Source organism: Hypanus sabinus, chromosome 6 (assembly GCF_030144855.1).
Source record: "Hypanus sabinus isolate sHypSab1 chromosome 6, sHypSab1.hap1, whole genome shotgun sequence".
Lineage (NCBI taxonomy): Eukaryota > Metazoa > Chordata > Chondrichthyes > Myliobatiformes > Dasyatidae > Hypanus > Hypanus sabinus.
In genome coordinates this window covers 178,402,894-178,520,393 of record NC_082711.1, presented here as the reverse complement: position 1 = coordinate 178,520,393, position 117,500 = coordinate 178,402,894, and the positions used below count along the sequence as shown (strand labels likewise).

At 50.5% G+C, this 117,500-nt stretch overlaps 3 protein-coding genes across 3 annotated transcripts; 1 reads left to right on the top strand and 2 right to left on the bottom strand.

The window, feature by feature from the left end:
- Positions 1 to 25,052: 25,052 nt before the first annotated feature.
- Positions 25,053 to 38,840, bottom strand: med31 (mediator complex subunit 31). Its single transcript, XM_059973705.1, has 4 exons — positions 38,707 to 38,840; positions 31,481 to 31,555; positions 29,531 to 29,627; positions 25,053 to 25,585 (listed from the first exon to the last, which is right to left on the bottom strand). The coding sequence occupies exons 1-4, from the start codon at positions 38,735 to 38,737 to the stop codon at positions 25,393 to 25,395; spliced, it is 396 nt and encodes a 131-aa protein (XP_059829688.1). The 5' UTR covers positions 38,738 to 38,840; the 3' UTR covers positions 25,053 to 25,392.
- Positions 38,679 to 47,188, top strand: LOC132396162 (uncharacterized). The gene is made up of 4 exons (XM_059973704.1): positions 38,679 to 38,814; positions 40,129 to 40,305; positions 42,335 to 42,443; positions 45,292 to 47,188. The coding sequence occupies exons 2-4, from the start codon at positions 40,195 to 40,197 to the stop codon at positions 45,561 to 45,563; spliced, it is 492 nt and encodes a 163-aa protein (XP_059829687.1). The 5' UTR covers positions 38,679 to 38,814; positions 40,129 to 40,194; the 3' UTR covers positions 45,564 to 47,188.
- An 8,141-nt stretch (positions 47,189 to 55,329) lies between these two features.
- On the bottom strand, positions 55,330 to 92,537 carry LOC132395131 (Na(+)/citrate cotransporter-like). Its single transcript, XM_059971434.1, has 12 exons — positions 92,501 to 92,537; positions 86,962 to 87,090; positions 84,890 to 85,026; positions 78,539 to 78,758; positions 74,401 to 74,555; positions 69,520 to 69,642; positions 67,172 to 67,387; positions 62,241 to 62,362; positions 59,275 to 59,396; positions 57,934 to 58,095; positions 56,826 to 56,963; positions 55,330 to 55,564 (listed from the first exon to the last, which is right to left on the bottom strand). The coding sequence occupies exons 1-12, from the start codon at positions 92,534 to 92,536 to the stop codon at positions 55,436 to 55,438; spliced, it is 1,689 nt and encodes a 562-aa protein (XP_059827417.1). The 5' UTR covers position 92,537; the 3' UTR covers positions 55,330 to 55,435.
- Positions 92,538 to 117,500: the final 24,963 nt, after the last annotated feature.

Here is a 117,500-nt window from a genome sequence, read left to right as displayed (position 1 = left end):
CTGTGACTCAGGGACGAGAATCAGCTCTCATCGTCTCAGCTTTCCTCGTGGCATTGGAGGCCATTCGTTATTAAGCCTGTACTAGCTCAAACCAATCCCACCAGACAGATTACCCCACTTGTTTCTCTGAAACCCTTTCTCGTGCCCCCTGCAATTATTTCACTGACATCAGTGGGAAATTTCCCGATTAACCTACCAATTCCTCCGGGGAAACCTCGTAGGTGACAGGGAAACGTGGAAACTCCGCGCCGACAGCACGGATGTCAGAATCACTGGAGGGGAGGCAGACAAGATTTATTTCTGTGATTCTGAAACACTCAGTTTTTCATACCAACACACAAAATGCTGGAGGAACTCAGCAGGTCAGGCAGCACCTCTAGAGATGGATAAACAGTCGATGTTTCGGGTCAAGACCCTTCGCCAGGATGGGAAAGGGAGCGGAAAGATGCCAGAATGAAAGATGGCGGAAGGAGAATTGCTAGATGGTGATGGGTGGGGAAGGTCACGGGCTGGAGAGGAAGGAATCTGGCAGGACCACAGGAGAAAGGCAAGGAGGAAGGGACCCAGGGGAGGTGATAGGTAGGTGAGAAGGGGTAAGAGGCTAGAGTGGGGAATAGGAGTAGAGGGAAGAGGGAGCGAATTAAGGAGAAGTTTATATTCGTACAGTCAGGTTGGAGGCTACCCAGGTATTTATCCTGTACCCTGAGGATGGCACAAGAGGAAGCTGTGGAATAGACTGACATGTTGGAACGGCAATAGGATTTGGAATTAAAACGTTTGGCCACTGGAAGTTCCGCTTTTTGCGAATAGAGCAGAGGTGCTCGGCGAAATGGTCCCCAGTTTTTGGCGGGTCTCACCAATGTAGGCGAGGCTGCATCGGGAGCACCGGACACAATAACCGGCCTCAGCTGGTTTGGAGCTGAGGAGTTGCCTCAGCCGGACGGACTGTTTGCAGCCCTGAATGGAGGCAATGAAGTTTTGTTCATGACGATGACATTGGAACTTGACTCACGAGCTGGAAAGTCCGGTTATCTGATCTTGCGGAATCTGAGATACAGACCCAACGTGTCAGGCAGAAGGTGGTGGGGCCGACACCACCTGGAGCCGACATTGGGCATTGTTGGAATGGTTCAGGGGGACACAGAGGGATCAGAGAGAGGTGAAAGGGATGGTAATTATACTGATGGGCTTGTGGTCTGCCTTAGGGAGCCAGGCTGGGGGTGTCACTGGCTATGTGTTTCCAGTTGGACACGGGAGCTGAGGGATCGCAGTTCAGTCACAGGGACCGCACTCTCTGTTCAAGTTCCCTGCTGTCAGCAGGAAGTGCGTGGGGGGAGTCTCCTGGGACCACCAAATCCCACTCCTCTCCCAGTCGTTGGATGCTGCTGTGCGTGGAGCCTGCCACATTGTGGAAGGGTCTGGGTGGGATCTGCTGTCTCGGGACTGGGCAGGGTGAGCGGTGTTTTCCAGGATAGGAGCACGGCCTGTCCAAGGGGCCGCAGAATGGGCGTACCCAGTGGGCGGGACCTTAACCGGGGTTGGGGCAGGGGTAGCGACATGGAGTCGGTGACCGAGTGGATCCGACACCGCTTCCCCGCGGTGCGAAACCTGGGCCCGGACGCGCTGGAGCAGCTGCTTCGGGAAGAGCAGGGACGGCTGCTAGTGCTGGTGAGCGCGGACAGACCGATCCCGTAGGGCAGCGGGTCCGGGCAACTTCATCGCCCAACGCCGAGGCCGCAGCTACTGGAGACCGACCCGAAACGCGGCGTACCCCCCTCCCCCATCAGAACTTAACCGGGGAAATTTTTGCTACGTCCCCCCCTCCCACCCCCGGGACTCTTCTCTTCCTCCTCTTAGTAACCTGGTATCTCTCTTTTCCCCGCCCCGGGGTCTTTTCCTCGACTGGATCATCACTCAACCCCGTCATACAATCACCGTAGTCGGGCACTCTTAGTCCCGAATCAAACATTGATCCGGCCTCCGCTGAAAATTCTCAAAGTAAATCTTTATCATCAAAGTACCGTACACACATGTCACACGTACACACATATACAACCCCGAGATTCATTCTCGGAAACTTGTCCTCACGTATGAGCCCCTCTGACTCTGGAACCGTTCGGCCCACTGGGTCTCTGCTAGTGCCCAACTCTTACGGCGACCCCGCCCACTTCATTTCCCCCACTGGATGCACTGTGACCTGTTTGCGCTCATATCACCCTCCACTTCCCTCTCCCCACCCTACCCAACCCCATCCTGCACATCGCTGGGATGTGGGGGGAGGGGCGACGGAGATCCCGGAAGGAAGGGAACCCCTCCGGTCACAGGGAGAGCGGGAAAGTTCCACCCAGGAAGCGAAGACAACAGACTTGTGTCTCCCTCTCGTTACAGGACGTCCGCAGTCCGGCCGAATATGAAGTCAGTCACTTGGAGGGAGCCATTCGCGTCGACCCAGAGACCACCGACATGGAGAAGGTGGTGAAGGAGCTGGGCCTGGCAGGTAATCTTGCCTGACAAATTTGTTGGAATTCTTTTGAGGAAATAATATACAGGATAGACACAGGAGAGTCAGTGAATGTTGTTTATTTGGATTTTCCCAGGGTGTTTGACAAGAGCTGCTCAGGAGGGATAAAAGACTGGCGGGAGGCAAAGAGTGGGGAAAAGGGGGCTTTTTCTGGTTACCTTATAGTGACTAGTGGTGTGCCGCTGGGGTTGGTGTAGGGACCATTTCTCTTTAGGGACGATTTGGATGATAGAATTTGCCTTTGTGGCCAAGTTTGCAGACTGTATGAAGATAGGTGGACTGGCAGGTAGTGATGAGGAAACAGGGTGTCTGCAGAAGGATTTGGACAGATTGGGAGAATGGGTGAAGAAGTGGCTTGTGGAATATAGTGTAGGAAGTGTACGGTCAGGCACTTTGGGAGAAGGAATAGAGAGTAAACTGTTTTCTAAACGGGGAGAAGAGTCAAAAATCAGAAGTGCAAAGGGACTTGGGAATCCTTGAGCAGGATTCCCTGAAAGTGGGCTTGCAGGTTAAGTCAGTGGGAGACAAGTGCAATGTTAGCGCTCTTTTCGAGAGGACCAGAAGGTGAAAGGAAGGATGTGAGCTGAGGCTTTGTAAGGCCCCGGCCTGGCTGCACTTGGAGTATTGTCAGCAGTTTTAATAAAAGATATGCTGACATTGGTCAGGGCTCAGCGGACAATCACGAGAACGGTCTCAGAAATGGAAAGGTCTGATGGCTCTGGGCCTGTACAGAATCTGCAACATGTACGCTAACTGTTGTGCTACTGGTTGGTGCATGTAGGATTTTCTCAGGGGAGACCCTGTCGAAGGTTAAGTAGATGTAAAAGACAACAAGGGGACACCTTGTGTTTGTCAACAAATTGTCACAACACTTTGAGCCAGTTTATGGTCTGAACCTAAACAGAAAAATATTGAAAGTTTTTCCAACAAGGTACTGTTCCAGACATCTATTGTCTGTGGACCAGTAAGCCACGTGTTGAGAATGGTTTAGTTTTATAGACGAATCAGTAAGTTAAGCCAGTTCAGGATCTACCTGACTTCTATCTATGTCATGATGTCGAAGAATGGTGCTGGTGAGGGAGGGGGGGAGGGGGTTTCTCATTGGAACCTATCGAATATTGGAAATCCCAGACAGAGTGGATGTGGAGAGGATGTTTCCTATAGTGGGGGAGTCTAGGACCAGAGGACACAAATAGAGTGGGTGTGGAGAGGATGTTTCCTATAGTGGGGGAGTCTAGGACCAGAGGACACAGATAGAGTGGATGTGGAGAGGGTGTTTCCTATAGTGGGGGAGTCTAGGACCAGAGGACACAGATAGAGTGGGTGTGGAGAGGATGTTTCCTATAGTGGGGGAGTCTAGGACCAGAGGACACAGATAGAGTGGATGTGGAGAGGATGTTTCCTATAGTGGGGGAGTCTAGGACCAGAGGACACAGATAGAGTGGATGTAGAGAGGATGTTTCCTATAGTGGGGAGAGTCCGGGACCAGAGGACACAGATAGAGTGGATGTGGAGAGGATGTTTCCTATAGTGGGGAGTCTAGGACCAGAGGACACAGATAGAGTGGATGTAGAGAGGATGTTTCCTATAGTGGGGAGAGTCAGGGACCAGAGGACACAGATAGAGTGGATGTGGAGAGGATGTTTCCTATAGTGGGGGAGTCTAGGACCAGAGGACACAGATAGAGTGGATGTAGAGAGGATGTTTCCTATAGTGGGGGAGTCTAGGACCAGAGGACACAGATAGAGTGGATGTGGAGAGGATGTTTCCCGTAGTGGGGGAGTCTAGGACCAGAGGGCACAGATAGAGTGGATGTGGAGAGGATGTTTCCCGTAGTGGGGGAGTCTAGGACCAAAGGGCACAGATAGAGTGGATGTGGAGAGGATGTTTCCTATAGTGGGGGAGTCCGGGACCAGAGGACACAGATAGAGTGGATGTGGAGAGGATGTTTGCTATAGTGGGAGAGTCTAGGACCAGAGGACACAGACAGAGTGGGTGTGGAGAGGATATTTCCTATAGGGGGGAGTCTAGGACCAGAGGACACAGACAGAGTGGATGTGGAGAGGATGTTTCCTTTAGGGGGGAGAGTCCGGGACCAGAGGACACAGATAGAGTGGATGTGGAGAGGATGTTTCCTATAGGGGGGAGAGTCCGGGACCAGAGGACACAGATAGAGTGGATGTGGAGAGGATGTTTCCTACAGTGGGGGAGTCTAGGACCAGAGGACACAGATAGAGTGGATGTGGAGAGGATGTTCCCTATAGTGGGGGAGTCTAGGACCAGAGGACACAGATAGAGTGGATGTAGAGAGGATGTTTCCTATAGTGGGGGAGTCTAGGACCAGAGGGCACAGATAGAGTGGATGTGGAGAGGATGTTTCCTATAGTGGGGGAGTCCGGGACCAGAGGACACAGTTAGAGTGGGTGTGGAGAGGATATTTCCTATAGGGGGGAGTCTAGGACCAGAGGACACAGACAGAGTGGATGTAGAGAGGATGTTTCCTATAGGGGGGAGTCTAGGACCAGAGGACACAGATAGAGTGGATGTAGAGAGGATGTTTCCTATAGTGGGGGAGTCTAGGACCAGAGGGACGCCCATCTATAATGAAGATGAGAAGGAATTTCTTTTGCCAGAATGTGGTGAATCTGGAATTTATTGCCACAGATGGCTGTGGATGGCATCATGGGGTATATTTAAGCGCGAGTTTGATAGGTTTTTGATTAGTTAGGGCATCAAAAGTTACGGGGAGAAGGCAGGAGAATGGGTTGAGAGGGATAATAAGTCAGCCATGGTGGAATGGTGGAGCACATTCGACGGGCTGAATGGCCTCATTCTGCTCCTCTGTCTTCTGGTCTAAGGAAAACTAAACTCACAGCTCTGCTGCCTTGTGGCTATACCTACTCATGGGGAAGGCTTCGAGAGCAAACCCCCAGGAAAAACCCGGAGCTGGTTCCTGAGGCATTGAGTTCGATGCTGAGCGGCAACTCCTGTGACACCGCTGGTGCCAAACTGTATCGGTCTGCAATCAGCTGCGCGGAGAGCAGGAGCCTGCCATGGGCAACGGCTGCTGTCCGCACCGTACTGTCCGCACCGTACTGTCCGCACCGTACTGCGTATTACGTAGGCGGCTGGGACACGACATCCACAGTCGACTCTGAGCAATGGGAGGCATCTAATCGAAGGGCCGAAGGTGTGCTGACCTCGAGTGACAGGGTCCTGGTTTCAAGAACAAATGGTTGAATGGAAGCAGCTGTTTCAGAGTAACACACACACACACAAAATGCTGGAGCATTTCAGATCGGGCAGCAATATACAATCGACATCAGACTGAGATCCTTCAACAGGACTGATCCTGGTGGTGGGAGGGTGGCCAGGCCCGGAGGGTGGGGATCTTTGATGATGGATGCTACCTTCTGGAGGCAGTGTCTCCTGCAGATAGGACGGCTGGTGGGGAGGGACGTGTCTGTGACGGACTGCTGGGGGGGGGAGGGGCGTGTCTGTGACGGACTGCTGGGGGGGGGAGGGGCGTGTCTGTGACGGACTGGCCCGAGTCCACCACTCTGTAGGTGGTCTGTCTAACCCTCTCTGTGTCCTGTCTCAATGCAGGCAGCCCTGAGAGAACCGTGGTCTGTCTAACCCTCTCTGTGCCCTGTCTCTCTCCAGGCAGCCCTGAGGGAACCGTGGTCTGTCTAACCCTCTCTGTGCCCTGTCTCTCTCCAGGCAGCCCTGAGAGAACCGTGGTCTGTCTAACCCTCTCTGTGCCCTGTCTCTCTCCAGGCAGCCCTGAGGGAACCATGGTCTGTCTAACCCTCTCTGTGCCCTGTCTCTCTCCAGGCAGCCCTGAGAGAACCATGGTCTGTCTAACCCTCTCTGTGCCCTGTCTCTCTCCAGGCAGCCCTGAGGGAACAGTGGTCTGTCTAACCCTCTCTGTACCCTGTCTCTCTCCAGGCAGCCCTGAGAGAACCGTGGTCTGTCTAACCCTCTCTGTGTCCTGTTTCTCTCCAGGCAGCCCTGAGAGAACCGTGGTCTGTCTAACCCTCTCTGTGCCCTGTCTCTCCCTGAGAGAACCATGGTCTGTCTAACCCTCTCTGTGCCCTGTCTCTCTCCAGGCAGCCCTGAGAGAACCGTGGTCTGTCTAACCCTCTCTGTGCCCTGTCTCTCCCTGAGAGAACCATGGTCTGTCTAACCCTCTCTGTGCCCTGTCTCTCTCCAGGCAGCCCTGAGGGAACCGTGGTCTGTCTAACCCTCTCTGTGTCCTGTCTCTCTCCAGGCAGCCCTGAGAGAACCGTGGTCTGTCTAACCCTCTCTGTGCCCTGTCTCTCCCTGAGACAACCGTGGTCTGTCTTACCCTCTCTGTGCCCTGTCTCTCCCTGAGACAACCGTGGTCTGTCTAACCCTCTCTGTGCCCTGTTTCTCTCCAGGCAGCCCTGAGAGAACCATGGTCTGTCTAACCCTCTCTGTGCCCTGTCTCTCTCCAGGCAGCCCTGAGAGAACCGTGGTCTGTCTAACCCTCTCTGTGCCCTGTCTCTCCCTGAGAGAACCATGGTCTGTCTAACCCTCTCTGTGCCCTGTTTCTCTCCAGGCAGCCCTGAGAGAACCGTGGTCTGTCTAACCCTCTCTGTGCCCTGTCTCTCTCCAGGCAGCCCTGAGAGAACCGTGGTCTGTTACTGCACAGTTGGATACCACGCCTCCCAACTGGCACAGAAGTTCTCGGAGGTTTGGGCCAGGGACTCTGGTCCGACCGTCCCGGTGATGCCAGAAGTTTATAACCTGGACGGGGGCTTACGGAAGTGGAGCCAGGAGAACAGGCCCATGGTGGACGGTAGTAGCCGCCTGACCAGCCAGGTTCATCCCTACTGCCAGCTGTGGGACCAGCTGCTGGAAGCTGATTTCAAAGCTCCAGAGTAATGCCCACTCCCCAGCAGCCCCTCTGGGCACAACACCCACCACCACCCTCCCTTGGCACTCGCCCAACGGGAGGGATTTCGTACCTCATCACCTGTAACTTGTTAGGGGGTTGAAGAAAATAAAGAAAATGGCTTGTTTAATATCGCTTTGCGCTGTTTTTAAAATTTAGAGATAGACAGCACAGTAACAGGCCTTTCCTGCCCAAAGAGCCCACGTTGGCCATGCGACCATTTAACTTGCTGCCCGGTACGTCTCTGGAATGTGGAAGGGTATCGGAGCACCAGAGGAAACCCACACGGTCACGGGGAGAGCGTACAAACTCCTTCCAGAAACTGAACCTGGGTCACTGGTGTTTCACTTACTGCTACACTGCTGCAGGCTACCATTTGTCTGGAGCATCTGTGTCTACAGGGGACCCCGACTGAGACAGGCGCGAGTTCTGCTGGAGGCTGCCAGCTCAGTGAAGGGTGTCCTTTGGTCAGCCTGGAGCCTGTTGCGCACTGGTACGAGCAGCCAGTGCCAACGCCTGGCACAGTCCGGGCTTCAGGAGCCTCATCCCACACCGGTCACGTTACACCTTTTGTTACTGCAGTTTCACAATTTACATGACTGTTTGTTTTATTATAATAGTGCGGGTAGCTCATCGCACCATTTGTCAGCCTGTCGGTCTCCAGGCCAGGTCTCTCAGAGACTATTATTCTGTGACTGTATGTGCTGGATTGTCACTGCAGAATCTGTGCTCTGTGTGACTGGATGTACTGTGGTTTTTACCTTGGTCCCAGAGGGACGATGTTTTGTTTAGCTCTATACGTGTGTATGGTTGAATGACAATAAACTGGAACTTGAAGGGGACACCCTGAGGAATGCACTCGGTGCAGCCAAAGTAATTGACCCTTTTACTTTTACAAGTCTACGTAGAATTGCTAATTACAGTTCTACAGTATGACAAGTACAGAGGCAATAACGGTATCTAGCACAATCTCAATGAAAACATTCCTGTGCCAGGCAGGGATGACCTTTCTCCCCTGTGGTGCCCAGCGGACCCGAACACCTCCATCATACCATAATGATCTGTCTGGTCTAGACAACCCACTCTGTATCATGTCAGTCTATGAATACTCTGCTTTCTTCTCACCATTACCATCAGCAAGAAGGTACAGGACTCACAGTACCAGGTTAGGGAGCAGTTACTAACACTCAACCATCAGGCTCTTGAACCAGTGTGGTAACTTCACTTTCCCCATCACTGAACTGTTCCCAAAACCAAAAGAATCACTTTCGAGGACTCTTCATCTCACATTCTTGATATATGTGTTGCTTAATTTTTTTTATTCTTTCTTTCATTTTGTATTTGCATAGTTTGTTGTCTTTTGTACGCTGGTTGAACACCCAAGTTATTGTGGTCTTTCATTGGATCTACTATGGTTATTATTCTGATATGATTTTATTGAGTATGCCCACAAGAAAATGAATCTCAGGGTTGTATATGGTGACCACAGAACATTACAGCACAGAAACAGGCCTTTTGGCCCTTCTTGGCTGTGCCTAGTCCCACTGACCTGCACCTGGATCATATCCCTCCATATATCTCTCATCCATGTACCTGTCCAAGGTTTTCTGAAATGTTAAAAGTGAGCCTGCATTTACCACTTCATCTGGCAGCTCATTCCACACTCCCATCACTCTCTGTGTGAAGAAACCCCCCTCCAATGTTCCCTTTAAACTTTTCCCCCTTCACCCTTAACCCACGTCCTCTGGTTTTTTTCTCCCCTAGCCTCAGTGGAAAAAGCCTGCCTGCATTCACTCTATCTATACCCATCATAATTTTATATACCTCTATCAAGTCTCCCCTCATTCTTCTACACTCCAGGGAATAAAGTCCTAACCTATTCAACCTTTCTCTGTAACTCAGTTTCTAAAGTCCCGGCAACGTCCTTGTAAACCTTAATCAAAGACATACGTACTTTGATAATAAACTGATTTTGAACTTTGATCCACTCTATATGATTTGGGTGCAAGTAGCAGTTCTAATTCCTGCTTGTTGAGTCCGGAGACGGGAATGGGAAGATATATGTCAGGACAAGAGTTGCCCTCGTTACCCAGAGGGCTGTGGAATGAGACCATAAGATAGAGGAACAGAAACTGGCCATTTGGCCCATCGAGTCCACTCTGCCATTGCATTGTGGCTGATTGATTTCCCCTCTCAACCCCATTCTCGTACCTTCTCCCCGTAACGTTTGACACACTGACTAATGAAGAAGTTATCAAACTCCACTTTAAATATACCCAGTGACTGGGCCTCCACAGCTGTCCCTTGGCAATGAATTCCACAGACTCACCACCCTTTGGCTAAAGAAATTCTTCTTCAGCTTTGTTCTAAATGACTTCCCTCTACTCTGAGACTGTGCTGTCTGGACTACGCCGCTAATGGAACCACCCTCTCCACATCCACTCTGTCTCGGCCTTGCAATATTCGATAGGTTTCAATGAGATGCCCGTCGTTCTTCTAAACAACAAATACAAGCAAGAGCCATCAAATGCTCCAAATACGTTAACCCTTTCATTCCTGGGATCATTCTTGTGAATCTCCAATAGTAGCCCATCTTTTCTTAGATAAGGGGCCCCAAACTCTGTGTGGTCTGACCAATGTCTTACACCTTTGCTCTGATATTCTAGTCTTCCTGAAATGCAAGCAAACATTGCATTTCCCTTCCTCACCACGACTCAACCTGCACGCTAACCTTCAGGGAATCCTGCACGAAGCCTCCCAAGTCCCTTTGCACCTCTGAGTTTCCATTTTTACCCCTGGAGGTGGTAGTGCTCCGTGAACGAGGGGTAAGGGGTAAGGAATCAGGGGGGTGATGGGAGGGTGGATTGAGGGGCCAAATGGTCTGTAACCCACTGTAAATGTTGCAACCTTAGACGGTAACCAACACCAGCTGTACATTCATTACAGATTCCATTGGTGGCGGGAGTGGGGGGGGGGCCACGCTGTCATGCAGCAGGTAGTGTGGTTAGCTCCCAGCTCTCGACACTCTGCTTCGATCCCAGACTCTGTGTGGAGTTTGCACATCCTCACTGTGACTGTGTGGTTACCTCCAGTTCCCTCAGTAAGTGTCCGCTGTAAATTAGTCCAGCACGCTGATGTACTGAGGGAATGGAACAGAACCACGTGGGTGTGAAAGGGGGTGGGGGGGGGGGAAGCTCTTCAAGGAACCAGCGTGGCTCAAAGGGCTGATTGACTGCCTTGTGTTCTTGTCAGCAGTTTAACTAGCACCACCCCCCCCCCCCCCCCACTGGTTTCAATAGCTTCCATGGATCATTGGGAAACTATCTTGTAATTTAGGGTTGGAAGAGGAGAGGTAATCAGGTGACCCCCCTCCCCAACCCCAGGTTATCGGAGTGAGTTAAGATGCCAGGATGGGGGGCAGGGGGGGGCGGCCGCTGGTTATCTCCCAGCCCACATAACTGCCATGAACCACTGCGAAGCTAATGGGGGTGAAATAATCCGCACAAAATGCCTGCACCTGCCCCTCTATTAACGAGTGAGAAACAGGTCACAAATCCGGTGTTCCACCCGTGTCACCCACTCTTGCAACGTACTGTGGGAAAGAGCAGCCTGTCTGTCCCCTCACCCCATCAAACCACTGACAATACAACCAGCACTACCACCCTCGCCAGGGTCTGTGTGTGAGCAAGGATGCATGTGTGTGTATGCATGAGGGTGAGTGTATGCACAAGTTTGAGTGTGTGTGTATGTGTGTGTGTGTGTGTGTGTGTGGAGCAGGGAAATGTCACAAAGATCCACTTTTACACTTGAGGAGGCCAGTCAGCAGAGAGCACCCAGCTCTTTATTGTATTCACAGCTGCTTTGATTGCTTGGACAATAAGACAGACCCCGTCTGTACACAGAAATCCAAGTTACATCTTCTAATGTTGATTGTTAGTCCACGAATTTCCACCTTGCCACAAATCGTTGCTGTGCAGGATAGAAGGATCAGAATTGGAGGTGGGTCTGGGATCATAAAAACATTAGGTCTTGGCCCAAACGTCGACGGTTTTTCCTCTCCGCAGAGGCTGGCTGACCTGCTGAGTTCCTCCAGCATTTTGTGTGTGTTGCTCTCGGCGTGGGATCAGATTGGAGCCCTGAACTCGGGCTCCACCAGCTCAGCCCAGACCTTGTTGTAAGGGTGGACCAGGCGCGTGGGCTGCTCCTTGCCATCCACGATGGGCTTCCTCTCGTTGGCCCACTTGGCTAAACCACCCTCCAGGTTGTAGACCACTGGGCAATCGTGCCCCGGCTGCTCAGGGCCCGACGCCAGAGCCTGCTGCAGTTTCTGAGCCATCTCCGAGCCGTGGTAACCCGCTGTGCAATAACACACCACCCCTTTGTTCTTCAGATCACCTGCAACAAGATCCACTGTGAATGGATAAAATACACAATCAGGAATTTATAAAGCATCGGTCAGACTGCACTTGGAGGTTTATGAGCAGTATGGGGGCCTGTATTGAAGAAAAGATGAGCTGGTATTGGAGAGAGTCCAGAGGAGGTTAAACATTCACCTTTCACCCTTAACCCATGACCTGTATGAGCCAATAAAAGAAATGACTAATTTCCCCCATTTCAATCCGGGTTGGGATGGAGGGTGGTGACGGGAGCGACTGAGGACTTTTCCTGGGTCTATTATGCCACTGAGCTCCAGGTGCAACCTAACAAACCTGGCATTCACAACGTGGTGGTTACACACCCAACCAAGCACTAGGAATTTCTCCAGGACCTGCCTGCTGTTTACATCTGCCTGCAGAGTCTGAGACGTGGTCTGCTATCCACGATGTTGTCCCGGGAAAGGGGCTGCAGATGCCTGAAGCTAGAATCAGTCACCACAAGAGTCAAAGAGTCACACAGTCTGGAAGCAGACCCAAATGTTCTGCCAGATAGATGCCCCCAACACCCCCCCTCACCATACCCCATCCTCTATTCCCTCTCTCACCTTATCTCCTTGCCTTCCCATCAATGCCCTCCTGTGCTCCTCCCCCCCTTTTCTTTCTTCCACGGCCTTCTGTCCTCTCCTATTAGACTCCTCTTTCTCCAGCCCTGCGTCAATGAACTTCCCAGCTCTTTATTTCATCCCTCCTCCTCGAGGTTTCACCTATCACCTTGAGTTTCTCTCTCCTCTCCCCCACCTTTTAAATCTACTTCTCAGCCTTTCTTCTCCAGTCCTGCCTGATATGTCGACCGTACTGTTTCCCAGAGACGCTGGGCTAGCTGAGTGCCTCCAGCATTTTGCATGTGTTGCTCTGACTGGTCCACAGTGACCAAGATTCCCAGCTGAGCCCGTTCCATTTGCCCATATCTCTCCAAAAAAGACATTCCCAACCTTTTTTATGCCGTGGAATAATACCAGTAAGCAAGGGGTCTGTGGACCCCAGGCTGGGAACTCCTGCTCGGAAACTTTCCTGTCCATAGATCAGTCCAGATGTTTTAAATGCTGTTAATGTACCAGCCTCAACCACTTCATCTAGCAGCTCGTTCCATATTCTGACCACCCCCTGGGTGAAGGAATTGCCCATCAGGTTCCTATTAAGACCATAAAAAATAGGCACATAATTAGGCCATTCAGCCCATCAAGTCTACCCCACCATTCCATCATGGCTAATTTATTATCCCCCTCAACCCCATTCTCCTGCTTTCTTCCCATAACTTTTGGCACCCCGACTAATCAAGAACCTATCAACCTCTACTTTAATATATAACCATATAACCATCACAGCACGGAAACAGGCCATCTCGGCCCTCCTAGTCCGTGCCGAACTCTTAATCTCACCTAGTCCCACCTACCCGCACTCAGCCCATAACCCTCCACTCCTTTCCTGTCCATATACCTATCCAATTTTACCTTAAATGACACAACTGAACTGGCCTCTACTACTTCTACAGGAAGCTCATTCCACACAGCTATCACTCTCTGAGTAAAGAAATATCCCCTCGTGTTTCCCTTAAACTTCTGCCCCCTAACTCTCAAATCATGTCCTCTCATTTGAATCTCCCCTACTCTCAATGGAAACAGCCTATTCACGTCAACTCTATCTATCCCTCTCAAAATTTTAAATACCTCGATCAAATCCCCCCTCAACCTTCTACGCTCCAATGAATAGAGACCAAACTTGTTCAACCTTTCTCTGTAACTTAAGTGCTGAAACCCAGGTAACATCCTAGTAAATCGTAGTAAATATACGTAATGACTTGGCCTCCACAGCCGCATGACAGTACGAAGTACAATAACCTACCAGCAAGAAAATTAAGATATTGCCATTGTGATCCAGGATGCAATTTATCCCTGGTGGCATCCCACAGTCCCAGAACACCTTCCTGGTGTCCGTGGACTCAGGGTGTTATTTTCCCCAGGATATGAGTGGTCTGTGGAGAGGGGTCACTGACTCTTGTCCTGGACACCGCAGTCCTGTGAAACAGCCTCACCAACAGCAACTCATAAACCTGAGATTCTGCAGAGCAACACAGATGCTGGAGGAACTCAGCAGGTCAGGCAGCATCCAGGGAAATAAACAAACAGTTGATGTTTCCGGCCACGACCCTTTATCAGGATTGGAAAGGAAAGTGGGGAGAGGGGAAGGAGTACAATCAGGCGATGGGTGAGACCAGGTGAGAGGGAAGGTGGGATGAAGTGAGATGCTGGGAGGTGATCAGTGAGAAAGATAAAGGGCTGAAGAAGAAGGAACCCGATAGGATAGGAGAGTGGGCCATGGGAAAAAGAAAAGGAGGGGAAACAGAGGGAAGCAATGCGCAGGTGAGAGGGGGACCAAAGTGGGCAATGGAAAGAGAGGGAGTAGAGAAGGCCCTGGGAAATCATGCTTGTTGTGGATGGTATGTGTTATTTACAAACAGCACAGTGTCCAGCAGAGCTCCTGGTGGTCCCTACCTGCCAGGCCCAGCTCCTTCACCACCTTCTCCATGTCGGTGGTCTCTGGGCCGACACGAATGGCTCCCTCCAAGTGACTGACTTCATATTCGGCCGGACTGCGGACGTCCTGTAACGAGAGGGAGACACGAGTCCGTTGTCTTTGCTCCCTGGGTGGAGTTTGTATGCTCTAGCTGTGACTGAGGGAAGAGGGGAGAGTTCTCCCTCTCTGGGGAGGGGCTCCATCTCCTCTTTCATCCCAGTGATGTACTGCGCCGGTGGGTTAATGTTCCGTAGTCGGGGGGAGGCAGGGGAATGGATACACGTGCAAATAAGTCATAGTAGGAGAATGGGACGGACAGGGTCACTGGGATGGGCAGAAGGTGAGGACGTGGCACTGAGAATTGCCATCTGAACCCCACTGGATGTTTATTCCAGGTAAAAAGTTCAGAGATTCCCAACGAGAAAGAATTTACAGCAAGACGGTTCCTGTTTGCACATATCGATGTACAATATTCAGACTTATCAACCTAAACTGCCTTTTCTAGTGTGCACCACAAGGCTGAGCTTGGACCTGGCCTGGGTTGCTGGGCAATGCCTTCAAGCTACACTCAAAAGCAGATACACTGTGGGCCACGAGCCTGGGTAAGTGCACAGAGGCACAGACACAGCAGAGAAGTCAGTCAAACTCTCCGGGAGAGAAAAGAGGACTTTTGAAGTCCAAATAAAAACAATAAACAAACAAGCAGGAAAATGGAGCAAATACCTGCAGTACCTACACCTACTTACCTAATAAAGCCCCCTGGGACATCTGATTTCTCTAAACCAGGGAACTTTGAGAGGTTTAAGGTTGCAAGCAATCTCACTCAGGCTTTAGAAGAGCATCAAGTAAGCACACTGATGACTGCATGGGTGCTAATGCAGATGACATCATGAGGCGATTAGGATTGACAAAAGGAGTACAACACAGTTCAGGATAAATCAAAGAACATTTCACAGGAATGCAAAATGTGACATATGAGAGGGCAAAGTTCAACTCCAGAAAACAGGAGCCTGAAAGTGTAAATGACTTTGTCACAGCATCGTATGCCCTGTCGGAGAAATGTGCGTATGAAGATCTGAGAGATGAGCTCATTAGAGACAGGATTGCTATCGGGCTACCAGGCACCAAATTGTTGCAGGTACATCTGACAATAGAGAAAGCTATTACTACAGGCAGGCAGAGTGAGAATGTTCATCAGCAACAGATAGAACTCAGGCACAAAAATGACACTGAGGTAAATCTCGAAGCTGTATGGAAAAAAAAGGGTTGTCAATAAAGTTCATTTGAATAGCCTGCACCCTCCCTCAATATCGAGCACTGTTTGGAGAGTCTCTCTGTGTAACAATTGCTGCCAAAAATCCATTCCTCCGAAGAGGAAACAAAGCCAAGAGACACAAAAACACAAGGACAGGGGTACTGAACAATGACAGCAAGTGCCCTGGACTGACATGTCAAAATTTTAATTTTTCGGCTCAAACAGGAGTCTGTAAGACTTTTTTACACAGTACTTTGTACAAGTTGAGATGCATTCTATATTGAGTTGGAGCTTAGAGCTAAGCAGACAGAAGTGTTGCATATTTAACATTTCAGTAATATTGTAAATATATTGTCTGATGGGAGAAGAGATACGGCTTAAGAGATGAGGGGGTAAGAGGCGGGGGTTAAGAGACAGTGGGTAAGAGATGGGTAGGGGAAGAGACAGGAGTAAGTGATGGGGGTAAGTGAAGGGGATAAGAGATGGAGATAAGAGAGTTTTAAGAGTTGGGGGTTGAGAGTCAGGGAGTAAGGAATGGGAGCTAACGGACATGGTTAAGAGATTGGGAGAAAGAAAAGGGGTAAGAGATGGATATAAGAGACAGGTGTATGAGTTGGGGGTAAGATATGGGGGTTGAGTCAGGAAGTAAGGAATGGGAGCTAAGAGACAGGGAGAAAGAAAAGGGGTGAGATGGGGATAATAAACGTGAGGTTAGTAGACGGGGAGGAGATGGAGGTTAAGAGACGAGGGTGGGTGAAGAAATAGGGGATGAGAGACAGGAGGGAAGAATTGGGGTGGGGGAAGAGACGCGGTTTGTGTACAAGAGAGTTTGGGAGAGGATGCGTTATATATATCCCGGGTCATTTGCCAGCAGCTGCGGCCTCGGCCTTGGGCGCTGAAGTTGCCCGGACCCGCTGCTCCACCGCGCTCACCAGCACTAGCAGCCGCTCCCGCTCCTCCTGGAGCAGCTTCTCCACCGCGTCCGAGCCCAGGTTCCGTACCGAAGGGAAGCGGTGTCGGATCCACTCGGTCACCGGCTCCATGACGCAGCCCAGATCCCGGGATAAGACCCACCTCCTGGACAAACCCTTTCTACTGACTCCGCCCCCACCCTTTCCATTCCGTCAAGACCCGCTTCTCCCATGACCCAAAGCCCCCAGCCCAACTCAATGCGACAGGTTCTGTACATAGCAGGATCCCATGAAAGCGAGGACCGGGGAATCGGTCCCAGGAAACCCAACCTACACCCCCCCACCACCCAGATATTCCCGTGCCTGCAGGATGTGGGATGGAGAGGGCCGTACCTGTGACTGAAGAGCGCTCTCTCAGCTCCTACCCCCAGCGGAGGTACCAGGACCGGGTACCCAGAGCTAATCATTGTAATTCCACATAACCTCCTCTCTGGTTCCTTGGTGCTCCCCTGAATGGTTCCAAAAATACCCAATGCCTGTTCCACAAGCAGTCCTGCACCTGTCAGACACGGTGCGGCTTTGAGTCCTGGATTCCACAATGTCAGATACCCAGCCTTTCCAGTTCGTGCATCACTCCAAAGTCATGTGGATCGTGTTAACGTGGTAACAGATTAAACCGGAAATTTGGAATGCAACAGCAACGACACCCGAGTTTCCGGAAGTTCACTAATTATACATCGCACCCATTGTTGTAATAGAAAATTGGATTTGCTATCAGACCCGTGGGTAATCATTTTATTCTGTAATCAGGAACTAGTTTGTTACTTAAGCTTCCCAGTACACAATGTTACTGGTAATTTCACAGGTCTTCTGGGCCGCACCAGCTTTTAACAAATCGCCCATTATTTCAAACACCAACTCTGTTTGCTCCTTTAAGACGTTTCTCCCTCTCCGGCTGCTGCCTGACCCACTTAGCATTCACTGTCTTCTTCACATTCATAGTAACTGCTGATCACAATGAAGAGAGATGGTGGGGGGGGGGGGCGTCATTTAATCGGTGGGATTGGTCCAAGCTAGTACAGGCTTGATAGGCCAAATAGCCTCCAATTGCATAAGGAAATCTGAAAGATATGAGTTTTGATTCTCATCCTGCACCACAGATGGGCAATGTCTCAACTGCCAAGGTCCAGCGTTCCCACAATCCGTTCCAAACCCCAACACCTCCACGCGTTCCCACAATCCGTTCCAAACCCCAACACCTCCACGCGTTCCCACAATCCGTTCCAAACCCCAACACCTCCACGCGTTCCCACAATCCGTTCCAAACCCCAACACCTCCACCTCCACGCGTTCCCACAATCCGTTCCAAACCCCCTCAACACTTCCACCTCCACGCGTTCCCACAATCTGTTCCAAACCCCCTCAACACCTCCACGCGTTCCCACAATCCGTTCCAAACCCCAACACCTCCACGCGTTCCCACAATCCGTTCCAAACCCCAACACCTCCACGCGTTCCCACAATCCGTTCCAAACCCCAACACCTCCACGCGTTCCCACAATCCGTTCCAAACCCCCTCAACACCTCCACGCGTTCCCACAATCCGTTCCAAACCCCAACAACTCCACGCGTTGCCACAATCCGTTCCAAACCCCAACACCTCCACGCGTTCCCACAATCCATTCCAAACCCCAACACCTCCACGCGTTCCCACAATCCGTTCCAAACCCCAACACCTCCACGCGTTCCCACAATCCGTTCCAAACCCCAACACCTCCACGCGTTCCCACAATCCGTTCCAAACCCCAACACCTCCACGCGTTCCCACAATCCGTTCCAAACCCCAACACCTCCACCTCCACGCGTTGCCACAATCCGTTCCAAACCCCAACACCTCCACGCATTCCCACAATCCGTTCCAAACCCCAACACCTCCACGCGTTCCCACAATCCGTTCCAAACCCCAACACCTCCACGCGTTCCCACAATCCGTTCCAAACCCCAACACCTCCACGCGTTCCCACAATCCGTTCCAAACCCCAACACCTCCACGCGTTCCCACAATCCGTTCCAAACCCCAACACCTCCACGCGTTCCCACAATCCGTTCCAAACCCCAACACCTCCACCTCCACGCGTTCCCACAATCCGTTCCAAACCCCCTCAACACCTCCACGCGTTCCCACAATCCGTTCCAAACCCCAACACCTCCACGCGTTCCCACAATCCGTTCCAAACCCCAACACCTCCACGCGTTCCCACAATCCGTTCCAAACCCCAACACCTCCACCTCCACGCGTTCCCACAATCTGTTCCAAACCCCAACACCTCCACCTCCACGCGTTCCCACAATCTGTTCCAAACCCCAACACCTCCACCTCCACGCGTTCCCACAATCCGTTCCAAACCCCAACACCTCCACCTCCACGTGTTCCCACAATCCGTTCCAAACCCCAACACCTCCACCTCCACGCGTTCCCACAATCCGTTCCAAACCCCCTCAACACCTCCACCTCCACGCGTTCCCACAATCCGTTCCAAACCCCAACACCTCCACGCGTTCCCACAATCCGTTCCAAACCCCCTCAACACCTCCACCTCCACGCGTTCCCACAATCCGTTCCAAACCCCAACACCTCCACCTCCACGCGTTCCCACAATCCGTTCCAAACCCCCTCAACACTTCCACCTCAACGCGTTCCCACAATCCGTTCCAAACCCCCTCAACACCTCCACCTCCACGCGTTCCCACAATCCGTTCCAAACCCCCTCAACACCTCCACGCGTTCCCACAATCCGTTCCAAACCCCCTCAACACCTCCACGCGTTCCCACAATCCGTTCCAAACCCCCTCAACACCTCCACCTCCACGCGTTCCCACAATCCGTTCCAAACCCCAACACCTCCACCTCCACGCGTTCCCACAATCCGTTCCAAACCCCCTCAACACCTCCAAACGTTCCCACAATCCGTTCCAAACCCCAACACCTCCACGCGTTCCCACAATCCGTTCCAAACCCCCTCAACACCTCCACCTCCACGCGTTCCCACAATCCATTCCAAACCCCAACACCTCCACACGTTCCCACAATCCGTTCCAAACCCCAACACCTCCACGCGTTCCCACAATCCGTTCCAAACCCCCTCAACACCTCCACGCGTTCCCACAATCTGTTCCAAACCCCAACACCTCCACGCGTTCCCACAATCCGTTCCAAACCCCAACACCTCCACGCGTTCCCACAATCCGTTCCAAACCCCCTCAACACCTCCACGCGTTCCAAACCCCAACACCTCCATGCGTTCCCACAATCCGTTCCAAACCCCCTCAACACTTCCACCTCCACGCGTTCCCACAATCCGTTCCAAACCCCAACACCTCCACGCGTTCCCACAATCCGTTCCAAACCCCAACACCTCCACCTCCACGCGTTCCCACAATCCGTTCCAAACCCCAACACCTCCACGCGTTCCCACAATCCGTTCCAAACCCCAACACCTCCACGCGTTCCCACAATCCGCTCCAAACCCCAACACCTCCACCTCCACGCGTTCCCACAATCCGTTCCAAACCCCAACACCTCCACGCGTTCCCACAATCCGTTCCAAACCCCAACACCTCCACGCGTTCCCACAATCCGTTCCAAACCCCCTCAACACCTCCACCTCCACGCGTTCCCACAATCCGTTCCAAACCCCCTCAACACCTCCACCTCCACGCGTTCCCACAATCCGTTCCAAACCCCAACACCTCCACCTCCACGCGTTCCCACAATCCGTTCCAAACCCCCTCAACACCTCCACGCGTTCCCACAATCCGTTCCAAACCCCCTCAACACCTCCACGCGTTCCCACAATCCGTTCCAAACCCCCTCAACACCTCCACCTCCACGCGTTCCCACAATCCGTTCCAAACCCCAACACCTCCACGCGTTCCCACAATCCGTTCCAAACCCCAACACCTCCACCTCCACGTGTTCCCACAATCCGTTCCAAACCCCCTCAACACCTCCACGCGTTCCCACAATCCGTTCCAAACCCCCTCAACACCTCCACCTCCACGCGTTCCCACAATCCGTTCCAAACCCCCTCAACACCTCCACATCCACGCGTTCCCACAATCCGTTCCAAACCCCAACACCTCCACCTCCACGCGTTCCCACAATCCGTTCCAAACCCCCTCAACACCTCCACGCGTTCCCACAATCCGTTCCAAACCCCCTCAACACCTCCACGCGTTCCCACAATCCGTTCCAAACCCCCTCAACACCTCCACCTCCACGCGTTCCCACAATCCGTTCCAAACCCCAACACCTCCACGCGTTCCCACAATCCGTTCCAAACCCCAACACCTCCACGCGTTCCCACAATCCGTTCCAAACCCCAACACCTCCACCTCCACGTGTTCCCACAATCCGTTCCAAACCCCCTCAACACCTCCACGCGTACCCACAATCCGTTCCAAACCCCCTCAACACCTCCACCTCCACGCGTTCCCACAATCCGTTCCAAACCCCCTCAAATCCTCCAAACGTTCCCACAATCCGTTCCAAACCCCCTCAACACCTCCACGCGTTCCCACAATCCGTTCCAAACCCCCTCAACACCTCAACCTCCACGCGTTCCCACAATCCGTTCCAAACCCCCTCAACACCTCCAAACGTTCCCACAATCCGTTCCAAACCCCCTCAACACCTCCAAACGTTCCCACAATCCGTTCCAAACCCCCTCAACACCTCCACCTCCACGCGTTCCCACAATCCGTTCCAAACCCCAACACCTCCACCTCCACGCGTTCCCACAATCCGTTCCAAACCCCAACACCTCCACGCGTTCCCACAATCCGTTCCAAACCCCAACACCTCCACCTCCACGCGTTCCCACAATCCGTTCCAAACCCCAACACCTCCACCTCCACGCGTTCCCACAATCCGTTCCAAACCCCCTCAACACCTCCACGCGTTCCCACAATCCGTTCCAAACCCCAACACCTCCACGCGTTGCCACAATCCGTTCCAAACCCCAACACCTCCACGCGTTCCCACAATCCGTTCCAAACCCCAAAACCTCCACGCGTTCCCACAATCCGTTCCAAACCCCAACACCTCCACGCGTTCCCACAATCCGTTCCAAACCCCAACACCTCCACCTCCACGCGTTCCCACAATCCGTTCCAAACCCCAGCACCTCCACCTCCACGCGTTCCCACAATCCGTTCCAAACCCCCTCAACACCTCCAAACGTTCCCACAATCCGTTCCAAACCCCCTCAACACTTCCAAACGTTCCCACAATCCGTTCCAAACCCCCTCAACACCTCCACCTCCACGCGTTCCCACAATCCGTTCCAAACCCCCTCAACACCTCCAAACGTTCCCACAATCCGTTCCAAACCCCCTCAACACCTCCACCTCCACGCGTTCCCACAATCCGTTCCAAACCCCAACACCTCCACCTCCACGCGTTCCCACAATCCGTTCCAAACCCCAACACCTCCACGCGTTCCCACAATCCGTTCCAAAGCCCAACACCTCCACCTCCACGCGTTCCCACAATCCGTTCCAAACCCCAACACCTCCACCTCCACGCGTTCCCACAATCCGTTCCAAACCCCCTCAACACCTCCACCTCCACGCGTTCCCACAATCCGTTCCAAACCCCAACACCTCCACGCGTTCCCACAATCCGTTCCAAACCCCCTCAACACCTCCACCTCCACGCGTTCCCACAATCCGTTCCAAACCCCCTCAACACCTCCACGCGTTCCCACAATCCGTTCCAAACCCCCTCAACACCTCCACGCGTTCCCACAATCCGTTCCAAACCCCCTCAACACCTCCACGCGTTCCCACAATCCGTTCCAAACCCCCTCAACACCTCCACCTCCACGCGTTCCCACAATCCGTTCCAAACCTCCTCAACACCTCCACGCGTTCCCACAATCCGTTCCAAACCCCCTCAACACCTCCACGCGTTCCCACAATCCGTTCCAAACCCCAACACCTCCACCTCCACGCGTTCCCACAATCCGTTCCAAACCCCAACACCTCCACGCGTTCCCACAATCCGTTCCAAACCCCAACACCTCCACCTCCACGCGTTCCCACAATCCGTTCCAAACCCCAACACCTCCACCTCCACGCGTTCCCACAATCCGTTCCAAACCCCCTCAACACCTCCACCTCCACGCGTTCCCACAATCCGTTCCAAACCCCAACACCTCCACGCGTTCCCACAATCCGTTCCAAACCCCCTCAACACCTCCACGCGTTCCCACAATCCGTTCCAAACCCCCTCAACACCTCCACGCGTTCCCACAATCCGTTCCAAACCCCCTCAACACCTCCACGCGTTCCCACAATCCGTTCCAAACCCCAACACCTCCACGCGTTCTCACAATCCGTTCCAAACCCCCTCAACACCTCCACGCGTTCCCACAATCCGTTCCAAACCCCCTCAACACCTCCACGCGTTCCCACAATCCGTTCCAAACCCCCTCAACACCTCCACGCGTTCCCACAATCCGTTCCAAACCCCAACACCTCCACGCGTTCCCACAATCCGTTCCAAACCCCCTCAACACCTCCACGCGTTCCCACAATCCGTTCCAAACCCCCTCAACACCTCCACGCGTTCCCACAATCCGTTCCAAACCCCCTCAACACCTCCACGCGTTCCCACAATCCGTTCCAAACCCCCTCAACACCTCCACGCGTTCCCACAATCCGTTCCAAAGCCCAACACCTCCACGCGTTCCCACAATCCGTTCCAAACCCCCTCAACACCTCCACCTCCACGCGTTCCCACAATCCATTCCAAACCCCCTCAACACCTCCACCTCCACGCGTTCCCACAATCCGTTCCAAACCCCCTCAACACCTCCACCTCCACGCGTTCCCACAATCCGTTCCAAACACCTCCCACTGGTTTAAAACCCACAGACTTTCTTCAAAACTTGCTACATCCTATAATGTTCTGTAGGGTTATATTAAAGGCCCAGTGTCTGTAAGAGTTTGCACATTCTCTCCATGACCACGTGGATTTCCCCCAGGTACTCTGGTTTCCTCCCACAGTCCAAAAGCGAAAAGTTTAAAATGAGTAAGTTATAGACATGCTACATTGGTGTGGTGACATTTGCCAGCTGTCCCCGGCACATCCTCAGACTGTGATGGTTGTGGACACAAATGACATTTCACTGTATGATTCAGTATACACGTGACCTTACAATGTTTATCTTCATAAGGTGGTCATTCACTTTCCCCGAGCATTCTGTCTGTGGCAGGTCTAGCACTGGAATTGATGTTGATTTAGATGCAGTTTTGACCAAAGACACCAACAAGTTCTACCACCTCCCTCCACAAGGGCTGCTTGGCCCACAGAGCTCCCCCCAGTAGATTGTTTTTGCAGATTCCAGCCTCAGCAGTCTCGTCTCTATAAATTCCCAATCCTGCTGTAATTGGTCACCTATTAGTGAACGCTTGTCACTGTGGAAGTTTAACCCTGCCTGAAATTGCCCTTTCAAACACGCCTTCTCACTGCTTACACAACAAAATAAGAGCTTTCAGTGTCTGCAGGGACTGTAAAGACCAAGGGTTACAGAAAATGAGGGCCAACGCTGCAACCCGGCAACTCACTAGTGCAGTAAGATTCCAGAAAGACTTCACTGCAGTCCCAGTACCTAGTGTTATAGTGACTGACCCGTTCCCACCAGTACCGTACCCCGGTGTTACACAGTGACAGACCCGTCCCCACCGGTACCGTACCCCGGTGTTACACAGTTACAGACCCGTCCCCACCGGTACTGTACCCCGGTGTTTTACAGTAACAGACCCATTCCCACTGGCACCGTACCCCGGTGTTATACAGTGACAGACCCATCCCCACTGGCACCGTACCCCGGTGTTACACAGTGTCAGACCCGTGCCCACCGATACTGTACCCCGGTGTTACACAGTGTCAGACCCGTGCCCACCGGTACCGTACCCTGGTGTTACACAGTGTCAGACCCGTCCCCACCCGTACCGTACCCTGGTGTTATACAGTGACAGACCCGTCCCCACCGGTACCGTACCCCGGTGTTACACAGTGTCAGACCCGTCCCCACCGGTACCGTACCCCGGTGTTACACAGTGATGGACCCATCCCCACCGGTACCGTACCCTGGTGTTATACAGTGACAGACCCGTCCCCACCGGTACCGTACCCTGGTGTTATATAATGATGGACCCCTCCCCACCGGTACCGTACCCCGGTGTTACACAGTGTCAGACCTGTCCCCACCGGTACCGTACCCTGGTGTTATACAGTGACAGACCCGTCCCCATCGGTACCGTACCCCGGTGTTACACAGTGTCAGACCTGTCCCCACCGGTACCGTACCCTGGTGTTATACAGTGACAGACCCGTCCCCACCGGTACCGTACCCCGGTGTTACACAGTGATGGACCCCTCCCCACCTGTACTGTACACCAGGACTGCTGGATTGGACAGGAAGGTTAAAGTTTTGGCTGGGTGTAGGCCCTTAAGAACACACTCAAATCTAGTAACATGGTCTTACTGTATATTGTGCTAGTTCCTTCTACAAATGACCAACAGTTCTGGGTTTTCAACTGGGTAACGTCCAGAGAGAGTTGTGTTCTGTCCCACTGACAGAAACCCTCAGCATTGACTTGAGCTGATGGTGAAGAGTACAGAGCTGCAGATTGGAGCACATTGTTCTCATTCAATCGCTTCACCTCTGAACAGTTCATAAAACAAATCTCCAAGGGAGGGGTCCTCCCTGCCCCAGGTGTCCAGGAGAAAGTCTTTGTCCGAATTTTCAGCCCAGCCTCCGGCACCCTCACTTGCCAGATGCGTTGTTCTGCTGCTGCTGTTCAGCCAGGGCTTGTTGCAGCCGGACCCGCTTGCGGGAGTAGTGCTGCCAGTGGAGCAGCTGCTGCTCATCGATGAACTTGGCACACTGCGCGTTCACCAGCTCCTTGCGGAAGTGCTCGTACTGCAGCAGCTCCAGCATGTGCAGGCACTGCGGGTATCTGCAGGGCAAGAGACAGAGAGTGAGAGAACTAGCAAGAGGAACGCGAGGGCCGGTGACCCCACACCCCAGGTCAGCAAGGGTCGGAGTCCTGCGATCAATGAGCCCCGGGGGTGATACTGCAGGTTGAAGACTGGTGAGTCTGGAGGTTACGGCCAGATTGTCGAAGTTCCTGGGTCAGCATGTCTGGAAGTCGGAGGCCCGATGTCTGCGTGTATGGGCAAGAAACTGGAGGCCAGACATCTGCGTGTCTGAGAGACCATAAGGTATAGGAGCAGAAGTAGGCCATTCGGCCCATCGAGTCTGCCATTCAATCATGGGCTGATCCGATTCTTCCAGTCATCCTCACTCCCCTGCCTTCTCCCCATATCCTTTGATGCCTTGGCTAATCAAGATAAGACCAGGCCAACAGTCCTGGGGTTCGAGGGCTGTCTGTGTGAGTGGTTGGGAGGGTGGGAAAGGGCCTTGATTTGGTGTTGTTCTGCTGAACCTTGTGGTCATACTATATTGGCACCAGGATGTGTTGCAGCAATTGCAGACTGCCGCCAGCACACTCTCGACACAAATACCACACTTCACATTGTGCTTCGATGTACTTGTAACAAACAAATGAATCTGAAGAATAATTCACTGAGTAAAGTAGGCGGACTCATCACTAAGGACACTCAGGACCCAGGACATGCCCTCTTCTCATTACTATCATTGGAGAGGAGGTACAGGAGCCTGAAGACACACACTTGTGAACAGCACAGTGGTGTAGTGGTTAGCGCAACACTATTACAGCGCCAGTGACCCGGGTTCGATTCCTGCCGCTGTCTGTAAGGAGTCTGTACATTCTCCTTGTAACCGCCTGGCTTTCCTCCCACGGTCCAGTGACAGACCCTACCGGTTAGTAGCTTCATTGGTCACATGGATGTAACTGGGCAGTGTGGGCTCGTTGGGCCAGAAAGGGCTATTACAATAATACACAGGATCAGAATTAGCCCACTCGACCCATCAACTCTGCTATTTCATCGTGACTGATCTATCATCCCTCTTAGCCCCATTCTCCTGTCTTCTCCCCGTAATTTTGACACCATGACTAATCAAGAACCGATCAACCTCTGCTTTAATATACCCAATGATATGACCTTCACAGCTGTCTGTGGCAATGAATTCCACAGATTCACTCCCCTCTAGCTAAAGAAATTCCTCATCTGTTCTTAATGGCTGTCCCTCCAATTTTGAGCTTATGTCCTCTGATCCTACTTTCCCCCACTATAAGAAACATCCTCACCATATCCGTTCTATCTGTGTCCTCTGGTCCTAGACTCCCCCACTACAGGAAACATTCTCTCCACATCCACTCTATCTGTGTCCTCTGGTCCTAGACTCCCCCACTGTAAGAAACATCCTCACCATATCCGTTCTATCTGTGTCCTCTGGTCCTAGACTCCCCCACTACAGGAAACATCCTCTCCACATCCACTCTATCTGTGTCCTCTGGTCCTAGACTCCCCCACTATAAGAAACATCCTCACCATATCCGTTCTATCTGTGTCCTCTGGTCCTAGACTCCCCCACTACAGGAAACATCCTCTCCACATCCACTCTATCTGTGTCCTCTGGTCCTGGACTCCTCCACTATAGGAAACATCCTCTCCACATCCACTCTATCTGTGTCCTCTGGTCCTAGACTCCCCCACTATAGGAAACACCCTCTCCACATCTACTCTATCTGTGTCCTCTGGTCCTAGACTCCCCCACTATAGGAAACATCCTCTCCACATCCACTCTATCTGTGTCCTCTGGTCCTAGACTCCCCCACTATAGGAAACACCCTCTCCACATCTACTCTATCTGTGTCCTCTGGTCCTAGACTCCCCCACTATAGGAAACATCCTCTCCACATTCACTCTATCTGTGTCCTCTGGTCCTACACTTCCCACTACAGGAAACATCCTCTCCACATCCACTCTATCTGTGTCCTCTGGTCCTAGACTCCCCCACTATAGGAAACATCCTCTCCACATCCACTCTATCTGTGTCCTCTGGTCCTAGACTCCCCACTATAGGAATCATCCTCTCCACATCCACTCTATCTGTGTCCTCTGGTCCTAGACTCCCCCACTACAGGAAACATCCTCTCCACATCCACTCTATCTGTGTCCTCTGGTCCTAGACTCCCCACTATAGGAATCATCCTCTCCACACCCACTCTATCTGTGTCCTCTGGGCCTAGACTCCCCTACTATAGGAAACATCCTCTCCACATCCACTCTATCTGTGACCTCTGGTCCTAGACTCCCCCACTATAGGAAACACCCTCTCCACATCTACTCTATCTGTGTCCTCTGGTCTTAGACTCCCCCACTATAGGAAACATCCTCTCCACATCCACTCTATCTGTATCCTCTGGTCCTAGACTCCCCCACTATAGGAATCATCCTCTCCACACCCACTCTGTTTGTGTCCTCGGGTCCTAGACTCCCCACTATAGGAAACACCCTCTCCACACCCACTCTATCTGTGTCCTCTGGTCCTAGACTCCCCCACTACAGGAAACATCCTCTCCACATCCACTCTATCTGTGTCCTCTGGTCCTAGACTCCCCACTATAGGAAACATCCTCTCCACATCCACTCTATCTGTGTCCTCTGGTCCTAGACTCCCCACTATAGGAAACATCCTCTCCACACCCACTCTATCTGTGTCCTCTGGTCCTAGACTCCCCACTATAGGAAACATCCTCTCCACACCCACTCTATCTGTGTCCTCTGGTCCTAGACTCCCCACTATAGGAAACATCCTCTCCACACCCACTCTATCTGTGTCCTCTGGTCCTAGACTCCCCACTATAGGAAACATCCTCTCCACACCCACTCTATCTGTGTCCTCTGGTCCTAGACTCCCCACTATAGGAAACATCCTCTCCACACCCACTCTATCTGTGTCCTCTGGTCCTAGACTCCCCACTATAGGAAACATCCTCTCCACACCCACTCTATCTGTGTCCTCTGGTCCTAGACTCCCCACTATAGGAAACATCCTCTCCACACCCACTCTATCTGTGTCCTCTGGTCCTAGACTCCCCACTATAGGAAACATCCTCTCCACACCCACTCTATCTGTGTCCTCTGGTCCTAGACTCCCCCACTATAGGAAACATCCTCTCCACATCCACTCTATCTGTGTCCTCTGGTCCTAGACTCCCCACTATAGGAAACATCCTCTCCACACCCACTCTATCTGTGTCCTCTGGTCCTAGACTCCCCACTATAGGAAACATCCTCTCCACATCCACTCTATCTGTGTCCTCTGGTCCTAGACTCCCCCACTATAGGAAACATCCTCTCCACATCCACTCTATCTGTGTCCTCTGGTCCTAGACTCCCCCACTACAGGAAACATCCTCTCCACACCCACTCTATCTGTGTCCTCTGGTCCTAGACTCCCCACTATAGGAAACATCCTCTCCACATCCACTCTATCTGTGTCCTCTGGTCCTAGACTCCCCCACTATAGGAAACATCCTCTCCACATCCACTCTATCTGTGTCCTCTGGTCCTAGACTCCCCACTATAGGAAACATCCTCTCCACATCCACTCTATCTGTGTCCTCTGGTCCTAGACTCCCCCCACTATAGGAAACGTCCCCTCCATATCTGCTCTATCTTCATCCTCTGGTCGTAGACTCCCCACTAGAGGAAACGTCCTCTCCATATCCGCTCTTTCTGGGCCTTCTGTATCTCCAGTTTCTTTTCTTCTGTCATCAGAATCCATGAGCCCTAACTTCTTATTCCTATGAAACTCCCAGGGCAATGCACAGTGAAAAAGGCGGTGCCTCAAGTTATCCAATTTTACTCTAATTTACATTACATCGTTCTGTAGTGCTGCTGAAAAACAGCACATTTACATTATACGCAGTGATATTAAACCCGACTCCCACCCTGGCCTGGGCACTTACTTCAGGTACTTGGCATACTCCGGCTCCTTCCAGTACAGCAGGTACTTGAAATAATTGACGAAGGTGCGGTCTCTGAAGTAGCCTCGCTGCGCCAGGACTGTGGCACCAAGACAAAATAACTTCATCAGATGCCAGTGACAAGGCTACCCAGTCAACAGTCCCAATAGACCTGGAACATCCCACACCAAGGCACACCTCTGTAACCAGTGCTGGCTCTCTAATTCCTCAGCCACATCCCCCAACTCCCACCACTCTGTTATGCCATTCCCCTATCTGTCCCTCTGCATTGCCATCCCTCCAACAATCCCTTACAGGAGTCACTCTCGACCACCCACCACGGTCCTTACCACTGTTCACACCCAGCAAGCACTCCTGCATCGCCCAGTGAATCACCGGGGTCCCTCTCTGAGACCCTCCCATTCACCCATCACACCGTGTTGTGGCCAAACTCGAGCGTACAGGAGTCAGACACACCAGCTGGTTGAGTGTGACAGCAACAACCTTGCACGCAACATCAGCAAAAACAAGGAATTGATTGCTGACTTCAGGAAGGTGAACACGCACCGGCCCTCACTGAGGGGTCAGGGGTGGAAAGGGTGAGTAGTTTCAAGTACCTGGGCATCAACATCTCAGAGGATCTATCAGGCACTGATGCAATCACGAAGAAGACACAACAGCGGCTATGCTTCACTAGGAGTTTGAGGAGATTTGGTATGTTACCAAAGACTCGTACAAATCTCTGTAGGTGTACAGTGGAAGGCATTCTGACTCATTGCATCACAGTCTGATTTGGAGGCTCCAATGCACAGGATCGGAATGAGCTGCAGAGGGTTCTAGACTGAAACAGCTCCATCACGGTCACAACCCTTCCCAGCATTAAGGATATCTTCAAAAGGTGATGCCTCAAGAAGACAGCAGCCATCCCTAAGAACCCTCAGCACCCAGGACAAGCCCTCTTCTCATTAGCACCATCAAGGATGAAAGGCCCGCACTCAACTCTTTGGGAACCGCTTCTTCCTCTCCACCATCAGATTTCTGAATGGACGACAAACCCATGTACACTACCTCACTTTTTTTTTCTTTCCTTTACTCTCTTTTTGCACAATTAATTTAATTTATATATATTTCATTGTAATTTTTATTTTTTTTTCTGTATTGCAATTTACTGCAGTTGCAAAACAACATATTTCATGACATGCCAATCACATGATATCATTGTGCTGTGTGGACTGGGCTCTGTAGTTCATCTTATGATGTGCTTCCGGTCTCTCCTTTTCTAATTGCTAATTTGTACGACTTTCATCGGGACAGACTGGCCCTGTAGTTAACAAACAACACAGCGCTCAGCTGAACTGAACATTCCTAGGCTATTTCAAGGTTTTGATGTTTCATATTTTGTGTGTATTTTGCTCGATTTGTTCTTTTTTTGCGCGATGGGTGTTCGATGTTTTCTTTGAATGGGTTCTTTGTTTCATGGCTGATTGTGGAAAGTTGAATCTCAGGGTTAGATGCTACATATACTTTGATAATAAGTGTACTTTGACTTTGAATCTATGATTCTGACTTAACTGTGAAAGACTGTCACTAGAATTTAGTCAGCTTCCTTCTGAAGGAAAAAGCAAAAACCAGGACTGGCCCCCTTCTCAAACAGGAGCCTGATGACACACACCCATTGATTCAGGAATAGCTTCTTCCCCTTCACCATCAGATTTCTGAATGGTCCCTGAACCCATGAACACAAACTAGTTATTCAGCCTTTGTAATTTATGGTGTTTTTTATGTATTGCACTGTACTGCTGCCAAAATATCACAGCATATGTCAGTGAAAATAAACCAGATTCTGATATCCTACACCACCTCCCCAGTCCAAGCCTCCTTTAGAATCCAGTCGCAGCCCGGCTGTGACTGTTCCTGGGATCGGTGACTCCAGCAGCTGCTGAGGATACTCACAGTTCAGGTAGTTTGGGTTTGCCAGACACTGAACGAACTCCAGCTCCACCTGGAAACGTAGCTTTGCCTGCTCCTCTGATGACGGATAACGGGGGGGAAATGGTGGAGAACACAGGTTAATTCTCACTATTCAAATACTGATGAGGTGTGATAATCAAACACCATTTCACAGAACATAGGACAGTACAGCAGAGTACAGGCCCTTTGGCCCATGACGTTTGTACTTACTCTAAGATCAATCTAACCCCTCCCTCCCACACAGTCCTCCATTTTTCCATCATCCATATGCCCATCTAAGAGTCTCTTAAATGTCTTTAATGTATCTGCCTCTATGCCACCCACCCCCAGTAGTTGAAACCTCCTCACCACCTCCCAGTAAATCTTCCACCTGCACCTTGCCCCACAACCTCAGGGACCTGCTCCTGACATCTGCTGCTGTCCATATGGAGTTCATGTTCTCTCCAGGAATGCGTGGGTATTTTTCATCCCTCATCCCAAAAACATGTGGGCTTCTGGGTTAATTGACCACTGCAATTTACCCTCCAGCTGGGTTAATGGCAGAGTCTGGGTGAATTTGATGGGAATGTGGGGACAATTAAAGCAAATGCAAGGCTAATGGTTGGCACTAACCCAGGGCTTCCTAATCCTGAAGAGGAGAAGAAATGCCACTGTTGTGGGAGTTAATTCACATGTAGCAAGATCTCACAAACAACTTAATGACTGTTTGAGCGTTAAATCCAAGCCAGCAGTAACTGTTTCAGCGGGAAATTCAAGCTGGCAGTGACCGCCTGAGTGGGAAATCCAACCGGCAGTAACCGTTTCAGCGGGAAATCCAACCGGCAGTAACCGTTTCAGCGGGAAATCCATGCCGGCAGTGACCGAGGGAGAGCTGCAGTGCTGAGGTGCCATCTGAGGCATAATTTATTAGATACAGTGAGGAGTGGGCCCTTCCAGGTCTTTGAACCACAGCACAAGGCTTAACCCTGGCCTAATCACGGGACAACTTACCACGACCAATTAACCTGCCAACCACTTTTGCAGGTGGGAGGAAACCGGAGCACCCGGAGGAAACCTATGCAGTCACAGAGAGAATGCACAAGCTCCGTACAGACAGTGGCAGGAACTGAACCTGGGTCACCAGTACCTGTACTCTGGAGTTGTGCTAATGTGCCCCCCCATGGTGGAGTTGCAAGCAGGAGTGAGACACGTTGGCTGGTTGAGCGGTGCTCAGCATTAGCAACACTAAGGAATTCAGGAAGGGGAAGTGGAGGGGACACACCCCAGTGTTCATCGAGGGATCAGCAGTGGAAAGGATGAACTTTCCAACATCTCTGAAGATCCATCCTGGGCACAACACATTGATGCAATCACAAAGAAGGCAAGTCAGCAGCTATACTTCATGAGGAGGTTGAGGAAACCTTGTAGGACCAAAGACTCTAGCAGATTTCTGCAGGTACTATGGAGAGTGTTCTGGCCGGTTTGCACTACTGTCTGGTACGGAGGCTCCGATGCCCAGGCTTGGAAAAAGCTGCAAAAAACCCAGCTCCAGCGGGCACACGAGGCTCCCACCATCGAAGACATTCTCAACAGGTGGCACCCATCATTATGACCCCATCACCCAGGACACGCCCTTTTCTCATTCCTACCCTCAAGGAGGAGACTGAGACACACACCCAATGTTTTAGAAACAGCTCCTTCCCCTCCACCATCAGATTCCCGAACAGTCCATGAACACCTCCTCACTATTCTGATCTTGTTTTGTATTCTAATTTAGTAACTTATTACATATTGTACTGTACCGCTGCTGCAGAACAACACATTGCTTGACACTTGTTAGTGAGTATAAACCCGATGAAGAGTCTGGATGTAAAACTCCCAGGGTATTATTTGGGGAAAACATCCAGCAGAGTCCAATATTCATACCACAGTTTACCCTTGAATAACACCAACTGAGAAATTCTAAGCATTCTTGCTTTGCTGTTGAAAAGACCTTATAGTGTGCAAATTGCTGCCACACGTTCCAAACTGATGAAGTCTAAAAGGAAGTGGTCTTCAACAGGAAAATCGCCAGAAATCTGATTGACCCAGATAAAGTCCTTCCCACAAATGAACACATCAATAAGGAGCATCCATCATCAGAGACGCCACCACACAGGACAAGCTCTCTTCACGCTGCTGCTATCAGGAAGAAGGTACAGCAGTCTTAGGACTCACCACAAGGTTCAGGAACAGTTATATCCCCTCAACCACCAGGTTCTTCAACCAAAGGGGATAACCTCATTCATCTTCACCTGCCCCATCATTGAAATGTTCCCACAACTTATGGATTCACTTTCAAGGACTATTAAGAAATCATCTTAATTTCTCGAAATGTATTGCTTATTTATTTATATATTCTTCTGCAATTGTGCAGTTTGTTGTGTTTTGCACATTGGTTGGGGGGGGGGTCTTTCATTGATTCTATTGTGTTTCTTGGATTTACTGTGATTACCCACGAGAAAATGAATCTCAGGGTTATATATATGGTGACATTGATGCACTCTGGCAATAAACTGATTTTGAACTTTTAATTCTTTCTTTTGTGGACTGGAAAATTGTACACCACGAGGAAAGGCCGATAAGGATGGCGATAATGTCTTTGGAACAGAGGACTAAAAGGAAACTTTGTCGAAATATATAAAATTATGAGTGACGTGGATTCAGTGAGCATAAAGGAACGATTAATTTGACAGCAGAATCTGTGGCGACACCTGCAGGCTGCTCTCAGCACCCGCCTGGCTACTTTGGTTGTTAACCCCAAAGATCCCTTTCACTGAACGTCTCTATGTCTGTGTGATAAATAAGCACAAGTCTTGAAAATATCCCTTTACAGATTTAATTATCACCAGTACATTGAAATACTGAGTGGCAGGGTGGAGATACGTCTCTACCAAAGGAGGAGTAGGGGTCTCCTTCCCTCCGCTGGTCTACAGGTCACCTTTGGGCAAGGTGTAGCTCCTGCTTAGCCCCCCCCCCCCCCGCCACTGATCACGGTCACGTGAAGCCATGGGATCAGGTGGTGGATGGTTGTATGGTGCAGATCACAAGTCCCAGTTATGCGACCACTGACGCCAGGCAGACAATCTCTGAAGAGTATTGATAATGGCTGGGGTCACCCATCTTGTAAAGACACTGCCCAGAAGGCAATGGCAGACCACTTCTGTAGAAAAATTTGCCCAGAACAATCATGGTGATGGAAACAGCAGATAATGTACAAAACTACAGTGGGGGGGGGGGGGGGTAAACCAAAACAAAGATTGAAATATTGAAGCATACAGAGAAATGCGTCGTTTGTGTTAACAACCAACACATTTAAGGATGTGCTAGGGCCAACACAGACAAATGATCGAACCACATGAGAGATGAGGAAATAAGGGAACTGGTATCTTCTATAGGAAGGGTTACACAATAAACACTCATCACAATCTTTCTGCCTTCCAGTTCCAAAACCCGGGTTGAACCCGGACTTCCAGTGCTGTCTGTGTGGAGTTTGCATGTTCTCCCCTGACTGGGTGGATTTCCCCACGTGTTCTGCTTCCCTCCCCCTGCCCCCAATCTCATTCCAGCTCGCAGGCTGCTGTGCTAATGTCTGTTCAATCTGGTGGGAGATACAGAAACATCTTATCCAAGACAGTAAGACTGAACACAGCTTCTTCCAGAGGGCTGTTGTGCAGCTGAATGACGCCACAGCCCAGCGTGCCGATGGCCTTTCAGTGTCATGGACTACTGCAGTCACTTGCCGCATGTAAATATGGAAACTTTATTTTTAATTACATCGTAACGCGTGTATTGTAGATATTTGTTTTGCTGAGACTGGAACAGCACAGCGATCTCGTCGTCTTGAGCAATGACCTATTGTAATTGCCCAATTTAGACCATAAGACACAGGAGCAAATTAGGCCATTTGGCCCATTTAGCCTGCTTCCCCATTTAATCATGGCTGATCCTTTTATCCCCTCCTCAGCCCCACTCCCCAGCCTTCTCCCCGTAACCTTTGATGCATGCCATGTCCAATCAAGAACCTGTCAAGCTCTGCTTTAACTACAGAGCTTAAACCTGGCTGTGGTGACAAATTCCACAAATTCACCACCCACCCCCTGGCTAAAGGAATTTCTTTGCCCCCCCCCCCATCCAGACGTTGTCCTCTCTTGTCCTAAACTCCGCCCACCATGGGAAACATCCTTTCCACATTTACTTTACCTAGGCCTTTCAATATTCGAAAGGTTTCAATGAGATCCCCTTCATCCTTCTAAATTCATGCAAGTACAGACCCAGAGCTATCAAACGTTCTTCATATGATTAACATTTCATTCCCAGAATCACCCTTGTGAACCTCCTCTGAACCCTCCCCAATGCCTGCACATCTTTTCTTAGATGAGGAGCCCAAAACTGTTGACAATATAACACTTCCAGTGGTGTATTTGCTATCCTTTTTGATTCTGTATCCCTAACGCACTGATACTCACCCTGCTGGCTGCAATTTTGTCCTCTCATCTGCCTGCCCTTCTTGACAGTCTGACTGCATGTTATCTTTACTTTTTTTACCATCTGTTCTATCCCGAGTCCCTTCACTCCAGTTCCCACATACTGCCAAATTAGTTTAAACCCTCCCCAACAGCTCTAACAAACTTCCCACGAGAATATTGGTCCCCCTCTGGTTCAGGCGCAACCCATCACTTTTGAACAGGTCATACCCCCCCCCCCCCCCCCCCAGAAGAGATCCCAATGATTCAAGAACCTGAAGCCCTGCCCCATGCACCAGCTTCTCAGCCATGCATTAATTTACCAAAGCATCCTGTTTCTACCCTCACTGGCGCATGGCACAGGTAGCAATCAAACGTTCCTCACATGATAACCCTTTCATTCCTGGAATCATCATTGTGAACCTCCTCTGGACCCTCTCCAATACCAGCACATCTTTTCTAAGATGAGAAGCACAAAACTGTTCACAATACTCAAGGTGAGGCCTCACCAGTGTCTTATGAAGCCTCAGCATCACATCCCTGACTTTATATTCTAGACCACCTAAAATGAATGCTAACATTGCATTTGCCTTCCTCACCACCGACTCTTATTGCAAGTTAACTCTTAGGGTGTTCTGCACAAGGACTCCCAAGTCCCTTTGCATCTCAGATTTTTGGATTTTCTCCTCAATTAGAAAATAGTCTACACATTTATTTCTTCTACCAAAGTGCATGACCATGCATTTTCCAACACTGTATATCATCTGCCACTTTCTTGCCCATTCTCCTAATCTGTCTGTCCTTCTGCATCCTACCTGTTTCCTCAACACTACCTGCCCCTCCACCAATCTTTGTATCATCTGCAAACTTGACAACAAAGCCATCTATTCCATCATCTAAATCATTCATGTACTAGCATAGAAAGAAATGGTTCCAACACCGACCCCTGTGGAACACCACTAGCCACTGGCAGCCAGCCAGAAAAGGATTCTATTATTTCCACTCGCTGCCTTCTACCAATCAGTTAATGCTCTAACCATGCTAGCAACTCTCTTATCTTACCATGGGCTTAACTTGTTAAGCAGCCTCATGTGTGGCACCTTGTCAAAGGCCTTCTGAAAGTCCAAATATACAACATCCACTGTATCTATCCTACCCTTTATCTATCCTACTTGTAATCTCCTCAAAGAATTCCAACAGGCCCATCAGGGAAGATTTACCCTTAAAGAAACTGTGCTGATTTTTTCCTTTCTTGTCCTGTGTCACCGAGTACTCCATAACTTCATCCTTAACAATCGACTTCAACAGCCACTGAGGTCAGGCTAACTGGTCCCATAATTTCCTTTCTTAAAGAGTGGAGTGACATTTGCATTGGTGCCGCTTCACACACCCATACTGAGTTTGCCAATTTCATCAAGTTTGCCTCCAAATGCCACCCTGCCCTTAAATTCACTCGGTCCATTTCTGTCATCTCTCTCCCCTTTTTTGATCTCTATCTCCAACTTTATCGACAAACTGTCAGCTGAAATCTTTTATAAACCTACTGATTTGCAGTCACCTTGACTCTTCCCACCCTGTCCACTGTAAAAATGCAATTCCCCTTTCTCAGCTCCTTCATATCCGCTGCACAGGATGCTTTCCTTTCCAGTACATCACAGATGCCCTCTTTCTTCAAAGAGTAGGATTTCCCTTCCCCCATCTTTGATGCTGCCCTCACCAGCATCTCCCCCAATTCCTGCTGCCTTTTGTCCTCACCTACCACCCCATGCCTCACCTACCACCCCATGCCTCCACATTCAACAAATCATTCTCTGTGACTTCTACCATCTTCAACAGGATCCTACCACCATACTCATCTTTAACCCCCTTCCTACAGAGGTTGCTCCCCACCCCCCATGGTTCCTTGTCCACTTGTCCCTCCCTACTAATCACCCTTCTCAATATAACCCTGCACCTTACCAACCTAGCACATTGCCCTGGGCTCTCCAGCCCTTGACCTTTCCCACCCACCTGGTTTCACCTATCACCTTTCCCTACCCCCACCTTTCTATTCTTCCCCCTTCCTTTCTGGTCCTGAAGAAGGGACTTAGCCTAAAACTTCGACTGTTTGTTCATTCCCATAGGTGCAGCCTGACTTGCTGAGTTCCTCTTGCATTTCGTGTGCTGATCCTGAGAGAGAGAGATTGGGTTGCAGGCTAATAGGAGGGAGACAGATTTAAACAGGCTTCCCCCTTTACCTGATAAAAGGATGAGTTACTTACACATCACATGGATCTGTATCAGCAAGATTAAAGAGCAAATGCGGAAAGCAGGGATTGGGTCAAGTGGCTGTTTCATCCAGGACACACCCAGTGGATCAGAGAGTTGAATTAATTGTAAAATTAATTTAATAAGTAAGCAATGGAGAATGCCAGGTCAAAAGAAGATCATATATTTTGAGGTCAAAACATTGTTAGACAATTCGCCACAGTGGTGGAACAAGATAGCCAAGTCGGAGCTGCTTAGAAAGTAGAGGAAGCTCAAAGGCCGAACTGTCTCTTCGCACCCTATGGAAAGGGCCCGAATGGCTCGGGTCAGACCCCCAAACCACAGCAGCGACCTCCAACAACCGGACCCTAACTTCCGCCCCGCGCATTTGCTCGAACCTCCAACTTCCGCCCCTCTGAGCCACCTGGCGATTGGCGCAGCCGGTCACGTAACGAGCACCTTCCGCCTTCCCCTTACCAGTCTCCAAAGTATTCGGGGCCGCCGCCATTCTCCCCTCGTTACGCCACGGACATAAACCAGAAGAGGCCGTTTCGCGTCCCCAACACTGATAGTCAGTGCTCACAGGTATGACTCTCCGCACGTTAATCGATATAATCGACACAACAGACGAGAAATGAGCCCCCGGCCTCAGCGCGTCCACCGTCTCCACAAGCAATCGAAGGAAGTGACGAAATCAAGCAGACACTGCCCCCCACCGGAATGGAGGGCAAACGGCGCGATATCGCCTCAGGGCTAGAGGACCGCCGGTATGGCCCCCTGACTGCCGGAGGACCGGTGCTGCCGCCCCCTGACTGCCGGAGGACCGGTGCTGCCGCCCCCTGACTGCCGGAGGACCGGTGCTGCCGCCTCCTGTCTTCGGGAGGACCGGTGCTGCCGCCTCCTGTCTTCGGGAGGACCGGTGCTGCCGCCTCCTGTCTTCGGGAGGACCGGTGCTGCCGCCTCCTGTCTTCGGGAGGACCGGTGCTGCCGCCTCCTGTCTTCGGGAGGACCGGTGCTGCCGCCTCCTGTCTTCGGGAGGACCGGTGCTGCCGCCCCCTGACTGCCGGAGGACCGGTGCTGCCGCCCCCTGACTGCCGGAGGACCGGTGCTGCCGCCCCCTGTCTTCGGGAGGACTGGTGCTGCCGCCCCCTGACTGCCGGAGGACCGGTGCTGCCGCCTCCTGTCTTCGGAAGGACCGGTGCTGCCGCCCCCTGACTGCCGGAGGACCGGTGCTGCCGCCCCCTGACTGCCGGAGGACCGGTGCTGCCGCCCCCTGACTGCCGGAGGACCGGTGCTGCCGCCCCCTGACTGCCGGAGGACCGGTGCTGCCGCCCCCTGACTGCCGGAGGACCGGTGCTGCCGCCTCCTGTCTTCGGGAGGACCGGTGCTGCCGCCTCCTGTCTTCGGGAGGACCGGTGCTGCCGCCTCCTGTCTTCGGGAGGACCGGTGCTGCCGCCCCCTGTCGTCGGGAGGACCGGTGCTGCCGCCTCCTGTCTTCGGGAGGACCGGTGCTGCGCCCCCTGTCTTCGGGAGGACCGGTGCTGCCGCCTCCTGTCCTCGGGAGGACCGGTGCTGCGCCCCCTGTCTTCGGGAGGACCGGTGCTGCCGCCCCCTGTCGTCGGGAGGACCGGTGCTGCCGCCCCCTGTCTGCGGGAGGACCGGAGATGCTTCCTTCCCCCCCCCCCTTGTCTGCCAGACTACTGGTGGTGCTGCCCCCTGTCGTAGGGAAGACTGGTGGCCCCTCACCCGTCTACCTGAGGGCTGGTGATTCTGTCCCCTACAATGGAAGACCAGTGCTGTACACTGGCCTGTCTCTGTCCCCTCCTGGTTCACCTCTCGGTGAGCTGTTTCTTCTGGATAACTGCTCTTCCTGACACTGGCTTTCCTGTGTTCTAACAGGTTCTTTTGGCAGACCCCGGATCATTGTGAACCCCAGCGGACCGCAGATTGCCTCCAGCATTGAGGATGAACCCTGTCATCTGGTGGATTCGTAACAGCTTTCAGTCAGTGCAGGGCCTCGAGTCCAAAGACCTGCAGGAGCGGCTGAAACTGGGCCGCGAACAGCTGTTGCTGCTGGTGAGAGGCTGTCGGCAATTCCTTCTCCTCCTTCCCGTAGCTGCCGGATTCTCGCTGGAAATTGCTGGGAATATGGGAGCAGCTGGGATAACTGGATAAATGTGTTTACTGGGCCAGAGAGGCAGATATCATTGAGACAGTAGACCAGAAGACATAGGAGCAGAATTAGGCCATTCAGCTCATCGAGCCTGCTCCACCTTCCATTATGGCTGATTTAATATTCCTCTCAACACATTCTCCAGTCTTCTTTCCATAACTTTTGAACTGCTGACTAATCAAGAACTTGTCAATCTCTGCTTAAAATATACTCAATGATTTGGCCTCTTCTGCTCTCTGACACAATGAATTCCATAAATTCATCACCCTCTGAGAAAATAAATTCCTCCTCATCTCTGTTTTAAAGGAAAGCCCTCCTATTGTGAGGCTCTGCCCCATTATCCTAAACTCCCCCACTACAGGAAACATTCTCTCCACATCCAGTCTATCTAAGCCTTACAATATTGTAAAGGTAATACAGACCCTTTGGCCCAACTGGTCAAAACTGGCCACAGCTGATTCCAGTTCCTTGTGTTCTGCCCCATAATCCTCCATGAACCTCCTAAATGTTACAATTGGACTCATCTTGACCACTTCCTTGGGGAAAAGTTACTTGGTGAAGGGTCTGAGAGAAAATTTACAAGGATGTTGCTGGGAGTTAAAGACCCGAGTTAAAGAGAAAGGTTGAATGGATTAAGATGTTATTCCCTGGAGAGTAGGAGAATGAGGGGAGATTTACAGAGATATTCAAAATTTAGGAGTCTAGATGGGGTAAATGCAAGCAGTGCTTTCCATTGATGTTGGGTGAGACCTCACCAAATACCCTCTATTCCTGATACCAGACTCACCTCACCAAATACTTTGTAACACAGATAGAGTGATGCTCTCTCTCTATGGTGTCCGGTCACACATTCCCAGTGTCAGACACAACATTAAGCTCCCTCCGCCCCATCCTGTCACACACTCCTGAGGTCTGACACAGAGTGAGGTTCTCTCCACACAGTCCCATACTGGGGTCAGACAGTGTGAAGCTCCCTCCACACTGTCCCATCACACACTTCCGGGGTCAGACACAGAGTGAATCTCCCTCCACACCGTCCCATCACACACTCCCAAAGTCAGACACAGAGTGAAACTCCCTCCACACCGTCCATCACACACTCCCAGGGTCAGACACAGAGTGAAACTCCCTCCACACCGTCCCATCACACACTCCCAGGGTCAGACACAGAGTGAAACTCCCTCCACATCATCCCATCACACACTCCCGGGGTCAGACACAGAGTGAAGCTCCCTCCACACCATCCCATCACACACTCCCAGGGTCAGACACAGAGTGAAACTCCCTCCACACCGTCCCATCACACACTCCCAGGGTCAGACACAGAGTGAATCTCCCTCCACACCGTCCCATCACTCACTCCCGGGGTCAGACACAGAGTGAAACTCCCTCCACACCATCCCATCACACACTCCCAGGGTCAGACACAGAGTGAAACTCCCTCCACACCGTCCCGTCACACACTCCCAGGGTCAGACACAGAGTGAATCTCCCTCCACACCGTCCCATCACACACTCCCGGGGTCAGACACAGAGTGAATCTCCCTCCACACCGTCCCATCACACACTCCCAGGGTCAGACACAGAGTGAATCTCCCTCCACACCGTCCCATCACTCACTCCCGGGGTCAGACACAGAGTGAAACTCCCTCCACACCATCCCATCACACACTCCCAGGGTCAGACACAGAGTGAATCTCCCTCCACACCGTCCCATCACACTCTCCCGGGGTCAGACACAGAGTGAATCTCCCTCCACACCGTCCCATCACACACTCCCGGGGTCAGACACAGAGTGAATCTCCCTCCACACTGTCCCATCACACACTCCCGGGGTCAGACACAGAGTGAATCTCCCTCCACACCGTCCCATCACACAATCCCAGGCCAAGGATAATACATCAAACATGATTCCTATTCCACTCGTTACAGGACGTCCGCAGTCCGGCGGAATATGAAGTCAGTCACTTGGAGGGAGCCATTCATGTTGACCCACAGACCACCGACATGGAGAAGCTGGTGAAGGAGCTGGGCCTGGCAGGTAGGGACCACCAGGGACCTGAACCTCTCCCTCTCTTGAATATCATCCTTCCCCTTTCCCTCCATCTAAATGCCTCACCCCAACCTTCCTCGTTCCCCTTCCACCTCAATTACCTCTCCCTCATCACTATCCCCTCCTTCATCTACCTCTCCTCTCTCATCCCTTCCACCTCGCTCCCCTCCTCCTCTGCTCACCATCACTCCTCTCCCTCATTCACTCTCCATCTTTAACCTCACATCTTCTTCCTTGAGTCCAATTCAGGTGGGTTGACCAGAGGGTTGGGGGGGGGGGGGGGCGACTGTCCCAGGGCGTGACTGGGAGTCTGTTGGGGAGTGGATGGGGGGCAGCGGGTAGGTGTTTGGGCTGAGTGGTAGGGAGTGGAGTTAGAAGGATGGTGAGGGAGTGCTATGTTGGCACGAGTATGGGGGGGGGAGAGGGGAGATGGAGAGGCGATGAGATGATGGAGGTAGCGAGGGGTGAATGGAGGTGGAGTGGAGAGTTGTTGAGTGGGGAAGGGATACTTGGCAGTGGGTGAGGGCGAAGAGGTGGTTTATGAGGAGTACAAGAGGAGTCATTGTGTGGCCTGGGGTTGAGTTGGGGTATTGTGTGGTCTGGAGTTGAGGTGGGGCGGTTGGTGGTCTGGAGTTGAGGTGGGGTGGTTGGTGGTCTGGAGTTGAGGTGGGGTGGTTGGTGGTTTGGGGTTGAGGTGGGGTGGTTGGTGGTTTGGAGTTGAGGTGGGGTGGGTGGTGGTCTGGAGTTGAGGTGGGGTGGTTGGTGGTCTGGAGTTGAGGTGGGGTGGTTGGAGGTTTGGGGTTGAGGTGGGGTGGTTGGTGGTTTGGAGTTGAGGTGGGGTGGGTGGTGGTCTGGAGTTGAGGTGGGGTGGTTGGTGGTCTGGAGTTGAGGTGGGGTGGTTGGTGGTCTGGAGTTGAGGTGGGGTGGGTGGTGGTCTGGAGTTGAGGTGGGGTGGTTGGTGGTCTGTGGTTGAGGTGGGGTGGTTGGTGGTCTGGGGTTGAGGTGGGGTGGTTTGTGGTCTGGGATTGAGGTGGGGTGGTTGGTGGTCTGGAGTTGAGGTGGGGTGGTTGGTGGTCTGGGGTTGAGGTGGGGTGGTTGGTGGTCTGGAGTTGAGGTGGGGTGGTTGGTGGTCTGGGGTTGAGGTGGGGTAGTTGGTGGTCTGGAGTTGAGGTGGGGAGGTTGGTGGTCTGGGGTTGAGGTGGGGAGATTGGTGGTCTGGGGTTGAGGTGGGGTGGTTGGTGGTCTGGGGTTGAGGTGGGGCGGTTGGTGGTCTGGGGTTGAGGTGGGGCAGTTGGTGGTCTGGTGTTGAGGTGGGGTGGTTGGTAGTCTGGGGTTCACTTGGGGTGGTTGGTGGTCTGGAGTTGAGGTGGGGTGGTTGGTGGTCTGGGGTTGAGGTGGGGTGGTTGGTGGTCTGGAGTTGAGGTGGGGTATTGTGCAGTCTGGAGTTGGGGTGGTTGGTGGTCTGGGGTTGTGTTGGGGTGGTTGGTGGTCTGGAGTAGAGTTGGAGTGGTTGGTGGTCTGGAGTTGAGGTGGGGTGGTTGGTGGTCTGGAGTTGAGTTGCGGTGGTTGGTGGTCTGGGGTTGAGTTGGGGTGGTTGGTGGTCTGGGGTTGATTTGGGGTGGTTGGTGGTCTGGGGTTGAGGTGGGGTGGTTGGTGGTCTGGAGTTGAGGTGGGGTGGTTGGTGGTCTGGGGTTGATTTGGGGTGGTTGGTGGTCTGGGGTTGAGGTGGGGTGGTTGGTGGTCTGGAGTTGAGGTGGGGTGGTTGGTGGTCTGGAGTTGAGGTGGGGTGGTTGGTTGTCTGGGATTGAGTTGGGGTGGTTGGTGGTCTGGGGTTGAGGTGGGGAGGTTGGTGGTCTGGAGTTGAGGTGGGGTGGTTGGTGGTCTGGGGTTGAGTTGGGGTGGTTGGTGGTCTGGGGTTGTGTTGGGGTGGTTGGTGGTCTGGAGTTGAGGTGGGGTGGTTGGTGGTCTGGAGTTGAGTTGGGGTGATTGGTGGTCTGGAGTTGTGGTGGGCTGGTTGGTGGTCGGGGGTTGAGGTGGGGTGGTTGGTGGTCTGGGGTTGAGGTGGGGTGGTTGGTGGTCTGGAGTTGATGTGGGGTATTGTGCAGTCTGGAGTTTGGGTGGTTGGTGGTCTGGGGTTGTGTTGGGGTGGTTGGTGGTCTGGAGTTGAGGTGGGGTGGTTGGTGGTCTGGGGTTGATTTGGGGTGGTTGGTGGTCTGGGGTTGAGGTGGGGTGGTTGGTGGTCTGGAGTTGAGGTGGGGTGGTTGGTGGTCTGGAGTTGAGGTGGGGTGGTTGGTTGTCTGGGATTGAGGTGGGGTGGTTGGTGGTCTGGGGTTGAGGTGGGGTGGTTGGTGGTCTGGGGTTGATTTGGGGTGGTTGGTGGTCTGGAGTTGAGGTGGGGTGGTTGGTGGTCTGGAGTTGAGGTGGGGTGGTTGGTGGTCCGGGGTTGAGGTGGGGTGGTTGGTGGTCTGGAGTTGAGGTGGGGTGGTTGGTGGTCTGGAGTTGAGGTGGGGTGGTTGGTTGTCTGGGATTGAGTTGGGGTGGTTGGTGGTCTGGGGTTGAGGTGGGGTGGTTGGTGGTCTGGAGTTGAGGTGGGGTGGTTGGTGGTCTGGAGTTGAGGTGGGGTGGTTGGTGGTCTGGAGTTGAGGTGGGATGGTTGGTTGTCTAGGGTTGAGTTGTGGTGGTTGGTGGTCTGGGATTGAGGTGGGGTGGTTGCTGGTCTGGCGTTGTGGTGGTGTGGTTGGGGAATTCGTCACAGTTCAGGGACTGTGCAATGGGATGAGGGTGAGCTTCGTACCCTTAGACAACCCCTCAGCATCAGCCTTGCTGTGCTCCACAGACAGCCTGGCGGACAGGGACGTGGTCTGTTACTGCACATTGGGCTACCGCTCCTGCAAGCTGGCCCAGGGCCTGGGGAAAGTCCTTGCCCGTGAGACAGGCGAGGGTGTCGGCAACTCGCAGAGGATCTACAACCTGGAGGGCGGGCTGATGAAGTGGGCCAATGAGGGCAAGCCCATCGTGGACAGCAAGGAGCAGCCGACCCAGCTTGTCCACCCCTACAGCTCCGTGTGGGCTTACCTCCTGGAGCCGCAGTTCCGGGCCCCGATCTGAGATGCGACTCGCGACACAGTAACGGGGAAATGGAGGGATCACTGGGAACTCAGCTGAAGGAAAGGTTTAATTAGGCCGATAATCTCTGCTCATGTGATCTTACTGCTGATTCACTTTGATATTCGTGGCATGCTTGTGTAGCGGTTAGCGGAGCCAGTGACCAGCTTTAATCCCCACTGCTGTCCCTAGGGAGTTTGTCCGCTCTCTCCGTGACACATGGGTTTTCTCCAGGTCCTGTGGTTTCCTCCCGTTGTCCAGAGAACTCACCCTGGCTGGTTAGCTGGTTCATTCATTAACGCCGGCTGGTTAGCTGGATCGTTTACTAAGCCTGGCTGGTTAGCTGGTTCATTCATTAACGCCGGCTGGTTAGCTGGATCGTTTACTAAGCCTGGCTGGTTAGCTGGATCGTTTACTAAGCCTGGCTGGTTAGCTGGATCGTTCATAAACCCCAGCTGATTACTTGGGTCATTCGCAAACCCTGGCTGGTTACCTGAGTCATTCACTAACCCCAGCAAGTTACCTAGATCACTCATTAACCCCGGTTGGTTATCTGGCTACACTCTGGGTTGAGCTGTTGCTTGAGGACTGACCTTTATGTGATTCTGGACATAGAACGGATTGTCACTCAGACGTTTCCTAATGGTACGTTGCGGAGAGCCGGCGTCCGTTGATAGTTGGTTCTGCACAAGGAATGTTTTACAAAGGCATCATTAGGCTCGGCAGAGGGGCAGGGCAGGATAATCACTGCCTAGAGCTGTCTGCGGGGGATGATCCTGTCCCAGTGCACAGACACGGGTGTTCCTGTTTGTTCAGCGTTAGGGGTGGGAGACAGGTGATGGGACACACACGGCTCTGGGACGACTGAGCACACACGCACTAGCACACACTCATTTGGGACAGGCACTGGTGCTTTAGCCAGTGCGAGATGGGTGACACTGGACAGCAGGGCACTGGCAACTGGCAGAGTCTCTCTTTTTGATGTGTGAGTCCAGGGCTCTGGGAATGAATGATGGAATTTGTTGGGGTGTGTGGGCCCAGAGTTTGTTCGGGTTTGTGCAGGGTTTATTGGGGTGTGTGGGTTCAGGGTTTGTTGGGGTCTGTGTAGAGTTCATTGGGGTGTGTGGGCCCAGGCTTTGTTAGGGTATGTAGGTTCATATTTCAATGGTGTGTACGAGCCCAGAGATTTTGGGGTGTGTGGGTTCAGGGTTTGTTGGTGTCTGTGTAGGGTTTGTTGGGGTGTGTGGGCCCAGGGTTTGTTGGGGTATGTGGGTTCAGGGTTCAATGGGGTGTACGGGCCCAGAGATTTTAGGGTGTGTGGGTTCAGGGTTTGTTGGGGTGTGTGGGTTCAGCGTTTGTTGGGCTGTGTGGGTTCAGGGTTTGTTGGGGTGTGTGGGTTCAGGGTTTGTTGGGGTGTGTGGACCCAGGGTTTGTTGGGCTATGTGGGTTCAGGGTTTGTTGGGGTTTACAGGCCTGGAGATTTTGGGGTGAATGACCAAGCTTGTTGGAATTGGGCCACAACTACCTCAGAACATAAATGACTTTTATTTCTGTTTTAAATCAATGTGAAAGATTATCACGCAAGTTCAATGTTAATAACTGTTACCTGATTAAACCAGTGAATTCCAGTGCTGAATTTTGTGCTGCGTTATTTAGTATCGCCAGTCCTCAGTGCGGAATGTAAACTCCCATCTCAGGAATAACACAATTAAAGGTAGAACGAGGGATCTGGGAATACAGGTCCAAATTTCCTTGGAAGTTTCATCAGAAATAGACAGGGTCATAAAAAAAGCCTTTGGCAAGTTGGCTTTCATCAATCAGAGTACTGAGTATCAGAGATGGGTTGCTGTGTTGAAGTTGTATAAGACGTTGGTGAGATTTAATTCGGAGTATTGTGTGCGGCTTTGGTCAGCCACCTACAGGAAAGTTAACAATAAGATTGGAGGAATACTGAGAAAACTTGTATTTTGCTGGGACTTGAGGACCTGACTTATGGGAAAGATTGAATAGGTTAAGACTTTCCCCCTGGAATGTAGGAGATTCAGAAGTGATTTGACAGAGGTGTAGAAAATTATGAGGGGTATAGATTGGGTAAACGCAAGCAGGCTTTTTCCACTGAGGTTGGCTGGGACTTCAACCAGAGGTCATGGGTTAAGGGTGAAAGGTGAAATGTTTAAGTGGTAAATGCGGGCTCACTTTTAACATTTAAGAAAAACTTGGACAGGTACATGGATGAGAGGGGGATGGAGGGATTTGGGCCGGGTGCATGTCAGTGGGACTAGGCAGAAAAATGGTGCGGCACAGCCAAGAAGGGCCAAAAGGCCTCTGTGTTTCTGTGCTGTAATGTTCTATGGTTCTATGGGAACACCAGGGGGAACTTTTTCGCTCAGAGGGTGGTGAGAGTGGAATGAGCTTCCAGTGCAAGTGGTGGATGTGGGTTCAAAGTCAACTTTTAAGAGAAATTTGAACAGGTACGTGGATGGCCGGGGTCTGGAGGTCTGAGGTCCAGCTGCAGGTCGATGGGGCTAGGTTGATTAATATTTTGGCATGGATTAGGTGAGCGAAAGGACCTGTTTCTGTGCTGTAATGTTCAATGACTCTATAAGCACAAAATGAATGTAATTACATTTTGGTACTAACACTTCCCAGGGTACAGACTCTAAGGGTGCCTTCTCTTCCCTGGGGTACAGTTCCCTCTTCACCTGATCTACCTATCACCTACCAGCCCCTGCTTCACACTCCCCCACCTTTCCACATACTGGCCATCTCTCTACAGGGAAAGGTGCAGGAATTAGGCCATTTGGCCCCTCAAACCTGTACTGTCCCTCCATATGCCTGGGTGGTAACATCTCAGAGGATCTATCCTGGGCCCTGCACATCGATACAACCATGGAGAAGGTATGCCAGCATCTTCACACACTTTGCAGAGGTTTGATGGAGAACATTCTAACTAGTTGCTTCGCAGCCTGGTATGGGGGCTCCACTGCACAGGACCGGTTCACAAGAGGCTGCAGAGAGTAACACACCAGATGCTGCAGGAACTCGGTGAGTCAGGCAGCATCTACGGAGGGGAATAAGCAGTCAACGTTTCGGGCCGAGACCCTTCATCGGGTCCGGACATCAACTGTTTATTCCTCTCCATAGAAGCTGCCTAACCTGCAGAGTTCCTCCAGCATTTTATGTGTGTTGCTGAACATTTCCAGTATCTGCAGAATCTCCTGAGTTCATGAGGATGCAGAAAGCAGTGGGACTCAGTCATGTCCATGATGGGTATGGCTCTCCCCATCGTGAAGGACATCCACAAGAGGTGACATGCATCACCAGAGACTCCCCCCATCTGGGCCGTGCCCCTTTCTCAATGCTGCTGTCATACGGCAGGTACCCGGGCGTGAGACCCACACCTCAGCGTTCGACAACAGCTTTTTGCAAACTGTCGTCAGGCAGGAGGTACAGGGGCGTGAGACCCACACCTCAAAGTTCAACAACAACTTTTTCCATCAACTTGAACTGATGTCATTATGTTTATTTTGTCCTGAGGGTTATGTATAATTCTTGCTAATTGTATGTAATTTATGTTTATAACGCACTGTGCTGCTGCATAAGCAGAATATTCTTTGAAATTAGATCCTGGGTAAATATACCCATGACAGTACAGTTGAACATCGTGCTGTCTGATCTATGCTGGCCTCAGTCTTGGTAGCGACTAGAACCAGAGGTCATGGGCTAAGGGTGAAAGGTGAACTGTTTAAGGGGAAGATGAGGGGGAACTGTTTCACTCAGAGGATGGAACAAACTTCCAGAGGAAGTGGGTTCAATTGCAACATTTAAGAGACATTTGAATAGGTACATGGATGGGATGGATGTGAAGGGTTATGACCCAGGTGCAGGTCAGTGGGGCTAGGCAGAAAATCAGGCCAGAATGGACTAGATTGGCCAAAGGGCCTGTTTTGTTTTTGCTGTAGTATGACTGTAGGGAAAGGTTGAATAGGTTAGGACTATTGAATAGCCCTAGTATAACGCTCAACAGCACCAGCGACCCAGGTTCAATTCCCACCATTGTCTGTACGTTCTCCCCACAACTGCGTGAGTTTCTTCCGGGTGCTCAGGTTTCCTCCCACTCGAGTTAGGATTAGTAAGTTGGGGGCATGCAATGTTGGTGCAGGAAGCATGGTGACACCTGTGGGTTGCCCTCGGACAGAGTTGGTCATCGATGCAGATAATGCATCTTTCTCTGTGTTTCATAGAGCACGACAGCACTGTAAAAGGCTCTTCAGCCCATCTAGTCTGTGCTGAAATGTTATCTGCCTAGTCCAGGGGCCAGCAACCTTTACCACTGAAAGAGCCACTTGGACCCGTTTCCCACAGAAAAGAAAACACTGGGAGCCGCAAAACCCGTTTGACATTTAAAATGAAATAACACTGCATACAACGTTTTTTTTGCCTTTATGCTATGTATAAACAAACTATAATGTGTTGCATTTATGAAATTGATGAACTCCTGCAGAGAAAACGAAATTACATTTCTGCATGCAACAAAAACATTTTGAACTCCGAAAAAAAGACGTTGGGTTGAAGGTTACTTTTAAGTAAAATACTCAACGTCTATTTGAGTCCTTCTTGTATTTATGAAAAACGCCAAACTTAAATTTGCCGCCAGCAGCAAACCAAAAATAACATCAGCCAGCTGTCAGCCTGAAAAATAAAAGGACTATTTCACTGAACAATGAAAAAATATGAATATACATAAAATAATAGGCAATTAAAATATTTATCATACTTGGTTAATGGGATTTCTGCTCCTGGACCTCAGCACACAGCATCTGCACATCAGGGCTGTATGATGTCACCTTCATCTTTACACAGGATCGCAAGCTGTCATCTGTGAGGCGTGCGCAATGTTTGTTTTTAATAAAGTTCATGTTGGAGAACACCTGCTCACATACATATGTGGATCCAAAGATCGACAGGACTCCAAGTGCATACTTTTTCATGTTTACATAAATGTCGGGCATAGCATTCCATGTTTCGAACACAAGTTTGTCCGGTTTAGGGAGGTTTTCAATACCACTCCATTTGTGATTCTGAGCAAGAACGGCCTTCTGACGGGCAACATCTTCAAGGTCTGCTGTCAAGCGTCTAAACTTGGACACCCATATGTCTTTGTCGGCTATGTCGGCCAGTTCCATCTCAAGATCAGGTTGACTCACACCTGCCAATGCAGTCGTATTCAGTAGGGAAGGATCGATGCTTAAGGGAGTGACCGGGAAGGATAATGTGTTTTTTTCCTCTCTGAACTCACAGAAGCGTTTCCCAAACGATGTTTGCATTGCGATGATTGCAGAATGTAAATACTCCGAAATTATCATGTCGTGACCTTGTTTGAACTCTCTCAAATTGGGGAAGTGAGACAAAGTGCCTTTCTGTAAATCTCTGGCAAGCACTGTCAACTTGCGCTCGAATGCCAAAACATCCTCCAACATGTGCAGGGCTGTGCGTCCTTTCCCCTGAAGAGCTGTGTTCAGTGTGTTCAGGTGCGCTGTCATGTCTACCATGAAGTGTAGCTTTTCCAGCCACTCTGGCTGTTCCAGCTCAGGAAAGGTGAGCCCTTTGCTGCCCAGGAAAGTTTTCACTTCTTCCAGACATGCGACAAAGCGTTTCAGCACCTCCCCTTTGGACAGCCACCGGACTTTGTTGTGCAGCAGGAGATCAGAATATGCGCTTTCCATCTCGTCCAGTAACAAACGGAATTGACGGTGATTTAAACTTTTTGCCATTATTTTATTGACAATCTGAATGACAACATCCATTACTTCTGTGCATTCCGGAGGAAATGTTTGAGCGCACAGTGCCTCTTGGTGCAAGATGCAGTGAAAAGTCAGCAGCTTTCTGTCCAGCGACTTCTGCAGTAAAGCCACAAATCCCTTGTGCGTTCCCGTCATATTCGGAGCCCCATCAGTAGCTACTGACACCAGATGGGTGGTCTTTATTCCTTTGGCTCTTAAACAATTCAAGACAGCCTCACAGATGTCCTCCCCCCGTGTTTGGTCTTTTAGAGGTATCAACTCAATCAGTTCTTCCTGAGGCCCGGCAGAGTTTACATACCGGCAGAACAACGCTATTTGTTCAATATCACCTTTGTCTTTAGACTCGTCACAGGCAATCGAGTAGGCCACAGCTGAATTGATGTCTTTAATTTGCTGTCTTGTGATGTCTTCTGCCATTTTTATGGTTCTGTCTTTGACAGTCTTTGCAGAGAGGGGCATATCCCTGATTTTCTGCACAATTTCACTCTTGTTTTTAAAGTCCGTGAATAGATGTTCTGAAATCTTAATGAAAGATTCTTTTATATATTCACCATCTGTAAACTGCTTCCCGTGCCTGACTATTTCCTGAGCGGCAATATAACTGGCGTATGTCGTTGATTTTCCAGACTTCATCCATTTCTGGAAATGATTTTTGCTCAGATCAACCTTCCGCATCAGTTCCGAAACGGCTTTTTTTCTCTCATCTCCATCCGGATATTTTTGAGCAAAGGCTGCGTGTTTACTCTGGAAATGCCTTGCGACATTTGACTTTTTGTTGTTTGCTAGTTTCTCATTGCATATTAAGCATACCGGTAAACCAGTCTCGTCAACAGTGAAAGCAAATGAATCTGTCCACGTATCATTAAACGTTCTGTTTTCTTCAGTCACTTTTCTTTTTTTAGAATTCTCCATAGTTGGCTTACCTTGGATCGAAAAATTAAAGAAATCGCGCACTGGCGGGTGTCAGGTATTGGCAGTGGTGACGTATATTAATAGCGATAAAAACACGTTGTAGCGGTGTGCTCACGCAGTCAGTAAACTGCAGTCGAATAACTTTATTCGAACTAAACAGCCTTGCTTTTAAGCCTCCCTCAACCCAGCCCCCATGGACGCAGATGCTGCAAAAGACGCGTACTCACAAACCCCCGTAGGCTATCTCCCTTAGCCGGAATGCTGGCTAATTGTGAGCCGTTTCGGATGTGCCAGGAAATGTGTCGCCACACTTAGATTGTACAAGATCACCATAATCTTCAAATTTAGAATTACATTTCAAAAGCTAACAAACTAACATAAAATACATTTTAATTAAATACTGACCAATTATTTCCCAAAGCCACAGGGAGCCGCAGCACAGAGGTGAAAGAGCCACAAATGGCTCGGGAGCCGCAGGTTGCCGACCCCCGGCCTAGTCCTACTGGCTTGCGTCGGGACCATGCCCCTCCCATCCATCTACTTATCCAAATTTCTCTTCAGTGTCATAGTCAAACCTGCACCCCCCACTTGTGCAGGCAGCTCATTCCACACTTCCACCCTCCTGTGTGAGGAGGTTTTTCCCTTGTGGTGCCCTTAAACATTTCTCCTTTCACCCTTAACCTATGACCCCTAGTTCTAGTCTAACCCAATCTCAGCGGAGAAAACTTGTTCGTGTTTACACTCCTCCCCTCTAGGGAATAAAGTCCTAACCTACAACCTTCCCCTATTACTCAGGTCCTCAAGCCCTGGCAACATCCTTGTAAATTTTCTCTGTACTCTTTCAATTGGTTTTGATGTACTTGTGTACGTCTGACTCTTGAACCAAAGGGAAGAACTTCAAGGACTTTGGACTCACTTTCAAGGACCTTCATTTCAGGTTCTTGATATTTATTGTTTATTTATTTATTTTTGTATTTGCAATTTGATGTCTTTTGCACACTGGTTGAATGCCCAATTTGGTATCTTTCAGTGATTCTGTTACGGTTGTTATTCTATAGATTTATTGAGAATGCCACAAGAAAATGAACCTCAGGGTTGTATTTGGTGATGTGTGGGTGCTTTCATAATCAATTTACTTTGAACTTTGACCAAACAAAGCTAATATATATTAATCCTCCAGTAATCCCAAACAACACAGGAGAGGCAAATCTCAGCAGGTCAAGCAGCATCGACGGAGGAGAATAAAAGATGTTTTGGGCTGAGACCCTTCAGCAGCTCTGGAAAGGAAGGGGGAAGGTATCAGAATTAAAAAGTGGGGGACGGGGAGGAAAAGCTGGAAGGTGATAGGTGAAACCAGGTGAGTGGGGGGGGGGAGAGATTGGATGTAGTAAGAAGCTGGAAGTTGATAGGTGAAAAAGCCAAAGGGCTGAAGGAGGAGGAATCTGATAGGAGAGGAGAGTGGGAGAGTTATCCATAGGAGAAAGAAGGAGAAGGGGCACCAGGGAGAGGTGAACAGGTGAAAGACCAGAGAGGGGAATTGAGGGGGAGAGGGAAAGAATTACCACAAGTTGGAGAAATCGATGTTTGTGCCATCAGGTTGGAGGCTACCAAGTCAGAATATGAGGTGTTGCTTCATCATTGTGGAGCAGCATGTTGGAATGGAAGTGGGGATTGGAATTAAAATGTCTGGCCGCTGGGCAGTCCCGCTCTTGGCAGGTGGACAGAAGTGCTCAAAAAAGCTTTCGCCCCGTTTACGACGGGACTCACCAGTGTAGAGGAGGCCACATCAGGAGCAGTGAACATGGTAGTGACCCCCGACAGATTCACAGGTGAAGTGCAGCCTCACCTGGAAGGACGGTTTGTGTCCATGACCTGGGAAGGGAGATCTGCATTCCCTCGTGCCCACATTAACCAATAGGCCAAATGGCCTCATTGCGCTGCTACATCTTACGGTCCCATGCTCTTATGTTATTCTTCCCACAACCCCATGAACCCTTCCCAGACCCATCCATCTTCAGAGGAAGGTGGAGCACCCAGGGGCGGGTAGGGAATCCAGAGCATGCAAACTCCACACAGACAGTGTCGGAGGTCAGGATTGAACCCAATTCTCTGGATCGTGAGGTAGCGCCAGGGCCCAGTGCACCACCTGTCGATGTCCAACACGAGGCCGCGCGTCTGCCCAGCCCACCACCTGTGGATGTCAGCCGATGTGAACAGCTTTACTGTGTTCATCCTCAGTGTTCGGGAAGAGGGAAGAGGGGGGTTATGACATGCGGGGGTTTTGTGCTCTCCATGCCCTGCAGTGAGAGGATTTCATGATGCCCAGGTTGATTGGGTTCACTAACTAGCGGGCAGCTGGGTCACAGCGGGTAACACAACACGTTACAGCACCAGTGATCCAGGTTCAATTCCCATGGCCGTCTGTAAGGTGCCTGAAGGTCAATCAGCCAAAGGCCTGACTTTACCAGTCTGATGTCCAAGGCCCGATGTCCAGCAGTCCACTGGAAGCTTGTCCTGGGGTTGGGGGCTGTCCGTGTGTGGGTGGGAGGGATGGACGGATGGAAGAAAGGGGTTTGTTTTGCTATTTGTTGTGTGCTGCCAACCATCGTTGGCAGCAGAATGCCTGATGACAGTTGCAGTCTGAGCCCGGCACGTTGCCGGTGTGTTGGCCATTAGCACGTACGACACATTCCACTGTACAGGTGATAAATAAATCAATCGGAATCTTTTCATTCTTCCCGTGACTGTGTGAGTTTCCTCCGATTGCTCCAGTTTCCCCCACTTTCCAGAGATGTGTGGGTTAGGGTTGGTAAATTGTGGGCATGCCACGTTGGCACCAGAGGCATGGTGACACCTGGGGGCTGTACCCAGCACATCCTTGCACTGTGCTGGTAGTTGCTGCAAACGACACATTCACTGTGTGTTTCAATGCACGTGAGACTAATAAAGTTAATTTCTATCTCTTTATCAATTTCAATAAAAATCACTGAGATCAGTCACTCTGGACTGAATACAGGTACAGGTATTGTCAGCACATTGCACGTGGTCAGATGTCCACTCCTGGGTTTTTCTCCCTTGACCAGTCCATCTAGGGAGTCCTATTAATCCACTGTCTGTGGTCTAGAGCCTCCAGCTGGGATTCACCTCCTCTGCTGCCTGTCACATTGAGTCTGTGATGTTAGCCCAGCTGGGGAAGGTACTGAGGTCAAACATTGCCCAACCCCAGGTGTTGATGGCCACGATCACAGAAACCACTCCGATCAGGTTGAGAGCGAGCCCTGCCTTGACCTGCACAGAGATAAAAAAATCATTAAAGATCTGTACTGCACCCCCTGCCCCACCCAAAGAGTGACCAGCCAGGGTCCCCCACACCAGAAAGTCCCTGAGGAGCAGGACGTCGTCTGGACGCAGCAAGCTGAGTTGTCTGGGTCACTGACAGTGGAATGCTGGAAGCTTCTGGGTAACTTACCCCAGGCTGTTCCAGTCTGACCAGAGTTTCATTTGTTACGTACAGTGAAATATCTTGTCTGCGTCAACAGCTAACACAGTCCAAGGATGTGCTGGGGCACCAACACAGCGAGCCCACAACTCACTAACCCCAACCTGTACGTCTTTGAAGTGTGGAGGAAACTGGAGCACCCGGAGGAAACCTACTGGATCACGGGGAGAACATGCAGATTCTTTGCAGACATTGGCAGGAATCAAACCGGATCTTACCGCTAGTGCTGTAAAACATTACAGTAACCGCCATGTTGCTGTGCCACGTACCACAAGCTCAATCCCTTTCACCTTAAGCCCAAGTTTTTGACATTTCCACTGTGTGGAAGAAAAGACCGATTATCCACCCACTCATAACTTTACAAAGTTCTACCAGGTCGCCCCTCAGCCTCCCATACTCCAAAGAAAACAACCCAAGTTTGTCCAATATCTCCGTACAGCTTGTGCCCTCTAATCCCGGCAGCTCCTCTGATCCCTGTCCGAAGCCTCCTCGCCCCTCCAGCAATGAGGCACTCAGTGCCAACGGACCAGGGAGCGGACACATTGGGGGGGGTCTACGCTTCCACCCCAGTGAGGGGCAGGAAGCTGAAGCTGAAGAAGGCATGTGACTGCAGAGAAGGCAGAGGAGAGTTTGGCCATTTGTGCCATCATTTCTGTCCCTCTGTTCCACAATGACTACAGTCCAGAGGCTGATCAGTGCACTGTACAGGCCCCGGTGATGGTCAGCTCACTGTACGGGCCCCGGTGATGGTCAGCTCACTGTACGGGCCCAGGTGATGGTCAGCACCCCGGTGATGGTCAGCTCACTGTACGGGCCCCGGTGATGGTCAGCACCGGTACGGCCCCAGTGATGGTCAGCTCACTGTACGGGCCCCGGTGATGGTCAGCACCCCGTACGGGCCCCAGTGATGGTCAGCTCACTGTACGGGCCCCGGTGATGGTCAGCACCCCGTACGGGCCCCGGTGCCTATGTTCAGATGTGAGGGTAATCTCCCTGCCACCTGTCCCAGGGAACCTCAAGCCCACCACCGCTTCCTTTTCAAGCACTTACCATGTCAGAGACCCTGAGCTGGCCATAGGAGAAGACGATGGCGTTGGGCGGGGTCGCCACAGGGAGCATGAAAGCAAAGGAAGTGCTGAGGGTGGCTGGGATCATGATGTAGAGGGGGTTCATTCGGATCCGGGAGGCCTGGGTGGGGCAAGAGGGAGAGTGGCAGGGTTAAGCGTGTCCCGGGGTCAGAGTCCACAGAGAATCAGGATCAGGTTGATTATTAGCAGAACGCTGCATTCTATTAAAAATCACTACAAGTTACAAGAAATATAGGTATAAATACACAGAGAGCAGTGGTGAGGTAGTGTTCTTTGTCTATTCAGAAATCTGATGGCACAGGGGAAGAAGCTGTTTCTGAAACACTGAGTGTGTATCTTGCTTCGTTGGAGAAGGCACGTCCAGGGTGATGGAGAGCCCTAACGATGGGAGCCTCCTTTCCGAGGCACCACCTTTTGAAGATGCGGGGAGGCTGGTGCCCAGGGTGGAGCTTTCTCCGGTCCTGTGCAGTGGCCCCTCTGCACCAGACAGTGATGCAGCCGGTTAGAATGCTCTCCACAGGAAATCTGTGGAAACTTGTATGTGACTTTGGTGACAGACCAAATCTCCTCAAACTCCTTGTGAAATCTAGCCGCTGCCACGCCTTCTTCGTCATTGCATCAGGATGTTGAAGGGTAAAGTGATCACAGTACCAGACCAGCTCCATCAGCGGGACGAGCAGCGACCATGGAGGGAAGTCCTGATGCAGGTAGGGGTTCCCACCACCAACCCACTGTGCATTGTGTGGCTGTTGCGGGAGTGACGGAGACCGAGGGAGGAGGTGGGTAGGCGGAGAGGGAAGAGGTGGGTAGATATTGAGGGAGACCGAGGAGCTGGGTAGGTGGTGTAGTCGACGGAGGGATGAGTTGGGTAGGCGGGGAGGGAGGAGGTGGGTAAATATTGAGGGAGACCAAGGGAGGAGCTGGGTAGGTTACCAGAGGATGAGGTGGGTAGGTGGTGTAGTCGACTGAGGGAGGAGGTGGGTAGGTTCCAATCCCTGCTGTTCACGAGTGTTTGACCCCCCCTCCTCCCCGGATGTTGGTGGACCCTCGGAGTGGGTGTTGGGACACACCATGGAAGCCAGGATGGGGAGGAAGAGCGTGGCGGTGGCCACATTACTGGTGCACTCGGTAAAGGTGGCGATCAGCAGGCAGAGAACAGTGACGATGGCCCACGGTGGAATATTCTGCAGGGGCAGCAGCTGGTTTCCCAGCCACCTGGACAGTCCCGACTCCTGCGAGGGAAAAATAAGAGAGTTTTATCTGCTGACAGCATTTACATTTGGGATATTACATACCAAAGCTTTTCAGAACTTGACCCACTCCTCCCAATCTCACCTTTCCTCCTGACCTCTGCCCTGTCCCACATCTGCTTGACCCACTCAAGGGCAGGTCACACCTGATCCAAACAGGTACATTTGACCTGGTCCAGTGAGGAGATGTTAAGGCTGTGCCCTCTGATCCTAGACTCTCCCACTATAGGAAACATCCTCTCCACATCCACTCTATCTGTGTCCTCTGGTCCTAGACTCCCCCACTATAGGAAACATCCTCTCCACACCCACTCTATCTGTGTCCTCTGATCCTAGACTCCCCCACTATAGGAAACATCCTCTCCACATCCACTCTGTCCAGCTCTTTCAATATTTGATAGGCTTAAATGAGATCCCTTTTGTCATTCTTTTGAATTTCAGTAAGTACAACCCAAAGCTATCAAACTTTCCTCATACATTAACCTTTCCGTTCCTGGGAATATTCTTGTAAACCTGCTCTAGGCCCTCTTCAAAGCAAGCACAGCCTTTCTTAAATATTGGGCCTAAAACTGCTCACAGTACTCCAAAAGTCTTATAAAGCTGCAGCATTATAAGCACAGATCACTATTACAACACAGCATGATAACACTGCAGCACATAAACAGGCCCATTGAGCAGATCTCATGGGGTCGATGCCAAAGGACATCACAAAGTGAGGATCTCGTACTTTCAGTCTGACGTTACAGAACACTACAGCGTAAAAACAGGCCCTTTGGCCCATCTAGTCCATGCAAACTATTAATTGGCCTAGTCCTAGTGACCCACATCTGGACCATAGCCCTCTATACCCCTTCCATCCTTGTACATATCCAAACATCCACCCCTTCTGCTGGCAGCTCATTCCACACTCTCACCACTTCCACACTCAGAGTGAAGAGGTTTCCTCTCATGTTCCCCTTGGATATTTCACCTTTCATCCTTAACCTATGACCTCTAGTTCTATTCACACCCAACCTCAGTAGAAAAGGCTTGCCTGCATTTGCCCTATCTATACCCCTCATAATTATGTTGGTTTTTGTTTGATCCTGAAGTTTTAGGAACCAAGAACCAAAGTTTCAGACTGCCACAGGTGGGGATGTGGTTAGTGGAGGAATGCCTTACCTCACAGCCCCTGGCCAAGGCAAAACCTCCTCCTAACAAGAGGACCACGTTCCAGGACACCTTCTTCTGCACCAGTTTCCACTCCAGGAGCCGGGTGCCGGGGGACTCCGTCTGCTGCCTGGCTGCACCATGGGAGGAAAAATAGATAGCTGTTAACGACAGGAGAGCGGAGCAGAGATGTTGGGATGTCAGTGGTACAGTGTTGTGAGGTTACTGTAACACTCCACAGCTCCAGCAACCTGGCGCCGCTGTGTGCGAGGAGTTTGTATGTCCCTGTGACTGCGTGGGTTTCCTCCCACGTTCTCACGACGTACGGGTTAGGGTTGCTGAGTCATGGACGTTCTATGTTGGCACCGGAAGTGTGGTGACACTTGCAGGCTGCCCCCAGCACATCCTCGGACTGTGTTGGCTGTTGAGGCAAATGATGCATCTTACTGTGTACACGTGAGAAATAAAACTCGTCGTTAATCTTTAGGTGTTGGATCGCTGAGCACAGACTGGGTGTGGATTCAGCAGCTGTACCCGTGAATGAGCAGGAAGAAGCTGAACCCAATGGCCTCTTGGCCCAGAGACACCGTCTCCAGCTAAACCAGTCTCTCGATAACAAGGTAGTGCCCCTGGCTCACGGGCCCAGAGTCACTGGTTCAATCATGGCTTCTGGCACTACCTGTGTGGAGTTTGAAAGTTCTCCCTATTACTGTGTGTCTGTGAGTGGGTGAGCTTTCTTCTTAGCCATGACTGGGGCACAGGCTGCTCACCAGTGTCCTGAACCAGTCTTGCAAGCTATCCCCAGGTGGAGCCCATCTTCAAGGATCCTTCCTCTCCCAGGAATGAGGCCATTGGAGCTTCGGCAGCTCTGCGTTTTAAGGGATGGGGTTCTTAATCCTATACCCCACCCCTCTCCTTTCACAGCCAGGACCTGGACTGTCTATAGTGGAATTATTCACTGGGTTTTTATGCGATGGGATTACTAGCCTCATGCCCAACCCTTCTCCTTTTGCAGCTGGGGCTGGGACTGTCCATAGTAGAGTTTTGTGTGCATTTATATATCTATGTGTGTGTATGTAAATGTGAACACACCAAAGTTTTGTGGGTTGTGAACAAAGTGGAGAATTCACCCACAGCAAAGAATTATCTCAACTCAAGGTGACAAGCCCAGTGAGAGTTGGCAGAGAAACCATCCCCTCTCCATGGGACCTGTCCCTGGGACAGCCTCCGACCAGGAGGTGTGCTCCAGGAATGAAATTCGTTGTAACGGAGTGGAGAAGGGTGACAAACGCCCCGACAGCCAGCGTGGAGGCATCACCAACTGCCCAACAGAGTGATTCCGGACCCTTGTGGAGTAGGCAGGCTGGAGCTGGAGTCAGGAGTGATTCCGGACCCTTGTGGAGTAGGCAGGGCTGGAGCTGGAGTCAGGAGTGATTCCGGACCCTTGTGGAGTAGGCAGGGCTGGAGCTGGAGTCAGGAGTGATTCCGGACCCTTGTGGAGTAGGCAGGGCTGGACTGGAGTCAGGAGTGATTCTGGACCCTTGTAGAGTAGGCAGGGCTGGACTGGAGTCAGGAGTGATTCCGGACCCTTGTGGAGTAGGCAGGGCTGGACTGGAGTCAGGAGTGATTCCGGACCCTTGTGGAGTAGGCAGGGCTGGAGCGGGAGTCAGGAGTGATTCCGGACCCTTGTGGAGTAGGCAGGGCTGGACTGGAGTCAGGAGTGATTCCGGACCCTTGTGGAGTAGGCAGGGCTGGAGCTGGAGTCAGGAGTGATTCCGGACCCTTGTGGAGTAGGCAGGGCTGGACTGGAGTCAGGAGTGATTCCGGACCCTTGTGGAGTAGGCAGGGCTGGACTGGAGTCAGGAGTGATTCCGGACCCTTGTGGAGTAGGCAGGGCTGGAGCTGGAGTCAGGAGTGATTCCGGACCCTTGTGGAGTAGGCAGGGCTGGACTGGAGTCAGGAGTGATTCTGGACCCTTGTAGAGTAGGCAGGGCTGGACTGGAGTCAGGAGTGATTCCGGACCCTTGTGGTGTAGGCAGGGCTGGACTGGAGTCAGGAGTGATTCCGGACCCTTGTGGAGTAGGCAGGGCTGGAGAGGGAGTCAGGAGTGATTCCGGACCCTTGTGGAGTAGGCAGGGCTGGACTGGAGTCAGGAGTGATTCCGGACCCTTGTGGAGTAGGCAGGGCTGGAGCTGGAGTCAGGAGTGATTCCGGACCCTTGTGGAGTAGGCAGGGCTGGACTGGAGTCAGGAGTGATTCCGGACCCTTGTGGAGTAGGCAGGGCTGGACTGGAGTCAGGAGTGATTCCGGACCCTTGTGGAGTAGGCAGGGCTGGAGCTGGAGTCAGGAGTGATTCCGGACCCTTGTGGAGTAGGCAGGACTGGACTGGTGTCAGCTGTCGCCAGGAAGTGGCCGACTCATTAGAAAAGAGGGACATCCATTTAGAACAGAGATGTGGAGGAATTTCTTTAGCCAGGGGGTGGTGAATCTGTGGAATTCATTGCCCAAGATGGCAGTGGAGGCAGAGTCAATGGGTATATTTAAAACAGAGGCTGAAGGTTCTTATTTGGTAAGAGTGTCAAAGGATACGGGGTGAAGGCAGGATAGTGGTGTTGAGAGGGAAAGTAAATCAGCCATGATCAAATGGTGGAGCAGACTCGATGGACCGAATGGCCCAATTCTGCTCTTATGTCTTATGGTTGGATAGATACACACTCGCACGCACATGCATGCACACACAAACAACATTCTTGCCCATCCACGTAACCTGTTCATATCCCCCTGTTCTCTCAGGTCCACCATTATATAATCAACAAGATTGTACCTAGAACAGGATCTTATGGAATCACAGCAGCAAGAGAAAGTGGACACAAGGAAAGTCAATTCACAGAGCACGGGTGTGCTGCCAAAGACCAACAAACATCACAGTCTGTACACACCCAGGGTGCTGGGAGAAGCCCCCTCTCCCGGGCACATACCTGCCATACCCTCTTCTGTGCTCTGCCTGCCCTGCACCCAGGGCTTCAGCTGTGGTCTCTGTGAAGGCGCGATGAACATCAGGATCGTGATGAAGGTCACCACGGTGGCGTCGGTAACATATCTGAAACAAGCAGAAATGGTGAGTGTTGAGGCTGGTGGGTGCTGGGCTCTCTCCAGGGAACCGGGGCAGAGATCGGCATGGGAACAGCAGGTTGTTTAGGCCATCTTTTCCCAGGGCAACAATAACCAACACCAGAGGCATCCATTGGAGGCAAGTTTACGGACGATGTCAGAGGTATTTATTTTATAAACACAAAGTGGTGGGTACATGGAACACACTTCTGGGGGTGGCAGTAGAGGCTGATAGAATACGGACATGTAAGGGACTCTTTGAATGAATGAAGGAAAACTGAAGGGTTATGGCTGTGTAGGAGGGGAGGGTTAGATTGGAGGAGAGGGTTATGGCTGTGTAGGAGGGGAGGGTTAGATTGGAGGGGAGGGTTATGGCTGTGTAGGAGGGGAGGGTTAGATTGATTGCACAGTAGCTCTATGTAGGTCAGCACAGTATCGTGGGGTGAAAGAACTGTACTGTGCTGTACCCTTCGTGTTCTACAAGACTGTAAGACATAGGAGCTGAAATAGGCCATTCAGCCCATTGAGTCTGCTTTGCTATTCCATCGGGGCTGATTTATTGCCCCTCTCAAACCCATTCTCCTGCCTTCTCCCCGTAACCTTCGATGGCCTGGTTAATCATGAACCTATCAACCTCAATATATCCAATGACTCTGCCTCCACGGCCATCTGGGGCAATGAATTCCTCTGGTTGAAGGAACTCCTCCTCCTCTCTGTTCTGAAGGGACGTCCTTGTATGCTGCAGATCTTAGCGTCCCTCACTGTAGGAAACATCCTCTCCATTTCCATTAGGGTTAGGGTTAGGGTTAGCGTCCCTCACTGTAGGAAACATCCTCTCTATTTCCATTAGGGTTAGGGTTAGGGTTAGCGTCCCTCACTGTAGGAAACATCCTCTCCATTTCCATTCCATCTGGGCCAGAGCTGTCAAATGCTCCTCATTCCCAGCCTCATTCTCATGACCCTATCCAATGCCAGCACACCTTGTCTTCAATACGAGGCCCACAACGGCTCTCAATACTCCGTGCAGTCTGACCGAAACCTCAGCATCACATCCTTGCTTTTACATTCTAGTCCTCTCAAAATGAATTCCAACATTGCATTTGCCTCGCTTAATTTGTACGAGTAATCTTTACCTAATCACGGGACAGTTTACAATGACCAATTAACCTATGCAGTTCGTCTTTGGAGCACCCAGGGAGGGTGTACAGAGACTCCTTACAGAATAGCACCAGAACTGAGCTTCAAAACACTCCAATCTATCATAGCGTCATGCCAATTGCTGCGCTACTGTGGCGTGAAACACACCGCTGTGCTCTACAATGAGCAAACACGAGGAAATCTGCAGATGCTGGAAATTCAAACAACACACACAAAATGCTGGTGGAACGCAGCAGGTCAGGCAGCACCTATAGGGAGAAGAACTGCCGACGTTTCAGGCCGAGACCCTTCGTCAGGACACAATGAGCAGATTGCTTTACATTAGCTTCTGTGGTTCTGACAATTAATAAAACCATCAACAAGAACATTGGACTCTAAGATGTTCTCAAACAACCATCTCCATTGAGACTGGCTCCAACTATCACTTTTTCAGTGCATGGCAATGGGTTTTGGGGACAGGGATGTGGGGAGTTAGGGTTCAGGTAGCGTTTAGAGACAGGGATGTGGGGAGTTAAAGGTCAGATTAGGGTTTAGGGACAGGGATGTGGGGAGTTAGAGGTCAGATTAGGGTTTAGGGACAGTGATGTGGGGAGTTAGAGGTCAGATTAGGGTTTAGGGACAGTGATGTGGGGAGTTAGAAATCAGGCCTCCACTCCGCAATTGAAAGCAACATGGATGGGTGGCAAAGGACATCTGTGGGTTAGGGCTGTTCCAAATCCCCAGGATAAGATGCTCGTGTTTGAGTAGGAGACATGAGGAGACAAAAGAGCTGATCAGTCAGAGTGCATGGAGTTCGAGCCTGGAATTCGGGGTCGCAATATCATCTAGTCTTGGGGTTGATCGGATGTCTCAAAGTCAAAGCCCAGTGACTAAAGCCTGGAGGTGTGTATGGAGAAGGGGGTTTGTTTCACTGTGTTGCTTGTGTTCTGGGTCATTCTGCTGAACACTGAGGACGTGCCATGTTGGTGTCAGAGTGTGTGGTAACACTTGCGGGCTGCCCCCAGCACATCCCTAGGTTGTGTTGGTTGTTAACATAAACGACTCTTTTCACAGCATGTTTCCATGTGATAAATAAATCTGAATCTGAGCTGGTTTGGCACAACATAGTGGGCTGAAGGGCCTCTCCCTGTGCGGTACTGTTCTATGCTTGGAACTGTCCAGTCCTCTGCCTCCTCAGATGCTGCTCGAGCTGCTGAGGTCAGGGTCCGATGGCAACCGGAGGTGAGGCCTGGCTGTGGGCCAGCTCAGGAGGCCGTCCCTCCCCGGTCTATTCAATGCTACGGCCTCCTTGTCATGCACCTCACGAACTCTGCAGCTGAAGGTTGCTGTTGCCAAGCAGCCGTTGCCAGGCACTGGTTGAGGTGAAAGGGAGAGTCCGGCAGGAGATCTGGCGAGGTGTAATGAGGAGCAGATTCTGGGGGGTCTGCCCTGGTTCACAAGAGGAGAACTCCCCATGTTTTGTCCTGTAAAGGGGGGAGGGTGTCAGGGAGTGGGGTAGGGGGTCTGCCCTGGTTCACAGGAGAACTCACTGTGTTTTGTCCTGTAAAGGGGGGAGGGTGCCTCCAGGATCTCCCCCCAGCCCCTACCACGGGGCAGAGAGCCAGGATTCTATCTGCGCTCCGACAGGAAGGATCCGAGGAAACAGAGAACTTGGGAGTGGGACAACACCGGAATGGGCTCTTCGGCCCACATTGACTGTGCTGACAATGACACCGATTTAAATTAACTTCAGTCTGATGTTCTCACTTGCTTTAAAGGGGATCACTACTATCCCAGCCCGTACATACTTCATATGTCTCGTCTTCCACCTGCCTAACAGCCTCTTAAAGGCCTTTACGTTTCTCCACCACCATCCCTGGCAACACTTCCCAGACCTATCAATCTGTGCGTAAAAAACAACCAACCTCACACATCACCTTTGAACACCATCCCACCCCCCCCCCACCTTCAATGCCTGTCCTCTGGCACCAGACACTCCAACCCTGGGAAACTGATTTTCCCTGTCTACTCTACCCATGCCTCTCAATCTTACAAACCTCTATCAGATCTCCCTCAGCCTTGGCCACTCCGGAGAAAACAACCCAAATTTGTCCAAGCTGTCCTTGTAGCACGTAGCCTCTAATTGAGGCAGTAACCTCTTCTGTACCCTTTCCAAAGCCTCCAGGTTCTTCCTGTAACGCAGGGGCAGAGGGCACTAGCCAAGCAAGCTACGAGGCAGATCCCTAGGGGAACAGTAGCAGATCACTGGCACGAAGGTTGGTGGTGTTGTGGATAGAGCAGAAGGTTGTTGTAGGTTATAATGGGACATGTACAGTAGACCTGGCTTCAGGATTTACAGATGCAGTTCAATCCAGGAAAATGTGAAAAGATGAGAGAGATGAGAGTGGATTTAGAACTGTTAGAAAATGAGGCCGGAGAAATAATAATAGGGACAAAGAAATGGGAGGTGAACTAAATGAGCATTTTGCATCAGTCTTCACTGTGGAAGACATGACCAGTGTGCCAGGTGTTGAAGGGTGTGAGGGACGAGAATCGAGTGCAGTTACTATCACAAGGGATAGCTCAGAAAGCTGAAAGCCCCAAGGGTACATATGTCACCCGCACCAGATGAACTGCACCCTAGGGTTCTGAAAGTGGTAGCGGTCGAGATTATCGAGGCATTTGTAATGATCTTTCAAAAATTATTGGACTCTGGCATGGTGTCAGAGGACAGGAGAGTTGCAGATGTCACCCCACTCTTTAAGAAAGGAGGAAAGGAGCAGAAAGGAAATTATAGACCAGTTAGCCTGACCTCAGCTCCTGTTAGTTACTCTGCCAGACAGATACCCTCAGGTAAATAGACAAGAGCCCATTCCATGTATTTGGAGCTCCCCTGAGATTCTTGCCTCTCAACGATCAGTCATCATTTTATTTTATAGATACAGTATGGTAACAGGCCCTTCGGCCCAACAAGGCCATAGTGTTCAAAGTGTCTCCTGGTCACTTTCTCAGGGTTAATAACATCCGGGGTCTTGCCAGCATGAGCACACAGGAAATAAAGAAATATTTATTCAGGAAATATAGAAAGTGTCCACATGAATCTAGATCCTCCTTTGCTATTCAACACAATCTTCATAAACTGGTCAAAAATATTTCCATCTCAACCTTAAGTACACTTTATAACTCGCGTCCCACAACTCCAGTGGTACACAACTCAGAGAAAATAATCTCAATCTTAAATCCTCCAATCTAAAATTAGGATGGCTCATTATGGAGCCAACATCTCAAGCGGCTGAAAATAATGCTTTTAGCATCTACTTCAACCTGTGCGTGTGGATGATTTGAGGGTGAACCCCCATCTACCTTTCTGAATCTGTGTGTGCAGGGTGAGTTCAGGGGGTGGGGTGCGTACCCAGTCTAACTTTCCGTGTGTGTGGTGGGTATGCGGGGGCCCACCTGTCTGTGCAAGGGTGCCTCTCTCGGTGGAAAGGTGCCTGTCTGCTGTTGTACGTTTCCTGGGTGTTGTTATGCCGAATGTGGCGGGCATGCTACATTGTCGTTTGAAAGTGTGCCGACACTTGCGGGCTGCCCCCAGCACACCCTCAGGTTACGTTGGTTGTTAACACATTTCACTGTATGTACATAGCTCGCAGGGACTTACTCCTTGCCATCCCTGTTGAAGAGGAGGGTGCCCCAGCCGGGCACGAAACCAGGGTCCCTGCTGAACCACAAGAGTACCAGCAGGGCAAAGAGGCCCAGGACCTGCTTCTCAGCGAAGGACATGAGGCCCAGCTTCTGGTACTCTGCCTGGATCACCCCGTAGGCGGCCTTTTCTCTGGGACACGGCTCAGTCCTGCACCCCAACAGCCTCCCAAAACTGTGGGGGTGGGGGGGAGGGAAACAAAATCAATCTTATTAGCAGGTCCTATGAGGATAGATTGTTCACTCAAGGTTTAAAATTAAAAACAAAACCTGCAAATGCTGGAAATGAAAAATAAAAACAGAGATACTGTTAACTACACACACACAAATATATACTTGGAGAATGGTTCAGTTCTGGTCGCCTCATCCTGGGAAGGTGAGGAGCTTTAGAGCAGGGGTACTGAACCAGGGACCCCTCGGTTAATGGTAGGGGTCCATGGCATAAGAACAGTTGGGAACTCCTGGGTCAGAGAGAGCAGAGGAGATTGACCAGGATGCTGCCTGGATTAGAGAGGGTGCAGAGGAGATTGACCAGGATGCTGCCTGGATTAGAGAGGGTGCAGAGGAGATTGACCAGGATGCTACCTGGATTAGAGAGAGTGCAGAGGAGATTGACCAGGATGCTACCTGGATTAGAGAGAGTGCTGAGGACATTGACCAGGATGCTGCCTGGATTAGAGAGGGTGCAGAGGAGATTGACTGGGATGCTGCCTGGATTAGAGAGGGTGCAGTGGAGATTGACCAGGATGCTGCCTGGATTAGAGAGGGTGCAGAGGAGATTGACCAGGATGCTGCCTTGATTAGAGAGGGTGCAGAGGAGATTGACCAGGATGCTGCCTGGATTAGAGAGGGTGCAGAGGAGATTGACAAGGATGCTACCTGGATTAGAGAGAGTTCAGAGGAGATTGACCAGGATGCTACCTGGATTAGAGAGGGTGCGGAGGAGATTGACCGGGATGCTGCCTGGATTAGAGAGGGTGGAGAGGAGTTTGACCAGGATGCTGCCTAGATTAGAGAGGGTGCAGAGCAGATTGACCAGGATGCTGCCTGGAATAGAGAGGGTACAGAGGAGATTGACCAGGATGCTGCCTGGATTAGAGAGGGTGCAGAGGAGATTGACTGGGATGCTGCCTGGATTAGAGAGGGTACAGAGGAGATTGGCCAGGATGCTGTCTGGATTAGAGAGGATGCAGAGGAGATTGACCAGGATGCTGCCTGGATTAGAGAGGGTGCAGAGGAGATTTACCAGGATGCTGCCTGGATTAGAGAAGGTGCAGAGGAGATTGACCAGGATGCTGCCTGGGTTAGAGAGGGTGCAGAGGAGATTGACCGGGATGCTGCCTGGTTTAGAGAGGGTGTGGAGGAGATTGACCAGGATGCTGCCTGGATTAGAGAGGGTGCAGAGGAGATTTACCAGGATGCTGCCTGGATTAGAGAGGGTGCAGAGGAGATTGACCAGGATGCTGCCTGGATTAGAGAGGGTGTAGAAGAGATTGACCAGGATGCAGCCTGGATTAGAGAGGGTGCAGAGGAGATTGACCGGGATGCTGCCTGGTTTAGAGAGGGTGTCTTATGAGGACAGATTGAGTGAGCTAGGACTTTTCTCTCTGGAGTGAAAGAGGATGAGCACTCATAACCTGATTCTTCAAGAGGTAATACCCCAGGAAGGCAGCAGCTATCACTAGGACCCTCCTCTCTCAGGACAGGCCCTCTTCACATTACTACCATCAGGGAGGTGCACAGGAGCCTCAAGACTCACATTCAGTGATTCAGGGTTACAAGCAAGGATCTGATTGTGGACTTCAGGAAGGTGAAGATGAGTGAGCATACTCGAGTCCTAAGCAGAACTGTAGTCAATAACGGCAGCCTGAGGTAGGCACTATTGTCGTCCAAAGCCGTGGAAAGCCAGGGACATTGCTTCTGCTGTAGACCCATTGCAGCGATTGGCAAACTGCCGCAGACCCAGACCCTTGCCTCGGCAGGAGTTGATTCTAGCCACAACCAAACTCATCACAGTAGATGTGAGTGCAACTGGGTGATAGTCATTCAGGCAGCTCACCCTGCTCTTCTTCGAGGTAGTGCCTCAAGAAGGCAGTAGCTATCACTGAGGACCTTTACCACCTGAGGAGTGTCCTCTTCTCATTACTACCATCAGGGAGGAAGGACGGGAGTCCAAAGACACACACTTGGCGTTTTAGGTATACAATCAAGGATCTGACTGTGGACCTCAGGGAGGGGGAACCAGTCCTCATCAAGGGGATGGCAGTGAACTGAGTGGAAGATAAAGAATTGTGCAGGCTCACTCACTTCACACCCAGGAACAGCACATGTAGCCAGATCCAGCAGGAGACCAGCATCAGCAGCATGTTCGGGAAGGAAAAGCCAAACCAGGACGCAAAGTTGATCAGGTCTCTGCTCTCGGGGAAGATCCTTCGTCAGGAAGAGTCCATCAAGGTGGCAATACGTCAGTGTCAGGGGTTGACGGGGGGGGGCAGGTAATGGGAAGAAAAGATGTGATTAGATTACCTCTATTTGTCACATACACAAACATCAAAACATCCAGTGGAATCAGTGAGGATCTGCTGGGGCAGCCCACCACTGTCACCACGGTTCTGGCACCAGCTCGGCACATCCACAGCTTAACTCTTCTGTCTTTGGACTGTGGGAGGAAACCCTCCCAGTCATGGGGAGGATGTACAAACTCCTTAACAGATGCAGTGGAAATTGAACACTAACAGCTACACTACCATTCTGCCTACATATGCCAGGGAGGGGGAGGGGCAAGAGGGAGATAGGTGGAATGGGGGAGATCGAGGCAGAAGGAGGGGGTAATAGAGAAGAAGGGGGAAGGAAAGGAAAGGGAGAGCGATGAGGGGGAGAGATACAGAGAGGAGAGGACCGGGGGGGGGGGGAAGAGAGAAAAGTGTGAGGAGGATGAGGGAGAGGCAGAGGCAGAAGGAGAGAAAGTGGAAGGGCGAAAGAGGGGAGAGGATTTGGGGGGGGGGGTCACACAGTCCGTGCTGTTGATCAACTGAATGCACAGGAGTCTTTGGCATCTCCTGGGCCAGAAGTTTACAAAAGGTGAACCCCTGAGCTGGGAGAGATTTTCAGTCAGCAGTGGAATGGAAGGTGATGGGGAGAGAGAGCAGGAGAGTAGAGAAGAACAGAACAGACCTTTCGTGTGTGTGTGTGTTGCTTTGGGTTCCTCATGTTTACACTTAATGCAATTCAGTTTTTTTCCTCTCTATATTCATCATGTATTGTGCTATTGTCCCAAAGACAAAAAATTTCACAACATAGGACAATGATAATAACCCTGATTCAAGAGGAATATTTGCCACATTTCTGCCGTACATTTCCCTGAGAACATCTGTTCCCAATTTATGCGTTCGAGTTCCTGCCTGATAACTTCATATTTCCCCTTACTCCAATTAAACACTTTCCTAATTTGTCTGTTCCTATCCCTCTCCAATGCTATGGTAAATGAGATAGAATTGTGATCACCATCCCCAAAATGCTCTTCCACTGAGAGATCTGACACCTGACCAGGTTCATTTCCCAATACAAGATCAAGTACAGCCTCTCCCCTTGTAGGGTTATCCACATATTGTGTCAGGAAACTTTCCTGAACACACCTTACAAACTCCACCACATCTAAACCCCTTGCTCGAGGGAAATGCCAATCATTATTTGGGAAATTAAAATTTCCCACCACAACAACCCTGTTATTATTACACCTTTCCAGAATCTGTCTCCCTATCTGCTCTTCAATGTCCCTGTTACTATTGGGCGGCCGAGAAAAAACACCCAGTAGAGTTATTGACCCCTTTCTGTTCCTAACTTCCACCCCCAGAGGCTCCGTAAACAATCCCTCCATGACTTGCTCCTTTTCTGCAGCTGTGACATTATCTCTGATCAGCAGTGCCTTGCCCCCACCTCATTTGCCTCCTTCCTGTCCTTTCTGAAACATCTAAAGCCTGGCACTTGAAGTAACCATTCCTGCCCCTGAGCCATCCAAGTCTCTGTAATGGCCACATCATAGCTCCTAGTACTGATCCATGCTCTAAGCTCATCCGCTTTGTTCACAATATTCCTTGCATTAAAATAAATGCATCTCAAACCATCGGTCTGAGCACGTCCCTTCTCTATCACCTGCCTATCCTCCCTCTCACACTGTCTACAAGCTTTTTCTATTTGTGAGCCAACCACCCCAACCCCTGTCTCTTCAGTTTGGTTCCCACCGCCCCCCCCCCCCCGCCCCCGCAGCAAATCTAGTATAAACTCTTTCCAATAGCCTTAGCAAACCTCCCTGCCAAGGCTATTGGGGAGAGTTTAAACTAGAATTACTGTCAAATGGCAGGGCTAGGCAACCGTGGCTGACAAGGGAAGTTAAGGCCTGCATAAAAGCCAAAGAAAGGGCATATGGTGTAGCAAAAGTGAGTGGGAAGTTGGATGATTGGGAAGCTTTAAAATCCAACAAACAGCGACTAAAAAAACTACAAGGGAAAAGATGAAATATGAGGGCAAACCAGCCACTAATATAAAGCAGGATACCAAAAGATTTTTCAGTTATATAAAGAGTAAAAGAAAATTGAGAGTTTATATAGGACCACTGGAAAATGATGCTGGTGAGGTAGTAATGGGGGACAAAGAAATGGCAAGTGAACTTAATGGGTACTTTGCATCAGTCTTCACCGTGGAAGACAATGACAGTGTGCCTGAGGTCTGTGAGCATCAGGGAGCAGGAGTGAGGGCCATTGTTATTACAAAGGAAGAAGTGCTAGGCAAACTGGAAGGTTCAGGTGGATAAGTCACCTGGGCTACCAGGGGTTACTGAAGAGATAGCAGATGCATTGGTTATGATCTTTCAAGAATCACTTGATTCTGGCATGGTCCCAGAGGACTGAAAAATTGCAAATGAAACTCCAGTCTTTAAGAAGGGAGGGAGGCAAAAGAAAGGAAATTATAGGCCAGTTAGCCTAACCTCAGTGGCAGGGAAAGTGTTGGAGTCCATTATTAAGATGAAGTTTCAGTGTACTTAGAGACTAATGATAAAATAAGTCAAAGTCAGCATGGTTTCTGTCAAGGGAAATCTTGCCTGAGAAATCTGTTAAGATTTCTTCGAAAAAGTAACCAGCAGGGTGGACAAAGGAGAGGCATGGGTTGTCATTTACTTGGATTTTCAGAAGGCATTTGATAAGGTGTCTCACGTGAGGCTGCTTAACAAGATAAAATCCTATGGTGTTACAGGGGGGATACTAGCATGGATAGCAGAATGGCTGACAGGCAGGAGGCAGTGTAAAAATAAAAGGGGCCTTTTCTGGTTAGCTGCCCGTGACTAGAGGTGTTCCTCAAGGTCAGTTTTGGAACTACTACTTTTCACATTGTTTGTCAGTGATTTAGATAATGGAATTGATGGTTCTGTGGCAAAGTTTGCGGATGATAAGAAGGCAGGTGAGGGGTAGACAGTGCTGAGGAAGCAATGTGATTACACCAGGACTTGGACAAATTGGAAGAATCAGTAAAAAAATGTGACAGCTGGAATACAGTGTTGGAAAATGTATGATAATGCATTTTGGTAAAAGGAACAATAGTGCCGACTATTATCTAAATGGGGAGAAACTTCAAACATCAGAGGTGCAGAGGGACTTGGGAATCCTCGTGCAAGATCCCAGAAGGTTAGTTTACAGGTTGAGTCTGTGGTAAAGAAGGCAAATGCAATGTTGGCTTTTATTTCAAAGCGAATAGAATATAAAAGCAAGGAGATAATGCTGAGCCTTTATAAGACAGTAGTTAGGGTGCACTTGGCATATTATCAACAGTTTTGGGCCTCACATCTCAGAAAGGTTGTGTTGTCATTGGAGAGAGTCCAGAGGAGGTTCACAGGGATGATTCTGCAAATGAAGGGGTTAACATGCGAGGAGTGTTTGGCTGCTTTGGGCCTGTAGTCACTGAAATTTAGAAGAATGGAGGGGGATCTCATTGAAACTTACTGAATGTTGAAAGGACTAGATAGGGTGGATGTGGAGAGGATGTTTCCTATGGTGGGAGTATCCAGAACTGGAGGGGACAGCCTCAGAATTGAGGGGTGACCCTTTAGAACAGAGGTAAGGAGGAACTTTTTTAGCCAGAGAGAGGTGAATCTGTGGAATGCTCTGCCACAGACTGTGGTGGAGGCCAAGTCCGTGAGAATATTTAAGGTGGAAGTTGATAGTTTCCTGGTTGGTCAGGGCATCAAAGGTTATGGCCAGGAGGCAGGTGTATGGGGTTGAGTAGAACCCAAGGTCAGCCACAATGGAAAGGCAAAGCAGACTTGTTGTGCTGAATGGCCTAATGCTACTCCTACATCTTATGATCTTAAAACAACTCAGTTTTTTTCTCTATATTTATCATGCATTTCATTGTACCCTTGCTGCAAAGTTAACAGACTTCATGACATATGCTGGTAATATTAAATATGATGCTGATGAGGAGGGAAAGACAGGGTAAAGATCACGGTGAGAACATTCTGCTTGTGTTGAGAAGGAAGTGACCTCAGGTTCTGGAGAAGGTCCTTTGGTCATGAGCAGTAGGAAACCCACCACACCAGAGGCTGACGGTAGAGCTTAGCACAGGGTGAGTGGGCTGTACCACCACAGATTTAGTAAATTACCAAGCGTCTGGACAGCAAGCAGCTGCTGTTTGTTCAAGCAGGGGGTGGGAGTAATCACCATACCAGCAAGCCAGGTTCAATTCCCGCCTCTGTCTGTAAGGAGTTTGTACGTTCTCCCTGTGACCACATAGGGTTGCTCTGGGCCCCCTGGTTTCCTCCCACAGTCAGAAGACGTACAGGTTAGGCTCATAGGTTGTGAGTGTACCGTGTTAGCACTGGATGCATAGTGACTCTCGAAGCCTCAGCGTCATAGTGGATTGGTTGTTATCACAAATGACGCATTAACCGTATGCTTTGATGTATGTTATTAATAAATAAATCTAATTTCCACCCGGAAAGATGTACAGGATGGTCGGTTAATGGGTCACATGGGTGTAATTTGGCAGCATGGCCCAGAAAAGCCTGATACCATGCTGTATCTCAAACGAGACTCAGAGGGTGACTGGGACCTGGAGAGGGTGAACGGTGACTGGAGTCACCAGGCAGGTGCCCAGTGACACAGAAACAGCTCGGACACAGGAAAGGGAGCAACTCACTGGCTAAACTGGCCCTTGAGAACGAGGTTGGGGCCGGTCCCGGTGAGAGTGGCAGTACCCCCGATACTGGCCGCATAGCAGACAGACAGGGAAAGCATCTTCTGCAGCCGCAGTTCCTCGCTCTGCTCCTCGGAGCTGAGGGATGTGGAGGGGCTCTTCTCCAGCCCAGGTTCTGGGTCCTGGCTCTGCACAACGAGAGAGCTCAAAGCTGCAACAAGGAGAGGAAACACAGTAGGTTGGTCTTAGAATCTCGAGTATCTGCCGTCATCACGACCACAAGTTATAGAGTGTCCTGATCTGCCACCCCATCCAGCACGTCGCTCGCCATCATCCCACAATCTCCAACAGGATTCCACAAGTAAGTTCATCTTCCACACACCCCCACCCCAAACAGGAATCGTGACTCCCTTGGCCACTCAGCCCTCCCCCGATCCCTCTCCTGGCACTTAACCTACAAGCAGCCAAAATGCTACACCTGCCCGTTCACCTCCATTCAGAGCCCCAAACAGCCCTTACTGGTGAGGGAACACTTCACCTGGGAGTCCGCTGGGATCACATATTACATCCAGTGCCCCCAGTGAGACCTCCTCACTTTGGTCAGACCCAACCTAGATTGGGGAACAGCATGCTCAAGCCATTTTACATTCGAATTCGACTTCCCATTCACATTCCACCACACCCATCCATGGCCTCCTCTTCTGCCACAATAAGGCCACCCTCAGGGTGGAGGAGCAATACCTCATACTCCATCTGGGTCGCCTCCAACCTGGTGACACGAACAGCGATTTCTCCTGCTAATTTCTCCACCCTCCCCATTCTCTTTTTCCATTCCCCATTTTGATTCCTCCCATCCCATCTCTTCACCTCAGCTCCCATCACCCTCCTTTGGTTCTCCTCTTCCCCGTCTCCCATAGCCCACTCTCCCCTCCTCTCAGGTCCCCGCTTCGTCAGCCCGTCACCTCTCACCCTCCCCCACCTTCTCAGCTGGTCTCCTTGTACCGTGCCATCTTGTACCCCTTTCCCCCACCCCCACCTTCCAATTCTGGCCTCAGCCTGAAACGTCGACTGTTTATTCCCCTCCATGGATGCTGCCCGACCTGCTGAGTTCCCCTCGCTCAGCTCTCTGGCAGAGCACACGGTTTCCCAGACCCCAAAAACAGGTCGCCTGTCTGAAAGCTGTGTCCTGGGTAGAGATACTGGGATGGTGGATAAGACCACAAGACATAGGAACAGAACTAGGCCATTCAGCCCATTGAGTTTGCTCTGTCATTCCATCACAATTGATTTATTATCCCTCTTAACCCCATTCTCCTTCCTTCTCCCCATAACCTTTGACACCCTGACTAACCAGACTTATCAGAGTCCACTGTAAATGTACTCAATCACCTGCTAACCCTGAAAAGATTCAGGGATAGAGAAATTCAACTTCCCACTCACGGCTGGGAACCTCCAGATAGAGCATCTGGAATGGAATTAGAAACCGGAGTCACCAGGGGAGGCTGTGGTGAGTTCAGAAGGAGCTAGCCACCACCATCTCTATACCCCAATAGTGGGGTAGCTTACAGTCTCTGCTGGACCTCACTTGAATGAAACGGGTCACAGTGTAGAAGCGTACCAGTGCTCCTTCTCCCCACTGGCGTGCCCCCGATCCCGGCTCCCAGCAACAAAGCTGGACACCTGCAGTTACTAAGGAAGATGACAGAATGATAATCGGTGCCTGGGAATATTTTCCCAGCCGGAGTGGCTGTGTCTGACGTCCTCGTGGGCCGGCTATGCGACTGCGGCAGGCAGATCTGGACCCGTCCTGGCAGGAGGGGCCCGGGCCACAGTGGGTGGGGGTCAGGGGTCAAACTGACCACCAAAGATCGGCCTTGCTCCAGCCAGCACATCCCTGGGCCTCTGCTGCACGGACTGGTAGTGAGGGGCTGGCAAGAGCGTTTCCCAGGGCATGTCTGTGCCCGGGCAACAATGGAGAGGGAAGACAGAGTCCCACAGAAGTTGTTCTGTGATGGCAGGGGATAAACACTGTCGTAATCTCACAAGATTCTGACCTGCTGAGTTCCTCCAGCACTTTGTATGTGTTAAATGTTATCCTGGATAGGGATAGGAACAGTTAATTTAACTTGGTGTGTGTTAGTGTTTGTGTTGGTCATTGATATGGTCAAAGTTCAAAGTAAATTTATTATCAAAATTGTTATATTTCACTGTAAGCTACCCTGAGATTCATTGTCTTGTGGGCATTCTCAATAAATCTACAGAATAATAACCATAACCGAATCAGAGAAAGGTCACACCAACCTGGGAGTTCAACCAGTGTGCAAAAGACAACAGAAAGTGCAAATACTAAATAATAATAATAAACAAGCAATAAATATTGAGAACATAAGATGAAGAGTCCATAGGTTGTGGGAACATTTCAATGAAGGGGCAAGTGAAGTTATCCCCTCTGGTTCAAGAACCCGGTGACTGACGGATAATAACTGTTCCTGAACCTGGTGATGTGGGTCCTGAGGCTCCCGTACCTTCTTCCTGAGGACAGCAGTGAGAAGAGAGCATGTCCTGGGTGGTGGGGGTCCCTGAGGACAGCAGTGAGAAGAGAGCATGTCCTGGGTGGTGGGGGTCCCTGATGACAGCAGTGAGAAGAGAGCTCAGCCTGGGTGGTGGGGGTCCCTGAGGACAGCAGTGAGAAGAGAGCATGTCCTGGGTGGTGGGGGTCCCTGAGGACAGCAGTGAGAAGAGAGCATGTCCTGGGTGGTGGGGGTCCCTGAGGACAGCAGTGAGAAGAGAGCATGTCCTGGGTGGTGGGGGTCCCTGAGGACAGCAGTGAGAAGAGAGCATGTCCTGGGTGGTGGGGGTCCCTGAGGACAGCAGTGAGAAGAGAGCATGTCCTGGGTGGTGGGGTCCCTGATGACAGCAGTGAGAAGAGAGCTCAGCCTGGGTGGTGGGGGTCCCTGAGGACAGCAGTGAGAAGAGAGCTCAGCCTGGGTGGTGGGGTCCCTGAGGACAGCAGTGAGAAGAGAGCTCAGCCTGGGTGGTGGGGGTCCCTGAGGACAGCAGTGAGAAGAGAGCATGTCCTGGGTGGTGGGGTCCCTGATTACAGCAGTGAGAAGAGAGCATGGCCTGGGTGGTGGGAGTCCAAGATGACAGCAGTGAGAAGAGAGCATGGCCTGGGTGGTGGGGGTCCCTGATTACAGCAGTGAGAAGAGAGCATGTCCTGGGTGGTGGGGGTCCCTGATTACAGCAGTGAGAAGAGAGCATGGCCTGGGTGGTGGGGTCCCTGATGACAGCAGTGAGAAGAGAGCATGTCCTGGGTGGTGGGGGTCCCTGATGACAGCAGTGAGAAGAGAGCATGTCCTGGGTGGTGGGGGTCCCTGATTACAGCAGTGAGAAGAGAGCATGTCCTGGGTGGTGGGGGTCCCTGAGGACAGCAGTGAGAAGAGAGCATGTCCTGGGTGGTGGGGGTCCCTGATGACAGCAGTGAGAAGAGAGCATGTCCTGGGTGGTGGGGGTCCCTGATTACAGCAGTGAGAAGAGAGCTCAGCCTGGGTGGTGGGGTCCCTGATGACAGCAGTGAGAAGAGAGCATGTCCTGGGTGGTGGGGGTCCCTGATTACAGCAGTGAGAAGAGAGCATGTCCTGGGTGGTGGGGGTCCCTGAGGACAGCAGTGAGAAGAGAGCATGTCCTGGGTGGTGGGGGTCCCTGATGACAGCAGTGAGAAGAGAGCATGTCCTGGGTGGTGGGGGTCCCTGATTACAGCAGTGAGAAGAGAGCATGTCCTGGGTGGTGGGGGTCCCTGATTACAGCAGTGAGAAGAGAGCATGTCCTGGGTGGTGGGGTCCCTGATGACAGCAGTGAGAAGAGAGCATGTCCTGGGTGGTGGGGGTCCCTGATGACAGCAGTGAGAAGAGAGCATGTCCTGGGTGGTGGGGGTCCCTGATGGTGGAAGCTGCTTTCCCGCAACAGCATTTCATGTAGATGTGCTCAGTGGAGGGGCGGGCTTTACCCGTGACGGACTGGCCTGTATCCACTGCTTTTCATAGGATTTTCTGTGTTTATGTACTTGTTGCAATACTGTGGAATGTTAATTGTTATACAAGTATTTTTCTAAAACAAAAAGACAAGAGGGTTTGTTGCAGACCACCGATCGGGACCCCACACCTGCCCGGTGCACCTCAGTGCCGGTGCCCTTTTCCTGCAGCTCCACGTCGCTGTGGGCCCGTTCGCTCCCCGGTTCCGCGCCCACGGTACCGAGCTGGTCCAACACGGCCTGGGCGATGGGCACCATCATGGCGGTGGTTGCCGTGTTACTGATCCACATGGAGAGGAAGGCGGTCGTGCCCATGAACCCCATCATCAGCCTGCAGTGGGTGGGAGAGACAAGCATGGAACAGGACAGGACAGAAACAGCGGCCCACAATGCTGTGCTGAAACAATTCAATTAGTAATCAAATGTCCAACTAATCCCTTCCGCCTACACAATGTCCACATTCACACGCCTACCTAACGATCCCTGAAGTCTCTAATGTATCTGCCTCTACCCACCACCTCAGACAGCAAACCCCATAAAAAAAAATTACCCGTCACATCTCCTCTCACTTTAAATGCATGCCCTCTGGTACTAGACATTGCAGCCCTGGGAGTAGGGTGCTGTCTGCCTACTCTATTTATGCCTCTCATTATCTTAAAAACCCCTATCAGACACAACTCCGGCTGAAGACATTGCCTCTCCAGTGAGCGTGTTCGCTCACTGAAGCCCGTCCACTGTTTTGAGAAACCACCCCCACCCCCAACTCCGCAGGGGAAATAGGAGCTGAGAATTCCGGTCAGTGTCTGTGCAGGGAGCACAGCCCAGAGCTGTTGGGTTCAAGGGCATGGTAACTGGGAATGGAAGTGGTTCTCTGTCATACAGCACAGAAACAGACCATCAAGGCCATAAGACATAGGAGCAAAATTAGGCTTTTCTGCCCATTGAGGCAACTCTGCCATTCCATCTTGGCTGATTTATTGTTCCCCCCCCCCCAACCCCATTCTCCTGCCTTCTCTCTGTAACCTTTGACACCCCGACTAACCAAGAACAGACAGACAGAAACCTACTTTTTTGATCCCGAGGGAAATTGGGTTTCGTTACAGCCGCACCAAGAATAGTGAAGAAATATAGCAATATAAACCCCTAAATAATAATAAGTTAATCATACCAAGTGGAAATAAAATCCAGGACCAGCCTAATGGCTCAGGGTGTCTGACACTCCAAGGGAGGAGTTGTAAAGTTTGATGGCCACAGGTAGGAATGACTTTCTATGACACTCAGTGTTACATCTTGGGGGAATGACCTATCAAACCGCTTTAAATATACCCAATGACCTGGCCTCCACAGTCAGCTGTGGTAATGAATTCCACAGATTCACCACCCCCGGCTAAAGAAATTTCTCCTCCTCCTCCCTAAAGGGATGGCCACCTATTCTGAGGCTGTGCCCTCTGGTCCAGAAATTCCTCACTACACAAAACGTCCTCTCCACATCCACTCTATCGAGGCCTTTCAAATCCGACAGGTTTCAGTGAGATTCCCCTCATCTAAACTCCAGTGAGTTCAGGCCCAGAGCCATCAAAGGCTTCTGAAATATTAACCCTTTCATTCTCGGATCAGGCTATGGAGCAGGAGGTCGTGGAGCTGAGGCGGCAGCTGCAGCAGCTGGAGACGGAGACCAGCACCCTCCGGCAAGAGTTTGCCAAACTGCAGACCCCTGGCGATGCTCCAGGCAAGGGCTGGCTTCAGGAGAAGGCGGAGCTGCAACATCAAGTAACACTTGTGGGGTTCTCCCTGTAACCTTTGACAACCTCTTAATCAAGAAGCTATCAGCCTTCACTTCAAATATACCCAGTGACCTGGCTTCCACAGCAACAGTTTGTGGCAATGAATTCCACAGATTCATGGCCCTCTGGTAAAGAAACTTCTCATCTCTGTTCTAAGCAGATGTCCTTGTTTTGAGGCTGTGTCCTCTGGTCCTGGACTCCCCACTACAGGAAACATCCTCTCCACATCCACTCTATCTGTGTCCTCTGGTCCTAGACTCCCCCACTATAGGAAACATCCTCTCCACACCCACTCTATCTGTGTCCTCCAGTCCGAGACTCCCCCACTATAGGAAACATCCTCTCCACATCCACTCTATCTGTGTCCTCTGGTCCTAGACTCCCCCACTATAGGAAACATCCTCTCCACATCCACTCTATCTGTGCCCCCTGGTCGTAGACTCCCGCACTATAGGAAACATCCTCTCCACATCCACTCTATCTGTGTCCTCTGGTCCTAGACTCCCCCACTACAGGAAACATCCTCTCCACACCCACTCTATCTGTGTCCTCTGGTCCTGGACTCCCCCACTATAGGAAACATCCTCTCCACACCCACTCTATCTGTGTCTTCCGGTCCGAGACTCCCCCACTATAGGAAACATCCTCTCCACATCCACTCTATCTGTGTCCTCTGGTCCTAGACTTCCCCACTATAGGAAAAATCCTCTCCACATCCACTCTATCTGTGCCCCCTGGTCGTAGACTCCCGCACTATAGGAAACATCTTCTCCACATCCACTCTATCTGTGTCCTCTGGTCCTAGACTCCCTACTATAGGAAACATCCTCTCCACATCCACTCTATCTGTGTCCTCTGGTCCTAGACTCCCCCACTACAGGAAACATCCTCTCCACACCCACTCTATCTGTGTCCTCTGGTCCTGGACTCCCCCACTATAGGAAACATCCTCTCCACATCCACTCTATCTGTGTCCTCTGGTCCTGGACTCCCCCACTATAGGAAACATCCTCTCCACATCCACTCTATCTGTGTCCTCTGGTCCTGGACTCCCCCACTATAGGAAACATCCTCTCCACATCCACTCTATCTGTGTCCTCTGGTCCTGAACTCCCCCACTATAGGAAACATCCTCTCCACATCCACTCTAGCTGTGTCCTCTGGTCCTAGACTCCCCCACTACAGGAAACATCCTCTCCACACCCACTCTATCTGTGTCCTCTGGTCCTGGACTCCCCCACTATAGGAAACATCCTCTCCACACCCACTCTATCTGTGTCTTCCGGTCTGAGACTCCCCCACTATAGGAAACATCCTCTCCACATCCACTCTATCTGTGTCCTCTGGTCCTAGACTCCCCCACTATAAGAAACATCTTCTCCACATCCACTCTATCTGTGTCCTCTGGTCCTGGACTCCCCCACTATACAAAACATCCTCTCCACACCCACTCTATCTGTGTCCTCTGGTCCTGGACTCCCCCACTATACAAAACATCCTCTCCACACCCACTCTATCTGTGTCCTCTGGTCCTGGACTCCCCCACTATAGGAAACATCCTCTCCACACCCACTCTATCTGTGTCCTCTGGTCCTGGACTCCCCCACTATAGGAAACATCCTCTCCACATCCACTCTATCTGTGTCCTCTGGTCCTGGACTCCCCCACTATACAAAACATCCTCTCCACACCCACTCTATCTGTGTCCTCTGGTCCTGGACTCCCCCACTACAGGAAACATCCTCTCCAAACCCACTTAATCCAGACATTTCAATATTCGATAAGTTTCATTAAGATACCCATTCATTCTTCTAAGCTACGAGTACTGGCCCAGAGCCATCATATGCTCCTCTTGTGTTTACCATTTCATTCCTGGGCTCATTTTCACAAACCTTCTCTTCCCTTTTCTAATCTGAAGACTGGGATGTGGTATTGTAGCGGTTGGCACAATGCTTTACAGCAACAGCGATTGGGGTCTGACTCCTGATGCTGTGCATGAGGGTTCTGTGCATTCTCCCCATGTTCACTAGTGTCTCCTCCGGGTGCTCTGGTTTCCTCCCACATTCCAAAGGTGTATGGGTTAATTAGTGCGTTGTGTGCACGCTATGTTGACGGTGGAAGTATGGGTGACACTTGTGGGCTGCCCTCAGCACACCTTCGCACTGTGTTGGTCCTTGACGTGAATGACGGATTCCACCATGTATTTGAATGTAGATGTGACAAATAAAACACATCTTTCTCTGTAAACCTCGTCCCTATACCGAGACCTATCAACCGGTGGTAAAGTGGACAATGAAGGTGGTTATCAAAGATTGCGGGGGGATTTCGGTCAGCTGGGTAAGTGGGCCAAGGAATGGCAGATGGAGTTTAATTGGGATAAGCGTGAGGTAAAGCATTTTGGAAAGTGAAATGCAGGAAGGATTTCCACAGTGGATGGCTAGACCCTGGGGAGAGTTGTGGATCAGAGAAACCTGAGAGTGACGGGAAGCCACAGGGTGAAGGTGGCTTTGTGGCACACTGAAGTTCGTCAGTCGGGGCACTGTGTATAACATAGGTGGTACAAGATGCTGGTGAAGCCGTGCTTAGAGTATTGCGTTCAGTTTTGGACACCCTTCTATACAAATAGGTAGCAAGGTGGAGATATGTCTCTACCAAAGGAGGTGTAAGACACTCCATCCCTCCACTAGCCTGTAGGCCACCATTGGGCAAGGTGTAGCACCTGTTTTGCCCCCCGATCAGGGTCATGTGAAGCCATGGGAGCAGGTGGTGGATGCTAGTATGCGCAGCTGATGCATGTCTCAAGTCCTGGTTATGTGACCGCTGACAGCAGGCAGACGATCTCTGAAGAGTATTGATAATGGCTGGGGTCACCCATCTGCCCAGAAGAAGGCAATGGCAAGCCACTTCTGTAGAAAAATTTGCCAAGAACAACCACGTAATGATGACGATGATGGTACATGGAAGATTTTACTAAACTGAAAACGGAGAAGAAAGAGTTTACAAAGATGCTGCCAGGACTGGAGGGGCTGAGTTTGGACTTTACCCCTGAGAGGTGACCTTACAGAAGTGCAAGTAATGCACTGAAGGTGAACATGCACAGTGTTTCTCCCAGGACTGGGAAATAAGGACGTAGAGGGCACAGGTTTAAGATGAGAGGGGGAGAAATTCAATAAGAATCCAAGAGGCAACGTTTTCACCCAGAGGGTGGTATCTATGTGGGATGAGTAGTTGAGGTAGTTAAGGTTTCAAAGATTATGGACCAAAAGCAGACAAATGGGACTGCCTTGGTCAGCATAGACCAGTTGGGCTGAATGGCCTGTTTCCATGCAGAATGACTGTGTCTCCATATTGCTAAAATCAAGCACGCCCATCATACTGCATTCTCCCACATCCCCACCTTGGATTCCACCACTCACCTCCACACCTGGGGGCAATTGGCAGTGGCCAATTAACCTACCAACCTTGCCAAAGGTTTTCTGACCTAAGTCACTAATTCTGCTCCTCTCTGCAGATGCTGTCTGACCAGCTGAGTGTTTCCAGCACTTTCCGTTTCACATTTCCAGGGTTCGTGGTTCTCCTGTGGTAACAGTGCTATGTACACAGTGCTGATGACAGCATCAAGTCCAAGCCTTCAACTGTCTGGAACACACTCCACGTTGAACATACACTCAGTGGACATAGTCCCTCCTGTGCTGTGTGCATGTCCATGGTCTTCTGCTTCTGTAGCCCATCCCCTGCTGTGTTGTGGGTTCAGAGACTCTCTTCTGCACACCACCATTGTAACATGAGCTCCTTTGAGTTTCTATCACCTTCCAGTCAGCCTTGCCATTCTCCTCTGACCTCTCTCATTAACAAGCCGTTCTAACCACAGAACTGCCACTCACTGGGTGCTTTTTTTTCACACCATTCTCTGTAAACTTTAGAGATTGTTGAGCATGAAGATCCCAGGAGATCAACAGTTTTTGAGATACTCAAACCATCCCATCTGGCACCAACAATCATTCCATGGTCAAAGTCACTACGTCACATTTCTTCCCCATTCTGTGTTTGGTCTGAACAACAACTGAACCTCTTAACCATGTCTACATCCTTTTCTGCATTGGCTTGCTGCCACCTGATTGGCTGATTAGATATTTGCATTAAAGAGGTGTACAGGTCACTGAATGTAGAATGTTACAGCACAGTGCAGACCCTTTGGCCCATGATGCTGTGCCAACATTTTAACCTACTCCAGGACCAATCTAACGTCAGGCAAGGCTCTTTCTTCATCCCTTGACCTCCTCCTGCTGAGAACAAGCTTACTCTCACATCCCACTCCCAAGCACAAACAGACATCTAAGGGGTTGTGACCTTGACCCTGAGGTGCAGCAGCCAGCCATTTGCATTTAACACCAGGAACACTGGTGTCAGAGCCAGAGAGCTGTGAATCTGTGGAGTTCGTTGCCAGAGGCAGTGTGGCGGCCGGGTCTTTACGTACGTTTAAGGCAGAGGTTGATAGATTCTTGATGGTCAGGGCATGAAGGGATGTGGGGAGAAAGCAGGATATTGGTCCACTTCCCCTCTCAGCCCCAGTCCTGATGAAATGATGGAGCTGACTCGATGAGACAAATGTCCTTATTCTGCTCCTATATCATATGGTCTGACGGTCACCACACAACCACTGAAAGAAGAACCTTACAGAGCTGGTCTGACCCCAACGATGAGCAGTGCCCTCAGTGCGATTCGCTTGTGGAGGTTCCAAGTCTCAATGGCTACGGCCACCATTAACCCACCGAGGAAGAGCATGTTGGTGTCCTTCATGTACTGCATACACACCTTGAACAGAAAACCCTGCAGGTGAGTCAGGCCGTTCTCCGATGCCAAAGACACATCGTCCACACAACCATTGTTTTTCCACAGAAATCTATGTGTTACAATAACATTCTACAACACTACAACAAACACTGACATAACAGTGACCAAAACCAATCACCATCACAGACTAAATTCAAATGTTCCCATCTCTGTCAAAGATGGCATTGATCCCCAGTGGTCCGGTAACATCTCCATGGTACCCATGGACACCATCTGTTCCCTTTCCATCGTTACCCAGGCCATGGCATACCCCAGAACATCGCCAGGCAGTCTGCCCATGCAGAGACCTCACCCCACAGACAGCTAGCTTTGCCAACCCCATGAGCAAGTTTATTAGATCACTGCCATGGCCAGTTGATACAGTTGGTGGTGGGCTATGGGCAGCAGTGCCCGCCAGTGTAGTTGATGGCAGGCTGTGGGCACCAGCGCCTTGTGGTACAATCAGCACAGGCTGCAAACAGTGGGACCACCGGCACCATCGGTGGCAGGTTCTGGATGCATGAAACACCAGCAAGTCGCACTGCAGCTGGTGACCTCCGCACACAGTCAGTGTTACGCTGAAGTTGATCAAAGCGTTGGGAAAGCTCTCCTGATGGGGGCTATACTCTAAATTCAGCGATCAGAGCACAGCTTGAGGCTGATTCCAATCACTAAAGCCCAGCACAAGGCAAACCTCAATTTATTGTCCAATACACAACTCCATGTTGTCACAGGTGCAATGCAAAACTTATTTGCATTAGCTTCACAGGTGAGAGCATGCCAGACACCACATTCACACAGTACAGTAAACCATACAGGGATTGAACAGGAAAGAAAGCCATCAGAACTAAAATTCAACAAACGTCCATTTGATTGCAAAGTGATCGTGGTGTTGCTCTTACTGAGGTAGTGATTAGGGTTGCGCTAGTAGCTTCAAAGACCCAAATGGTTAAAGGGAAGTAGCTGTTCCTGAACCTGGAGGTATTGGGCTTTGCAGTTGTGCAGCTCCTGCCGATGGGAGCTGTGGGAAGATGGCCTGGCCCGGCCGGTGGGGATCTTCGATGATGGATGTTGCCTTCCTAAGGCAGCGTCTCCTGTCGATACCCCCGATGGTGCGGAGTGACGTGAAGGTGATGGACTGGCCCGAGTCCACTGCTCTCTGCAGCTCCTTGCGTTGGAATTACCCTCCCAGAGCAACCAGTCAGGGTGCTAACTCCTTCTCTCAAAGACTCTGGCAAACTTCTACAGGGGTACCATGGAGAGCATTCTGACTGGCTGGTGTGGAGGGGCCACTGCACAGGACCGGAGAAAGACGCAGAAAGTTGTCAACTCAGCCAGATCCACCCTGGGTACTCATTTCCCCAGCATCAAGAACACATTCAAGAAGGCGGCATCCATCATGAAGGCCCCTCACCACACAGGACATGCCCTCTTCTCATTGCTACCGTATGGGAGCCTGAAGACACACACTCAGTGATTCAGGAGCAGCTTCTTCCCCTCCACCATCACTTTTCTGAGTGGTCATCAGGATAGACCAAAACGTTGACTGTTTATTCCTTTTCCACAGACGCTGCCTGGCCTGCTGACTTCCTCCAGCATTTTGTGTGCGTTGCTTTGGATTTCCAGCATCTGCAGAATCTTGTGCTCACAATTTTTGCACTAAGTATTTAAAAATTTTATATATGCATTTCTTATAGTAATTTAAAGTATATTTTATGTATCACACAGTATTGCTGCCACAAACTGAAGATTTCACTACACGTGTCAGTGATAATAATCCTGATTCAGATTCTGAACAGTTCAGAAGAAGCCACATTAACCCTTTGAGACACAGAACTGAACTGACAGCATTATGGTCCTCATTACCAGCTTATGGTCATATTTTTGGTGTAGGTTAGGTGAGATCAGAAGACTTACCGCTTTAGATGTCATGATTCCGAACAGTGGGAAGAGAACGATGGGGAGGATAGCAGTAACGGCCAGTGGGATGACCTCAGTGCACCAGTACACAGCCATCAGGAGCACAATGAATCCACAGTAGGCCTCCTGTAACAGGGAAAGGCATGAGTCTCTGCTCCACTCTCCTCACCTTCTGCCCCCTGCGGACTGGAAGGTCATCAGAAAAGAAATCCATGCTTCCAGGAAACGGCTGATTGTCCAGCCAGGAAAGTTTATTTACTCAGCCAATAGTTTATTTAAATAGTAAACAACACACAACGCGAGAAACAAACGTCAATAAAAGCAGAACGGTTTCCCAGAGTGCAGTATCCGGTGCCCGTTACAGGCACACTGTGCTGAGGTTCAGTCTAACACTTCCAGTAAGTGCTGGCCAGGTTTGATAGGTTACCCAATCATGTCCACAGTGACATCTCTGGGGTCAACTACACCTGCCCTCTCCTGGGGAAACAGAGTGCAACTACACAGTGCCAGGCAACCACAGGGGATACAGAAGTGTTTGGCTAACCTTGTGAGTTATTGACGTGATCCAGGAGTTGCCAGCATTTATCGCCCATCCCTAACAGCCCACTAAGGTGGTTTGTGGGGTGGGGAGTGTGATCAGCTGCCTTCTTGAACCCCTGCAGTTCTTCTGCTAAAGCTGTCAGGGAGGAGTTTCTAAATCAAGTCATTTAACTATCATTCAACCACAACATGTACAGCCAATGAAACAATGTTCCTCTGGGGCCAAGATGCAGAAACAAACAAAATAGCAACAAAGGAAAAAGCAAAAATATATGGTATATGTCCCAAGACCCCTGGGAACATGTCCCACAATTGATGGTACAGTCTCCGGGCAGTGCGCAGACGCACCAGTCCAGCCCATCATTCCAGTGCCCGAACGTAGGAGGGCAGCACTGATGGGAGAGGCCAAACCCCCACTGAGCACGGGCACCATGCTGCAATGCCTCCGCCGTTTCCTCTGGGTCTGCTGCTGCAGGCAAGCCCGTGGCTTGAGGCCTAGTCCTGGCTAGGCCTGAGGCTACACAGCTTCCATATCACCTGTCACACCATCAGACAAAGGGAACAGGCCTGAGGCAACTTACATTATCGCTGTCCAACTGAGTCTTGCAATTGCAAGTGAGTTGTCCAAGATAATCTCCCACGGGCACCACCTTCGCGCGCCAACTCTGATGCTGCCGAGTAGCGGGCAGCAACACACTCTGCAGCCAGGCCAGCTCCTCTGTTCCCAAACTGGCTCCTCCGACATCCAAGACTTAGAACCAGTGACAGTGAAGGAACTTCTGTGGGTTGTAGGCCTAATTGTGTGTCTGGAAGCTAGAGGCCCAGAGTCTGTAAGTCCAGAACAGGGACTGTGGGCTGGAGCCTGGAGGCCCAGAGGTGGCCTGTCCTGGTGTTGGTCTGTGTGAGAGTGGGTAGGAGGGAGGGAAAAGGGCTGTTTTTGTGATTGTTGATAGAGTTGTGATAGACGGAATAAGAGTTGTAGAGTCTTTGAAAGTAAGTCAATATCAGGTTTCAAGTTAGGGCAAGGCCAGTTTTACGGTGATTTGGCAAAGCTTTACTGGGAGCAACGGCGAGGGAGTTTGCCTGGCCTGGGCAATCTTGTCCCAGGTTGTTGGAAGACACAAGGAAAAACATTTCAAAGGTTCTAAACCCTGGTTAGACCACACTGGAGTATTGCTTTTAATTCTGGTTGCCTCACTATAGGAAGGATGTGGAAGCTTTCGAGAGGGTGCAAAGGAGATTTACCAAGATGCTGCCTGGTTTAGAGAGCATGTCTTATGAGGAAAGGTCGAGCGAGGCAGGGCTTTTCTCTCTGGCATGAAGGAGGATGAGGGGTGACTTGATAGAGGTGGACAAGGTAATAAGGGGCACAGATAGAGTGGACAGAGACTTCTTCCTCAGGGAGGAGGTGGCTAATACCAGCAGCATAATTTTAAAGTGACTGGAAGAAAGCATAAGGGGATGTCAAAGGCAGTTTAAAAAACCATAGCGACAGTGGTGGGGGCATGGTAAGCCTTCCCAGGGTGGTGGCAGAGGCAGATACATTAGGGTCATTGAAGAGACTCTTAGATAGACACATGGATGACAGAAAAATGGAAGGGTGTGTGAGCGGGAAGGGTTAGATTAATCTCAGAGTAGGTTAAAGATCAGCACAATATTGCAGGCCAAAGGACACGACCAACGTAACAACGTCCTATATTCTATACTAACACTTTTCCATCCTTCCAGACTACAAGGTTGTGCTAAACAACCGGAAGATTGTTAATGTTATAGCAGGGAGAGGCACAGTAATTACAAGTTAGTGTAAATATAGCAGCGCATCAGATTACTGGATTATTTCTTAGGACAGTATCCACATTCACTGCAAATAAAAACTGTCCAGTTCTGACTAAGAGTCTTCAACAATATTCCCTCTATTGTATTTCTTTTTGCAAACTAACCATCGCTCTGAGCAGGATTTTATTTATGTATCTACCCGTTTATTTACTTACACTGTGCAGCACTGTTGGTTTAGTTTTGTAATATGCTTATCAAATAAACAAACCATGACTCAGAAAAAAAAAAATTAATGATGTCAGGGAGTCAAAACCACTGACAGGCACAATGGCAAAATCAAAATGTTTTGACTAGATGGCATCCGCGTTGATTTGCAATCTGTGGTTATTGTTATAATTTGTAACAGTGTTGCAACTTGAAACACAGACGATGTAAATACAGTACATTGAAGCTCTAAAATGTTTCAAAGTAAAGGTTGTGGTACATTTATTATTTAGAAAATTTATGAATTATATTCATAAACATAATTTCAAAGTACAGTATTTCACACTTATATTAGCATAGAATTCAAAATTGTATTACCGCAATTACAAATTATATTAATATTATCTAAAATTCCAGCTTTCTGGTATCAAAGGTTACATGCACGGGAACATTTCAGTTACTGCGAGGCTGTGCACCCATGTAGCGAGAGGGAACAATGGTCTTCAATGTGAAGCATTAATTTGTTCCCCTTCCCATGGATGCTGACTATTCCCAGCAGTTTCTGCACTTAGTTTAGATCTTCAGCACCAACATGTTGTTGTGATTTCCACCTTCCAAAGATCAATCAGGGAGCGTCAAGGTGGATTGGTGAGAGGAAGATAGGGAGTGACTACTTAACTCTAAGGAGAAGGGGCAGGATCAACTTTATTCATTATATATACTCATTGGCCGGCGCTCATTAATACAAATATCTAATCAGCCAATCATGTGGTGGCAACTCAATGCAGAAAAGCATCAAAAGGTTCAGTTGCTGTTCAGAATGGGCAAGAAATGTGATGCAAGTAACTTTGACTATGGAATTGGTGCCAGACGGGGTGGTTTGAGTATCTCAGAAATTACTGATCTCCTGGGTTTTCCACATGCAACAGTCTCTAGAGTTTGTAGAGAATGATATGAAAACCAAAAACAAGGAAAATTGAGTGAGCAGCAGTTCTGTGAGTGAAAACACCTTGTTAGTGAGAGAGGCCAGAGGAGAATGGCCAGACTGGTTCTGTGGGTGAAAACACCTTGTTAGTGAGAGAGGCCAGAGGAGAGTGGCCAGACTGGTTCTGTGGGTGAAAACACCTCGTTAGTGAGAGAGGCCAGAGGAGAATGGCCAGACTGGTTCTGTGAGTGAAAACACCTTGTTAGTGAGAGAGGCCAGAGGAGAATGGCCAGACTGGTTCTGTGGGTGAAAACACCTCGTTAGTGAGAGAGGCCAGAGGAGAATGGCCAGACTGGTTCTGTGAGTGAAAACACCTCGTTAGTGAGAGAGGCCAGAGGAGAATGGCCAGACTGGTTCTGTGGGTGAAAACACCTTGTTAGTGAGAGAGGTCAGAGGAGAATGGCCAGACTGGTTCTGTGGGTGAAAACACCTCGTTAGTGAGAGAGGCCAGAGGAGAGTGGCCAGACTGGTTCAAACTGACAGGAGAGTGACAGTAACACAAATAACTACATTACAACAGTGTGCAGAAGAGCATCTCTGAATCTTGGTGGTCGGGCTAGAGCAGCAGAAGATAAACGTGCACTCAATGGCCACTTTCTCAGTTACAGGAAGTACGTGAGAAGGGGCTCCCAGCTACGTTTACATGTACCGGGAACTTGCCATGGTGTGTTGATGTGATACGCAACAAAAAACAACAACATTCAGAATAAAGGATTACGTAAAAATAAAGTTAGAGGTGTAAGTACAGATATGGAATTAAATATGCATAAATACCAGCATTATAAAACAACATTATAAAAGCGGTTGAATGTGTTTACAGTGCAGTGACTGAGGTTATGGATGGAGGGGGGAAATAACTAGAATAGTTGATCGGATTTAACTACCTGGGGGAGGAAACTTTGCGGATATTTTTGATGTAGTACCCAATAGTGCTTTCCGCAAGGCAGTTTTTGGAAGAGGCAGTTTGCAGGGTGGGTGGTGTCTGCATGAGTTTGCTGCCTGCTTCCTTGTCCCGGTAAGAGGGACAGTGGAGGTGCTTGACGGTAGGGTTGGCAGTGATGAGAGAGGGGGCTTCAAATGGCAGAAGGGGTAGCTTGTAAGAGCTCACTGGGGGAGGGGCTGCAGGAGCTGTGAGTGGGGTGGGGGGGTGGAGAGCACCTTACAGAAGGGAAGGATGTGGTTGCACTGTAAAGAACACAGAAGTCTGTAGGTGAGAGGCGGGCTTGGTGAAGATTTCCCTGGAACAGGGGCTTCTGTGGAAAGGCGGGGGTGGGGTCAAGCCCACGGAGCAGATGATCAAAAGGAGTTGGGTCCATGGTGGTGGTGTAGAGCTTTGAGGAGGTTGGATGTCCTGGAAGTCACAGAACCCTCCCCATAGTACGTCCAATGAGTGGTCTTGGGTCACCACCCTCCGTCGGGGAAGGATGAGAGGTGCCCCCCACCCCCGTCCCACCTCCCGAGTCCAGCATTGGGCGAGTTGGGGTGGGGTGGGGTTTGATCTCTGAGATATCCCACACAAGCTGATACCTATGAAACTATCTGTCCAGCCTCATCTGACCACAGCGGATTCATGTTTGTAAATACATTGGGCAAATTAAGTTGATACTACCATTCAGCCTCCGTACCTCACCCTCCCCCCCCCCCCCCACCACCTCCCATGCGACCAAGTTTGGAGCAAGTTTAACCCTCACCATCCCGCAACCCTCCGAGGGCCATACCAGGTGAAGCATTCGACGGGGCAGGAAGATTCCCGGACTGCTGTCCTCGGATATGGAAGGTCCATATCACCACCCCATTCCCAGACAAGGAGGGGGCGACACCGCGGGGGTACGGGAAAGCGGCCAAGGTGTAGCCCTGGTTGAGCGCAAAGGATCCAGGAGGGTGTCGCACCGTCCCTTCACCCGCCCAGAGATCCCGGTTAACTCCGAACTCTCCAATATAAACCCCTCCGCAAAGTTTCCCAAACTTGTCGCGCGGAACCCGGAGCGGCAGAGTCCTAGGATACGGTCAATAGAGTCCAAGGTCTCTCACCTGCCTCCTGAGGGCGAGGGACGGCGGCAACAGCATCAGGACGGGCAGAGCGAGTGCCAGCGGAAAGCGGTACCGCCGCAGCGGTCTCAGACACGACAGCATAGTCTCTGCCCGGATCCCCACCGAACGCGCTCCTCCACCGCACTGACAGGTTTCCCCATATAAACCGGTGGTGGGCGGGAGCCGGCAAGACGCACCGCCCTCTGCCCTCGCTAACCCCCCGACCCGCCCGCTCCAGCCCTTCTCATCCTCGTAACCCGCCGCGCTCCACCCCAGCTCACCCCCCAATCCGCCGCGCTCCGCCCCAGCTCACCCCCCAACTCGCCGCGCTCCACCCCAGCTCACCCCCCAACCCGCCGCGCTCCACCCCAGCTCACCCCCCAACCCGCCGCGCTCCACCCCAGCTCACACCCCAACCCGCCGCGCTCCACCCCAGCTCACCCCCCAACCCGCCGCGCTCCACCCCAGCTCACACCCCAACCCGCCGCGCTCCGCCCCAGCTCACCCCCCAACCCGCCGCGCTCCACCCCAGCTCACCCCCCGACCCGCCGCGCTCCACCCCAGCTCACCCCCCAACCCGCCACGCTCCACCCCAGCTCACCCCCCGACCCGCCGCGCTCCACCCCAGCTCACACCCTAACCCGCCGCGCTCCACCCCAGCTCACCCCACAACCCGCCGCGCTCCACCCCAGCTCACCCCCCAACCCGCCGCGCTCCACCCCAGCTCACCCCCCAACCCGCCGCGCTCCACCCCAGCTCACCCCCCGACTCGCCCGGCTCTGCCTCCCCTCACTCCCGTAACCAGCCCACTCCCTCTCACCCCAACCTGCCTCCGCTCCACCTCTTCTAACCCCACAACCCACCCCTCTCACTCCTAACCCGCCCCACTCTGCCCCTTCTCACCCCAACCCACCCTGTTCCACCCCCTCTCGACCGAAACATGCCCCGCACGGCCCCCCGCTCCACCCCAATGCACCTGACTGCCCCCCTCACCTCCAAACTCACTCTGCCCCTTCTCACCCCAACCCAACCCCCTCCCCATCTGCCTCTTCTCACCTCCTAACTCATCTCCTCTCACCCCCTAACCACCCCGCTCCACCCCCTCTCACCCCTCAACCCAATCTGTTTCAGCCCAACCTGCCCCACTCCAGCCCCTCTCACTCTCCAACCTGACTATACTCTCCTCATCCCTCTCTCCTTCCACTCTCTTCATCCCCCTCCCCCTCCCCCTCTCCCTCTCCCACTCCCCATCTGACCCACAATTGGTGTGATTAATGTCTCACCGGTTATCTATACATAACTAATGAGTAACTGGAAGTTGTGACACCATTCGATTAAAAGACTTAGTAACCAACTTGTTGAGAAACAGTAAGGTGATATTGAACTATTGACTAATATTCGTTTCTTTCCATGTAGGAATAATACCGTAGTTATATTAGTTAACGGTAAGTTATAACTAATATTTGCCTGTTTTTCGTGTAGTTATAGTAAAGTGTAACTATGTCACTACCATACAACACAGGAGCAGAATTAGGCCATTCAGCCCATCGAGTCTGCGCCATCACTCTATCATGGCTGATTTATTTTCCTCTCACCCCCATTCTCCAGTAAACTTTGACATCTTGACCGATCAAGAACCTATCAAACTCTATTTTAAATATACCCAATGACTTGACCTCCACAGATTCACCACCTTCTGGCTGAAGAAATGTATCTGTGTTCTAAAGGGATGCCCTTCTATTCTGAGGCTTTGCCCTTTGGTCCTAGACTCCCCCACAGCCTCTGCAAGTCCAGTCTGTCGAGGCCTTTCGATATTTGCCAAGTTTCTGAACTCCGGCCAGTATGGGCCAGAATCTCAATTTGTGAAGTAGAATGTTTACCGATGTATTTCCATTCCGTCAAACATCCAGAGAGTGAACCAATAGGGTGCACAGCAGCGTAGTGGTTAGCACAACACGTTCCAGCAGGAGCGATCACCGACCGGGGTTCAATTCTCCCCGCTGTCCGTGTGCCCTGTCCGTGCCAGCCTGGGGCTCCGGTTTCCTCCCACCTTTCAAAGACGTGCCAGTTAGGGTTAGTAAGTTGTGGGCTCGCTGTGTTGGTGCCGGAAGCACAATCCTTCCTGATCTGATCTGACACAAACGGTGTACTTCACTCGATGTCTTCTATTGTACAACAGTCCGAGCCACATGTATGTATAGCTGGGGTGCCCAAGCCTTTTGCACTGCAGTAGTTTATATATTGCACTGTACTTGCTGATGCAAAAAAAAAACAAAATTCATGACATGTGAGTGCTGATAAACCTGATTCTGATGTGGGTCTCTGTTGTGGACTGAGAGTGACAAGGGGGCAGGGAGAGGGGAATCATGGTTAGGTATTGGGGAGGGAATGGGAAGCGCCAGAGAGACAGTCTGTAATGATCAATAATCCAGCTGTTTAGAACTAAATGACCTTGCCCAATGTCTCAGGGTTGAGTCTGTCTGTGCCCATGCCACCCCTGCCCCAGCACTCCTTCTCTGCCACCTGTCCCACACCCCTCTTGCAGCATTCCACCCTTGCCATTTCCAAACATCCTTTGCTCCCACCAGATTTACAAACTCGCTCTCCACTCCATGTTGACAAGTTCAGTACTGTGCAATTCAGTAAGGGACCCTAGCTATATATATGTGCCAAAGACTCTTGTACACTACTGAGTACCTCTAACAGGATGCCACATGTGACAAGAGAAAATCTGCAGATACTGGAATTCCGAGCAACACACAAAATGCCAGAGGAACTCAGCAAGCCAGGCAGATTCTATACAAAAAAGTAAAGTTGAAGTTTTGGGCTGAGACCCCTCGACAGGACTCTTTACCACAGATGCTGCCTGGCCTGCTGAGTTCCTCCAGCATTTTGTGTGTTGTTCAGATTTCCAGTATCTGCAGATTTTCTCTTGTCTATCAACCTGCACGGTGCCTTTGATGGATTTATGGACGTGGACTGTAAGGTTCCTCTGTTACTTTGAATTCTGCTGAAGGGTCTCGGCCTGAAGTATCGACCATGCTCATTTCCATAGGTGCTGCCTGGCCTGCTAGGTTCCTCCAGCATTTTGTGTGTGTTACAGAAGGAGTAAGACAGATTAGGGAATGGGTAAAGAAGTGACAGATGGAATACAGTGTCGGGGAGTTATGGTCACGCACTTTGGTCGATGAAACGAAAGGGTTGACTATTTTCTAGATGGGGAGAAAATATAAAACACTGAGGCACAAGGGACTCAGGAGTGCTTGTGCAGGATTCCCTGAAGGTTAATTTGCAGGTTGAGCCAGTGGTGAGGAAGGCAAATGTGATGTTGGTATTCGTTCCAAGAGGACTAGAATATAAAAGCAAGGATGTAATGTTGAAACTTGATAAAGCACTGGCGAGGCCCCACTTGGGGTATTGTGAGCTGTTTTGGACCCTTTATCATAGAAAGGGTGTGCTGAAACTGGGGAGGGTTCAAAGGAGTTCACGAATGATTCCAAGATTGAATGTCTTGTCTTATGAAGAGCATCTGATGGCTTTGGGCCTGTATTCACCTCACTGAAACCTATTGAATGGTGAAAGGCCTTGATGGATGTGGAGAGGATGTTTCCTATGATGGGAGAGTCTAAGACCAGAGGACACAGCCTCAGAATAGAGGGGCATCCCTTTAGATTGGAGACGAGGAGGAATGCCTTTAGCCAGAGGGTGGTGAATCTGTGGAACTCATTGCCACAGGCAGCTGTGGAGGCCAAGTCTTTATGCATGTTTAAGGCAGATTATTGATTGGTCAGGGCATGAAGGGATACAGGGAGAAGGCAGGAGAATTGGGGCTGAGAGGAAAATTGGACCAGCCACGATGAAATGGCAGAAAAGACTCGATGGGCCAAATGGCCTAACTCTGCTCCTATAGCTGATGGTCTTATGGCTTAGGTTCAGAACATAAACTGGCCCAAAGTGTTGGCAAACACTGGGATGTCCTTAACCCTTCGACAGGGTCTCCCCTGAGAAAATCCTACAACCACTTCCCAGTAGCGCAGTGATTAGCATCTGTAGAGCTAAGCGTACCATACTGTGCAAAAGTCTTCATCACATGCAAAAAAATTCTGTAAATTGAAGATGCTTTCAAAAGAAATGAAGTAAAAAAGTTTCTAAATATCAAAAATTACTATAAAGAGCAGTGAACAGTACCAAACTAAATCAAATCAGTATTTGGTGTGACCACGCTTTGCCTTTAAAAATGCTTCAATTCTCTTAGGTACACGGTCATGTAAGAAAATTGGCTGATAGGTTGTTCTAAACATCTTGGAGAACTTGCCACAGTTCTGCAGACTTTGGCAGCTTCCTTTGCTTCTGTCTCCAGGTGATCCCAGACATCCTCAATGATGTTGCGATCAGGGCTCTGTGGAGGCTGTACCAACTAAAACCAAATAAAAAATCAAGGGTGCCTCAGACTTTTTCAGCTGTTTCTGTCTCTTTCTTAGTTTCTCTGTCGCAGGTGTCACTGCGTTGGAATCTGGCTGTTTCTCTCTGGAGTGGTGCTATCTTTTAAATGGGTACTAATTCCAGAGGTGCCGTGGTGGTGCATTGGGGTGCAGACTTGCTATTTTTCTTTCCTATGCTTGCTTATATTTTTATATAATCACATGTGCATTATTTATTTACAAATACAGCGTGGAACAGGCCCTTCCGGCCAATGAGCCTCACCACCCAGCAACCCACCCATTTAACCCTCGCCTAACCTCAGGACAATTTACAATAACCAATTGGCCTACTAACCGGTTTATCTTTAGACTGTGGGATGAAGCTGGATCACCCAGAGACAGCCCACAAGGCTCACGGAGAGGACATGCAGACTCCTTCCAGACGGCACCGGAACTGAACATTGAACTCTGACACCCCCAGGCTCAATAGCATCACTCTAACTGCTACGCATGTCATTGGTTAGTGAATTTCCCAGTAATCGTAGTGTAACTCTCGGTTCTGCTAGCGGCTTACTCTACAGGAAGACAGCCCCCGGCCCGGCCAAGCTTGAGAAATCTCGTTTGGGTGGATGCTGCGCGATGTGACCCGTTACAAACAGTACCATGAAATTACAAACCATACTCAATATGCGATTAAACGATTGAGCTTTATAATTCTTAATTTGACTATATGGTTAGCAAAGAAGCAAAAAAAACGAAAAGGGCCCATTCTCATGGAATGGTCTAATGTGCAACATCGGAGCTCACAATGTCATCCATTTGTTCCCTGTTTACCTCCTCTGAGTGTAGCTGACTGTCGGTCCCTGCTCCAAGTCCCTTCTGTCTGGCTGTTTACCAACTCTCTCCATTCACGTCATCTCTCCTCATAATCCCTGCTCCCAGACACACAAGAAAGAGCAACGTGCCTCTCATTGGACGGCACACATTACAAGCCCCGTTATCTCTAGTCATAACCCAAACGTTGCTGCTACAGAGACTCCATTACCTGAGCAGTGAAACCTTTCAGAGAGGCCACTACATTAGCAGTGAAACCTGACAGTGCGTTACAGTATTGAGCTGGATCTCTAGAACATTCTTAGTCACCTCTTCTGGTTCTCAGCTTATTCTTTGTGTTCAGTCTTCATTCTTGTAACGCTCAATAACATGGCCGGAAGCAACTGGTTGTATCCTCACTCTCCACCTCCAGAACCTCTGGATCTTGAAAATACCGGGATCTTACACGTCTGCAGATCCTCCACCTTTGTGCTGAGGGTGAGAAGAGGGCCGAGCTAGGACATCCATTATCAGCCTTCCTGTCACTATTCAAGGCCAAGGGTGATAGGTATGTGATTAGTCAGGGTGTTAAAGTCCATGGGGAGAAGGCAGGCGAATGGCATTGAGAGGGGTAATAAATACAGTCTTATCTATCCCACACTTCGCACCTGTGTGCTGCATTAAATAACTTGGGGATATCGGCGCTGCTCAAAGGAATCTTTGCTGGTTCTGTTATCTCTGTGACGGTAAATGGGCTTTTCAATCCTCAGCGACTGTCACCGAAGGATTAGTCGGTTCTACCAGGAGATGCTCCTCACCTTCTGCTGACGGGGCTTCATTCGGAAGCCCTCATTCTGAGTATGGTGGCCGGTTCTTCGCTTGCGAAGATCAGGAGGGAAGAAGAGTCCTGAGGAGCGAAGGCTTCCCGCACGCACAGCAAAGGTTTATCGTGGGGGTCGATTCCTCTCTTTCAGATGGGAACGTTCCACCATGGCACGCGAGCTGCGCTGACCGCAAGGCTGCAGGTCGAGTAACGGAGTTGTCCTTACTGGACCGACTGCCGGGCAAGGCTAACGCGTCCCAACTACCCGGCTTTGGAATCGGAGTTGTCCTTCCAGACAGACTGCCGGGCAAGGCTAGCGAGACCCAACTACCCGGCTTTGGAATCGGAGTTGTCCTTCTACTGGACCGACTGTCGGGCAAGGCTAACGCGTCCCAACTACCCGGCTTTGGAATCGGAGTTGTCCTTCTACTAGACAGACTGCCGGGCAAGGCTAACGAGACCCAACTACCCGGCTTTGGAATCGGAGTTGTCCTTCCAGACAGACTGCCGGGCAAGGCTAACGAGATCCAACTACCCGGCTTTGGAATCGGAGTTGTCCTTCCAGACAGACTGCCGGGCAAGGCTAACGCGTCCCAACTACCTGGCTTTGGAATCGGAGTTGTCCCTCTCCTGGGCTGGCTGTTCATGGGTTCAATGTTCATTCAGAAACCTGATGGTAGTGGGGAAGAAATGAGAGAGCAGTTTCAAGTTCCTGGGTGTCAATGTCTCTGAGGATCTAACCTGGACACAACATATTGATGCAGCTACAAAGAAGGTAAGACAATGGCAATATTTCATTAGGAGTTTGAGGAGATTTGGTTTGTCAACTAAAACGCTTGAAAACTTCTACAAATGTACCATGGAGAGCACTCTGACAGGGGCGGAGAGGGGGGAGCCAGGAGCCACTGCACGAGATCAAAATGGGTTGCAGAAGCTTGTAGAATTAGTCCACTTTATCATGGATACCAGCCTCCACGTGTCCAAGACATCTTCAAGGAGCGGCGCCTTAGGAAGGTGGTGTCCATCATTAAGCCTCCCCACCACCCAGGGCATGCCCCCTTCTGACTGTTACCAGCAGGGAGGAGGTACAGAAGCCTGTAGGCATACACACAGTGATTCAGGAACAGCTTCTTCCCCTCTGCCATCTGATTCCTAAATGGACATTGAACCCATGAAGACTACCTCACTACTTTTTTTTTATTTCTGTTATTTTGCACTATTTATTTTAACTCAATTATTTTATTTATATATACACACACTTAATGTAATTCTGTTGTTAATTGTGCATTTCATTGTTACTGTGGCTGCAAAGTTAACAAATACTTGTGAATATGACAATAAACTTGACTGTCTTTGTCAGCTTCCAGCAGAGTGTGTCAGCAAGTTGTGGATTAGCTGATCTGCACGCTGAGCTGTCTCCCAGTCTGTGTCTGCAGGGGTAGCACCCAATCATTACATCTCCACCTCTGTAATTCTTAAACGTTCTTTCCCCAGATGTGGGCGTTGGCAACAAAGCCAGCATTTATCGCACATCCCTAATTGCCCTTGGGATGGTGGTAGGGAGCCACTGTAATCTGTGCAGTGAATGTGCTCCCTCTGTGCTGTTGGGGAGGGTTTAGACCCAGTGATGGCCAAGGACCAGCAACAGATCACAAAGTCAAGATGCACTCAGGGTCAGTAAGACCAAGGAACTGACTGTGGGCTTCAGGACGAGGAAGTGAAGGGGACACACACCAGGCCTTGAGGGATCAGCGGTGGAAAGGGTGAGATATTTTAAGTTCCTGGGTGTCAACATCTCTGAAGATCTAACTGGGGTCCAACATACTGATGCAAAGAAGGCACAACAGTGGCTATACTTCATTAGAGTTTGAGGAGGTTTGGCATGTCGCCAATAACTCCAGCAAATTTCTACAGATGTTCCATGGGGAGCATTCTAACTGGTTGCAACACCGTCTGGTACGGGGAGGCCACTGCACAGGATCGGAGAAAGCTGCAGAAAGTTGTGAACTCTGCCAGCTCCACCCTGGGCACCAGCCTCCCCGGCATCCAGAACATCTTGGAAAAGTGATCCACCCTCAAGGACCCCCATCACCAGGACATACCCTCTCGTCATTGCTACCATCAGGGAGGGGGTACAGGAGGGGGGGACTGTGCAGGATCAGAGAAAGATGCAGAAAGTTGTAAACTCTGCCAGATCCACCCTGGGCACCAGTCTCCCCGGCATCCAGAACATCATCGAAAGGCGATACCTCAAAAAGGCGGCATCCATCGTTAAGGACCCCTTCACCCAGGAGAGGCCCTCTTCTAATTCCTACCATCAGGGAGGAGGTACAGGAGCCTGAAGACACACACTCAATGTTTTAGGAACAGGTTTTTCCCCACCACCATCAGATTTCTGAATGAACATTGAATCCATGAACACTATCTCACTATTTGGCTCTCTTTTTACAATAATTTTTAAATGTTTTATATATTTCATTATAACTTAGGGTAATGATTTATGTATTGCACTGTACTGGTGCCACAAAACAACACATCTCATGATACATGTCACTGGTTCTGTTATGTGACATGGAAGGGAATCTGTGGAGCAAGTACAGGCCCTTCGGCCCACAATATTGTGCCGACCTTTTAACCTACTCCAGGATCAATCTAACCCTTCAATCCCACATAACCCTCCACTTCTCTTTCATCCATGTGCCTGGCTAAGATCTCTTAAATGTCCCTGATGTATCTGGCAATGAGTCCCACACCACCACCACCACCCTCTGTGTAAAAAACCTACCTCTGACATTCCCCCCCCCCCACATACTTTCCTTTAATCACCTTAAAATTATGCCCCCTTGTATTAGCCATCTCCACCCTGGCGAAAAGACTCTAGCTGTCCACTCAGTCTATGCCTCTTATCATCTTGTACACCTCAATCAAATCACCTCTCATCCTCCTTCGCTCCAAAGAGAAAAGCACTGGCACACTCCACTTGTCCTCATAAACCACGCTCTCTAATCCAGACAGCATCCTGGTCAATCTCCTCTGCACCCTCTCTAATCCAGACCACATCCCAGTCAATCTCCTCTGCGCCCTCTCAATTCCAGGCAGCATCCTGGTCAATCTCCTCTGCACCCTCTCTAATCCAGGCAGCGTCCTGGTGAATCTCCTCTGCACCCTCTCTAATCCAGACAGCATCCTGGTGAATTTCCTCTGCACCCTCTCTAATCCAGACAGCATCCCGGTCAATCTCCTCTGCACCCTCTCTAATCCAGGCAGCATGCTGGTCAATCTCCTCTGCACCCTCTCTAATCCAGGCAGCATCCTGGTCAATCACCTCTGCACCCTCTCTAATCCAGGCAGAGTCCTGGTCAATCTCCTCTGTACCCTCTCCAATCCAGGCAGCGCCCTGGTCAATCTCCTCTGCACCCTCTCTAATCCAGACAGCGTCCTGGTGAATCTCCTCTGCACCCTCTCTAATCCAGGCAGCGTCCTGGTCAATCTCCTCTACACCCTTTCTAATCCAGACAGCGTCCTGGTGAATCTCTTCTGCACCCTCTCTAATCCAGGCAGCGTCCTGGTGAATCTCCTCTGCACCCTCTCTAATCCAGGCAGAGTCCTGGTCAATCTCCTCTGTACCCTCTCCAATCCAGGCAGCGCCCTGGTCAATCTCCTCTGCACCCTCTCTAATCCAGACAGCGTCCTGGTGAATCTCCTCTGCACCCTCTCTAATCCAGGCAGCGCCCTGGTTAATCTCCTCTGCACCCTTTCTAATCCAGACAGCGTCCTGGTGAATCTCTTCTGCACCCTCTCTAATCCAGGCTACGTCCTGGTGAATCTCCTCTGCACCCTCTCTAATCCAGACAGCGGCCTGGTGAATCTCCTCTGCACCCTCTCTAATCCAGGCAGCATCCTGGTGAATCTCCTCTGCACCCTCTCTAATCCAGGCAGCATCCTGGTCAATCTCCTCTGCACCCTCTCTAATCCAGGCAGCGTCCTGGTCAATCTCCTCTGCACCCTCTCTAATCCAGGCAGCATCCTGGTCAATCTCCTCTGCACCCTCTCTAATCCAGGCAGCATCCTGGTCAATCTCCTCTGCACCCTCTCTAATCCAGGCAGCATCCTGGTCAATCTCCTCTGCACCCTCTCTAATCCAGGCAGCATCCTGGTCAATCTCCTCTGAACCCTCTCTAATCCAGACAGCGGCCTGGTGAATCTCCTCTGCACCCTCTCTAATCCAGGCAGCATCCTGGTCAATCTCCTCTGCACCCTCTCTAATCCAGGCAGCATCCTGGTCAATCTCCTCTGCACACTCTCTAATCCAGGCAGCATCCTGGTCAATCTCCTGTGTACCCTCTCTAATCCAGGCAGCATCCTGGTCAATCTCCTCTGCACCCTCTCTAATCCAGGCAGCATCCTGGAAAATCTCCTCTGCACCCTCTCTAATCCAGGCAGCATCCTGGTCAATCTCCTCTGCACCCTCTCTAATCCAGGCAGCATCCTGGTCAATCTCCTCTGCGCCCTCTCTAATCCAGGCAGCATCCTGGTGATTCTCCTCTGCACCCTCTCTAATCCAGGCAGCATCCTGGTCAATCTCCTCTGCACCCTCTCTAATCCAGGCAGCATCCTGGTCAATCTCCTCTGCACCCTCTCTAATCCAGGCAGCATCCTGGTCAATCTCCTCTGCACCCTCTCTAATCCAGGCAGCATCCTGGTGATTCTCCTCTGCACCTTCTCTAATCCAGGCAGCATCCTGGTCAATCTCCTCTGCACCCTCTCTAATCCAGGCAGCATCCTGGTCAATCTCCTCTGCACCCTCTCTAATCCAGGCAGCGTCCCGGTAAATCTCCTCTGCACCCTCTCTAAAGCTTCCACATCCTTCCTATAGTGAGGCGACCAGAACTGAATGTAATAATCCGAGTATGGTCTAGCCAGGATGTGATCTAGGGTTTAATCGAGCTGTAATATCACCTCACAGCTCTTGGACTCAATCCCCTGACTAAAGAATGCTTTCCTTTTTTTATTTTCTCCCTGGTGCAGTGGACAATGGCACTTTTTAAAGGTTATGCTCCATCTATCAGATCGCTGCCCTATCACATGCAACACGCTGGAGGAACTCAGCAGCATTGTCAGTAAACCTGCCAGTTGCGCCGTCACCGTCCTGGTGGATGACGTGGCAAAGGAAGCCCACCAAAGCCTGCTTCCTCAACCCTTGATGCTCCACCGTGGCTTTTAATGACCGCAGCTCTGCAGAAACTGGAGAGAGTTGTGGTCACAGCTCAGCGCGTCATGAAAACCAGCCTCCCCTCCATCGACCCTGTCTACACTCCTCAGTGAAGATCCAGCGGAATTCATCAAAGACCCACACACCCGGAAATTCTCTCTTTACCCCTCTCCCGTCGGGGAGTAGGTACAAAAGCCTGAAAGCTCGTCCCACCAGGCTCACGGACAGAATATGCCCCACCGTTACGAGGCTATTGAACGCTAGTACGGTAAGATGGACTCCTGACTCCACAATCGACCGCTTCATAATTTTCCACCTTCCTCTCTGCCGACACGGCACTTTCTCTGTAACTGCGACCCGTTATTCTGCTTCCTGCTAGTTTTGACTTGTCCTGTCTCAATACACGGCGCAATGATTCGGTCAGTCTGCAAGACCAGCTTTTCACTGGATCTCGCTCCACGTGAGAATAATAACCCTAGTTTCTAATTTAAATTAACCCCTGGCTAACGCTTTGCTCTGCGGCGCCGTCCGTGTGATCGGGGCTCGATTCCTGCCGCGGTCCACAAGGAGTTTCCTTCCCACCTTGCAGGCTCGACCTGACGCGCACGTTGCGTTTCACTGTGTACTTTGATGTACAATTGACAAATAAAGATATTCTTTAATCTTTAAATAAAAGATTTTCTCACAAGAGGAAACCTGCACTCGACGCCTACCCTGCCACAACCCTTTCACGAACCTCTGATTCGGTGAAATCCCTCTGCACCTTGCAAACAGCTGCAGATCAACAGGCACAAAACGCCGCAGGAACTCGGCAGGTCGGGCAGCGGCTATGGAGAGGAATAAACTGTCGACATTTCCGGCCGACACCCTTCTTCAGGGCTGGAAAGGGAGGGGGAAGAACCCAGAATAAAAAGGTGGTGGGGGTGGGGGGAGGGGTAGAAGCTGGCTGGTGATAGGTGAGGCCAGGTGAGGGTGAAGCCAGGTGTGGGAGGTGGGGGAGGGGTAGAAGCTGGCTGGTGATAGGTGAGGCCAGGTGAGGGTGAAGCCAGGTGTGGGAGGTGGGGGAGGGGTAGAAGCTGGCTGGTGATAGGTGAGGCCAGGTGAGGGTGAAGCCAGGTGTGGGAGGTGGGGGAGGGGTAGAAGCTGGCTGGTGATAGGTGAGGCCAGGTGAGGGTGAAGCCAGGTGTGGGAGGTGGGGGAGGGGTAGAAGCTGGCTGGTGATAGGTGAGGCCAGGTGAGGGTGAAGCCAGGTGTGGGAGGTGGGGAAGGTAGCGTCCGGACTTTGGGATCCATCCTAAAGTTTGGCCACTAGAAATCCTAGGTGGGCTTCTGGTTTCGAAACACTCTGGCCTTGCTGTGTCACTTGTGTGTAATTAGCTACTCCTCTGCCTAGTATTCTCCATGTGAATTGTTCAGGTTGTGTGGCTGCCCTGTCATCCACTGCCCTTACCCTTGCCCCTTTTTTGGAACTTTTCATTTGGGCTGTAGTGTTTTTTGGGGGGATTTCTTGCCTGCTAGTTTTTAACCCGTTTTTGTTATATTTAACCGCTTCCTGACCCTGTGATTTGGATGATCGCCTTTGTGTTGGAAAGGCAAGATCTCCGGTAAAGTACCTGTCTGAATAGTCATTCTGGGCTCCTACTCCTGTGTTCACTTCTCACTCACTCAGCCCCTGGGGAACAGTTCTGGACTGCAATGCTGGAGAGCGGGTTGAAGCCCGGGCGAGCCTGACTGACAGCAGCCCGTTGGGTTCCATCCAATGAACATCAGAACTCCTTCCAATATGTCCGAAACCAGAGATCTGTCTGAACATTATGCAGGACAGGTTTTTCCACAGTAACTTGGTACACGCAGCAATAGCAAACTGGATCTAATAGCAAGTCAGAGGTTCAAAGCCCTGCACCAACCCTTCAGACACACCAACTTGTTACGTCTTGCAAGCTGGAGAAGGATGCGTTCCCGGCGAGTCTGTTCCCACCTCCCTGCCTGTCTGTATTTTCCACACCAGCCTTGATGCCTGACGTCTCCTGGCCCACGTCACTTCTGTTTCTATTTTTAATTCTAGTCTAAGGACTATAATTGTTATACAAAATGCCGGAGGAACTCGGCAAGTCGGGCCAACGTTTCGGCTGAGAGCTGCCTGAGATTTCAGGCTGAATTCTGATGAAGGGCATCGGCCCATCGGCCCGTCTACTCTGTGTTGCTCTGGATTTCCAGCATCTGCAGAAGCTCGTGTGTTGAACATCGGCTGTGTAATCAGCCGCTTTCTTTTGAAAACGCGGCTACCACCCAGCGCACATTACTGTGGCAGCACCGATAGAATTATACAGTTGTACGATTAACTACATGGCATACTTGCACTTTATATCAAAGTACACCCACGGAAGAATTTTTGTTATATGTTAATATCATTTTATGTGTTTCTACTTGTCCATCACCCGTACTGGGGCAGAGCTAACTGACAGTAGCTCACCGGAGTCCGCTGACCGGGGCCGAAGGTAGACCGGCCCTCTGGGTTCCCCTTCACCACTCGACGTGAACTGTCTTCTTGGCGAAGATCCTCCCTCTCCCAGGGTTGAGGTCTTTCGAGCTCCTGTTGGTGTTTCTGTACCTCTGGGTTTTTACAGGGTGGGGTCGCTAACCCCTCCCCTTTCACAGTCCATAGTGGAATTATTCTATTGCAGTATGTGATGTATGTACTATGTTTGTGCATCTTGGTCACTGAGGACAATTGGTTCGTTTCTGTATACTGAATGACAGTAAAATTGAACTTTAGAGTATTCGAACATCAGAAAGTTCTTTTGACAAGAACAGTCCATTCAGCCTAACAAAGCTTGCCAAATCCCTATTCACATTGTGTGTTGAAATAACTATCAAGTTTAGATTTGAAAGTCTCCAAGGTACTTCTGTCAGCTACACAACCAGGTAGTTCATTCCATATGTCTACAACTCACTGTGTAAAAAAGAACTTATTCATCTTCATCTGAAATCTCCCCTTTACCAGTCTCCACCTATGGCCCCGTGTCCTCGATGATGGATTAATTGTGAAGTAGCAGCTGACATCCACCATACTTACACCCTTCATGATTGTGAACCCTTCAATCATGTCTCCTCTCACGCTACATCTACTTAGGCAAAAATTATTTAATTCTTTCAATTGTTCTTAATAGCTCATACGCTGCAGATCTGGAAAGAGATGAATCACCGTCTCTGGACCCTCCTCTAATCACCCATCTCTAATCACCGGTCTCTAATCACCCGTCTCTAATCACCCATCTCTAATCACCCATCTCTAATCACCGGTCTCTAATCACCCATCTCTAATCACCCATCTCTAATCACCCATCACTAATCACCCATCTCTAATCACCCGTCTCTAATCACCCATCTCTAATCACCCGTCTCTAATCACCCATCTCTAATCACCCATCTCTAATCACCCATCACTAATCACCCATCTCTAATCACCCGTCTCTAATCACCCATCTCTAATCACCCGCATCTAATCACCCATCTCTAATCACCCATCTCTAATCACCCATCTCTAATCACCCGTCTCTAATCACCGGTCTCTAATCACTCATCTCTAATCACCCATCTCTAATCACCCATCACTAATCACCCATCTCTAATCACCCGTCTCTAATCACCCATCTCTAATCACCCGTCTCTAATCACCCGTCTCTAATCACCCATCTCTAATCACCCATCACCGGACCCTCCTCTAATCACCCGTCTCTAATCACCCATCTCTCAACACCCATCTCTAATCACCCGTCTCTAATCACCCATCTCTAATCACCCATCTCTAATCACCCGTCTCTAATCACCCATTTCTAATCACCCATCTCTAATCACCCATCTCTAAACACCCATCTCTAATCACCCGTCTCTAATCACCCATCTCTAATCACCCGTCTCTAATCACTCGTCTCTAATCACCCATCTCTAATCACCCATCACCGGACCCTCCTCTAATCACCCGTCTCTAATCACCCATCTCTAATCACCCATCACCGGACCCTCCTCTAATCACCCGTCTCTAATCACCCATCTCTCAACACCCATCTCTAATCACCCGTCTCTAATCACCCGTCTCTAATCACCCATCACTGGACCCTCCTCTAATCACCCATCTCGAATCACTCATTTCTAATCACCCATCTCTAAACACCCACCTCTAATCACCCGTCTCTAATCACCCGTCTCTAATCACCCATCTCGAATCACCCATTTATAATCACCCATCTCTAAACACCCATCTCTAATCACCCATCTCTAATCACCCATCTGTAATCACCCGTCTCTAATCACCCGTCTCTAATCACCGGTCTCTAATCACCCATCTCTAATCACCCATCTCTAATCACCCATCACTAATCACCCATCTCTAATCACCCGTCTCTAATCACCCATCTCTAATCACCCATCTCTAATCACCCATCTCTAATCACCTGTCTCTAATCACCGGTCTCTAATCACCCATCTCTAATCACCCATCTCTAATCACCCATCACTAATCACCCATCTCTAATCACCCGTCTCTAATCACCCATCTCTAATCACCCGTCTCTAATCACCCGTCTCTAATCACCCATCTCTAATCACCCATCACCGGACCCTCCTCTAATCACCCGTCTCTAATCACCCATCTCTCAACACCCATCTCTAATCACCCGTCTCTAATCACCCATCTCTAATCACCCATCTCTAATCACCCGTCTCTAATCACCCATTTCTAATCACCCATCTCTAATCACCCATCTCTAAACACCCATCTCTAATCACCCGTCTCTAATCACCCATCTCTAATCACCCGTCTCTAATCACTCGTCTCTAATCACCCATCTCTAATCACCCATCACCGGACCCTCCTCTAATCACCCGTCTCTAATCACCCATCTCTAATCACCCATCACCGGACCCTCCTCTAATCACCCGTCTCTAATCACCCATCTCTCAACACCCATCTCTAATCACCCGTCTCTAATCACCCATCACTGGACCCTCCTCTAATCACCCATCTCGAATCACTCATTTCTAATCACCCATCTCTAAACACCCACCTCTAATCACCCGTCTCTAATCACCCATCTCTAATCACCCATCTCGAATCACCCATTTATAATCACCCATCTCTAAACACCCATCTCTAATCACCCATCTCTAATCACCCATCTGTAATCACCCGTCTCTAATCACCCGTCTGTAATCACCCGTCTCTAATCACCCGTCTGTAATCACCCGTCCCTAATCACCCATCACTGGACCCTCCTCTAATCACCCGTCTCTAATCACCCATCTCTCAACACCCATCTCTAATCACCCGTCTCTAATCACCCATCTCTAATCACCCATCCCTAATCACCCGTCTCTAATCACCCGTCTGTATTCACCCATCTCTAATCACCCATCACTGGACCCTCCTCTAATCACCCGTCTCTAATCACCCATCTCTCAACACCCATCTCTAATCACCCGTCTCTAATCACCCATCTCTCAACACCCATCTCTAATCACCCGTCTCTAATCACCCATCTCTCAACACCCATCTCTAATCACCCGTCTCTAATCACCCATCTCTAATCACCCATCCCTAATCACCCGTCTCTAATCACCCGTCTGTAATCATCCATCTCTAATCACCCATCACTGGACCCTCCTCTAATCACCCGTCTCTAATCACCCATCTCTCAACACCCATCTCTCAACACCCATCTCTAATCACCCGTCTCTAATCACCCATCTCTAATCACCCATCCCTAATCACCCGTCTCTAATCACCCGTCTCTAATCACCCGTCTCTAATCACCCATCACTGGACCCTCCTCTAATCACCCGTCTCTAATCACCCATCTCTCAACACCCATCTCTAATCACCCGTCTCTAATCACCCATCTCTAATCACCCATCCCTAATCACCCGTCTCTAATCACCCGTCTCTAATCACCCATCTCTAATCACCCGTCTCTAATCACCCGTCTCTGGACCCGTCTCTAATCACCCGTCTCTGGACCCGTCTCTGATAACCCGTCGCTAATCACCCATCTCTAATCACCCGTCTCTAATCACCCGTCTCTAATCACCCGTCTCTAATCACCCATCACTGGACCCTCCTCTAATCACCCGTCTCTAATCACCCATCTCTAATCACCCATCTCTAATCACCCATCTCTAATCACCCATCTCTAATCACCTGTCTCTAATCACCCATCACTAATCACACGTCTCTAATCACCCGTCTCTAATCACCCATCTCTAATCACCCATCACTAATCACCCATCACTAATCACCCGTATCTAATCACCCATCACTAATCACCCATCTCAAATCACCCATCTCTAATCTCCCATCTCTCATCACCCGTCTCTAATCACCCATCACTAATCACCCATCTCAAATCACCCATCTCTAATCACCCATCTCTAATCACCCATCACTAATCACCCGTCTCTAATCACCCATCTCTAATCACACGTCTCTAATCACCCATCTCTAATCACCCATCTCTAATCACACGTCTCTAATCACCCGTCTCTAATCACCCATTTCTAATCACCCATCACTAATCACCCATCTCTAATCACCCATTTCTAATCACCCATTTCTAATCACCCATCTCTAATCACCCGTATCTAATCACCCATCTCTAATCACTCGTCTCTGGACCCGTCTCTAATCACCCGTCTCTGGTCCCATCACTAATCACCCGTCTCTAATCACCCGTCTCTAATCATCCGTCTGTAATCACCCGTCACTAATCACCCATCTCTATATACCCATCTCTAATCACCCGTCTCTAATCACCCGTCTCTAATCACCCGTCTATAATCACCCGTCTCTAATCACCCGTCACTAATCACACGTCTCTAATCACCCGTCTCTAATCACCCGTCTCTAATCACCCATCTCTAAACACCCATCTCTAATCACCCGTCTCTAATCACCCGTCTCTAATCACCCATCTCTAATCACCCGTCTCTAATCACCCGTCTCTAATCACCCGTCTCTAATCACCCATCACTGGACCCTCCTCTAATCACCCGTCTCTAATCACCCATCTCTCAACACCCATCTCTAATCACCCGTCTCTAATCACCCATCTCTAATCACCCATCCCTAATCACCCGTCTCTAATCACCCGTCTGTAATCACCCATCTCTAATCACCCATCTCTAATCACCCGTCTCTAATCACCCGTCTCTGGACCCGTCTCTAATCACCCGTCTCTGGACCCGTCTCTGATAACCCGTCGCTAATCACCCATCTCTAATCACCCGTCTCTAATCACCCGTCTCTAATCACCCATCACTGGACCCTCCTCTAATCACCCATCTCTAATCACCCATCTCTAATCACCCGTCTCTAATCACCCACCTCTAATCACCCATCTCTAACCACCTGTCTCTAATCACCCATCACTAATCACACGTCTCTAATCACCCGTCTCTAATCACCCATCTCTAATCACCCATCTCTAATCTCCCATCTCTCATCACCCGTCTCTAATCACCCATCACTAATCACCCATCTCAAATCACCCATCTCTAATCACCCATCTCTAATCACCCATCACTAATCACCCGTCTCTAATCACCCGTCTCTAATCGCACGTCTCTAATCACCCGACTCTAATCACCCGTCTCTAATCACCCATCTCTAATCACCCATCTCTAATCACACGTCTCTAATCACCCATTTCTAATCACCCATCACTAATCACCCATCTCTAATCACCCATTTCTAATCACCCATTTCTAATCACCCATCTCTAATCACCCGTATCTAATCACCCATCTCTAATCTCCCGTCTCTGGACCCGTCTCTAATCACCCGTCTCTGGTCCCATCACTAATCACCCGTCTCTAATCACCCGTCTCTAATCATCCGTCTGTAATCACCCGTCACTAATCACCCATCTCTATATACCCATCTCTAATCACCCGTCTCTAATCACCCGTCTCTAATCACCCGTCTATAATCACCCGTCTCTAATCACCCGTCACTAATCACACGTCTCTAATCACCCGTCTCTAATCACCCGTCTCTAATCACCCATCTCTAAACACCCATCTCTAATCACCCGTCTCTAATCACCCGTCTCTAATCACCCATCTCTAATCACCCGTCTCTAATCACCCGTCTCTAATCACCCGTCTCTAATCACCCATCACTGGACCCTCCTCTAATCACCCGTCTCTAATCACCCATCTCTAAACACCCATCTCTAATCACCCATCTCTAATCACCCATCCCTAATCACCCGTCTCTAATCACCCGTCTGTAATCACCCATCTCTAATCACCCGTCTCTGGACCCGTCTCTAATCACCCGTCTCTGGACCCGTCTCTAATCACCCGTCTGTAATCACCCGTCTCTAATCACCCATCTCTAATCACCCATCTCTAATCACCCGTCTGTAATCACCCGTCTCTAATCACCCATCTCTAATCACCCATCTCTAATCACCCATCACTAATCACCCATCACTAATCACCCGTATCTAATCACCCGTCTCTAATAACCCGTCGCTAATCACCCATCTCTAATCACCCGTCTCTAATCACCCATCTCAAATCACCCGTCTCTAATCACCCATCTCTAATCACCCGTCTCTAATCACCCATCTCTAATCACCCATCTCTAATCACCCATCTCTAATCACCCATCTCTAATCACCCGTATCTAATCACCCGTCTCTAATCACCCGTCTGTAATCACCCGTCTCTAATCTCCCATCACTGGACCCTCCTCTAATCACCCGTCTCTAATCACCCATCTCTAAACACCCATCTCTAATCACCCGTCTCTAATCACCCGTCTCTAATCACCCGTCACTAATCACACGTCTCTAATCACCCGTCTCTAATCACCCGTCTCTAATCACCCATCTCTAATCACCCATCCCTAATCACCCGTCTCTAATCACCCGTCTGTAATCACCCGTCTGTAATCACCCGTCTCTAATCACCCATCACTGGACCCTCCCTTAATCACCCATCTCTAATCACCCATCTCTAAACACCCATCTCTAATCACCCATCTCTAATCACCCATCTCTAATCACCCGTCTCTAATCACCCGTCTCTAATCACCCGTCACTAATCACCCATCTGTAATCACCCGTATCTAATCACCCATCACTAATCACCCATCTCAAATCACCCATCTCTAATCACCCATCTCTAATCACCCGTCTCTAATCACCCGTCTCTAATCACCCGTCTCTGGACCCGTCTCTAATCACCCGTCTCTGGTCCCATTTCTAATCACCCGTCTCTAATCACCCGTCTCTGGACCTGTCTCTAATCACCCGTCTCTGGACCCGTCTCTAATCACCCGTCTCTGGACCCGTCTCATAATCACCCGTCTCTGGACCCGTCTCTAATCTCCCATCCCTGGACCCATCTCTAATCACCTGTCTGTAATCACCCATCTCTAATCACCCATCTCTAATCACCCATCCCTAATCACCCGTCTCTAATCACCCGTCTCTAATCACCCGTCACTAATCACCCATCTGTAATCACCCGTATCTAATCACCCATCACTAATCACCCATCTCAAATCACCCATCTCTAATCACCCATCTCTAATCACCCGTCTCTAATCACCCGTCTCTAATCACCCGTCTCTGGACCCGTCTCTAATCACCCGTCTCTGGTCCCATTTCTAATCACCCGTCTCTAATCACCCGTCTCTGGACCCGTCTCTAATCACCCGTCTCTGGACCCGTCTCTAATCACCCGTCTCTGGACCCGTCTCATAATCACCCGTCTCTGGACCCGTCTCTAATCTCCCATCCCTGGACCCATCTCTAATCACCTGTCTCTAATCACCCATCTCTAATCACCCGTCTCTGGACCCGTCTCATAATCACCCGTCTCTAATCTCCCATCCCTGGACCCATCTCTAATCACCCGTCTCTAATCACCCGTCTCATAATCACCCGTCTCTGGACCCGTCTCTAATCTCCCATCCCTGGACCCATCTCTAATCACCTGTCTCTAATCACCCGTCTCTGGACCCGTCTCTAATCACCCGTCTCTGGACCCGTCTCTAATCACCCGTCTCTAATCACCCGTCTCATAATCCCCCGTCTCTGGACCCGTCTCTAATCACCCATCTCTGGACCCGTGTCTAATCACCCGTCTCTAATCACCCGTCTCTGGACCCGTCTCTAATCACCCGTCTCTGGACCCGTCTCTAATCACCCGTCCCTGGACCCGTCTCTAATCACCTGTCTCTAATCACCCATCACTGGACCCGTCTCTAATCACCCGTCTCTGGACCCGTCTCATAATCACCCGTCTCTAATCTCCCATCCCTGGACCCATCTCTAATCACCCATCCCTAATCACCCGTCTCTAATCACCCGTCACTAATCACCCATCTGTAATCACCCGTATCTAATCACCCATCACTAATCACCCATCTCAAATCACCCATCTCTAATCACCCATCTCTAATCACCCGTCTCTAATCACCCGTCTCTAATCACCCGTCTCTGGACCCGTCTCTAATCACCCATCTCTGGTCCCATTTCTAATCACCCGTCTCTAATCACCCGTCTCTGGACCCGTCTCTAATCACCCGTCTCTGGACCCGTCTCTAATCACCCGTCTCTGGACCCGTCTCATAATCACCCGTCTCTGGACCCGTCTCTAATCTCCCGTCTCTGGACCCGTCTCTAATCTCCCATCCCTGGACCCATCTCTAATCACCTGTCTCTAATCACCCATCTCTAATCACCCGTCTCTGGACCCGTCTCATAATCACCCGTCTCTAATCTCCCATCCCTGGACCCATCTCTAATCACCCGTCTCTAATCACCCGTCTCATAATCACCCGTCTCTGGACCCGTCTCTAATCTCCCATCCCTGGACCCATCTCTAATCACCTGTCTCTAATCACCCGTCTCTGGACCCGTCTCTAATCACCCATCCCTGGACCCATCTCTAATCACCCGTCTCTAATCACCCGTCTCATAATCACCCGTCTCTGGACCCGTCTCTAATCACCCATCTCTGGACCCGTGTCTAATCACCCGTCTCTAATCACCCGTCTCTGGACCCGTCTCTAATCACCCGTCTCTGGACCCGTCTCTAATCACCCGTCCCTGGACCCGTCTCTAATCACCCGTCTCTAATCACCCGTCTCTAATCACCCGTCCCTGGACCCGTCTCTAATCACCCGTCTCTAATCACCCGTCCCTGGACCCGTCTCTAATCACCCGTCTCTAATCACCCGTCCCTGGACCCGTCTCTAATCACCCGTCTCTAATCACCCGTCTCTGGACCCGTCTCTAATCACCCATCTCTGGACCCTCCTCTAATCACCCGTCTCTGGACCCGTCTCTAATCACCCGTCTCTGGTCCCGTCTCTAATCACCCGTCTCTGGACCCGTCTCTAATCTCCCGTCTCTGGACGCTCTCCTGTGCCATCACATCTCTCACACAACACGGAGACCAGAATTGTACCCCGTACTCAGTGTGTGGCCTCAGAAGCAGAGCACACAGCTTAAGGAGAATATTTCTTGACTTGAACTCTACTGAGCACATCATATAGCCCAACATAGATCCCACACACTCCTCACTCAAGGTCTTCTCCCTCCTGCCATCTGGCAAAAGGTACTGAAGCATTCGGGCTCTCACGACCAGACTGTGGAACAGTTTCTTCCCCCAAGCCAACAGACTCCTCAATACCCAGAGCCTGGACTGACATCTACAACATTTATTATTATGTTGAAATTTGTCCTCTACTGTGCCTATTGGCTTGTTTATTAATTATTGTATTGCCCTGCACTGTTTTGTGCACTTTATGTAGTCCTGTGCCGGTCTGTAGACTAGCGCAGTTTTTATGTTATTTTATGTAGTCCAGTGTAGCCTTGGGCTGTCTCACATAGTCTAGTGTAGTTTTGTGTTGTTTCATGTAGCACCAGGGTCCTGGAGGAACGTTGTTTCATTTTTACTGTGTACTGTACCAGCAGTTTACGGTTGAAATGACAATAAACTTGACTTGACTTGATTCTATTGGCCTTTCTGTCACTTCTGTCCATTGTCTAGATGTTGACCATGATGAGTCTGTCAGGACACCCAAATCCTTCTCTTACAGTGCACTTTCTAACTCAAGACCGCCCCCCCCCCATTGTATATTCATATCGAATATTTCTACTTCTTGGTTGTAATACTTTACATTTAGTTCCATTAAATTTCATCTGCCATTTATCTGCCCACATCTGGGTTTTGTTTAGATCTAACTGTATTGATTCTACTGCCTGAATGTTATCAGCCCGTCCCCCTAATTTTGTGTCATCAGCAAAAGTTTACTTGTTATGTGTTTATCCAAATCATTAATGTAAATTAGAAACAGCAGCGGCCCCGAAACTGATTCCCCGGAACATCTTTTAACATCTAGGTGTGAAAATGATCCAGCTCCCATAACTCTGTTTCTCAGCCAATTCTGCACCCACTCACACACCTCACCCAGAATCTCTACCTCCTGAAATTTGATTATTAGCCTCTTGTGGGGTACCTTGTCAAAAACCTTTCTGTAAGTCCTAGTAAATGATATCTATTGTTATAAATTTTAGTTGCCTCTTCACAGAACTCCAGCATATTAGTAAAACAGGATTGCTCTTTTCTGAACCCATGCTGGCTTTCTGCTAACATGCCTGTCCTTATCATTCTTTTTCCCATCTCATTCTTTATGAATGTTTCCGTTATCTTGCCTGAGATACACGTTAAGCTTACTGATCTTCAGTGTGGTCGTATACACTGGGACAATGTCAACCCAGTACCAGTCCTTGGGATTTCACCAGTCGTCACTGACTTTTGAAAAATACACGTTTGTATATATAATTGCAGAGCTCTTTAAGTTCCATTGGATATATGTTGTCTGGCCCGGGAGATTTATTAACTTACAGTCTTTTCAGCTGAAGCAGGACCTCACTTTCTAAGAATTCTATGTCACTTAAAACAACCTTATTTTTCTCTACATTTACTGGCATATTGCTAACATCCCCACAGGTGAATATTCTGCCAAAATATGAGTTAAAAGTACCTGCTATGTCCTTTTCTGCATAAATTAACACCCCACTATTCCTCCTAAAATGCTGAACTTCCTCCAAGACTTGTCCTTTATTATTAAAGTATTGAAAAAAATCTCTTGAACTCAACTGGTGGATGAAATCTGCGAGGACTCTGGGACTTGTTGACTCCAGGGATTTGGTAGTTACTGTTCTCCTGCCCCTTGCTGTCTGCATGTTCCTGATCCATGGTTCACTCGGGACGTTACGGACCATCTACAGTGCGACAGAACTGATCATGGCTGCAGTGAAAGGGCGGGGAGGAAGCAAATCTCAACTGGTGTCAGTGACTCAGCTTTCACTACTCTCTTCCAGGTAGTCACCGCACTCTGAGTGAAGGAGTCTCCCTCGGTACATACCACTCTCCACTCCCTGAGTGAAGGAGTCTCCCTCGGTACATACCACTCTCCACTCCCTGAGTGAAGGAGTCTCCCTCGGTACATACCACTCTCCACTCCCTGAGTGAAGAAATCTCCCTCGGTACATACCACTCTCCACTCCCTGAGTGAAGGAGTCTCCCTCGGTACATACCACTCTCCACTCCCTGAGTGAAGGAGTCTCCCTCGGTACATACCACTCTCCACTCCCTGAGTGAAGGAGTCTCCCTCGGTACATACCACTCTCCACTCCCTGAGTGAAGGAG

Excerpts from the sequence above, each read along its gene's own strand:
- med31 (XM_059973705.1), bottom strand. The coding sequence starts at position 38,737 with ATGGCGGCGGCCCCGAATACTTTGGAGACTG. Across the intron at positions 29,628-31,480 it reads AAACCCAAACTACCTGAACT|TCCTGGCGCAGCGAGGCTAC; the intron begins GTGAGTATCCTC and ends TTGGTGCCACAG. Across the intron at positions 25,586-29,530 it reads GAGTATGCCAAGTACCTGAA|ATACCCGCAGTGCCTGCACA; the intron begins GTAAGTGCCCAG and ends CTTGCCCTGCAG.
- LOC132396162 (XM_059973704.1), top strand. The coding sequence starts at position 40,195 with ATGAACCCTGTCATCTGGTGGATTCGTAACAGCTTTCAGTCAGTGCAG. Across the intron at positions 40,306-42,334 it reads GCGAACAGCTGTTGCTGCTG|GACGTCCGCAGTCCGGCGGA; the intron begins GTGAGAGGCTGT and ends CACTCGTTACAG. Across the intron at positions 42,444-45,291 it reads GAAGGAGCTGGGCCTGGCAG|ACAGCCTGGCGGACAGGGAC; the intron begins GTAGGGACCACC and ends TGTGCTCCACAG.
- LOC132395131 (XM_059971434.1), bottom strand. The coding sequence starts at position 92,536 with ATGCTGTTGCCGCCGTCCCTCGCCCTCAGGAGGCAG. Across the intron at positions 78,759-84,889 it reads GTTGGGGTCAGACCAGCTCT|GCTGATGATGGGGTTCATGG; the intron begins GTAAGGTTCTTC and ends CACCCACTGCAG. Across the intron at positions 67,388-69,519 it reads GTGCTGTTCCTGGGTGTGAA|TTTTGGGAGGCTGTTGGGGT; the intron begins GTGAGTGAGCCT and ends CCACCCCCACAG.